Source organism: Pelmatolapia mariae, linkage group LG1 (genome assembly GCF_036321145.2).
Source record: "Pelmatolapia mariae isolate MD_Pm_ZW linkage group LG1, Pm_UMD_F_2, whole genome shotgun sequence".
NCBI lineage: Eukaryota > Metazoa > Chordata > Actinopteri > Cichliformes > Cichlidae > Pelmatolapia > Pelmatolapia mariae.
In genome coordinates, this window is record NC_086227.1 from 6,260,188 (window position 1) to 6,404,366 (window position 144,179).

Below are 144,179 nucleotides of genomic sequence, written 5' to 3' on the forward strand. Positions count from 1 at the left end.
TCGGTATCGGCAGATATCCAAATTTATGATATCGGTATCAGACATAAAAAAATGGTATCGTGCCATCTCATCATTCATTTTATCCATAACATATTTTTAACGTCTTTATCCCTCTTCCCCTTTTAATTACTTCTATCAGACTACCCCAAGTATTTTGTTTCTTAGTGCTGTTTGACTGCAAAGAAGTCTTATTTTCAGCACACCTTTGGATCACTTGCACAGATGTAATACTTACTTTGTTTCTGATAAAACATGTCCCTCTCTTCAGAACTAGTCTGTGGCACAAAAAGAAATGTTTTTGTTTTTGTTTTGTAAACAGCAGGTAGCAAACTGTGAAATAACTTTCCCCTTCATAGTAACCTGCTGGTTACACTTACGTAAATCACAAGAAACAGTCCATATTTACTGATCCTTTCATTTACTATTTGGTTATTTGTTAGTGTACTTACTTTTTTTGATTCTCCAGCTCTGGCAGAAAAAAGGAAAGAGTATATGTGTGCTATGCAGGCAGAAGGCTAAAAATGAGACTTTCCAAAGTGAATGGGGAGGAGACTGCCCAATGTTTCATTACTCCGCCTTCTTTTTCTGAACGCTGATTGCGTTAAAGCCCATAAACAGAAAAACTGTGATATTTTGTTGAATTATTAAACAAAACTATTATGTAAAGCTGAAGCTGGTTGCTGTTCTGCTATAACTCAGTCATGCTGTCCTCTTAATCTTTGATATCAATATGAAACTCATTCTCACAAAAGCGCTGCAAAGTCTTTAAACCAAAGTTCAGACGGTTGCATTTCAGGTCTTTGACCCTGTTGCATAGTTACTATTTATATGACCTCGTTGCAACCTTGGTTTTTCTGTTTGTAAAGGTACATGACTCATTGGTCAAATGCCTGCGGGCTAACTGCTAGCTGTAAAAAGATTAATTTTTATAGCACACTTGTGGAGAGGTGAATAACCTCTGTGTCAAGAAAGAAAAGGACATCTTGTTGTGTATATAAAAAGATTCTGGAAGGTATATTAATGGGTGTTTCTCCCCTTTTTCACTCACCATGTGTTTATACTCTGCATTTAATCATTAATTATTAATCTCTGGCTCTCCTCCACAGCAGGTCTTTTGTCTTGTCTTCCTCCCCTCAGCAGATGGGTGCCTCTTTCCTAAGCCTGGTTCTTCTTGTTAAAAAGGAATTTTTGCTTCCCACTGACGATATGCTTCCTCATAGGGAGTCATATGATTCTTGGGGTTTTCTCAATTTTCTTTGTATAATTTGTAGGGTTACAAGTGGTTTGAGGAGATTGTTGTTGTGATTTGGTGCTAAATAAAACTGAATTGAGTTGTATGTGAGGCCTGGCACTAAGAAGAAAATGACTTGCACTGTTTGGCTAGCAGAGAGAACGAGCTGGAAAGGATGTGCAGCAGATTAAGGATAGAGATCAAAATGTGCTTAGAAGTGAAGAGCATGTGTTCAGATATGAGAGTACTTTGATGAACTGAAAGAGAGCAGGACAGATGGAGGACAGATACTGAATCAGGAAGAGCAGAGGGTTAGTAAGGAGGAAGTGAGGGAAACTATAGACTATAATGTCAGTAGAAGCAAGACAGAATACATGTATGTGAATTAGAGAGAGATACAGGTTTTCCACCTGAATATGCAACATGAAAGGTGACAGTGAAGACAGATGAGTTTAAATATCTAAGTTATAAGGAAGTCAATTTTAATTTATATTGCACTTTTCACAGAAAATTAATAAATCACAAAGTGCTTCACAATAAAATATTTGTTTGGTTGATATATGGTTTGGAGACAGTGGCACTAAAAAAAAAGAGGCTGAGCTGAGGATGCTCAGATGATGGACAGAATTAGAAATGAGTCCATCAGAGTGACAGCTCAGAGTCAGAGAGGCTGAGATGGTTTGGTGCAGAGGAAGGAGGGCGAACAAAGGATGATGAAGAGGGAGCTACCAGGCAGGAGGACAAAAGGAAGACCTCAGCAGCGGTTTATGGGTGTAGTGAAGGAGTGCATGCAGATGGTTGGTGTGACAGAAGATGCTAGAATAGTGTGAGATGGAGCAGATGATCCGTTGTGGCGACCCTTTCAGGGAGCTTGCAAAAGAAGAACTATCCCTGCCATTTTGGTTGCGTCCACATATGTTAATCTATTTTGTATTATTTATTTTATTTTAAACAAATGCAACACTCCACAGCTGCAGGATGTACTGTAGGTGGAATCCCTTCTCTACATTTGCTATAGTATATGGCACTTTAAACACCACATGTCCAAATCTCATTGTGGCGGAATGTGCTCCTTAGCGGATACCTCAAACTGCATCTTCTGTTTGTAGTATAGTTTGACTGGATTCTTGTTTTGTCCATCCTAATTGTGTTTACCATTTTTCCTTTATGTAAATCATATATGCTATCCCATTATGCCCAATAATTACACCTTTAACATTTCTTTACCTGTTACTTGTTATAATTCTGTCCACAACTTTGTTTCAGTTTTTCATGGACAGTTTAATATCTCCTAACTGCTTTAGTGTGGTTGTCAGTTCAGTTCTTCTGAGGCTTGTAACTTTATTGCAAACACATCTGGGCTTTGTCTTGATGCATACTCAGTTATTCAGGTAAGTAAATCCCAAAAGGTTGATTCTGTTTATCAGGACGTAGCTTTTTCAGTGGGAGAAACGTTTCGGCAGGTTTCCTCAACCTTATAAACAGTACATTTGCATAATAACTGAAATTAGCCCACTGAAAGAACAATGGATTGTGAAGTAAGTTCCTTGATCATTAATATGCAAACTGTCATGACCATTAATCAATCCCTTATAGGAAAAAAAGTTTTTTTTTTTAGCCTAGACCTGCTCAATGTATCTTCTGTCCAAGTATTTTGATGTGACATCAACAGAATGTATTTGAAGGTAAACAAAGGCTTAACACAGACCCACAGCTGTCAAATAAAATTAAATCTTTATTATTCAAATCTGAATACATTTATTCTCCAGAGCTAGATGGAATATCACTCAAAATGTTTATCATGTTCAAGTTGTACTCAGGAAAGGAAAAAAGAAGACTATGAAGTTTTCCAAGTCTAGTCAACTTTCTGAATGCATAACTCAAAAGCTCCTCCTTGTTTTTAACGTGTAATGTGCCTTTATGGCATTATATAAAACAAAGCAGAGGTGCTCTCATGTTTGAGTGAGCTGTTGAAAGGAACTAAACCCTTCGAACACCTCAACATCTTCTCACTAATACAGCTGAATGCACATGAATACACTTGTGATGGACTGACAACTGACGTACAAAGCCATCTCAGTCTTGTGAGTGCCATTTATCCCACGATCACTGTGTTGTCATCTGGAAACTCGTAGTAAGGTACCTCCAGGTTGAGGGGGGCGGGGCCTTTCCTGATGCGGCCAGAGGCATCATAGTGCGAGCCGTGGCAGGGGCAATAGTAGCCGCCGTACTCGCCGGCATTGGCGATGGGTACACATCCCAGATGTGTGCACACTCCCAGCACGATGACCCAGCTGGGGTTGATGACTCTGTCCTTATCATGCTGAGGGTCTCGCAGCTCTGTGAGGTTGACAGCAGCCTCGGTAGCGATTTCCTTCTCTGTGCGGTGACGAACAAACAGTGGTTTGCCTCGCCACTTGAAGGTCATGTTCTTGCCTTCAGGGATGTCACTCAGTTTGATTTCTATCTTGGACATAGCTAAGACATCAGCTGAGGCACTCATGGAAGAAACAAACTGAGTGACCACCGTCTTGGCAGCATAGACGCTCACCACCGCTGTCGCCCCAGTAACCAGGTAAGAGAAGGTTCTCCTGGATTCACTGCTGTCCTGAGATGACTTGCTGGGGTCAAGCACCTCTGGACGCCTGTAGTCAGAAAAGTCTGGTACTCTGATGTCTGTATGAGCAAATCTGACTCCTGCAGATCCTGCAAAAACAATGGCTGGAAGTTAAGACTACTGGGATTAAATAGAGTAAAGATTCATCACCAATGAATGGTGCCCAAACTATTAATTCAAAGCAAATTAAACGAAACTAGAGACTACTAAATGATTTTCTAAACAGATCTGCCTCTCCAGTAAGATTTTCAAAAACAGATCTGCCTCTCCAGTGAGCTGCGAATGAGTTCAAGGACCACCACAACAGTGTCCTTACCAGCTTTTGCCCAGCAGTTAAAGAGTAAGACTGCCTCCCTGACGGTGGCCAGGAAGCTTAAGCTTAGACATAAGGGTGAGACATTCAGAAAGAAAGTAGTGTCTTTAATATCAAGTTTTTCCTTGGCATACATGTGCTGCATCAAACACATCTGAACACATTTGTTCTCCAGTGACTGGCTGGATATAATTGATTAAACAGATAATATGATAGCAGACCACCTCTACTGCAAACAAAGAGTTAAACAGTTTTTTCTTAGCCTCAACAGCTTGAAAAAAAATGCAACTGGACTTTAAAGTTTCCAGCTTTAAATTAGTGGTATATTGTCTAAATTAAGTAGTATATTGCATTTATTGGTTTGTTTGTTTCCTTTAAAATGCAGACTTCTGCAAATATAAAAACATTTATTAAAGAAACACATGTGAAACACAAACATGATTTTGATATTCGTACTAACAAGGATAAGACAGTAACATTCAATATAATGCAGAAGTTAGAAGACTACAAGGTAAAAAAAAAAAAAAGAAATCACTCAAAATACATCTGATCACCTACACTACAAAAGCACATGACATTTATGAGTGCCAATGCAAGAGCACACTTCTTATTATTCGTCAGATTTATTCTTATTCTCCATCTTCCGCCTCAAATTTTGCCATAACACTTGCCTCGCAGCTTTGAGACAACCCCCACAAGTTATATCATTTCGAGCAGCTCAATTGGGAATGGTGTGCTATAACTTTTGGTGGTGACTCCTCGCCTGATTATTATTAGCATATTATTACTACTTAATTCTACTCATGTTACTTTAGATGGCTATAAAATGAGATGATTTTATAAGCCTCTGCGCTTCTTGTCTGTTTAGCTTTGACTTCAAATTGGGCAGATGGACCTTTGAGTCCTTGGGTCAAGTAAGGTCAGAGTGAATAGCAAGTTTAGACAATGCTACCTTCTTATCATTTCAACTGACTGTTACCAGAGGGGAAAAAACCCTACCCCTCAACTTTTATATGTGGAGAGCACAGTGAAGAATAGGGAACAGACAGGTGTATGGGCAGAAATCTGTGCCATCAGAAACTGAATTTGAATAAGTTAAATTTGAATCTGAATTGTAACTTGAATAAAAGCTTTTGAAAACTGAATTTGAATTAGTCTAATTTGAAATTGAATTTATGGTTTGAAAATGATCATCACTAAATTGAAATTGAATTTTATATATTGAAAATGAATTCATTTGCTTTGAAACTGCAATTTATCCTTTACAAATTCAGCTCTCGAATAATTTCAGTTTCACTCTCACCATTCAGTTTCAGTTCTACAATTCAATTTCAGTTCCAAAATTCAGTTTTTTGGAACTTACTTCCGGTTCTGGTTCAAGAGTAAACGAGCGCAGATTAATAGAACTACGTGTAACCAGCGGACCGAAAGTGTTACTGACAGGAATCTACAGCGTCTTGAGCTGAATTAAGACTTCAGAAGTCATTCGTCATGTCGAATGACCAGCGGATAAACTCTCAGGTTGGTAATAAATGTATTACGTGTATAAGAACAAGCGTCATGTTAACAATTGATAGCCGTACAGTAACTTTTATGCTTATTGTAGCTGTTAGCTAAAAAAGCTAATTTAGCCTAGTTTGCCCTGGATTTAGCTTTGACAAACAAATATGATCGACTGTTTCTAGTAGAAATCCAAAGTTGTCATCTTGTACCCTGTCAGAGCCTTGTATGCTTGCAGAGACCCCTACAGTAGGGAAACATGCAAAACAGCGTCCAAACCTTTGTATTTTAGCTTTATGTCTTACACAGCATCCCAACTCTTTAGCTAACTTAATAACTTTAGCTAAAGTGAATAGTTAGTCTAATTCATTAGTGCAGCATTACTGGATCACCTCCGTTTGAAGTGATATGATATGTGACTATCACTGTGTTTAACTACCATAATAATTCTTAGGGTACTGAGTGCATGCTTAGTTTTTTTTTTTTTTTTTTTTTTTTTTTTAACATACTAAGCATGCACTCAGTACCCTAAGAATTATTATGGTAGTTAAACACAGTGATAGTCACATATCATATCACTTCAAACGGAGGTGATCCAGTAATGCTGCACTAATGAATTAGACTAACTATTCACTTTAGCTAAAGTTATTAAGTTAGCTAAAGAGTTGGGATGCTGTGTAAGACATAAAGCTAAAATACAAAGGTTTGGACGCTGTTTTGCATGTTTCCCTACTGTAGGGGTCTCTGCAAGCATACAAGGCTCTGACAGGGTACAAGATGACAACTTTGGATTTCTACTAGAAACAGTCGATCATATTTGTTTGTCAAAGCTAAATCCAGGGCAAACTAGGCTAAATTAGCGTTTTTAGCTAACAGCTACAATAAGCATAAAAGTTATTGTACGGCTATCAATTGTTAACATGACGCTTGTTCTTATACACGTAATACATTTATTACCAACCTGAGAGTTTATCCGCTGGTCATTCGACATGACGAATGACTTCTGAAGTCTTAATTCAGCTCAAGACGCTGTAGATTCCCGTCAGTAACACTTTCGGCCCGCTGGTAAAACGTAGTTCTATTAATCTGCGCTCGTTTACTCTTGAACCGGAACCGGAAGTAAGTTCCAAAAAACTGAATTTTGGAACTGAAATTGAATTGTAGAACTGAAACTGAATGGTGAGAGTGAAACTGAAATTATTCGAGAGCTGAATTTTTAAAGGATAAAATGCAGTTTCAAAGCAAATGAATTCATTTTCAATATATAAAATTCAATTTCAATTTAGTGATGATCATTTTCAAACCATAAATTCAATTTCAAATTAGACTAATTCAAATTCAGTTTTCAAAAGCTTTTATTCAAGTTACAATTCAGATTCAAATTTAACTTATTCAAATTCAGTTTCTGATGGCACAGATTTCTGCCCATACAGGTGAGCCTCATGTAAAAACATGCTGTACAATGTATTAGAACTACACTCTTCAAATCAGTAGTCCCAGGGCTGATAGTTAGGTATGGAGCAAAAAAATACGATTACTTGATTTAGTGCAACGATCAGTTCATGTGTCTCGAGTTTTGTCTGCGACCTAAGAGGAGAAACGCACATACACAGAGAAGGAGACGTATCGCATGATACGTGACACGGACACTGAATGGACCCCCAACAACGCTCATGCCACGCACACTGCGGTACTTAACAGAGCCTCTAAAAACAAGGTTTTGTATCAGATATTTAGAGCCCTGAGATGATGTTGTCAGTCCTGATTATCTAACACTAACGTAACGCTCACGTCAACTGTAGCCTCCTTTTAGCCCCAAAGGCTAACTGCCTGTATAAGAAAGCTAACAGCAGCCGACTGTATAAACGTAAGAGGGAAAACCTCCTACTGACAAATATATCAGGACATAGGCAGTCCGCGGTATCCAACGTTAACGTTAAATGTGCTTTTTTAAACAAAAGGCTAGCATTACCAGTTCAGATAATGCTAAAATTCAATGACAAGACTTACCATTGATGCTAACTGTCACAGCAGGGCCTGTCTTTGGGCTTTGACCGTTTAGCGACTCGCGACACAAAAACTGTTTCTTCGGGTTCAACAGAATATTCTCTCCCTTTACAACAACCCCAGGTACAAGAGCTTTCAGAGGCCCCGCAACTGCGAAAGCGGTGGCGTGCATGTAAGGGGAAAACACCCCTGAGCGGGCAGCTATAGACATCATGTTTAACCGCTGCAGTAACGACCTTGTGTCGCTCGATTGCGCACCCCTCGATCTGGCGGAACTCAGTGCGTACTTACGTAACATGTAACAATTACGTACGTACAGATACGTAAACGTGACCAAAGCCCTTTCATTTAAGGTGAACAATGAACATTTACAGCACATGTGACGAAAGTACAGACATTCTGTATTTAAGTAAAAGTACAGATACTTGAGTTAAAAATTACTAAAAGCTGAAGTACTGATTCAGCTTCTTTTCTCAAGTAAAAGTAAAAAAAATACAGGCTCTGAAATGTACTCAAATGTAAAAAGTTGCTCCTTGAAGGACGATTCTACCATCTATTTTTATGCAGAGGTAAATTAATCTTGTGCTATTTTAATATTTTAATAATATTAATACATAAGAATAAAAATGTTATTCCATTTTAAATTCTAATTCTAACGAATCTGCTCAGCTTGAATCTGTTATGTAGGACACATGTAGTGACAAAGACATGTAAAAATTAACCATTTTCTGTTGCCCACCTGGTAGAGGGTGACTTTGCCTCTACACCTAAACAGGAAAAAAGTCAGGTGTTAAAGTCACCAGATTTTTCACAAGATATCTTGGCTGATTTCCATTTCCTACATTTTCAGTATAGTGTATATTTTCTTTATACTAGACCTATGCAGTTAGCATGAAGGTGGAATTCAATGAATTAATCTAAGCATCGTCAGCTTAACTACAAATTAATCTACGACACTTGATGTGACCCAACACTGACCATGAGCATCACAGCCACCGAACACCAGTCCGACACAGTGTCCTACTGTGAAATCACCACAGTACTACCAGCTAACCAATTTATCATGTACTAAACTACTGAATATTTTCATGCAACATTTGAATAACACAACTTTGTTTTGCAGGATGAAAATACATAATTTATCAAAACACATCATACACAGATCCAGTATGTGATTAAAAATAAACTACCTTTAATCTAATCGCACCTCTACCTCTCCTGTCCCGTCTTTCTTAGATGCTGTCTTTCTCCTCCTCTGAGAAAAGCTATTCCACATTTTTTTCTCTCCCTAAATACAGTAGCTGGACATTTAGCTGGCAACACATTGTGTGATAAACTGCACACACAGTTGTATGTTAGCTGATGTCTGTTATCTAATAGAGATGTTGCATTTGAAATTACCTGACAGTTAAAAAACTTTACTCCCTTTATACTCACTCCTCAGAAGTGCTAGCTAAATGCCTAAATATCAAGGCTACAAGTGATTGGATTAAAACCTCCTGATTTTGGAGAGATGACCACTGGTCAGTTGCACCACCTTGCAGATGCGAGTGAGAAGGGGTATGACACTGTTACCTGCCTGCTGCTGCACAACAGTCGCTCACAGATACACAGTTCCTTGATAATGGGAAATCCAGGGTGGCACCTTTAAAACCAGTCATAATCCCCTATATGGAATTGACGGCAGCAGTGGTAGCAGTTCGCATGGATAGAATGTGGAGGAGGGAGCTAAGACTACCTCTCCTAAACTCAGTGTTTTGGACAGGCAGCACCGCAGTGACGAATATATAAATAACAAGACTTCCACATTATTCAACAACATTATTCCCCTATTCAGCTGCTCGGCTACTCAAAGGTTTGATAGTTGCCAATAATAGTTTTACAAAATCCAAAGGAAAACAGGAGAAATGTGAAGCATAGGAAGGAACAGGAGAGATGAGACAGTTATATCTCAACTTAGATTTGGGCACACTGGATTGAATAGTATGTTGTTTTTAATAGAAAAACACCATACAGGACAGCGTGACTGCAATAAAGAAGAAGAAACAATAGAACGTGTTTTAATGCACTGTCAGAAATTATGATGCTGAAAGAAGACAGTTGATCAAAAAGCTGGGTGATATGAAAGTGAAACTGGACTTGGTTGATTTATTTCATAAGAACTTGAGAAGTGAAAGTTATCAGGCCATATTTTGTTTTTTAACCCTGTAAGACCCAACCCATCAAAAATAGCCAGAAAATTCTTTTTCTTTTTTTTTGAACTGAGATGTTTAATAATCCTAATAACAAAATCCACATTTTCTTTGGTATATCATGTTGTGTATAATATGTTTTTATTATATATTTATTATCTATTTTTTGTATTGCATTTGATACATTGGGCGTTTTGGAAACTTTTTGTTAACAACAATATTAATTTTAGACAAAAACAAAGAGTTTTGTCCATAACATTCTATGGACAAATTATGGCAAGTATTGATCATGTTGATGAGATGGAGGGCTCAGAAACTCATGTATCAAATATGATACAGAGGGCATTATAGGGTTAAGGCGGACTAATTTGTTTGGGAGGACTTGAATGTTTGTTTTTTATTCTTTTGTGGACATTTCGGTCCACACTCCACACCAGTTGGTGGCGGTAGTGCACCATTTTGCTGTTTGCCAACGCGCCAATAAACATTATAAAGAAGAGGAGGAGGAGGTAGAAGAAGAAGAAGAAAAAATATGGCGGCTTCCTGTGGGTCAAAACGACGACAAACTGAGGAAGTTTTTCATTGTCTAAACTGACACTTTGGGCCGACGCTGCTTTCAGTATGTGGACGAACGCCAAGACAATAAGAGCTTATGTGGAAACGTTCAAGCGCTGTCAGCGTTGCTGTATGGGGACAGTATGGAGGGGCGACACTGACCGGGGGCAGAGACAGCTATGTAGAGTCCTGTCATCGACATCAAAACCCAAATGGAGGCTCCTGTTTTTTGGCACTGATCACTTCGCTGTGGACTCTCTCAAACTTCTCACATCCTGCAGGTGCGAGTCCCACACAAGCCGCTTACAGGCTTGCACACAGGGTTTCACACTGCAGAGTGTTACATATCATGTCACATATCATACACACAGAGGATGATTTTTTTTTTGCAATATTATTGCAATAGTTTGCAATAATATTGTAATGTATTATTTTTTTTATTGAAATTAATCTTAGTTAATTTGTTGAAATTGTTTCCTCTTCAGACACAGCAGTTTAACCTGCCAGAAATCGTCCTCTTGCCTAACGTGCTATTTAACTTAAAAATGTAATACGAAATAAGCTCCAAATGTATTAGCACAAAGTGCCGTCAGTTTTATTAAATAATAAATGCAGTAGTTTCTGAAGAAAATGGCCTTTGAAGATTTTTTTCAGCTTTTTTTTTTTTATATCCACATCTGTAAATTTACAGACAGGAACTGTGTTGTGCCACAAAGTGATCGTCAGCTTTTTGCAAAACAACGTTTATGTATCATTTATTTATGACTGTAAAACTCTTATTGACATTAAAAAAATGACCGGATAGATTATAACGTAGAAAACAGGGTATGCAATATCTCAGGTAATTTATTTATTTTAAATGTAACCTCTTTATAAATCCTATTGACTGCTGACTTTTTAACAATATAAGCAAAGATATTAAACAGAAAAAACACACATCTGAAATCACCTTTGGCACAACCAAGGAAACGGCTCTTTTACGTTTACTGAGATCAGTAGCAGACTTGGCGTTTCAGAGTGAACATAAGTCAGATCTCTAACATGTTTTACACCGTGCTGGACTACAGTTTCTGTGTTATGCAGTGCATGATAAAGGTTGATTTGTTTTCACTGAGGAGTGTGGCTGCTCCTCTGTATCAGCTCGTCACACTAGTTTAAAACCACCAAACTCTGCATGTTACATAGCAAGAGTTTCTAACTGCAGCATGTTTAAGACTGCAGCACTAGTGCAAAGCTGCAGTTCAACAAGATGAAGTTGCAAGCTAATGTTTCTTTTTTTTTTGTAGGTCTCCTGTAAAAGCTGACACTTAGACTTTACGACTCTTTTCTTCAGTTAGTAGTAATTTTCAAGTTAGCAGTTACGTGTAATTGTTTTTGCCAGGCAAAGCTTTCCAATCTTCTGTTGCTTTGGTAAGCATGCGGGAAATCAAGCTTCAGCTTCTGGTACTTGGCTAACAGTAGTGTGGTCTTCTGCTGCTGTGCATTCAGAGATAGACTTTGGTTGTAATGACGGGCTATTTGAGTTACTTTTACCTCCCTGTCAGGTAGGGATGGGAATTGATAAGATTTTCACGATTCCGATTCTATTTTCGATTCTGTTTAACAATTCGATTCTTTATCGATTCTTGTTTTTTATAAAGGAGAACACACATGTCGATTAGCTTAGAACTTTGTTTTATATCTTCTCTTTGAACAAGATAGAAATTTAGGAGTAACATGGCCTTACAAACCAACAGTGAGATCTTAAGAGATCAATGGCCTACGGCTCTTCAATGGGGTGTCACGGGGTCCCCAGAAAAAAAATTGTAAATGTAAAATATGAATAAATAAATATTCTTCTGTAGCAATAACAAAATATAACATAAATTATTCTGTAGCAATTACACAAGAATATCCAGTAATGTTACTGCCTACAATTAAAAACATTCACTTACCGAAAATCGGGGGCATCTACTGTGGCAAATGGGTGCAAGCCTTTTACCACAAACTTAGTCACTGCTCGGTGACACTCGTCTATCCTGGCCCGAAAGGAGACGCTACCAGTAGACTGCAGCGAGGACTGCCAGCATCTGAGCCAGCCAGACTCTGTCTGTCTCTCTGATCGTGGTTATCTTTTTTTTTTTTTTTTTTTTTTTTTTTTTGGTTATCTAAATGCAATGCACAGTAATAGCAGGTTTGTAATAAGGCAGATCGCTCTAACATAATATGCAATGTTAGTTGATTATTTATTTACCTGCCGTATGAACGGGAGAGGACGTGTTTCCTGTTTCAGGCAGTTGTCTTCAAATCTCAGTAGCTAATCAGTTTAAAAAAAATCCTCAGATTTGCCCCTGTGGCACCAACAATCAAAGTCACTTTCTTTCCCAATGCATTGCCCTTTGCTCAGTTTTAATTTCAGCACGTTGTCTTGAACTACAAGTGTACATTCACTGAATTGCAGCAATGTCAGTGGTTGATTACATAGTGGTGAAGTTCAATATGTGTATCATATTCATTGATCAGTGAGTGTACATAAACACACACACACAGGTTACATACAAATGGAGCTTCTCTGTGAACTTCTGTGAGAAACAGTCCTTGCATAAAATACTAAAATACTATTATCACTTTCAAACAAGTCAAAGTTTTTGTGAGGAAAGCGCCACCTCTTGGTAATACTCTGTAACTGAATGATAGTGGCTTCGTAATAGTTGACACATCCCACAGGGAGGCTCAGGCAGCAGTTCTTGCTGGCTTTATCTGTATGTGCAATTCCAGTGTCCTATGTACGTTTAAAAATTTTAGATAGGGCAGGGCTGCAACTATTCATTGAGTATTTACAATAATTCAATTATAAAAAACTCTGGACACAAATTCTTTGCTTCGCTTAATGCACGGCTCTGTACTGCACCATTGTCACCATGAAAACAAGACATTGCACACTTTTGCGACTAAAAACAGACCTGCAATAGAAACTTATTTAGGAGAAGTGTGTGAATAAAATCTACATGGGCGAGTAAAACTCTTACAAAACCCTGTTGAAAGAAAAGATAAGATAAGATAAGATAAGATACCTTTATTAGTCCCACGAGTGGGAAATTTCATGTTAAGGCTGCCGACCAATTGCACGCAATGGCGGTGCCATCTTACCCTCCGACCATACATACATTGCACAAAAACATCACATGGGGAAGACAGGTCAGAGAGGTATAACAATGGCAAATGCACAACATGAGGAAAGATAAGGAGAAAAAAAAATAACTCCCCCTAGACTGAGCTCCAACAGGGAGACAGAGTGAAGGTAATTTTTTATGCCTTAATTTAGATTGCATACATATTTTATGTTCTTTGACTTTGACCTTAGACTGTACTTTAGTGTATTTATATAATTTTGCCTTTAAGAAATGTTTGTCTTTACATACAATCAGTGGGCTTGGTTATTTTTTGACAAATAGAACAAAAAACATTCCACTTTCTAAAATGGAAACTAATGAGCACTTGAAAGATCTTTATTTTTTCTCTTTTGAATGTTTATCAATGCTCATTAATAAGACACAAGTATTAATTGATGGAATAGATTACTAAAAGAATCGTTAGCTTGCAGCCCTAATTTTGGAAATAGATGAGGGCTTCATTGACACAGAACTGTGTTGTAGTTTAATTCCAGACTCCATGATCAGAAATCTCACTGCATACATTGTTCACAAACACAAAGCCGATAAAAGTGAGGGAATGAATAAAATCAGTTTAATGCTGTATTTTCCACTTTGATTTCCTGGTAAAATAGAGCCTTTAGTAACTGGTATTGACTTTAAAACATATTTTTGTCCTAGAGAGTTGAATACACTGCTGAGGTGCTACAGTTTTCAGTTTTTTTTTATACTTAACCCTTCCTTTTGTGTTGTAGGAGCACCAGTGAAGGGATAGTGGAGACCCTTGAAGTTGTTACCTTGGCTGGTGATGTTCCAGTGAAGAGGTTTGCTCAAGAGAACCACCTTCCACTACACAGTTGGCCCCCTGATGATGTGAATGGACGGTTTGATGTTGGTGTGGTCGTGTCTTTTGGCTGCCTACTTCCTGAGAGACTAATCAGCAAGTTTCCATAGTGAGCATTTAGCGTTGATCAACTGATCGTTAAAACCTGGGGACTGGTGCCGTGCTGTGGTTTGGCTATGATCTCACTGTCTCTGAAATGTTGTGACAATGTCCTCAGTACCCAGGGCTGTCTCTTATAGCTCTCACCCCTAGGTTTTTCAAGGGTGGGTTAATTGTTGTAATCAGATTTTTCTTTTCTGTTTTAAGAATCAGTTTAACATCTCAGTAAACTCATGCAAATGCACTGGGAAGAGAAAATAAAACAAAATTGATGATACTGTGGAGAGACACATAAATACAGTGTACATATGATGGGTGACAAATTAAAAGAAAAGGCTGAACCCTTGGCCCTGTCACTGAGAGGTCCAATTAGTCTACAGGTAAGCTGTGGAAATGTTTCGCTGGCACGACTTGGGTCAACAACTTTATCCTGTGCTGAAAAGCCTTGATTATGACACGATGGCTCATTGAATATTTTGATGAGGATGAACAATCCTGTAAATCATATGTTATGGCTTTCACAGTCCGAATCATAAAATCTCTGTTAGCACTTTCTGCTGGCATCCACAAAGACAAAATGAATGAATATCTAGATTAGTGATTCTCCCCTCCAAAAATCAAGGAAATATATGACTTTCTCTTGTATTTTGATTAGAGTGAAGATTTAAGATTGGATAGGCCCCATGGGATTTTCTGTTTTTTTTTTTTTTTTTTTTTTTTTTTTTTTTTGGGGGGGGTGGAGATAGCTGATCTAGATGAATGGTGTCATTAGAGTTTAAGAGAGTTTGAGTTTTAAGTCTCTCTAAGGTATAGTCAAGCCCATAATTATTCATACCCCTGGCACATTTTGACTTAAAGTTACTTTTATCAGGTATCATTGTGGGGGAAAAAAAAAATTTCTCCGTTTTTATTAAGATTTGATCAAAAAGTGTAATGTCCAAAATTATTCATACCCTTCACAAACTGTCAGTCTCTGGGAAAATCCAAAATTTTATATCACCATTTCAAATAGTCCAAGCTGTTCTAAAGCATCCTAATAACCCTGATTAATTGGGAACAGCTTTTTTAACCAAATCAACAGGGGAAATTCAATTCAATTTTATTTATATAGCGCCAAATCACAACAACAGTCGCCTCAAGGTGCTTTATATTGTAAGGTAGACCCTACAATAATACATACAGAGAAAAAAAACCTCAACAATCATATGACCCTATGAGCAAGCACTTTGGCGACAGTGGGAAGGAAAAACTCCCTTTTAACAGGAAGAAACCTCCGGCAGAACCAGGCTCAGGGAGGGGCGGCTACGTGAAAGCTTACAGCACCTGGTATTCCCAGGCGGTCTCCCATCCAAGTACTAACCAAGCTCAACCCTGCCTAGCTTCCGAGATCAGACGAGATCGGGTGTGCTCAGGGTGGTATGGCCGTAAGCCATACCACCGAAAAACAGCAGCTCTCTGCAGTTGCTTGTGGACAGTCATGGCTAAGACAAAGAAGCTCATTGAGGACCTCCGGCTGTGCATTGTAGCTGCTCACAAGGAAACGGATACAAGGCCCTATCTAAATATTTTCAAGTTCCAGTGGCTACAGTATAAAGTGTTATTAAAAAATACAAGATGGCCACACCTGTGCTGGCCAGATAAGATAGTGAAAGAGGTGAAAAAGAATCCAAGGTCCACCACTAAGGCCATCCTGGGGAATCTGGGCTCTGTTGGTGGCAGACAGTCCAACGGATACTGCACACTGTTGGGTTCCACGGATGCAGACTGAGGAGGACGCCAATTCTCCAGAATTGCAAATGCTCATCTGGACAAGGAAGAAGACTTCTGGTCTTCTGTGTTATGGTCAAATGAATCAAAAATTGAATTTTTGATCACAATGATGTTTCCTTCATTTGGTGTAAAAAAAAAAAAAGAAAAAAAAAAAGAAAAGGGAGAAGCCTTCAACCTTGAGAACACCATCCCCTACTGTCAAACATGGTGGTGGGAACCTAATGCTTTGGGGATGTTTTTCAGCCAATGGTAATTGGCTGAAATCACAGTAAATCGTAATCACAGTAAACGGCACCATGAAAAAAAGAGCAACACATGAAGATTCTCCACAACAATATCAGGCAGTCTGCAGAGAAACTTGGCCTTGGGCACCGGCGAACATTTCAGCACGACAACGACCCAAAACACAGCAAAAGAGGTGAAGAAATGGTTGGCAGACAAAAACATTAACATTTTGCAGCGGCCCAGCCAGAGTCCTGACTTGAATCCAATTAAGAATCTGTGGAGGGAGCTAAAGGGTCTTAGACCCTCCAACCTGAAAGAGTTGGAGCTCATTGCTAAAGATGGATGGGTGAAAATACCTGTGGAGACATGCAAAAAAAGCTGGTCTGCAATTATAGGAAGCTTTTGATTGATGTAATAGCCAATAAAGGCTTTTCTATTGATTATTGAGAATGGTATGAATTATTTTGAACGTAACACTTTTTGCTCAAATCTAAATAAAAGCTGAGATTTTTTTTTCCCACAACGATACCTCTTGTGCAACGTCTTATTATCTTTTGGGAGACGCCCATGTCATTTCCGGTCAAAAAAAGCCAACTCGCTGGTTAAATAAAAGTAACTTTAAGTCAAAATGTGCCAGGGGTATGAATAATTATGGGCTTGACTGTATATCTAAGGAGCACTGAAGCTGTTCTACACAAGGCATGAAATCAGAACCTGTATATAAATTGTCCACAGAAACAGACATTGCATTCTCTTTCAGTGGGATTTTGAATGTTCACCCTAGCCTGCTGCCAAGATGGCGAGGTCCAGCACCTATCTTCCACACCATCTTGCATGGTGACAGTGTGACAGGAGTCTCCATCATCCAGATCCGCCCTCACAGGTAAACAGCAGATAAATGTCTGAGTATTTTCTTTTTCTTGATAACAACCATAACAGAGCTCAATATCACCCTGCAGGTTTGATGTGGGGCCTATTCTCAACCAGCAATTCTATCAGGTCCCTGAGAATTGTACTGCTGATGAGCTGGGAGGTACTCTAGCCACAATGGGAGCACATCTTGTGAGTTGATAGAACATGCAACGTACAACTCCAATTCCATAAAAGTTGGGATGTTATGTAAAATGTAAATAAAAGTAGTGATCCGAAAGTCTCATAAACCCAGTCTATTTACAATAGAACGTGAAAATCTATTAAATGTTTACATTGAGAAAATTTTCCATTTTAAGGACAATATGAGCTCATTTTGAATTTTATGGCAGCAACATCTCAATACCAAATGTTCTCAGCTGGTGAAAGGTCTGGACTGCAGGCAGGCCAGTTCAGCAACAGGAGTCTTCTATTTCAAAACCCTATATACACCTTTCAGCATTGATAGAGCATTTCCAGATGTGCAAGCTGCCAGCTCCATAGGCACTAATACCAAGCCACACCTTGGTAAAGATTATTGAACCTCTGCCCCAGCTTTACTTCAGAGAAACACTACCTCCTTAAGATACTCCTTTTAAACCCATTCGTTGTAATTATCTGTTGTCAGTTAAACTGATTAGATCAGGGGTCTCGAACTCCAGTCCTCGAGGGCCGGTGTCCTGAAACTTTTCCATGTGTCGCTGTTTTGAGATTTGCAAATTAATTACATTTTTTTTACTAACATTCCCACAATGTCAGCATTTTCAGAACTGTTGTAGAACATGGTTATTTTTTTACCTTTTACCAGCAGGACTGTAAACATGATTGCTTGTGCGTGCTTTTGCAGCTGATTAACACATTGATGTCACTGTCTGAGAGAATGGAAAATCAAAGGGAACAAGGACAAACTGGTGCAACATTTGGTGCGTAACCGTGAGCTGGATACATATAGTTGTCTGAATGAAAATGAAAAACTGGTCTTCTAACTTTCAACATGATTTCCCCCAACAGCCCCAAAAATCAAGATGTCCATGAGCTGGATTGTGTGGGAGGAACAGACTTGTGACCAAATTGACCGTCTATATCGTGCAGTCGGGTCCCGGGTAAGGCTCATTGCATAACTAAGTCATGCCAAACTCTCTTGGAGATCTCAACAATGACCCCTCTCTTACATCAGATACCTTTGAGGACTATGTGGATGGGCAGAACAATAAAACTTCTGGATTTTGCTGGAAAATGTCATGTGTCATTATCAGGTAAAGTGATTAACCAAACCGGTAACACAATAAACAGATCGTATGAGTGTTTGTGACGTTGGTGGAGTTTTAAATGAATGTCTTGGCCAGATTCTATGCATAAAGTGCCCAAATATTTCTCCTTGAGTTGGGATCTTTTGGTGTGAACAAGAAGCTAGCCAACAGAGGCACAGGTCATGTGACTCAAAGTTAAGGGTAGTTCAACAGCTTCTAAAAGATGCAAACCAGTGAAAATATGAGGATAGGATTCTCTCATTAAATCACAGCTGCCTTGACAACCTCTATTTTTATAAAAGCCTTGAGTTGATCCAGAACACTGTAACAAGAGCACTAACCTGGACTTGAAAGAGATGATATTTTTCCCACATTAGCTTCTTTTCCTTGGCTAAAATTCAGAATCACATTCAAAATCCTCCTCACAGACAAGGTCTTAAGTAACAAGGCCTGATGTTTTTTTGAAGACCTCTTGGTGCCATATCACCACAATAGTTCCTCTGATACTTCTGGTTTACCTGTGGTTCCTAGAGTATTTAAAAATAGTATGGGAGGCAGAGCCTTCAGCTTTTAGGCCCCTCTGTGGAACCAGCTCCCAGGTTGGATTCGGGAAACAGACACTAGGGCTGGGCCATATTATACCGTTCACGGTAATACCGGTATAATGTTAGGCAACGATAGAAAAATGAAATATCGCGATAGAATATGGGTCAAACGCGCATGCGCAGTGCCTTTGTTTTCATACGCACATGGCCGATTGTTGAGTGAAACGGATGAACCAGAATTAGTTTGTAAAAATGGTGCCACTTCAGTGATGTGGAACTGGTTTGGTGTTTGTCCGTCAGATACACAACAAAGCACATTTTTTTTGTAGAACATGCAAGCGGCCATCGTTATTGCCGTATTTGTCGGACTAAGGTGCTCGTAAATCTGGGAGTAATCTGGGTCCTAAACTCCCTCCGCTTCAGGTCCCAAAGTCAAACAAACACTGCAGCATCACTGAGAGTTAAAAACTGTCTAAATTCTTTCATCTTTAATAAAATGATGTAAGGTGTAACTATGAAGTTTAAGATCCAGGCATACATGAAAACAGAATTTATTACATTTAACGGAGTTAGAAGTTAGCAGGAAGCTAGCGGAAGTTAGCTCGCTAGTTTCGCTAGTTACCTAAGCATGATATAGCATGTTCTGACTGAGAGATTTCTGAAAAAATTCAAACGTACAGCTCTGCTATCACTTCCAACATAAATGAAGACAGGAAACTAGACAGCAGTGACGTTTGTAAGGTTACTGAAGTTGGGCTAGCTGGTATGTAATGATGTGCTACGTGATCGCTAGCGACACAGCTATGTTAGCATAACATAAACAGTGAAGCTGGAGGATGAACGCTAACACTTTTCCACTCAATAAAAGTTAACGTGAAGTTTCCTGATGGTTAGAGACAAATGCAATCGCATAGCAGGATGCTGTAAACGGACCAAACTTTAGTCAGGAGAACAACTGAGATAATCCATCCACAATAGAAGGTTAGTCATTAATATACTGCAACAACATGGGAATAGAGCAGCTGTGATAGAATACAGCATTAATGAATCAATGGTACAGAAGTGGAGGAAGCAAGAAGAATGAGTTGAATAAAGTTTGATTTATCTGACTGCTTTGTTTCGCTTAATGTGCCTTATAATCCCGTGCACCTTATGGTCCAAAAAATATGTATTTGACTTTTTTATTTGGCACACTGTAGTTTAATGTTGCAAAGCACCGTATTTTTAATTTCAGTGGATATTATACATGGTTATGCTCAGGATATGTCAGCCCATTTCTACTAGAAATGCCTTTTGGTTAAACTTTCAGCAAGGAATTTGCATTTGCACTGTTAAATTTTTATATAGCTTTAATGCACATAAAAAAACAGCTTCTTGTTTAAGTGAAAATAAATGGATGGTGTTTTTTGCGCTAGTAAAGTTGTGGAGTTGTATTTTGTCTCGCATCAATTATATCGTCAGTTATATTGTTATCGCAAATTTTCAAATATATATCGTGATAAATATTTTTGGCCATATCGCCCTGCTCTAACAGACACCCTTGCTGCTTTTAAGATTAGGCTTAGAATTTTCCCTTTTGATACAGCATATAGTTAGGGCTGCATCAGGTTACCATGAATCCTCCCTTAGTTAGGAAGCACTAGGTTTAGGTTCCTGGGAACTTCCCATGATGCACTGAGTGTTTCTTCTTCACTTACTATATGTTTATACACCACTCTGCATTTAATCACTAGTCATTATTAATGTCTAGCTCTCCTGCACATTGGGATTTTGTCCTATCTTTCTCCTCACACCCCCAACCAGTCACAGCAGATGGCCGCCCCTCCCTGAGCCTGGTTCTTCCTGAGGTTTCTTTGTGTTAATAGGTTTTTTTTCTTCCCACTGTTGTCAACGGGGCTTGCTCATAGGGGGTTGACTGCTGCTGGAGATTCTTTCTAATATTGCAGAGTATTTACTTGATAATGTGTGATGAGGCGACTTTTGCAACTTAGTGCTATAAATAGAATGAAATCCAAACTGGATAACTAAAAATTACATTACTTAGTGATTAGTTGTGAGGTCTGTCATCAGCTAGAAGGAACATGAGACTACTGCAACCAAGAAATAGTAAATGGGAAAACTCGGATGATTTCAAGGCATTAATTGCAGCCAGTGTGATGACTAGTTTCTGGTCTCTGCGTCGGGGAAATTGGGCTTTCGGTATCAAGGACACTTTACATGCAGACCAGAAGTATCTAGGATCAAACCACAAACTTTCCAATTAGTGAACAATCCAGACATACTAAAAGAAAACTCCAATTTTTTGTGGAATTTGAATTACATTCTTGAAGTAGCCTGAATGATGGACTGGATGGTTTTGGCCAACTTTAAACCTTGGGTTTTTCTGTGGAGAAAAATGACAGTTTTTCAGAAAAAAGATCATTTCAGCCACAAAAATTAACATACACGATCATGTAAATTGTCTAGATAATGTCACTGCATCTGTGTTCTAGACCTTTGTTGTTAATAAGTAAACCTTTAAATAGAAATATTTGTAGAATCAGAGGTGGGAACCTCTAAGTGAGAGCTATGGCAGTTGTAATTTGACATAAATGTGCCCTACTATATGGTATTCCAATATTGTATAACAAATGCCATAACACTGTGCTGCCATTATCATTCACATGCTGTTTGCAGATCAAAGAAGGAACCCCATCCCTGGTTCAGTGAGCTTTCAGAAGGAGTCAAATACTCTAGCAGTCTGCTGCAAGGTTGGTCCAACTGTTCCCTCTAGCACACCTGACCTTCTTAACTGCATGCTTACCATAGCATCTGCACTTTTTCTTAGTTTTAGTAGTGAGGTGACAGGTGACTTTCACACAGTTGCCACCATTGCTAAGCAACATATCAAAGACATTGTATTTGTGCAAATTAATTGGATGGTGTGGTTAAATGTTCGTCCGTGTTGGAGATATTTCTCCACGTTGTTGTGATCAGTATTGGAATCATTACTAAAAAATAATGTATTACACAAAAACCACTTTTCTTTAAAGCAATGCTGTACATTGATTAATTACTCCTAGAAGAAAGTAATTTGTTCTTAGTGTTAGCATGCAGTCTGTGCAGGTGCTTGCAAAGAGCTGAAGTTGTGTTAGCAGCATAACATGGTTGTTTCTCTTTTGGATGCAGCTTGCTTGTTACCATTGCGGTCTTGTCTACACTCTCCACACAATCTCCTGTGGGGTGGGGGTGTTTCTGCTTTATCCTGACATCTGCAATGACCACCTTGGTTCTTCGTGATGAGGAACAAGTTGTTCTTTGCACTCCACTCTGGCAGATGCTGCACCTCGTACCTGACGGCCATCTTGTCCCATTCAGTTATAAGGCCCACCAAGGTGGCTTCATCTGCACTAGTAACATCAGCTAGCTGTTGGCACATTTTGGGGATGGGTGCGGATGTTATTAGAAGGACCTTTACTCTTATTCACTGTCACACCTGATGAGAAAACTCTTAGTAGCATGGTCTCCAGAGGTGGAGAAGACTTTATAGCAGACTCTTTGTTGAGGAGTTTGAAACATACTCTGTCAACATAAACTCACACATAGTGAGAGCAGTTTGATACCAGCATTCAGACTTTGGCAGTGTTGCATTTTTTCTTGTCACCTGACCAAAAGGAAGACTTTTTGTAAAATATCAGTCATAGAAGCATCACAAATTGAAATAGCTTTAGGAGCACCATAGCACCATAGTTTCATCCACAAAGAAGCTGTCAGTGCATACAATCTCTACACCATGGTGTTGTTTGAGCTATAAACAGCATCAGATAACTAGAAAGCGAAAATTTCAGAAGAAATTTTAAGTGTGCCTATGCCGCTGGTAAACAGTGTAGTTTGCCATTCATACAGCTACAGAGAGCAAAACTCAGCAGAGCAGCCATTCTCCACCATGAACTATGGTAAAAACAAACACCGCTCGCGCCTCACAGATGACAGCTTACAATTTTGGGTAAAGATGAAGTGACTTTGTACAGCCCCGATTTGCAGACGCTGTGCACATAGTTTCATGAGCAGAAGTCCCATTGTACCACGGCAGACCCGACAATGTTTGCATGAACACGCTTTGAAGCATTACGTTATGGACCACTTTTCACACATAGTTGGTGTACCCACACAGCCGGCTGTAGCTTTTCAACTCACAGCCTGACACACACCCAAAAAACAGCCGAGAGAGCATAGACTACGCCAGAGAGGCGTGATTGCAGATGCCGCTCAGGTGGGTCCACCTCCCCTGCAGCGGCACTGCAGACCACGCCCCGCCACACACATCAATCACGTAAAATAAATATTTATGCACTTTTGCATTCACTTTTTGTTTTTTGTTATTTTTACACAGTGTTCTGAATGATTAACAATGGTCTACAGCCAATCTTGTGTATTATTATACAAACTTTGGTTGTAAGATGCCCTACCTGGCCCCCTGGCAAAAGCTTTGCTAGATCCGCCCCTGCACAGTTACCAGCTGTCAGCTAAATAAAAAAGGAGCTTGGTGTTTATTTCTCTCAGAAATAGTTCATAACTTCCCTTCAACTCATTCATGTCACCTAAAAAAAAGGTAAACCTGTTTCTCCATCACCAGTTCAGCTCTAATGATTCGGTAAGGTCATCTCCTGGTTTCCACCAGCCGCTTCTACAGCTGTGGCTCCAGCAAACATCAGCTGATACTAGAAATTAAAATCAAATGAATTCTAACAACAGCTGATCAAGCTTAAACGTGCTGCTGTTGTTTAGCGCAATAAACAAACAAGAGAGAAAAGCCGATCATTGATCAGTTTCATGACTGAAGTTTGAACAGGCGAGAGAATGACAGGGGAGGCTGTCATAAAGTTCAACATCAGTAACTTAGCGCGCACACAGCTGTATAGAAACTCCGTCGTGCTAGCTAGCACGCAGTACGAGTTATTATAACTGATTGTAAAAAGTCAGCACAACGAAAATAAACTACACCTAAACTCGGTTTATATCTGACCCAAATAGAGTGCAGTTCATAACTTCTTACCTGAAATTCAGTTCACCTCACGCTCTGACCGGCAGCCGCCTGCTTCTCCTGCCTTCGGTTTCCCTGATCCACGATCTACCACCGGTCGATCGGCGGTCGCCTCGCCGCCTCTTATGTCTCGTTCCCTGCATGCTCTGTCTGACACACACCGGTGGATAGCTGCCCTCGGTTGTAGCTCCGTGTCAGCGACCACCAAACAACTCAGTTATTTTTTCCACATCGACCAGCATCTGGACAATCCACCGCCTTTCACTGTTTGTACCGTTACTAAAAAAAAACCCTCATCAGCTCATAAAAACGAAAAATAAGTCCAGCTATGACCCTGAGTCAAAAAGACAGCCAGTTAGCTAGCTAGCTGTCTAGCTCTTTGCAGGCACCGAAACCATCAGAGCTAATATGGGATGTCTTGGTAACACAAGCAGATATTTGAAGTTTACATCTGGCCAATCCACCACCTTTCACTGTTTATACCGTTACTAAAATGAATAAATAAATAAATCATTTATTTATTTAAAATAAGTCCAGCTGTGACCACGAGACTTTACGAAGGACCGGGTGTGAAACCAGAGTAAGCCGCTCTCACTGTCATCCAGGCCGGCTGTAGCTTGTTAGCAAAGCCGCGCTAGCCACACTAGCCAGCTAGCCTCAAGCAGAAACGACATCGTCAGAACATTGTCGCTAATATGGGTTGTTTTGACAAAACGAGCAGATATTTGAAGTTTACACACCTATATTCTCGCCTGAAAATATCTTAAAAGTTTATTTTGTGACCTAGAAACAGTATTAAGAGGAAAATAAAAACTAAGTGATGGCCGCCATTGTTTGACTCGGCAGAGGCGTGCTATGAATTGTGGGATATTGAGTTTTCCACCAAGCATTACCGTAACTTTTGAATGATTTGCGCAACCTTAAAAATTCCAATGGCTCCTGAAAGCAGCGACGCTGTGCGCACCGTTGATATCGTCATCATTACGGTAATCCAAATAAGGGTAGACAGGCCGTACTACTCCCGGCATACCACTAGAGAGAGCCAACACACCACAAATGAAGTTTGAAATTTGTATCAGTGGGACCAAAAGATGGAGCCAACACACCACAAATGAAGTCTGTTTCTATGGCGCCAAAAGAAGAATCTTTCTAAATTTGCACTAAAATATTAATATTTAAAAAACTATAAAAGTCATAAACACCAAAAGTGTATACCATACTAGTCCAGCTCCAGCCGCACAAAATGATCTAACATATGTAACCCTATTGTCAAAACTGTTTGGCAGAGAAGCGCGGGAAAATTTTCACTAAAATATTAATATTTAAAAAACTATAATAGTCATAAACACCAAAAGTCATAGCACACCATTCCTGATCCAGCCGCACAAAATGAGGTAACATATATGAATCTTGTCTCAAAACTGCGAGGCGGCGGAAACTGAAGAATAATAATAATAATAAATCCGACGAATAGTAATATGTGTGCCTCTTGGCATAGGCACACATAATTACAGGAGCTAAAGAATGCAACAATAAAATTGCAGCAAAACCACATATGAGCGGGCAGAGTCAGGTATGAGGTCTTCACACCCCCTTCTTTCCCTGTTTGTCATTTGGGGCGGGTGGCTGGGAGGAGGAGTTGGCTGCCTGGCCGGGGTCTGGGCTTTTGGGCCTGCCTGCTGCTGCTGGACAGAGGGCAGTCTGTGTGCCACCCCAGAGCAAAGGGAAACATCTCCTGTGTCTGGGGGGAGGATGGCACCTGGACATTGGGGTATAGAGTATGTATTTATATATGTGTATGAGGGTGGGAATGCATGTTTGTGTCTGTGTGCCTGTTTGTCTATGTTTATGTGTCTGGTTGGGTCTTAGACTCTTCTGGGAACATCTTGGGCCCCCACCTATCTCCCCCCACCACACTCCCTGCCAGTGGCTGATGACCTCACCTGTCGGTGCATTGTAGTTCTTGGTGTCTGAGGCTGGGTGCTCGGGTGTGTACTGTCTCACTCCTAGTGGCTGCTTGGTGGGTCCTGTTGCGTGTGGCTCGGTCGTGAGGGTGATGCTCTCCTCAGCTCTTTTCTAGGAGGGTGGCGCATCCGCCCTTTCGGTGGACCTCCTTGGACTCTTGTGTTCTGGGGGGCCTTTAGATGTTTGGGGCCTGGATCTCCTCCATGCCTGCTTCATGTCCTGGAGGGGCAGGGCTATGGCTCCCCACAACTACTATCAGATATGGATAGTAGCATTCATGGAGAAACCTTTTGAATGCAGGCACGCTCACGCACACAGGTGTGCACACGGGTGTTCACAAACACACGCTATCTTCCTTGGCTGCTCCCTTTAAGTATATCATGCGTTGTCAGTCTTGTGTGCTGCTCGGTATCATTCAAAATTTATGATTTACAGTTACTTATGCTTATCTAGGATGTTGCTGTGGTCTCCCTACTGTGTTGTTCTCTTTTTGCTTGTTTTCTTCTTTCTTTTCCCATCAGGTAATGTAGCAGACTTATTAGTGTCTTTTCTCTCGGTCCAGTATGGCACAGCTGTACTGGTCCACTTGGGAAAATAAATCTGTTGGGCATTTTTCTTGGCCCTCAGACAACAATTCTGATTGGTACAGTGCCGAGAAACAGACAAAAAAATAATCAAAGAATGGTGAAAAAAGACCTTTATTGAAAAATCTGTTTCAGATAAGCAAATGGTTAAACTTCCTGAAGTTTTAAATGTTGCAGCAGTAGTACTGCTTTCTTTTTTTCACTTTGTCCTTTTGATTGTTGCCCTAAGTTTTATATTAATGTGTGTTCCAGGATGGCTGGGTGGGATTCAGATCAGTGCTCCTGAAAAAAAGACTCACTGCAGCTGATTTCTATAATGGCTACCTGCATCAGACACAGCAGAAGAATACGCTGTGTCAGACGGCTGAAGGACAGTTTTTTAGTAAAAAAGGAGGAATTGAATTGCATCAAATGAGAAAAAACTCAAAGTTGTGACGCAACAATAATATTCTCACTTAACGTAAACACAACACCATCTAATGAAATGTACTATTTTTAATGTGTTATACTTTTAAGTCATTTGCATTCATGCCACAGTTATTTTTTGCTGTATTTATTCTATTGCAATAAATGATTGCAATGTTGATCAACAGTTTCCAGGAACAATAATGAACTGATTTTTTTTTTCCCTTTGAATATTTACCTTAAGGACTTTTTTCCCCGTTTCTACTAGTGTTAATGGTTGGGCTGTAGATGTGATGGTGTTTGGTTGGTCTTTCAGTCTGGAATTGCCCTCCTCTTTGCTCCATACTGGAATCTCTCAGCAGCAATTGTAGTGTATGATAAATTAAGACACCAAACACTGTGACGTTAACATGCACACCATACATAAACATGTCCAAATACAGCAGATTGACCAGTATTTATAGCTACATCAGTTGTTTTCTGCTTTTCTTCAGAGAGCTTATATGACCTTGTTCTAGAAAAGTTGGGATGCTGTGTAAATAAAAGCAAAATGCAATAGTTTGCAAATGTTGAACATTGTGAAAATGTTTACAATGTTCTGTTTTATTCGCATAGAAAACCTATCAAATGTTGAGAAAATGTCCCATTTTGTGAAAATATTAGTTCAGACTCAAACTACATAAATTTCTTAACAAATACAATTTTTAGCTATTAGAGAAAAAAGGTATTCATGGTACAGCAACATTAATAACTGTTCACATTTTTTTCCTATCGATCCTTTAAAGTTGTTGCGTAACTAAGAGAGGATTCGGGGTCACCTGATCCAATCCTAACTATATGCTTTATCAAAAAGGCAAGTTTTAAGCCTAATCTTAGAAGTATAGAGTCAAACTAGGAGCTGGTTCACAGAAAAGGAGCCTAAAAGCTGAAAGCTCTTCTTCCCCTACTACTTTTAAATACTCTAGGAACCACAAGCAAGCCCACAGTCTGAGAGTTAAGTTCTCTGTTGGGGTAACGCAGTACTATGAGGTCTTTAGGATAATATGGGGTTTGATTATTCATGTATGTGATGAGCTGCTAACGAGTATTTTATTTAGTAATGACCCCAACACTGCTGTCGTCTCCGGAGACAAAAGTTTAACTTTTTGGAAGGTGTATGTCTTGTTACATCTGGCATAAAACTAACACCGCGTTTCATAAAATCATACTAAAATTCAAACGTGGTGGTGGTGGTAGTATGATGGATTTTCCAGATTTGATGGAGTTTATAAATTCTGTTTGACTATCTGAAAATCCTGAAGGAGAATGTCTGGCCATCAGATGTGTCCTGAAGCTGAAGAGCTCTTGGGTTATGGAACAAGAAAATGATCTGATGATCTGGTCCCGTAAAAGTCTGAAGTTAAATCAAGATGCTTTGACATGACCTAAAACAGACTGATCATGGTCGAAAGTCATTCAATGTGGCTGAAGCATAACAATTCTGCAAAGAAAACTAGGCCAAAATTGCTCCACAGTGATGTGAAAGATTCATAGCTATTGATCCCAAACGCTATGAGATAACTGACTAATCATTTTTAGTCATTCAATGCTTTAATAAATAATAATCCAAGGAAGAAGTGTTTTACTGGTGAATGCTCAAGGTGGATAAACAAACATGTCCCTCAATGAGCCTGGTTCTGCAGGTTTTTTCCTATGAACAGGGAGTTTTTCAGTCCCATTGTTGCCAAGTGCTGACTCAAAGGGGTTTTAATTGTTGGGGGTTTTCTCCATATTTTTGTACAGTTGTTACCTTACAGTATAAAGCACCTTGAGGCAACTATTGTTGTGATTTGGTACTCTATACACCGCATTCCAAATTATTATGCAAATGATATTTTTCTCGGATTTTCCTAAACAGTCGATGCAAGTGACAGAACAATTTTCGAGTCTCAGCTATTAGTTTTATTAGTATAATTTGAATGTTACTGAACAACCCTCCCAATGAAAACATACTGTTTTTTAAAAATAAAACAACTTAAAATGCACTGTTTCAAATTATTAGGCACAACAGAGTTCCAAAATATTTCATAGGTTGTAAAGAACTGAAAATGGTTATTTGTTGAATTTGCAGCATTAGGAGATCATATTTATTGAAATCAAAAGCTATTTCAATCAAAAAGATCTTAACAGGTCATATTACATATTAACTAAGGACCTCTTATTTGATAGCAGTTTCACAATTCTTGCATCCATGTAACTGTTTGGAGAGTTACATGAATGTCTGCAGGATGTCAGAATAGCCTCCCAGAGCTGCTTTTTGGATGTGAACTACCTCCACCCTCCTTGGTCTTTTGCTTGAGAATGCTCAAAGGTTCTCAATCCGGTCTTTTAGTGATGACGTGATGAATCCTGCTTCCGGGCCCAAACTACCCTGCGTTTAATAAGGCTTTTGTTTTTTATTTAACATGTTTTAATGCTTTGTATCTGGTTCTGTTTATTCTCAAAAAGCCCCTAAAAACAGTCAGTGATCACTGTCGCCCTCTCTCGGTTTTTATTACCGCTATTCATTTTAAAGCTCAGTTTTTAAAACCTTACGATGCAACTACAGCCCAGCCCATGCAGCAGTATATTGATGACTAACCTCGGATTGTGGATGAATTATCTCAGTTTTTCTCCTGACTGAAGTTTGGTCCATTTACAGCATCCTGCCATGCGATTGCATTTGTCCCTGACCATGCAGAATACTCACGGCAACTTTTATCGAGTGGAAAGAAGTTAGCGTTCATCCTCCACCCTTCACTGTTTATATTATGCTAACGTAGCTGTGTTGCTAGCGATCACGTAGCACATCGTTATATATCAGCTAGCCAAACTAAAGTAACCCTACAAACGTCACTGCTGTTTACTTTCCTGTCTTCATTTATGTCGGAAGTGATAGCAGAGCTGTACGTCTTAATTTGTTTCAGAAATCTCTCAGTCAGGACAGGCTATATTATATTTAGATGGAAACTAGCGAGCTAACTCTTTGCTAACTTCTAACTACGTTAAGTTTAATAAATTCCGTTTTCATGGATGCCTGGATGTTTAACTTAATTGTTACACCTGGTAAAGCAGCCACACTGATCATTTTATTACAGATGAAAGAATTTAGATAGTTTTTAACTCTCAGTGATGCCGCAGTGATCGTTTGTCTTATGGACCTGCAGCGGAGTTTGGGCCCAGACACGGTTAATGACGTCAGACTTAAAGACCGGATAGAGGTCAGGGGAGGTCGGGGGCCACACCATGAGTTTCTCTAATTTTATGCCGATAGCAGCCAATGATGCAGAGGTATTCCTTGCAGTATGAGATGGTGCATTGAAGATGATTTTGTTGCGGAAAGCATGGTTCTTTTATTTTGTACCATGGAAGAAAGTGGTCAGGCGATCTCCACATACTTTGCAGAGGTCACTTTCACACCTTCAGGGACCCGGAAGGGGCCGACCAGCGCTCTCCATGTGATTCCTGCCCAAAACATGACTCCACTACCTCTTTGCTGACCTCACATCCTTGTTGGCACATGGTGGCCATCCACCACTCCATCCATATGGACAATATAGGGTTGCACGGCACTCATTAGTGAACAAGACTGATGAAAATTAGTCTTCATGTAGTTCAAGGCCCACTGCAGCCTTTTCTGCTTGTGAGCATGAACCTGTGTGTGCTGTGACTCAGCCACAAATCTCTTGACAGTACAATGATCACGCTTAAGTATTTGTGATATATCTAGGGTTTTCATTACTTGTCCAAGGCATTCAACTATTTCACTTTTTCAGCAGCAGAGAGATCCTTTTTCTTTTTCCAAAGATTTTCAGCTCAAGATATTGTTGCATTATTATTCTTTGTAAATAAACGTTTATTCTGAGAATCCTGTGTTTGCGTCCACCAGCTTCACTATCCTTGACAAATGAGGAGAATTTGAAAAAGCACCACAGGGATAATTCAGTATCTCGGTGCTGCCTCACGGGCTAAACAGGATGCTTGGCCTTTCTAAATGAAAATCCTTTGATTAAAAAATACAATAAACACATGTCTCTGACTAGCTTTTTTGTGAGCTACCTACATTTTGAACTTGACTATTTTTTGCAACTTTCATGAAGTTATTTTTAGCTTCTGGCATCCCTTCATATAAGCTGTTAAACGCTGTGGCTGTTGACAGCTCAAATGGCGACAGGTATGGCACACTCAAAATTAAAAAGAATTTATCTAGTAATATTATTATTATAATTGCTGTAACTAAATAATTTGCCATATATGAGATAAAGTATTTGTTATTGTCATCTTCTTCACATCTTCATGATGTTTTTCCACAACTACAGTTAACAGGTGTTTCTAATTAGAAATATAGCCACTAACAACGAACAATTATTTTTTTAAGGATAACTTATATAAAGCTTTTTGATTTTAATATATTTAGATTTCACACCTTTTTAAAAAGTTAAACATGAATATCTGTTAACTTTATTATTTTTTCTATTTTCAATGGGGAAAACAACAACAACAACAAACCAAAAAAACTGAACCACATTAAAGGCTTGCTGGAAAGTAGGAAACGATAGTCCCTCATGGGCGACTTTCTATGGACCGTACCACGTTACACTTTGAACAAGGGAATTGTCACGTGCACTTTCACCATCGTTACGGAGAGAAAGGGAGAAGTAAGATCGCTTCTTTTAGTTTCAAGGAACGATTCTACATTAAGCCATTCAAATATAAAAGGAAGCAAATATCATACTGATGTTGGTTCTTACCAGTTCCTTTAAACCTCTCCACCCCCTTTACAGCTGTCGAATGGAAATGGTTCAGCATAAGGAGACTGCCATTTTACACAGTGACTTCTAGTTAAATCTATGAAGTGACAGACCACAAGTTATCCACACGTGTTGTGGTCAGTTTGTTTTCCGAGCGGTGCAATATTTTTAAACGTCACACTGTTACATAATAAGCAAATATCCAAAACACGATTTCGTCTGTTAAGCACAAATCCAACAGTGAAGTAAAGAACCCGGGTAAGTAGTTGAGCATTTTAAGTTAACTGTTGTCGCTAGCGTTAATGACACAGACAACTCATGAAGAGGCAGCTGCTGGGCTTGGAGCACTAGTTTGATGGCCAGGCAAAAATAGTGTTTAAATCAAGTCATGACGAGTTTGGGTTGGTTCGCGTAAGTGAGCTGTGCTTAGAGTATCATTTGGTAGTAGCGATACGAATCATTAACTCATTTGAAAGGTTTGTGAATATGTGCACATAAATATGTCCAATATAAATGTATGTATTGTACAAAATACACATGCATGTGACGTCACCGAAAGCGGAAGTCACCCCTGCCACCTCTCTCGCAGTAATAGTGGACTTTTTTTTTTAAATTAAGTCTGATCTGTTAAACTGTTAAGCTTCTCTGCACCAGGCAACAAGACCGCCTCCCAGCTTTAATAGCAAGTTTGAGTTTCCGCATTTTCTACTTAGAAGATATATAGCCAAGAGGTCTTGAGCTAAATCTTCGATCCTCTGGAGTGTATCACTTCCTGTATTAGTGTAAAGCAGAGAATCATAGCATGCTGCTAACATGGATGCTACTTGTACTGCAGTGAACAGCCAACACCAAAACATATTTTGGACAGCTAAAGTCGGCAGATTATCTTCAGGCTATTTTTCAGGGTTCAGTCTTCTGTGGGTCAGCTCATTGGATAAGAAAATTAAACTACTCTCCTGGTCAAAGCCACAAGACTCACTAGCAATGAAAGTTAATATAGTAATAGAGAGAAAACTGTATAATTCTGAATTATACTAATGCATTAAGCATTCACACAGCAACCTGAGGTAACTGATTGTTGCTGAGGTAAAGTTATTTGTTTTTGTCAGTGAAGTCTGGAATTAACATCTCCAGTAAAATAAAAAATGCTGTGTGACAGCAAGTAAAGTGATGAATGTACTTTTAATATAACCAAAATAACAGTTTACTATCTTGATAACCAATCATCCAAGTAAGGAAATCACAAAAAGTTGATACTGTTCATTTGGAGGTAGCGTTTTCAGCAGGAGAAACGTTTTGTCACTCGGCCGAGTGCCTTCTTCAGTCTTGGCTAACTGCAGATTTCCCCAACCTGACCACTGATCAGTGGCCATGAGTAAGATTCACAGAGTTGGCAATAAGCTACCCCTAGGCCAACTCCTCAATCTAGAGATGGTCTTTCTCTTTTCACGTAAATGGCCTCTTTGACTCCCCAATCAAACCAGCGTTCCTCCCTGTCCAGGATGTGTACATCCTAATCCTTTAAAGAGTGGCCACTGGCCTGAAAGTGTACATAGACTGCTGAGTAATTCTGTTTTGTTCTTTTTTACGAGTATTAAGCAAAGCTATATAGATGAGTTTGTCCTGAAAAGAGGCTCACACATCTCTCAAATGGCTGAAGTAATGACAGACAGAATCTTTAGCATGGTTATCAGCAGCTGGGAACATGATCTCAAAGATAAGTAAATACTACTAGCACTTTCATTTGTAGTATGTAATGTTTTTATTTATTTCATTTTGATTCTGATGGTCCTATTAAGTAATGTTAAAAATACATCTGATTATTTTAAGAATCATATGTTTCCTGGGTCATTATTTTAATTAGCTGTGGGAGAAGACAAAAATAGTATTTTATGTCAGACTGTGTTATCAGTACTATAAGTTCAGTTATCAACTTTATCTATCCATGAAGCCAGATATCCCACATCAATTTCTTAAGATGCATCAATGTCTTAAAGACATAAATACCTGGATGACTTCTAAGTTTCTGCTTCTAAATTCAGATAAAACTGAGGTTATTGTATTTGGCTCTGAAAATCTTAGAAATTCGGTATCTAACCAGATTCTTACTCTTGATGGCATTGCCTTGGCCTCCAGTAACACTGAGAGTAACCTTGCAGTCATTTTGCACCACAATATGTCCTTCAATGCACATATTAAACAAATATGTGGGACTCCTTTTTTTCAACAGCGCAATGACATAGGATAGAAATATCCTATGTCAGTACTTCTGGGCTGGACTACTCTAATTTGTTATCAGGATGTTCTAAAAACTTACTGAAAAGCCTTAAGTTGCAAAATGCTGCAGCAAGAATATTGACAGGGACTAGAAAGAGAGGGAGCAGATTTCTCCTGTATTGCCTTCTCTTCATTGGCTAACTGTTAAATCCAGAATCCAATTTAAAATCTTGCTCCTCGCATACAAGGTTTAAAATATTCAGACCCCGTCTTATCTGAATGACCTTATAGTACCATATCACCCTATTAGAGCACTTCGCTCTCAGACTCCAGGCTTACTTGTTGTTCCTAGAGTATTTAAAAGTAGAATGGGAGGCAGAGCCTTCAGCTTTCAGGAACCTCTTCTGTGGAACCAGCTTCCAGTTTGGGTTTGGGAGACAGACACCTTCTTGACTTTTAAAATTAGGCTTCAAACTTTCCTTTCCTCTGTCGTCAAAGTGCTTGCTCATAGGGACTTATATGATTGTTGGGTTTTTCTGTTTTCATAAAGCGTCTTGAGACAGCTGTTGTTGTGGTTTGGGGCTATATAAATAAAATGCAGTTGAATCAAATTGGGGAAAAAAGTGTATTTTTGTGACAGGCTACTAGTAACAAAGTATATATTGTATTTCCAATTATGTTTGCACATGCTAGGTCATTAGGCTAAGCCCTATTGTAGAGCAGGGCGATATAACCAAAAATATTTATCACGATATACATTTGAAAATTTGCGATAATGATATAACTGACGATATAATTGACACTAGACAAAATACTTTACAACTCCACAAATTTATTAGTGCAAAAAAAACAAAACAAAAAAACCCATCAATGTATTTTCACTTAAACAAGCAGCTGTTTTTTTATGTGCATTAAAGTTATATAAAAATTTACAGTGCAAATGCAAATTCCTTGCTGACAGTTTAACCAAAAGGCATTTCCAGTGGAAATTGGCCGACATATCCTCAGCATAACCATGTATAATATCCACAAAACTTAAAAAGAGGTTATACACACACAATACGGTAATATTATGTTGAAGCACAGTACGTATCACTCAGCGAGGCTCCTGCCTACGATAGCTGTAATGCTCCGACAATCCATCAAGCGGTGCGGCTTCGTAGCTTAGCAAAGTCGTACTAAAACATTTGACAGATTTTCGAGCGCCGTGTACCACATAAAATCGTTTCGAGGTCAGTAAACACAACCAAAATTCATACATAAGGCACACGGGATTATAAGGGGCACTGTCGATTTTCAGAAAAATCAAAGGATTGATTTTAAGTGTGCCGTATTTTCCAAAAAACACGGTAATACCGACGGCCCGCTAGCATGCGTACCAAAAATAGTGCTTTGTTGTGTATCTGACGGATGAAAGCTAAACCAGTTCCACACCACTGAAGTTGCAGCATTTTTACAAACCAATTCTGGTTCAACCGTTTCATTCAACGATCCGCTTTCGCCCAGCAAGTGAAAACAGTGATAAGGGACAATAGAAATAATGACAAGACAGATGTGGAGCACTAGTAGTGATTCAGGGCCTGACAATGCAAGCGCGTCAGCAGCATTTGCAGCTGATATTTAGCTGTAACTCAATGGCCTAGGCATTTTTAAACAAGAACACATTTTGAAATTCCCTGGGAACTACTAGACTATTTGGGAAATACTCGACTATTGTGGCAGATTATTGACACACTATCTGTAGTTTTATTTTGCTGTTGGCTTTAACTTTATATGTTTTCCTGCTTCTACAGTAACATTTAATTGTCTGGAAGTCAGTAGCATGTTCTCTTTTTTGCTGCATTTCAGTTGTGGCAAGCAAACAGCTTCTGGATATGTTACACCCACCACTGATGGTGGTGGTAGCATTGACTAGTATGCAAACTGGTAAAGACTTGTAACAGTAATTAAGATCATTAATGTGGTATTGTAATCATTATTTCATTTAGACCACAGTCATTTTAATATTTTTGTGAATTGCTGGGTTATGAATAATTTGTTTGTTAATGTTCAGTTGTATGCAAAGTTAGATTATCCTTGCTTCCTGTGGGTTGCCATCTTTAGATAAAGTGATTAGGTATGCCTAATCACTGAAGTCAACTTAGCTTGAGTGTCTTTGAATATAAGCGCTAGCATATTTATGTATGTGTTGGATGTCTTTGTAAAATATTGTTTTCTTTTTTAAAAAACATATTTGTTTCAGGGCTCTAGACTAACCTTTTGTCATGGTTGCACTGGAGCACCTAACTTCTTTTTTCTTAGGTGCACCAGCACAAAAGTTAGGTGCACCCAAATTTTTTAACCAGATCGCTTAACACCGCAGCTTTACATGTTCACTTTTTTAAAAAAAAATTGCTGTCCATACAGACAACATTGATTTGTAAATGATTAACTAACAATCTTGTCAACACAAAGTTCTTTATTTGGAGCACATTTCTACAAGAAAGATAAGTTACCATATTTTTTGGACCATAAAGCGCACCAGATAATAAGGTGCATTAAGCGAAACCAAACAGTCAGAGAAGTCAAACTTTAGTCAACTCATTCTTCTTGCTTCCTCCACTTCCGTACCATTGATTCATTAATGTTAAATTCTGTCACAGCAGCATGTCTCTTAACAGGTGCCATTTTGAGGTCCCTATACACACACAATACGGTAATATTATGTTGAAGCGCATATTACTCTGTGAGGGTCCTGACTAGGGCTGGGCCATATCATATTGTTCAACGGTAATACCGGTATAATGTGAGGCAATGATAAGAAAATGAAATATCACGATAGAACATGGGTAAAACGCGCATGCGCAGTGCCTTTGTTATCATACGCACATGGCGGCGACGGAGAATGAGAAGGGCGAAAGTGGATCGTTGAATGAAACAGGTGAACCAGAATTGGTTTGTAAAAATGGTGCAACTTCAGTAATGTGGAACTGGTTTGGCTTTTGTCCGTCAGATGCACACCAAAGTACATTTTTTGGTAGAGCATGCAAGCGGGCCATCGTTATTACCGTTATTACCAAACCGATTTTAGGTGGTACACAGTGCTAAAAAATCTGTCAAAAATGTTTTAGTACAACTTTGCTAAGCTACGAAGCCGCACCGCTTGATGGATTGTTGTAGCATTACGGCTGCCGTAGTCGGGAGCCTTGTGCATTGTGTGTGTGTGTATAACCCCTTTAAGTTTTGTGGATATTATACGTGGTTATGCTCAGGATATATCGGCCAATTTCGACTGGAAATGCCTTTTGGTTAAACTGTCAGTAAGGAATTTGCATTTGCACTGTAAAATATTTATATAGCTTTAATGCACATAAAAAAACAGAAACGAAAGGATTTTAAGTGCGCCTTATAGTCCGAAGAATACGGTAATGAAAAAGTTCTTGTGCTTAAAGTGCTTCACTGATCTGAAATTTAAACTTAAAATATCTCAAGATATATAAAATGAAAAGGAAGTCCAAATTAAAAGTGCCTCAAAGACTTTGAACTGAAGATCTCAGTATCTGAACATCTTACCTTGAGCATCGGCATCTGAGAGGTTCCGCTATTGACTATCTCTCATTGGTTTAGACCACGATATGGAGCAGCAGCACGGAGTCGGTGCTGCGGTGCTTCAGCGGCCCTCTAAGCAGCACCTTCATGATTGATTTAGGCCACGATATAGGCACAATGTTGTCTGCTTTTGGCCACACAGAGACTTGCAGATTTGCAGAGACTTTCTTTCTTTTTCTTTTTTTTTTTTCTTTTTTTTTTAACTCGAACAGCTGGTCGCACTGGTGCGACCTAGGATATTTTTTTAGTCGCACCATTGAGAAATTTGGTCGCATTTGCGACCAAATTGGCCGAACTCTAGAGCCCTGAATTGTTTTTTTTGTGTCTTGTCCTGATGTGTCTCTTGTGTGTATGTGTGGGTTTGTGTTTTCTCTTACCAGTACTACTAGGCCTTGGATGGATAGCCTTGACCCTGAAACACTGTATGTGTCTCCAGAGCACACTTGTCTGCCCTCACATGTCCTTTCTACCGTGGAAGGCCCCAACCTGGAACTGAGGGGGTAAGTGTGTGTGTGTGTGTGTGTGTGTGTGTGTGTAGCACCATAACTACTCTGCATCTAAAAGTCCACATTAGCAAAAATGCACTGGTTGCTAATGAAGACTAGCTAACATAGTCAGAGGAAGCTAAGAGCAAAGGATGCACCAGTTGGACACATTTCACAGTTGCTGTTGCCGTTTCCTTGTTTGCAATAGTTTGTGGTCGATGTCCAAACCACTGTTTGGAAAAGTTTCATCAGAAGCACCGTTCTTTTCAACTTTTTCTCACCTTTCTTTCACCTCTCTCTCTCTCTCTCTCTCTCTCTCTCTCTCTCTCTCTCTCTCTCAATGTCTGTCATTACATTAACTTTGCATTTTTTGCACTTAAGATAACAAGTTACTGTCTACCGTCTTGATAGTGTCACCTTCAACTCATCTGTCTTTTCTTCTTCTCTTGTGTGTTTGCATGCATGTATGTGTGTACACACACAAAGTAAACTAAGAGCACAGAAAAGCAATAAAGCAGCACTAATGTAAATGACAACAAAGTGCGGTAAAGACTCTTAATCTAAGCTGTAATTAAGTAAGTTGCGTGAATATGCACAATATAACGCAAATACTGAGTTTCCCGGAGGAACCCACCCGAGGGATTAATAAAGTTTCATCTAATCTAATCTGAATAATATAAAATCTGATACCAGCGTTAAATTATTAAGGTGTATTGGTGTATTTATTATTTTTGCATAGAACCATCAAATCCACTTTTTGTCAAATTAAATACTTTAAAGATTTGGTCCACCTCAGAACTGCACAAATAATCTATAAAGCAGCAAACCAATATTTGCTGCAAATAAGATCAACTCATCATGGCCTGATAGGAATCCTTATGTTCAGCTAGCCTGTCGTAATAACTAATGTAAAATATCACAGCATTTAAGTCACAGATAAAGTAAAAAAGAAAGGGAATCATTATATATTGTCATATTTTGTACAAATTCTTATATATCGCTCAAAGTGCTTTATTATGCCTCATTCACTGATTCACACCCATTAATACAAGCACTTCAGATATACTCACACTTTGTTGAAATCACACATTTATTATCTTATATTAATTATGCACATCAAAGCTGACCAGGAAAACCGCCTTCATGTTTTTCTGTGTTTTATCCTCAGTTATTTTGACACACAGGGATCTGCTGTGATGCTTACACCTTTGATAAAGGTGTATCAAATTTTGCCTTGATAAAGGCAAAATTTCCCCAATTCAAATTGAATCGAATCGTGGATCGAATCGATTCGGGACCTTGTGAATCGGAACCAAATCGATTCTAGAAATTAGTGACGATACCCAGCCCTAATTAATATCTCTAAGAAGTCATTTGTAACAGGTTTAACCATCTGTTTGCCTAATTCGCTCCCTTTATTATGGATCATTTTAATCCCTTTTTACTTTTAATAACTCCAGTAAGATTTGCCAGTAATACAGTTTTGTGTAATATGGGATGTTTTTATATTGCTTCTTGTACTAAATTAGTGGTTCTGGAAATTTGTCTAACACAGTGGTTGTCACTGTTGCCTCACAGCAATAAAGTCCTGTGTTCAATTCCACCTAGGGCTGGGCGATATGGCCTAAAATTCATATCTCGATATTCTTTAGCTGGATGGCAATATACGATATATATATATCTCTCGATATTTTTTAAAGCCATAAAGTAAGAACAAAAAGAGAGTTCTTAGTCATACTGTGTCCCAGATCTCACATAGGCACTTTTATTAACATACAGCATAGATGTACATGAAAAAATTATTCAGAAATAAATTATTAGCATTTATTAAATAATAATTCTCCATAAATAAAATAAAAACAATGTTGTTTTTGTGCATAACAAAACGCTCACAATTGTGCAGTCAAAATGTAAACTAAAAAGACGCTGAGCATAATAACAAAGACTGACAGATTTCGCAGCTGCTCTGTTCCCAAGTTCTACTGCGTGACTGACAGCCTGGAGTTTGAAATCCGCTTCGTAACCGTGTCTCTTACAGGTGCCATTTGTGGTCCTTATACACACACAATACGGTAATATTAAGCACAGTATGCATTACTCCGCGAGGCTCCTGACTACGCTGGCTGTAATGCTCCGACAATCCATTAAGCGGTACCTTACCAAAGTTGTACTAAAGCATTTTTGACAGATTACTGAGTGCTGTGTACCACATAAAATTGGTTCGCGGTCAGTAAGCACAACCAGAACTCATACGTAAGGCACACTGTCGATTTTTGAGAAAATGAAAGGATTTTAGTGTAAGGTTATAGTCCGAAAAATACGGTATACGAGTTTTGTAAGGTAGTTTGTTTCGGGGCAGGAGGCTGGGAGACTTCGCGGTCTGGGATACAGCACACAGTTTCACACACTCTTCATTTTGCACTTTATGGCGCTGTTGTAAATGGTGAAAATACTAGTAGTGCTAGCTGCACGGCGTCAACACATTAACGAGGTAACTGCTGACGCTAACCGCAATGCTAACGCGTTGACGCCGTGCAGCCCCACGCACGGGGCGATCCGCGGTAACTCGTTAACGGAGATTTGCCGCGTTAATACAGTTATGGTGTTAACATCATTTTAACGAGAGTTGCCTAAGACAGCTGGGATGGAACTGGGATCGACCCTGAATTGGATAAGCCTGGATGGATGGACTTTTCAGTGAATGCTGAATATTTAAATAATAACTATAGAAATATTAACCAGGAGGGGAAAAGTGAAGATGCCCATGCAGAGTGCAGCATATGTAAGGAATAACAGACGGGTGTGTTTTAATCTGATCCAATTTGTCTTTTAGACAGTGGAGGAAAGTGTGTACTGTCTTACATTGTGTCGAAATGAAGGCACAGAGGTCAAATGCTGCCTTTTGCAGATTCGGTCTGTTTATTTTTTTTTAATTCGTAGTAAATTATTGCCTGGTTTGTTTGTCATTGTATTAATATAGTTGTGCTCAACTAACAGTGTCTTTTTTTGTTTCTTTGTTGAGGACTTATGTGGGTCAAAGCATGTTTTTATATTAAATTATAACATGTCAGTAAACTGTATGTCCCTTGATATAATTATTTTCCAGTGTAACCCTTGGTGAACTTAATTGTTTGTGTGTAGTTGTGAGTTTAGGCTGCACACACAAAGGCGTTATTTGATATTGGTTCATGTATATCTTTACACACAAAAATCACACACAGACCTGTGCAGCATGTAAGACAACAGCGAAAACACGGGCCCCTCAGGCCGGAACCTAATTGTTACTCTTGGTGTAGCTAGTCCAGGGATTAGCTGCTGGCTGGGGAGTACTATTCACTCCCCTTTTCATTCCCTCTGACCACTGGGCCTTATCACCATCAATCTGACACCTTGTTTATCTGACGCTGCAGCCAGATTTGCTGGCCTAGGAGAAATGTTCACAAAGGCCCTGGATCATCAGCACTTTGATTGTGGTCATTCATATGGCTATTACGCTCTCTAGTCCCAGTTATCCCAGCATCCCTCTGTTTCCATGAACTACATGCAGTTTTTAGTCTCTGTCCCAGAGCCTGGTAAGCTAACCTGAAGGCCTGCCAGTTTGTCTCTGACGTTTTTGTTCTTCTTTCATCTCAAACATAGGTGTCCCTTTACTTGATTTTTTTTTTTTTTTTGGTTTGTTTTTGTGTTCAAATACACGGGTTTTCATGTGGATTGTTTTATTTTTTCCCTCTGGTTTTTTGCACACTGCTGCCCTATGACACCAGTCCTCAGGGACTTAACAGCAAGTGTGCAATCTGGAGTTTGCCTCTACCTTCTGATCGCCTTGTGAATTTACTTTCATTGTGCTGAAGAAGAAGAAAGATACAGATTTTATCAGCATGGCTTCTTTTAAGCTGGATTTTCTCCCAGAGATGATGGTGGACCATTGCTCTTTAAATGCTAGTCCTGTGTAAGTAACCCTTCCTAGCCAGGTTCATTATTCCAGGTGCCTCTTGAAGTCAGCTGGAAAGAATTGTAATGGAGTGTACATTTAGCAATAAATATGTGTACTGCAAGATAGTAAAATTCCTCAGAAGTCCCGATTTCAACATCTTTTTTTTTTTTTTTTTTTTTTTGCTCTTTCCAAACATCATATATACAAGACATTAAGTGTTTGTGTCAGCAGTCTATGTATATGCTTTTATTTAAAGCTGTATTTCCTTTTATAGTGAAAGAGTTAAAAATAAATACTGCGGTAGAAGGCCAGCAGCAGCTTCTGGTCTTCAGCCTGAAAAAAGCACTTTCTTTCAAACAATACTCAGTTGAGACGAGGAATATATCCCCCACACCACTGCCCTGCCACCAGCCTGAATGGATGATACAAAACAGGATTGATTAATGTTTTCATGTTGTTTACACCAAATTCTGACTCTACCGTTCACAGCAGACATTGACTCAACAGACCATTAGAATTGCTTCAATTTCCTTGTTCTTGTTTTGTTCTTATCTGATAGGAGTGGCACCTGGCATGGTTTTCCACTGCTGTAACCCGTTTCTTCCAAGATTAGACGTGTTATGTGTTCAGAGATGGACTTCTTAATATCACGGTTGTTTACCTTAGTGGGCTTGTTATTGAATTAATGTTGGCTTCGTATCAGATTGAAGCAGTCTGGCTATTCTGCTCCGATCTCAGGCATAAACAAGAAATTTTCACCCACACAACTGCCGCTCACTGGATATTTTTAATTTTTAGACCATTCTCTATAACTCTTAGAGGTGATTGAGCAAATTAGCAGTATCTGAAATACTTAGAACAGCAGCATCAAAAACTGTCCACATTAAGTCACTTAAATAACTTTTCCTCACCATTCTGTTGCCTGGTTTGAACTTCAGTGCATCATCTTGACTCTGTCTACATGCCGGAATGCATTGAGTTGCTACCATGTGATTGGCTCACTAGTTATTTGCATTAATGTGTCATTGAATAAGTGTATCTAACAAAGAGGCGAATACCCTAAGGGCCTTGAGGTGACTGCTGTTGTGATTTGGTGCTAGATGAGTAAAATTAAAGTGAAATTAATTCAATTAGTATATTTTGCCCCTTTCGTGAGTATTCACAAAATTAATCAGTAAAAACCACAATCAGTCATTTATGCTCCTAATCAGAGGTGTTATTAGAGAAATGTGTGAAAATGTGACCATAGCCACTTTCTGTCAGACCCTAATTGATAAATGTTGTACATGTACACTATTGTTTAATGCATACTTTTAAGTTTGTTTCTAGCTCCAATCTAATGGACGGTTGTCTGTCTTTCTAGTGGGAAGAAGATGAATGGGTCCCTGGACCACCCTGACCAACCAGATATTGATGCCATTAAAATGTTTGTTGGACAGATTCCCCGGTCTTGGTCGGAAGAGCAGCTTCGTGAACTGTTTGAACCTTATGGAGCAGTCTACGAGATTAATGTTCTCCGAGACCGCAGCCAGAATCCACCGCAGAGCAAAGGTCGGCGGCATGTAGTTATACTCACATAAGGTCATTAAGAAACCGCAAATACCCATGTGAGAGAGGCATAATGCAACAGCTCTATTCATTCTGAACCTGTAGTAGTCTAATATGTCACCCTTAAATGTAACTTCTTTGTCACAATTACAAACACAGTTTGTTCAAACTAAATGGGCTGCAGTCTTCAGGTCAGGTGACACCTGTCGGACAGGTGCTGGCATTACATTCATAAGGAGAAAATTGCTACATCAACAGCCTGCAAGGATGAGTTTTGGGGGGTTGGAATTATGGGGGACTCCATAATTCAGTGACCCTTGGTCACTAGTGGAAACAGAAAATTTGCAATTTTTCTGAAATTATCTTAACCATTGCAGAGCTGTCCCAGATATACTAACCCATGCCTCTCTATCAAAATTTGATGGTTGATTGTTGTGTCAATGTCAGTCACAGTATTTAAAAGCTCATCTAAAGAGGCTGGTGTAAATGAAGATAAAATGTTATTGTAGGGGTAGGGTAGAGACACCGATAAAAGAATCAGGGGCTACTGTTTTGTATTTTATGGGTTTAATTTTATCCTTAAAATAGGTTTAAAATTTATAAAGTTAACTTTAACTTCTCACTTTGAATCTGATTAAAATTTGTGTTATTTAAGAGACGGTCCACTGTGTTAAAGAACTCTCTGGCTGTGCTTATTAGCAGTAATTAATGTTGAAAAATAGTTAGGTCCATAAATATTTGGACAGAGACAACTTTTTTTTTTTTTTTTTTTTTTCTTTTTAAATTTTGTTCTGCTCAGATGCAGTTGAAGTTCAGATTTCAGCTTTGATTTAGTGGGTTGAACAAAAAGATTGCATAAAAATGTGAGAAAATAAAGCACATTTTAACACAATCTTTTCATTTTAGGGGCTTAAAAGTAATTGAATGAATTAAATAACTGAAAATAAAATGTTAATTTCTAATACTTGGTTGAAAGCCCTTTGCTGGGAATGACAGCCTGAAGTTTTGAACTCATGGACATCACTAGATGCTGGGTTTCCTCCTCTTTAATGCTCTGCCAGGCCTTTATTGCAGCAGCTTTCATTTGCTGTTTGTTTGTGAGACTCTCTGTCTGAAGTTTAGTGTTTAACTAGTGAAATGCATAATTATTTGGGTTAAGATCAGGTGACTGACTTGGACTATTTCACTTCTTTACCTTAATAAACTTCTGGCCAATCAGTTTGACTTTAGCAAACTTTAGTTTGCATTTAGCTGGATTCGAACAGACAGTATGTATCTGAACACTTCAGAATTAATTCAGCTGCTTCTGCCCTAGTCACATCATCAATAAAAACTAGTGTCCAAGTGCCACTGCAGCCATGCATGCCCAAGCCATCACACTGTCTCTGCCGTGTTTTACAGATGATGTGGTATACTTTGGATCATGAACTGTTCCACATCTTCTTCATACTTTTTTTTTCTTGTCATCATTCTCATAGAAGTTGATCTTGGTTTCATCTGTCCAAGGAATGTTTTTCAGAGATGTGCTGGCTTTTTAGTTGTTTTTTAGCAGTCCAATCTAGCCTTTCAATTTTTGAGGCTTATGAGTGGCTTGCACCTTGCAGTGAACCCTCTGTATTTACTTTCATGCAGTCTCTTTATGGTAGATTTGGATAGCGATACACCTTCCTCCTGGAGAGTGTTGTTCATTTGGTTGGTGTTGTGAAGGGGTTTCTCTTCACCATAGATTTTAAGGGACTTAGAAACAAAAGTGTCTGGACTTTTCTGGAGTTTGTTGAAGACATTTTCACTTCTCATCCCAGAAGCTTCTTCCGTTGTAAGAGCAACAGCGTTTGGGAAGGATCTCAACCCTGGATTATAGATACCAGAAAGTTGGTGTCGTAAGCCACCCCCTCTGTTCTAAAATGGTCGTTCATAGTGGACATAGATGCCTTCTTTCTCAGATGAGAGGTGAAATGTCTTCAAGAAACTTAAAGAAGTCCAGATGCTTTTCTTTCCAAGCTCCTTAGACTACCATGACCTGGATGACTGAGAACCTTCACAGACATTTCATTGTTTTGTTTTTTTCTGTTTTTTTTCTCTTCACTAAAATGCTGTTAGTGTACTACCATGGCCTCATTTGTCTGTTCACCTGGAAAACGGAAAGAAGAAACATGATCTAATTAAATACATAAACGGAGTTAATACTGAAGTCAGGTGTTTTTAAAAAAACAACAACAACAAAACCCTCCCCAAACATCTAAAGTATGTCCATGGTTATGTGTAGGTCCAACAACATGCTGTTTAAAACCAAAAGACTTCATTATTCTGGGGATAATGAATTAAGATAAGGGAAATAAGTAAGATCATTAACATAAATGATAAAATCCCCAGCAAAAATAATTTGATTACATAAAAATACTATTGACGATTTAGAAAACAAAATTTTGGAGGTGTTTTATGCTTTAAAAAGCAGCACCTGAAAGCTACAGACTTTATCAACCTTAATAGGTGAGCATTTAAACTGTTAAACATTACAGGCAAACCTCCACCCCGCCCACTTTCTCTGGAAGGAATTAAACAATCATAAGTGGGAGGGCATAATTCACCAAATAGACTGTACTCTCCAGATTACATCCACATTTCTGTTAAGAACAAAATCAAGCCAATAGAGATGGAGGAAAACCAGGTGTTGAGGTTGAGCACCTTGCTTAATTGCCCCATTCCACAGCCACAGGTATGAGTGGGGTCAGAGATAAAAACACTATGGCAGAGTTTTTTTTACAGTGTCAAAAAGATGCAGAAGCGTGCATTTTAGTATCGTTGGCTGCTGTTTAGGAATATCATTTGTGCCTGTGTCTGCCAAGAAAATTCTCTAAAATGTCCAAGACTATGGCGCCTTGAATAGATAGGGTTTAGAGAGAGTTTTCGGAGATGCTAGGTGATGTATAGGGTGTGTAGACCTATCTGAGGGAGAACCTGTGGCCCGAGATTAATGAGATGGGGCTGCTCTACTCACCTTCAGATGATTTGCAGACCAGGCAGAACAATCCTGAGTGCACTATTTCACAACTGGGTGATGGTTATGAGTGAGAGCATGGGAGGAGGTCCGTTGCAAGTGGAGGGAATTCTTGCTTGTCCAGGATGTTGTACCTGTTGAAGATGGAGGATAGCTGGATTATTTATTCATTTATTTATTTATTTTCCTCGGCAGCTGCTCTTTTAGACTCTGGACCCAATGTAACTGCCATGGAGTCAAGCTGACCGGTTTCTTCAATTTAGCTCCTTGGCACACCTAGAGATCCACGGCCGGGTGATAGGAAACTGGGATAGACTTCAATTCTGTTTCTGCTGGGGCAATGGCAGTTGCAGCCACTCTAACTAAGAAATCGATTAGGTTAATCCAGCCCTTTAAAACCAATGGACACGTAGGGCTGTTTTCCAAGGCTGTCTGTCATGACTACACTTTCCAATAAAGGTGAAAAAGAGAAATATTTGCAGTGGTTGGAGCTGAAACGTTGCAGACATGTAGTGTGAGTTGTGGAGGAGTGGAATTTATGGAGAATTTCATGTCAGCTATCAAAGATAGAATTTTTGTTTTTGTAAAGTTTTGTTTATTAAAATGACCTTGTTGAATTTAATTTCTCTGGAATCTTGCAGCATTTTGTGATGAAAGTTAGCACACGTCTAGAGAAGGTAACCCAGAGGAGTAGTCAACTGACAATTTCATGTTTACAGTAGAGATGGCACGATACCGATATCATAAATTTGGATATCTGCCGATACTGATATGAATCCGATGTAGTGTATTTTTTAATCAATAAAACGATTTTTAATATCTTGCTGCATTTTGTATAAGTTCATACTCAAGTTTTAAAAAACAAAACACTAAAGCTATTCTGTTATACCTGTATGCAAAAAATACACTGCACCCAAAATATTTCATAGTTCAGCAATACTGATCAATCTAATAAACTTAAACCTACACCTCCCTATTCCTCCCTATTCTGGTATTTTAAAGAGTACTTAGCAGAAATATCAAACAACCTAACTAATAGGGTTGCCAACTCCCAGCAAAAAAAAAAAAAAAAAGGGAACCAGCCCCCACCCTCCGCCTCGTGATGACGTAATCAACTTAAATTTAATGTACGTGTGTAAAAAATAAGTAAATAAATAAAATTAAATACATGTAAAAAAATGCACAGAAATCAGTTATTTTTCTACAATAATTAAATGGATTCAACATCTTTCTTCAACAGAATTGCAGACTGCACAGATGGTACCTTCCCAAAGGAAAAAGTACTACAGCTTACTAGGGTATATTAGAATTAATAGTTACTATATACAGTAATGGACTTCTATACATTTTACATCAGATTAAAACTTTGGGTATAAGATTCAGGTAATTATTTATTAAAAGCTAGACATTTGAAATGAGAATAAGAAAGAAAAGTATTTCTTTGTACCCCCCCTTTCCCTGTTAATGCCCTACCTGCCCCCCTGGCAAAACTTTACTAGACACACCCCTGCACTGTTACCAGCCGTCAGCTACGTAGAAAAGGATCCTGGTGTAGAAAGTAATATTAAATAAATTCTGACAACAGCTTATCAAGCTTAAACGTACTGCTGTTGTTTAGCTGCTGGTTTCCTCTTTCTGGTGCAAAATGGGCCAAAACAAACAAGAGAGACGGGACTTGACAGAAAAGCTGATCAGCTGATCAATCAGTTTCACGATTGAAGTAGCAACAGGAGAGGGAGGAAGAGAGAAGAGGCAGTCGCTCCATATATCGGTTGTTAAGCTTAACGTGAGAATGCTTTACAAACATTCAGAGATGAACTTACACACTTGCTTTACTTCTCTGTGGGATAACTTTCTCGGAGATGAAATGCCGGTTTGGTAGTGAGGCTCCAACCAGACCGCCGAGAGGTCTCGCGCAGCCGCTCTATCACATGACGCATACAGCTCCGATGTGGTAAGGTTATGAACGAAGTTACGCCATGTCGCGACAAGTTTTGTGAGGTGCTTTTGTGATATTTAATGGATCGGATTACATTTTTTTATTTCTCTCCGATATCCGATCCAGTAATTTAGGTCAGTATTGGACCGATACGTAATATCGGGTCGGTCCATCCCTAGTTTACAGTCACAGATGAATTTTAATAAAATTTGTATGTGATGTTATAATTTTCTAACATTTCTAACAGGACGTTATCACATTCCTTTGAAGTTTTTAAATTTGAGCACACTTGTCATTTCTTGGGAGTATGAAAGCAGTTTGAGATGAAACTTGGCCCAGAGGAGAGAAAAAATCTGAAAGTTTCACGTCAACTATCAAGGGTGATTTTTAATGAATTTTTGAATATGATGCAATCAGGCTCTTTCAGTGCAATGTTTGTTTTTATGTCTGCGCAAGCTTACATTTGCGATCAGCAATGAAGGAGAATCGGTGCAGTTGTAAAAGTGCAAGAAAATTTATATGGCGGATAGGAGGTGGCTGGCCTCACTGCGGCTCACAAATGATAGCTAACTTGACCACAGTCACAAATGCAGCCCAATACTCCAAATTTCCCATTGCTACAGGAAATAAAAATCACCAGTTTTCCACAGACGAATATCAGTGTGCATATGAGGAGAATCGTGCAGACATCTCATTTCTCGCTGAGGAGTTTCAACAGCGTGTCCTGGATTTTGCTGATTTTTTTTTTCCTCTCCTTTCTCCGTGAACCCCGGTGACGCTCCAGACCACCTGCAGGTGGAGCTCATCAAGCTACAGTGTGACGCTGAGTGTCACATTTGGCACCAACAGCTCCTGCTTTTCAACTTTTACCACCAGCTTTATGAAAGCAGGTTCCAAGAGATTTGAACATTTCTAAGAAATTGATAAGCTTGTTTGGCAAGACATTCTTGGTTATGAACTTTAGCAAGAAGCGCATAAGGACAAGACACTCACCAGCATGACATCTTGTGCATCAAAATCACTGTCTCTGAGCCAGACCTGGCCTTCTTAATGCAATCGAGATCTCAGTGTCACCCTTCACATTAATGCAGGCAAGTTATTTGTTAAGTCTTTTGAGGGGAATGAATTCTAAAATCTCAGTGAATTGATTTTTATTGGAGGATATGTTTAACCTTCTCAAAAGCTTTCAACAGTGATTTTTGGTAAAAAAGTTAAGATTTATTTGCGTTCTGTGTGAAGAAATGAAAAGTATGCCATTTGCAATAAAAATGTCATTAAAGAATTCATTTGCATTTAATATTAATGGTTTGTAGAATGTCAGGCTGAATGGTCAGCCCCCACCTCTCCTCCCCACATCTGGCCCTCTTTGCAAAAGGTTTGGACACCCTGGTATACTGTTTGGTTCTGAGATGTTTTCCAATTTTTTATATTACTATACTGCTTCTATGAAGCTCCCGTGAAAGTTTTTCAATAACCAGACTTTGTATGCCATTATAGTGATGGGGACTACAACACACATTTGTTATCTGTCCTTAATTGGAACAAGTCCAAGTGGCTTTTGGAGAACTACTAACATATAGAAGTTTCTGTACTTTATGAAACCTATAATGTGTTTGTTCACTGTGTGTTAGATAAAAAGATGGAAAGCACAACTACTGCTGTGGTATTATCCCACATGTTTGTCTATAAATCAGTCCTCAACAATTCTTAAAAAGAATTCGCTGTTTTCTTGAAACATTTTAATTTTGTAAACGGAATAGATTAAATATCATTTCATCAACAGCATATACGTATTATTGTGGTTCTGATTTGAATAAATAATAATAATCGTAAATTGTTGATGAATTAAACACAACTCATGTTGTTTTAAAATCATGTGTGGCTCTAAACGGCTCATGGGCAGCACAGTGGTGGAGTGGTTAGCACTGTCCCCTCGCAGCATTCAAATTCCTGCTTGGAAACCCAACAGGGGCCTTACTTTGTGGAGTTTGAATGTTCTGTCCATGCCTGGGTGGGTTTCCTCTGGGTGCTCTGGCTTCCATCTCTGATTAGATTAAGTGCTTAACATGTATAGAATAAAGTGCTCTATGAACATGTAGGTTAAATTATGTTACATGTATTCTTCACTGACCACATTAATGAGTTAAGAATTGTTATTTGCAAAATGCATGCGTGCATAATAGGGTTATCTTTTTTGAGCTAAATTTTATGAACACCTTGCCTATGCATGTTTATCAAGTGTTAACAGTAGTTATTTCCCTTGTACTTTGTGAGGTACAGGATTTTAAAAAAGTTTACATCACTGTCATTTTGTTATTTTTAATGCATATTGTAATACAAGGCATTTTTTGTCCTTTGCTTCTTCTGTTATGTGACATTCTGTGCATTTTCTAGAGGTGGCAAAATAACCCCTCAAAACACTTTAGGTTTAGCAAATGTCAGAATAATAATAGAGTAATATTTGTTTATTTTTATGTTTTAAAAAAGACTGAATTAATTGAACCAGTTATACTACTAATCTTCTAAAATTGAATATATTGATTTTATTTTAGGTTTGCTATGTTAATGTCCTTTGTTTTTAATTAGCAAAAAAGGAAAAAAAACATGATCTTTGTATGATGTGAATCAGCTGAGTAAGATTTTTCTTTTTCAATCTCTGGCAGGTTGCTGTTTTGTAACTTACTATAGCCGCAAATCAGCCTTAGAAGCGCAGAATGCTCTGCACAACATGAAGATTCTGCCAGGGGTAGGTGATAGTCTTTGATTTGCCCTTTCAACACATGTGCGGTTCACATTGAAACCTTGAACTTAATTTTTGTATCAATTTTTGGTTGTCCATCAGAAAAGTGGATAGAGATTAAGCATATTTTGTCTGTCTGAAAGGAAATTAAATCACTCATTTTGAGACATCAAAGGCTATTGATTTCTGTGACGTCTCTATTTTTTTCAGCAGTTGTCCACAGAGCTGCACTAGGCATTTACCCTCCAGATTCTTTGCATGGCAGTTGGTGTGATGTTCCCAATAATACTGGAAAAATAGAAAAGTAAAACTGCAGATAAGAGGAATTAAATGGCAAATTGACTAAGGAAGATAAAAAAATAAATAAAATATCAGTTTAAGAAAAAAAACTGTCTCCCCCTGTTTGTCAGGATTGGTTCATTTTGAAATCCCGATCCTTACAATCATACTTTTTTTTCAATGAACTATGAAACTATTAAACCTACAAATTCACTAACAAATGGCTGAGAAAGAATAAAAGGAGGGTTTAAAAGTGCTAAGTACATAAATAGCTATTCACTGTCAAATCTTAACTAGTTTTCTTGATATTAAGATAGGGTTAGTGTTTGGGTCGGTCAGCTACGGGGCCTCCTCCCAGTGGGATATGCCCCGAACACCTCACCCAGGAGATGCTCAGGGGGTATGCTAATCAGATGCCCCAACCACCTTAACTGGCTTTTTTCGATCCTGAGGAGTAGTGGTTTTACTCTGAGCCCCTCTCGAATGACTAAACTCCTCACCCTATCTCTAAAGGAGAGCCCAGCCATTCTCTGAAGGAAACAAATTTCTGCTGTTGTATTTGCACAATCTCCCTCTTTTGGGCTTTACCCAAAGCTCGTGACAGTAGGAAGGTGAGGGTAGGTTACATAGACTGACTGGTAAATTGAGAGCTTCCCTTTTACACTCGGCTCCCTCTTTGGCACGACAGACAGTGTCTGTATAAATGCAGATGCTTCCACAGGTCCATCTCTGTCTCTCACTCTCCTCTCACTTGTAAACACAACCCAGAGATAAACTCCTCCACTTGGGGCAGCAACTCATCCCTGACCCGGACTGAGCACTTCACTCTTTTGCTCCTGAGGGCCATGGCCTTTAATTTTGAGGTGCGAATTCTTATTCCCGCAAATTCACACTCAACTGGGAACCACTCTGGTGCTTGTTGGAGGGCCTCCACCTGATGAACCTAATACAACCACATAATCTGCATAAAGCAGAGATCAGATCCACAGACCATCAAAATGGAAGCCTATCTCCACCTGGTTACACCTATAAATTCAGTCCATAAAAATGATGAACAACAGTCTGTGACAAAGGACAGCCCTGGTGGAGTCCAGAAATAAGGCAATGTGGATCAAGCCCTTGCAACACTTCCACAGGAACCATAAGAGACACTCCATATTCCTAAAGCACCCGTCACGTGAGACTCTGAGGGACGCAGTCAAATGCCTCCTCAAAGTCCACAAAGCATATGTAGATGGTAAATGGTAAAATGGCCTGTATTTGTATAGCGCTTTACTTAGTCCCTAAGGACCCCAAAGCGCTTTACACTACATTCAGTCGTTCACCCATTCACACACTGGTGATGGCAAATGGCAAATACATGGTAGCCACAGCTGCCCTGGGGCACACTGACAGAGGCGAGGCTGCCGGACACTGGCGCCACCGGGCCCTCTGACCACCACCAGAAGGCAACGGGTGAAGTGTCTTGCCCAAGGACACAACGACCGAGACTGTCCGAGCCGGGGCTGGAACAGCAACCTTCCGATTAAAAGACGAACTGCCAACTCTTGAGCCACGATCGTGAGTGGTTGGGCAAACTCCCACCCTCACCCTCAAATATCTTAGAGGATTAAGAGCTAGTCCAGTGTTCCGCGACCAAGACGAAAACCGCATTGTCCCTCCTCTATCCGAGGTTCCACTAATGGACCAACTGCACCCTGCCATTTACCTTCTGAGGAGTACAATCCCCCCTCCATGTGATGTTGCAGAAAGACTTTCCACTTAAAATGCAGTATTTCAAAAATAATCTAAGAAAAATGTCAATGCTTGATCAAAAGTGAAAGTGTCACTCAGTTTTGTTTTTAAATTAATGAAAAAAAAGTTTAAAAAAAGCAGGTCTTTTAACATAAAAATGCAGCATAAACATGCACTTCCTTATTTTAAAACAATCCTGGTCTATTTATTCTATTTTCTGTTCTTCTGTAAGCAGTAGTGTAGTGACAGTGCCCCCTACTGTAGAGAAAACTTGGTACAGATCTGTACCAAGTGGTACAAATGTACCAAGAGCAAGATAATGCGGTGCTGGCTTAGCAAAGCGAGAATATTTATGCTAATTACATTTCCACCATGCAAGTGGATCTGCATCCAGAGAAGTGAAGTGTAGTGCTTGTAGTCCCCGTATGGCATGAATTCCGAGTGATGCTGGACAAAGGCTTAATGGTTCTTCTCCTCCATTGTAAAGAGCTCTCCAAATAGCTCTGCCATGGCAGATTATTTTTATTTATTTTATTTTTTTAAAGACCAGATGACATTTCTGATGCTTCTGGCTCTTATATTAAAAGACTAAAATTGTTCTCTGCTGAACTGGGGAAAAAGACAAAAACACTGCAAAAGCACAAATATGCTTTATTTAGTAAGTATTTAGAAACAAATACTCACAATATATGGAAGAAAACATAAATAAATAAATTAAGCAATAATATTTTCTCTTTGATATCGATATTGGTGGCAGCTTTTATAATGACTGATAAATTAGAGTTAAAAGGAAAGAGACTGTGCGAGAAACACAATCTAATCATGTTGTTGATGTTGCATCGTTTGCCCACCAGAAGGCACTCTGCAACTTCAGTGTTCGCAGCAACCAGCTGATGCAAAAGGAGCTGATCTGTAGGCAAACATGTAATTCAGGACTTGTTGGGACAATACAATAGGACAATACCATGTCATATCTTAGTAAATAACTGCACTTAAGATGTTTCATGTGTCTTAAAGGAAAATATACCATTTGTCGATATTGGTGTCAATATTGACAAATGTCAAAAACCTACATTGGTTACGTTCTGTTGTGCAGTAATGTTTTTCTTTCTTTTGGTTTTGTTACCATTTTGTTTCCACATCCTGTCCTGTTGTATGTATCTATGTAAATGAGAACATTTTTTCTGTTTGTGGAGCTTTTCAGGTATCTGTAGTCAAATGGGATCCAAACATCTCTAACAAGCACACAATAGTAATTTTTCATAACTTGGCACGTGAAACCAACATATTTGTTTCTGTATCTCTACATGTTGTGTATTTTAGGAAATAATATATATATTTACTGTCTTGCTCAGATGCACCATCCAATCCAAATGAAGCCAGCTGACAGTGAGAAAAACAATGGTAAGGATTTTGTAGCATAAGTACCTGCTAATAAACATACTTGTATGCATGTTGAATGTTGCAGAGCACCATAATTCTTGATATAATGCACAGAAGTTTAATGTTGTCTTATGTTTAATACAGCAGTGGAGGACAGAAAACTGTTTATTGGAATGATCTCCAAGAAGTGTAACGAGAATGATATCCGACTGATGTTTTCACCATATGGACAGATAGAGGAGTGCCGGATACTCAGAGGCCCTGATGGACTTAGCCGTGGTAAGACTTATTTGTGATAAGGTTTAGCTTTCCAGCGTTTGCTATTCTGTTGCCAGGCTTATACACAATTATAGGTTGAAGTGTGGTATTGTGTCTTGTCTGTCTGCAGCTTTGTTATATGGCTGAAAATGACTAAGTCCAGTAGTCATCTTTTGTAATAGTTTATGGTAAGTAAACTAAAGAATTGTAAATTAAAACTCAGCGATCCCCTATGAGCAAGCACTTGCAGTATGGAGCAGAATTAAAAACTCCCTTTTAACGTGTAAAAACCTCTGGCCTGACCAGGCTCAGGGAGGGAAAGCTGTTTTCTTAGGCCAGATTAGAGAAGGAAAGACAGAAGAGTGTCCTGATAACAAAAATTAAACAGGACATAGCACAGATTATGAACCAGGAGCATAACCAAGAAAACTGTTCAAGATCTAATGCTCTACTGTATGCTTTATTAAAAAGGAAAGTGCATGCAGAACTAGGGGTAGGCGATGTATTAGATATACTTTATGTATTGCGAGTTTTGGTTTGGTTAAAATGGTTCTTTTGCAACCATAAACTATAAATTCCCATGGCAATATTAAGCTATGTGCATGTAATTCACTGTTTTGTTTTGTGATTTAACAAGGAGGATGCCAAACAAAATGCAGTAATTTGCCATAAAACATGCCATAAAACTATTGCCACAAAGGGTAGCAATGCCATAAATTTATTCCACCAGCTGAAAAGTCATCCACTGGGGGTGGCTGTAGTTCAGGAGGTAGGTAGGTCACCTACTGATCGGAAGGTTAGTGGTTCGATTCCTGGCTCCTCCAGTCTGCGTGTCAAGTATCCTTGGGCAAGATACTAACCCCAAGTTGCTCTCCGATGCATTCATCAGAGTATGAATGTGTGTGAATGTAGTTCGTAAGCACTCTGTTTAGAAGTGCTTGTGCCAATGGGTGGGATTGGGTGAATGTGGCATGTTGTACAGAGCGCTTCTAGTACTCTGGGAGAGTAGAAACGCGCTATATAAGAATCAGTCTAGTCCATTTATCCTTCAACTGCAAAATGAAGAATGTTTTAAACTTTGCATGTCAACGTCTCCCTACACACCAAAGAAAACATTGAATAAACCAGCTGTGATACCTGTGACTGCCCTTGGTCAGTCGCTTTTAGAGTCACTATCTAGACTTTTGTTTCTGTAATATGAGGTCATTGCATTTTTAATTTTACTGTTTTTATATGTTATAAGCACAAAAAAGAGCCTTTTTAATTTCACTCGTTTTATTTTGTCTTGCGAATTCTTGCTTGATGTACTTTCTTGTTGTTATGATCTTCAGTTTGTTAAAGCTCTAATGTTGACCACAGAAAGAGAGTTACTGTCACAGTATTGTCATTTGGAAAAAACTTCTGTGTACAACTGATGGTTAAAAAATGGTTGAAATAAAACATGTCAATTCATTCAGATTTATTGTATTCAAAGTAGAAAAAAATATTGAATGGTCGATTTGAATGAGTATACCAGTGCAATTTTATTCACTATATGGTTGAAAATAACGTGTTTTTGGAAGTTATTTAAACACTTCATGATATATATCTTGAATCGCAATTAAAAAAAAAAAATATTGCAAAAATATTACAATATTAGATTTTCCTGATATCGCCCAGGCCTTTGCTGAATTTAAATTGCGAGGTGATTCCACAGAGCAGAATCTCTATTCTGTTTTAGGCAAATCTAGGAAGCACAAATAAGCCTGGACTACGTAATGCTTTCTACAGAATAGTCTGGTACTAATAGCTATAGGACCTGATCTTTCAGGACTTTATGTGGGCCTAAGCAAGACGTATACCGTATTTTTCGGACCATAAGGCACACCAGATCATAAGGCGCACTGCCGATGAATGGGTTTGTTTTCATACATAAGGTGCACGGGATTATAAGGCGCATTAAGTGAAACAAAACAGACAGATAAGTCAAACTTTACTCAACTCATTCTTCTTGCTTCCTCCACTTCCATAACATTGATTCATTAATGTTGAATTTATTCGCAGCTGCTCTATTCCCATGTTGTAGCAGTATATTAATTACTAACCTCGTATTGTGGATGAATTATCTCAGTTGTTCTCCTGACTGAAGTTTGGTCCGTTTACAGCATCCTGCCATGCGATTACAGTTGTCCCTAACCATTGGGAACCCTCACGTTAACTTCTATAGAGTGGAAAAAAGTTAGCATTCATCCTCCAGCTTCACTATGTTTATGTTATGCTAACATAGCTGTGTTGCTAGCAATCACGTAGCACATCATTATATACCAGCTAGTCTAACTTCAGTAACCTTACAAATGTCACTGCTGTTTAGTTTTCTGTCTTCATTTATGTTGGAAGTGATAGCAGAGCTGTACATTTTAATTTTTTCAGAAATCTCTGTTTGAAACAAAAAAGAGACACTTTTTATCCATAACAAGAACTCCATAACACCAAATGAACTGTATAACATAAAATGAAAATGCTATTTATGGGTTCCTCACAACAATGATAAGAAAAATAAACTGGGCCAGTATGGCATGTTTGTTAATACAGAGATACACATGTTAATGTGATCTCTGGTCTCCCACTCAGAGACACAGGTCTCCAAGTGTCCAGCATTCAGACGGCTACCTGAGGACACTCTTCGTATGAGAGAAAATCTGCTCACACAGATATGTAGAGCCAAATACTGTCAATAAGGCCTCTGCAATGTTCTGAAGACAGTTAAACTTGTCAGGTAGTGATGTCCAGCAGGTGAAAATGCAAGCTCCATGAACACGCACAGCTATGGATACTAGCTGCGTTCGTAGTTCTGCAAACTTTGACCCCCACAGAGTTGAGCTTTTCAGTTCAGTCAGCTGCATTTCGTTGTCCTTTGTGTCTAGCCAGTTAATGCGAGACAAATCCAGCTGGTCATTAAAGCTTTCTGGTTTGATCAGAAAAGAAAACATTGGTCCATAGACCTGAAAGTCCCGAAAACACATTGTGAATTCTGTCTTGACTCTTCGGATGTATCCGTGTATTTCCGCGGTGCTGATGCTGCGCAGAGCGGAAAGCTCCTGAAACATTTGAAGTGTCGGAATGTGGAAATTTCAACATTGCTTGAAAAAACTGCCAGCTAGCAACGTCCCTCTCACAGGTAGGCGAAGTTATTTTTAGCCAATTACAAGTTGAATCTGGTAGTTGGGGTTGTTGGCTAAGATACCATCATTAAGAAGCGGCACAACTAATGTGTCTATGCGAGCTAATTTGTGATGTTGCACCGCTGTCCCGGCCATTTATTTTTTTTTAATGCACCTTCTCAGATTAATTCACTGTGTGTCGTGCCCAGGGCTGGACTGGAACAAAAAAATTGGCCCGGGCATTTTGACTAGAGACCGGCCCACGAGGTATTATAGGAAAAGTCATAAAGCCTTTGAATGAAAACAAACGCTGTTGTGACAGTGATGTACACTGTCTTGTTGGTATATGTATGATTTCTATACATTTTACATCAGATGAAAACTTTTGTTGTACGATTCAAATAATTATTTATTAAAAACTAGACATTTTAAATGAGAATAAGAAAGAAAAGTATTTCTTTGTGCCCCCATTTCCCTGTTAATGCCCTACATGGCCCCCTGGCAAAACTTTGCTAGACCCGCCCCTGCACAGTAACCAGCTGTCAGCTACATAGAAAAGGATCCTGGTGTTATTTGTCTCTCAGAAACAGTTCATAACTTCCCTTCAACTCATTCATGCCACCTTAAAGGTAAACCTGTTTCTCCATCACCTGTTCAGCTCTGATGATTGAGTAAGGACATCTCCTGGGTTCATCTTCATGTTTCCCTCTTATCAGATAACCAAACCGATAATATGACCAGCAGCTTTTACAGCTGTGGCTCCAGCAAACATCAGCTGATACTAGAAATTAATATTAAATAAATTCTAACAACAGCTTATCAAGCTTAAACATACCGCTGTTGTTTAGTGTGACATCCATTGGTTTCCTCTTTCTGGCGCAAAGTGAGCGATAAACAAGAGAGACGGGACTTGCGTCAGAAAAGCCGATCAGCTGATCATTGATTAATTTCATAATTGAAGTAGCAACAGGAGGGGGAGAGAATGAGAGAAGAAGAGCAGCTGTGCAGCGTAAAGACTCAGAATAACTCCAGCTTTGTGTATTTTTCCATCCTAGCTGAAGTACGGGACAAACTGTGTTCCTTTTCAGCTCAATACGAAATGCGTAATATTTTCTCTGAATACAGGACGATTCCGTTTTTTTACGGGACTTTTTGCAACTCTAACTAACCTTATGAATAAAATAAAGTTCACTATCAGTAACATCATAGCACCCACCCAGCTGTATAGAGACTCATGCTAGCTAGTACCCAGTACGAGTTATTGTAACTGACTGTAAAAAGTCAGCACAATGAAAATAAACTACACCTAAACTTGGTTTATATCTGACCCAGATAGACTGCAGGTCATAACTTCTTACCTGAAGTTCAGTTCACCTGACACTCGGACCGGCGGCCGCCTCGGGTCTCTCCTCCTTCTGCCTCCCCTTTCCCTCATCCACCTGCTGGCCTCCACCACTTGCTAATGTTACTGAATCTGTGGAAGCTCCGCCATAGTCACCACCAAACAACTGAGTTATTTTTACACATTGGCCAGCATCTGGCTAATCCACCACCTTTCATTGTTTATACCGTTACAAATACAACAACAAAACCATCGGCCCGTAAAAAACAAAAAATCACAATCGGCCCACCGGGCAAATGCCCGGTATGCCCGATGGCCAGTCCAGCTATGGTCGTGCCATCAGTTAACCCTGATGGCACGCGTGCCCAGGGTTGCCAACCCCTGATTTAGACAGTTTTTAACTCTCAGTGATCCCGTACTATTTGTTTGACTTTGGGATCTAAAGCGAAAGGAGTTTTGGACCCAGATTACTCCGTGAGGCTCTTGACTACGGTAGCCGTAATCCTACGACAATCTAAGTGGTGTGGCTTCGTAGCTTACCAAAGTCATATTAAAAAATTTTTTGGCAGTTTCTGGTGTCATGACCAGAAACCACCTATTCGGTGGCTTCGGTGGCTGCTCCCCACAATCTTGATAGAAAAACACCGAAACTCGTTAACAGACAATTCAACTGGGCAAGACAAATGCAGCTGGTGACGGAATAAGGCAAAGGGAACTCAAAATGCCAAAGGGACAGGATAAAGCCACTTCCTAATGCTAGAATCATGACAGGACAAGCTAGCATGAGCCCCGTTAGCATAGCTAGCAATTCAGCTGGTGAGCTACTAAAGGGTATCGAATCATTGAAATCAGAAATCAAACAAGATAATGAAGGTCTGAGAAAAGACATTAGCATGCTACAGCAGGAACTGGGTGGCAAACTCGACAAGATAATGGAGGACATAAAAGCTCTGTCGGAGAGAGTGGGGGACGCGGAGACCGAGTGGGAAACATAGAAGACATGACACTGGAGCTAACCGAAGCGCTCTTCCAAAGCCTAAAAGCACAGAAATTGATCCGAAACAAGCTGGCAGATCTAGAATCAAAATCCCACAGAAACAATATACGCATGTTTGGAGTGGAAGATAGCGCTGAGGGGAAATCTGTCCAAGAGTTGCTTCAGCACGAATTACCTATGCCAGATGGGCTGGAGCTCAAGATCCAGCGGGCCCACCGTGCCCCCGCACAGAAATCGCCCCCTGGAGACCCCCCGCGACCGGTCCTTGTTAATTTCCAGGAATTCACAACAAAAGAACTTATACTCTAAGAAGCTTGGACGAAGAAGCAAATCCAGGTGAATGGCAAGATGATCTATTTTGATAATGATTATGCATCAGATACTGTCCAAAAGCGGAAACAATGCAGAGAAGTCAAACAGACATTATAGGACGCGGGCGTGCGCTTCCAAACTCCATATACGTGTATGCGGATCCACTGGCTGGACAGAGTTAGATACTACAGCAGCGCATGTGACGCGGCTCTGGAGCTGCAGAGGCGGGGATACGTCATGCGGATCCCAACAGCGACTGAAGAGGAGGACGCGCTGTTTAGAAAGTGTCGAGAGTGGAAACGGGTCTCATTCTCTCGACGAGAGCAAGCTGCTTCCCGGGGCAGAGAGCTAAAGAAAAGCTGAAGAATTTCAGAGAAGTGATGGTTAGCTCGGGGGACATCTTTCCCCTGCCACTGACCAGAATACGACACGATTGCCTCATCAATTCATAGAATGGGAGGGGCAGCACCGGATGGAGGTAAATACGTTGGACAATAACAGAGGTTCCCAAAGTGTGAGGCCCGCCCCCTAGGGGGGGAGCAGAGCCATTGCAGGGGGGGGCGCAGTACAAAAAAAAAAGAAAGAGCTTGGACACTGCTAGCATAATGGACAGGTTTTTGACGGGGCTCCCACACAAATGTAAAGCAGGAGATGAAGCATTGCCAAATATGTTTCCAAACCAATTTCCTTCCAAGCCAAAGACTAGAAAATATGGTGAAGCATATCTTCCCTTTGGCTTCACCTGCACAAGTGCGAAGGTAGGTCTCCCCTGCAGAATTGGTTTTCCCTGCATCGGGAGCACGCACTGGGCTCTCAAAATCATGGACAAACAGTATCCCACATTCTTGATTTTTAGTTCACAAACACTTCTTGTAATGACTAACTACTCCTGACATTTTGGAGATGTTAGCTCTTTATACAGTAAAGTTACAGTGGGATACAAATCATATCAGGCTGATCCTGCCATAATTTGTTCCCCCTGTCCAAATCACGGACAAACAGTATCTCACAGCTGTTTATGTTTTTGAACCCATTTTGCACAGAGAGGCATTTTTTGAAAAATGTATTGATAGCAATGTTGAATATTACACAGAAAAAAACCCAACTACACGTAAAATAATTACACCATGATGCCTCTGCCTTTTTAAATGGAGGGACAGTAACTGCCTGTGTGTATGTAAGCGTGTAAAAACTGAAGATAGAGACAAAATACTGTTAATCTTACTATCTGCCATTGTAGAAATTAATCTCATGTAAACAATAACGTGGCGCACAGCGTGACATGAAAAAAGGCACATAGCTTTGACGTTGTGTGACGAACTCTGTATTCCTCGTCCGCACGTAAACGCAAAAACTGAGTTTTAAAAAAATCTCTGTTTTCGGTGATTCAAAACGCCATTTACGTGTGGACGAAAGGCCCAAACGCATTGAAACAGCTGCGTTTTCAAAAATACCCATGTAGGTGTGCACGTAGCATAAAATAGTTAGTAGTGTATTTTATTTTTATCTGTAATTTATTGCAGTTTACTTTTATTTGTTTAATTGTTTACTAAATGTTTGAGGTGTGAAATAAACCGCAATGGAGTTTGAAAACAAAATATGGGTGTGTGTGGTTGGAGGATGTGTTTGTGCGGGGGTGGTGGTGGTGGTGGTGGGGGGGGGGGTGTTAGGTGGTGGGGGGTGCGAAGATTTTACTTGTTAAACCAGGGGGGGGCCTAGCAACAAAAAAAGTTTGGGAACCACTGGACTATAAGATGGAAACAATATTTTCAGTCTCCGAACTTTATATAGGGCCCTCCCTTTGTGGAGGTTACTACCCTAGACCTGCCAACGGGGTCATGGTGGGAGACTGTCTTTTCCCACTTAATGGGAGTCACAGGCATTTGTTTATTCTTTGTTTTATGTTCAGCAATGTTGTTCTTTGTCTGTTTGAATCGGTGGGGACTGTTTTTACACATTTTACAAGACATGAGTGGTGTAGGTAAAGTAAACATTATCTCAATCAATATCAATGGTCTGGGGAATCCAGTTAAAAGGAGTAGGTTGTTATATTTATCCAAGAAACCCATATGTCAAAAGAAGAGCATGAAAAATTTAAAAAGTTCGGTTATTAAATTCCTTCTACAGCTCATTTAAGAATAGTAGACGAAGAGGAGTTATAACTTTAATCTCTAATACGGTAAATTTTGAAATGTTGGAGGAAGACTGTGATAAGGCAGATATGTTGCTGTTAAAGGGAGGATTGATAATAATATGGTATCCCTGATAAATGTGTATGCCCCCCACAGAGGGCGACCCAAAATTCTATCAAAAACTATCTGAAAAAATCATTAGTTTTAGTGAAGGGACTTTGATATGTGGGGGTGACTGGAACTGTGTATTAAATCATACTAAAGATACTACAAGTTTAAAAAGACGCAAAAATAGGCTCTTAATTTGCTTATAAAGGAAGCGGATCTTTGTGATGTGTGGAGAGAGCTACACCCTCTGGAGAAGGACTATACTCATTTCTCAGTAGCTCATAAGGTACACTCAAGGATTAATTTCTTTTTGATAAACAGAAGCGATAGACACAGAGTCATAGATTGTAGATTATAGCTGCTCTGTCGGATCACAATGCCATACACTTGACTGTTCACTTACACAATCAGAATAAGAAATCATGTGGAAATTAAATACTGGTATTCTTAACAATGAATCTGTGGTACAAGAGATTTACAAGTCAGTATCGCTGATAATAGAGATGAACAGATGGAACCAACAGTTATTTGGGATACTGTTAAAGCAGTAATTCGAGGATATCTGCTATCAAGGACTACCCATATCAAAAAAACGAAAAGCTTACACAATTCAAATTAGAACAATGATTAAGAGATCCAAAAAAAAAAAAAAACCAGCATACAGATGTGAGTGCCAACTTGGCTGAAAGTATCAAAGATGTAAAAAAACAACTAAGCGATCTGTCTATGGAGGAAATGGAAAAGAAATTGAGATTCACAAAACAAACATTTTATGAGTCTGGTTCCAAAGCAACTAAAATACTGGCCAAACGCTTAAAATCAATACAAATATGTAATGCAATTAATAAGATCAGAGACCCAAAAACTAATCCAAAACCCAAAAATATATGAACCAGCACAGATAAAAAACATTTTTCAAAAATACTACAAAACCTTATATAATCAACCTGATCAGATAGACGGAGAAGAAATTGAAGATTATTTGGCTCACTTAGGCCCTCCTTCTATTGGAACAATTCAAAATGAGTCTTTAACTAAACCAATCGCTAAAGAAGAACTGGATAAGGCAATAAGGAAATTGAAACCTAATAAAAGTCCAGGGAGTGATGGGTACCCCAATGAGTGGTACAAGATTTTTAAAGAGGTCCTGGCTCCTCTCTTGATAGATTCTTTCAACATTTCAACTGGACACTAAAACATGCTAAAACTCCACCCTCTTGGAAAGAGGCCATCATATCAGTCCTACCAAAATAAGGTAAAAACAAGGAAAATTGTGACTCTTATCGCCCAATCTCTATCTAAAATGGGGACTATAAATTATTTACCTCCATAATTACAAGACGCTTAGAGCTGTTCCCCCCAGATCTGATGGATGTAGATCAGACAGGATTCATGAAGGGGCGACAGACGCAAGATAATATACGACGCACACTGCATATAATTAATGAAGTTAATAAACAGTAAACTCCAACAGTCTCAGTAAGCCTAGATGCTGAAAAGGCTTTTGACAGTCTCTTGGATATTTCTCTTTGCTGTCTTGAAAAGAATGGGCTTTAACAGTATCTTTATGGAGTGTAAACAATCCTTGTATCACAGGCCATTGGCTAGAGTCAAAATAAATGGGGATCTGACAGACAGTTTTGAGCTCTTCAGAGGAACTAGGCAGGGTTGTTGCCTCAGTCCAGCCCTTTTTGCTCTGTATATTGAGACTTTGGCTCAGTGCATATGGCAAAGTACACATTTAAAAGTGGTTACAGTTTCAAAAGTTGAACAATTAATAGGTCTCTTTGCTGATGATATAATAATATACTTACAGGATCCTGACACGACCTTTCCTCAATTGATTAAAGTATTTAAACATTTTGGTAAAAAATCAGGGTATAAACTAAACATCTTAAAGACTCAAGTACTTTGTATGAACTATTCCCCCAGAGATTCAATCCAAAAGAAATATAAACTAAAATGGGACTCAAATAAGATCAAATATTTAGGTGTCTATCTAATCAGTGATTTAGGAACATTATATGAGGCAAATTATGGCAAGATTAGCGACGCGATTCAAAAAGATTTGACTAAATGGGCACCACTTGTCATGGATCTCCAGTCTATATACCAGACGTACAATTTGGCAAAAGGGATAAACTAGTGAGCAGATTTATTTGGAAAGGGACAAAGCCAAGAGTAAGATTTAAAACCCTCCTCCTCTTTCTTTTCCTAGTTGGACTCGCCCTCCCGAATTTCAAGGAATACTTTTATGCAGCCCAGCTGAGATATATTGTATACTGGTGCTCACCGGACTACACCTCAAAATGGAAACATATTGAGATAAATTATTGTTCATCATGTCAACCACAAGCAAGATTGGGAGAAGAAACTATACAGTCTACACATGCAAATCCTATTACTGAATTCACTATTAAACTCTGGTGGGTTATAGTGATGAAGTGTAGAATTGAAGAAGACTGCAAACTGTTGATTTGGCCTGCATATTCTCAAAAATTCCGAAGTGGCTAATGGGATAGTACATTTTTATTGGATTAATAAAGGAATTACGGCAATGTGCACATTAATAGATGGGAAAATATTCAAATATTTCGACAAACTACACAGACAGTTTGGACTGGATAAATCAGACTTGTTTAGGCATTTCTAATTAAGACACTTTTATAATACAGGAATCAGGAGGAAGGCCCTGAGGGAAGGTAGCCAAATAACAGAAATAATATCAGGTGCGTATAAAAATCTTCCATCAAAAATTGTATCAAAATTATATAATGGTCTGCGAAATTTGAATAGGAATGAAACATTATATATTAAACAAAAGTGGGGATCTGAATTACATCTTAAATTGTCAGAGGATGATTGGCGATTCACATGTCTCTCACAGCATAATTCCACTAGCTCTAGACAATGGGGAGAATATGGTTGGAAAAATGTAATTAGGTTTTTTATCACTCCTTATATCAAAAGCAAGCAGCTGAAAACACCCCAGCAATGCTGGAGACTATGTGGGGACTGGAACGCCACCATTCTCATGTGTTTTGGAAGTGCAAAAATGTCAAATCTTATTGGGAAAGTATTGCAGTAACAATGAAGAAGGTATTTGGGTATGATATGCCATGCGAGGCCCAAGTACTGTATTTTGGACTATTGGAAAATGTAAGAAAGGAGGACTGTTACTTGTTTAAAATTATGTTGCTGACAAGGAAAAAGGTAATAACAAGAAACTGTCTGAAAAGTGAGCCCTTAAAATTGAAAGAATAGGCCGATGTAATAGAGGAAATGTATATAATGGAGAAAATGACCTACTCTTTGAAATTGAAAACTGACAACTTCCAAAAACACTGGACAAAATGGATAGCCTACAAGGAACACTCAACCAAATAAGGCACGGACTCGCTGGAATGGTTTCTCGAATTCAAACTGCTTCTGTTTTTGACCATTTGAGGTGCAGGCGGATGGCTGGACTCTGAGAGACTGGGGCTTTGTGCTTTTTGCCTCTGCGGTCAAATTTGCTTTGATTGTAGGTGGAACTGGACCTGTCTGGGAGAGTACTAGGCAACGGGTTCCATCTGGTTGTCTTTCTGTGGATGTGAGGGGCAGGGAGGATGGTGATGGTGGGGATTGGGCCGATTGGACGTTACTTTGGGCATCCCTGGCTGGCAGGAGTTCCTCCCTGAGAATTGAGAGTGTTTTAACTGAAATTGGTTACAGGTTCTTGTAATGGGCTTGGGAGTTTGGGGGAGTCCTACTGACTTTTGGGAATTCTTGGGGGTGTAATTTTGTTTGTCGGGAGAGTATTTGGACAGATGCTGGGTTGCCCCAGATCTGGCAGCGACAGTTATGTTTACATATGCGTTGTTTTGCATCTCTGAGAATGAGATAAGGGAATTCTGTGAGATATCTGAATATAATGTGTAATCTACCAACATAACGCTTAATCTGCTTTTTTTTTAAAAACTTTGGCCCAGAGATTCTGTTCATTCTCTTCCTTTTGTGTTCCCTCCCGTTTTTCTTTTCTTTTTGTTTGTATGTTCTATAAACTTGGAAAAAGTAAATAAATAAAAAGTATTAAAAAAAAACAAATAAATATTTTTGACAGATTTTTGAGCACCGTGTACCACATAAAATTGTTTCGAGGTCAGTAAAAGCACAACCAGAATTCATACATAAAGTGCACCGGATTATAAGGCGCACTGTCAAATTTTGAGAAAATTAAAGGATTTTAAGTGCGCCTTATAGTTTGGAAAATACTGTACTTTGGAGGCCAAGTAAAGCTAATTGGTTTCTCAAGTCCCGATTTGTAGCCTTGAGATGAGCGTTTCCACCGCTGCAAAAAAACAAGGAATGGCAGCTCTGACTATGAAACCATGTGCTCATTAGCTAATGACTTGTGACTGACAATGCGTTAGGCCAAACTGTTCAGTTCTACAGATAATCTGCCATTTTGAAACATGGTCTAAGCAAAATTTACACAATAGATTCAATTTGTTTTATTCAGTATCACCCAGAACAAATGACTAAGCCCATTTACTCACGACCAAAGTGTTTACAAAGGTCAAGATAGAAAACCTTTTTCCCATAGACTTCTGTAGGACCGGAAGTCTTTTTGTAGTCACAATCTGGTGACCCTCAGATATAAAGCAGGCTTGTGGCACTTCCAAATTGGCTTAATTTATTTGACCCCAAAGCTAGGCCAACTTTTTTTTACTGACTTATTGCTGTCACCTTATAACAGTTGGCCTGGGCTCCAGCCTCAAACAAGCTGTGAAGTCTGACACAGGACCTGATGGCCCTTTGACTGGAGATCAATCAAAAGGAAGCTTCATCAAATATGGAAAAAGGCTCTTGTGTGCCAGATTACACAAGAACTGGGTCACATGGAGTGTAACTCCATCAGACTCAATCCAAATCCAAAAATTTCAGTTCAATTGTCAATATGGTATGTAAGAGGTCAGGAGAGGTAAAGTCATCCAGGTCAGTATAAAGAGCTCGGAAAGAAAGCGACTTTTTAAGGACTTCTTTAAGGGGAGGCTCTGTCATGGTGTAGGGCTGCAGGTCAGCCAGTGGTGTTGAGGATCTTGTCAACCGTAGGGAATTATGATCACATGAAGAAAAAAAAAAAGAGGAAATTTTGATCGAACATGCAATACCATCTGGAAACCTATGGGAACAGCTTCCCTTTTCAGCATGACAGTGATCCCAAACACAACACCAATGGATTAAGATTATACCCATATACAAAAACACACAGAGGAACACTATCTTACATGGATTGGCCGCCCCAGAGCCCAGACTTCAACATTATCGAAGCAGTAATAGAAGAACAGCCTTGACTATCCTTCAAGAAGCCTGGAGAACTATTCCTGAAGAAAGTACTGTAAGAAAGTATAAGAGAGCTGAATAAGACAATTTAGACTCACTTGAGGAATAAAGGTGGTCATAGTCTTACTAACTTAAAAACATGTTAAAATGTTTTAATAAATGTACTGAAACATATGCAAATAAAAAGAATAGGGATGGCACAGTATTGTAAATGCCTAGTATGGGCTGAAACTAATTGGTCACAAACCAAAATGTGGAAGCTCTGTGCAATGGCAAACCAAAGTTTTATAGACAACTAAACTGGGATGACGTAAAAAGTGACTAAGATTAAAGACTGATCTTATCCACCAGAAGATGCCCTCAAGAGAAGAAAGCTCATACTTTTTCTTCGCTCTGCAGGTTTGATTCTAAAGAGACAACATTGATTATCAATTCAGTAAAATGCCCTGCTCTTTAACAGCTTTAAAGAACCATGATAGAAGTGAAGAAAAATGTTGTTTCGAATACCACAAAAATGTTAGAAGGTGAAAATACTATAAATAGGATAATTTACATCATAGAGATCTGTTCTTAAACCATGTTTAGAGTCAAAAAGTGATGTGACTGGGTTAGTTGGTCCCTGCTAATAGACTTACATTACTTAGGTGAGGTAACTAAAAAAAAAAAAAAAAAAAAAAGGTGAGGTAACTAGTGACAGAACTCAGTGGAACACAAGGACACTACAACTAAAAAGCAGCCTAAGGTATCACTTTTGTACTTAAAAAAACAAACAAATAAAAGATACTCTGTCCGCTTTCACTGTCTGTTTCAGTGCAGTTCTTTCATTATTTGGTTAGCTGCACTGAAACAGGAAAATCTAACTGTAGTCTTAATGTTAGAATATCTAGATAAGCCCCTAACCCTAACTCTTGCACCGGTGGTTCACCAGACTGGCAACCCTTAATTCTGTTTGATTTTTTTCTTCCCCTGTCGGGTCGGGTGTACAGACTAAGCGGTACAATCGGCTGGAAAAGCAGATGTGTCCACAAGATGATATCATCACTATTTTATCCAATGCCAGGAACTGATAACCTACTGATTGAATTGAAATTTTTTTTTAAAGATAAATTACTTTTCCCCTCTTAAATATGAATAATGAATCTTAATCAAAACCAAGTTCTCCCTCTTACACCAATAAACTGGAAAAGTGTATCAAGAATTTTGTTAAAAATAAGTGTGGTCTTACTGAAAGGTTAACAAAATTGATACATTTAGTTTCTTTCTTGCAGGTTGTGCGTTTGTGACATTCACAGCCAGACAAATGGCCCAGTCTGCTATCAAGTCCATGCATCAGTCCCAGACCATGGAGGTGAAGTTTAAACTAAAAAAAACAAATTTGATTTTGTCTGTGATTTTGATTTTAGAAGATCTGCATTCTGTTGTTTCCACTGGAGAAATAGTTCCAAGGTTTCCCAGTATATTATTATTCAAAGCAAGAGATTAACCATTGTCCTTGATGTAAATATGTAAGAAAAAATTGTGTGTGTTTCTGTGCTGTGTCCTGTGTACTGTTTGTTTGTATATGTGTCTTTCTGGCTGCTGTTACAACCAAATTTCCCCTTGTGGGACAATTAAAGGATTATTCTATTCTATTCTATTCTAGATTTTTTTTTAAACTATTCAGTTACGTTACTTGGAATTTGAAAGTTGCAGTTTAATAGTTTTGACCAGTAACCTGTCATGAGCACAATATTTTCCTGTGTTTGTGTTCAGGGTTGTTCATCGCCAATTGTAGTGAAATTTGCAGACACTCAGAAGGACAAGGAGCAGAAACGCATGGCTCAACAGCTGCAGCAACAGATGCAACAACTTAGTGCTGCTTCCATGTGGGGTAATCTCACTGGACTCAACAGTTTAGGCCCACAGTACTTAGCAGTAAGTGTATATTTATCCAAAATGTAACAACCATTAGAAAACAAATTGACAAATTTAAATGTTATCTTCCATTTTTCTTCTTGCTTTAGCTCTACTTACAGTTGCTGCAGCAGTCTGCCTCCACAGGGAATGCACTCAACAACCTGCACCCTGTTTCAGGTACATATACACACATCCAAAAAATGTAAAGCTATATTACTGGCTACATAATAATCTCATTCAATTATTTTGAGTTTAGATTCATCCCTTTGTTTATTGAGAAAGTTAAGTCCAGCCTTATATCTGTATAACTGATAATCTCTGTTGGGGAACTTGAACTTGCCTATTCATGTGTCTGTCAGGTCTTAATGCTATGCAGAACCTCGCTGCTTTAGCAGCAGCAGCAACTGCTACACAGGCCACACCTACAGGTTCTAGCGCCATGACGACATCTACTAGCCCACTAAGTGCGTTAACAAGCTCAGGTAAAAACCAAAAAACCAAAACACAGAGTCTGTACTACAAAACTAAGGAAATTTATGTTTGGTTGATTTCTTTGTTGTGACAATGAATGTTGCAAATGGATCGTATATCACTGGAAAGCCTATTTATGGTGCCACCTTTGTAAGAAAAATGTATTTTTGGGTTGAGCAGCAGAGGTTGAGTGTGTAGGTTGTGCCCTGTAAAACTTAGTGGACACAGGTGAAAGAATATTGGCTAACCGGATAAAACAATACTGTGGATCCATCACAGGATGGCTATAAATACATACTTTCACAGAATTTAAAACTTTATATGCTCTTGGACCTGAAATTAAATGTCAGGTAATCTCTAGTATAATGTAAAATACTGAACACCAGGATTTAAACTGTATATTAAACCCATTTGCTTTACAGCAAATTCATTTCTGTTCCACTACTGGCCTAATGCAAGAACTGCTCAATTAGGTAAGGAGAAACAATAGTCCATTAGTCCAAATACAACTTCATCCTCAAGAAGTATAGTATTGGTGCATTGTATAGTATAGTATAGTATTGCATAGTATTAGAGAACTGGAGCCAATGACCTTCACCTAAACCCAGTAAAATTTGATAAGATTATGTCTGTGAAGGTTCTCAGTCATCCAGGTCATCATAGTCTAAGGAGCTTGGAAAGATGCTTTTTTCTTTCCAAGCTCCTTAGATTTGATAAGATTATGTTTGGGCTTTTGAGCAATAAAATTCAAGAAAGGCGTGCGCAAACTTAAGTTAAAAAAAAAAAAACCTGATTAAAAATATTTTATTACAATCGTGATGATTTGGGTCAATGCCATTTTTTTCATATGCTTGAAAAGCAACCAACAAGTATACTGTATATGAAACACTTTGTCATGTGACAAAAAACAAAACAAAAAAAGTAAGACTGAACCCCCCCCCCCTCCCCCCCAAAAAACAAAAAAACCAAAAAAAAACCTTATTATAGCAAGTGCTTTTGTTTAACACTAGAATTGGCAAAGGGCTTATTTGGACCCCTTTGCATTTTAAAATGTAGCTGTCGAAATAAAACTCCACCTAATTTCATGACTTTTCCAAAAATGGAATTAGGTCATGATACACTTTTTGGGTGTAGGGAATAAAAAGAAAAAAGCACTGTGACAATTTATTTCCTTCAAGGGTGTAATTTTGACCCAATGGAAATTATTGTAAAATGCCTGGCTGCCTGGAAACATGTATTGTTTATACACATGATGATATTAAATCTACCATAACATGAACCAGAGCTGGCTAGATGTGATTCATAGGTAAATATATAGCGGATTGTAGTAATGAAATCATTTAAATTACTTGTAAGACTAATAAAAACTAAACTTAAAAAAACCCCTTAAAACATAAATCCTGGCTTTGTCAAATCTTCCTTGTGATTAGACTTGTGAAATTAATTTTAATTTTGATATTTTCCGTTCTTATAGTACTTTTAATGATAATGCAAGGTAAATTGTTCATTCCCCTTATTATTATATCATTAAAAGTAAATGTTTCCCAAGCAGGCTCCTCCCCCACCTCCAGTGGCAACTCCTCGGCGAACCCCATGGCTTCTTTAGGGGCCCTGCAGTCTCTGGCTGCTAGTGCTGGAGCTGGCCTCAACATAGGTTCCTTGGCAGGTAAAAACTCTTATCTGCATAGGTTGAAATATAGATTAATTTGAGGCAGTACGTCTGATATAAATCTGCATTTTCAGGATTTGCTTGTCTGTGCTTTTTTTGTTTTCATAGGTTAATTCTGCCTGTAATCTGGCTTGTAACTGTTTTATAATAATCACTGCCTGTTGAATTGGATTGTACTAGAGAAGGACTAACTGTAAATAAGTTCCAAGTGCGTTGGCTCGGTGTTTCCTTCGGTGGTTCCTGCTAACTTGAGCAACTTAATTCATGCAATCTGTTGCATAAATAATTTTATTTGGGGGGGGGGGGGGGTTGTTTTGTTGTTGTTGTTTTGTTTTGTTTTTTAACTTTTCAGGCTTGACTCATTAATTACAATTGTAAAACCAAAAGGGGGAAAAACTTTTGTATTACTTTTCCCTGGAACACTCTCTCACAGTCTGTTCTCTAAAACCTAAAAGAGGAATTATGGATTTAATCAACTGGTCCCTGAATGCAATTGACACCCTTTTCTCAACGAGAAGTCTGGGCTCGGGTGAGCCTGAGTGTCCTGGAGGTACTTTCCCTGCCGGATACATGATGGACGGGTGGCATAACTGGAGGGTCGTGTGCCTGGCGGGACTGTCGATCGAAGACGCTGAAGATATCTATCTATTCGGAACCATGATAACAGGGTTCTTGCTGATCGGAGCTGGCTTGGCCCTGGCTTATCGAAGAATTACGAAAACGGAATCGGCTGTTCAAACCCCCAGAAGGCTGCCCGCTGGGATTGAAACGATGGGACGAGGCGTGAGTTCTCAAAATGGGCTCATTGAGTGCAGCACGGATAAGATCTTGGAGAAGCTTGCGGCTGCTGTGAACACTCAGAATAAGACCTCTGAGCGCAAATTGGATTACATCTTGGAGAAGCTCACTGCGGTCGTGAGTTCTCAGAATCTGCTCTTTGAGCACAAGAATGACAACATCACGGAGCGTAAGGTTGATAACATCATGGAGAAGCTCACGGCTCTCCAACGGGAGATTGAGAGACCAGTGTCGGACTGTTAGAACAGCTTTGAAATTCATATAAGTTGTTTGCACTAAAGTATAAACCACCATCACTTCATGCGGCTACCACTTCGGCGCCAACTGTGGTCTCAAGGCTGGAGCTGAACAATAACACCCTGATAACAGACTGTGCTTAGACTGTTTCTTCCCATTCTGCAAGGCCACCTGGGTTGGCTGGAAGACTGTTTACTTAGCCTGGCAGGGCGAAGGACACTGTCTCAGCTAAACTCTGGACACACACACACACATACACATACATTGATACGCACTCATCCCTCCTCCCTCCTCCCTTTCCAAACGCCTTCAATGCTTGTCCCCTCCTGGAGAACACGGCGGGTCTGGGCCCAGCGCTGGAAAAATAGCTGCAGGGCAGGATGGCTGCTGTGTTTGCTTCGGATTACTCCTCACCCCCTACCCACCCCTGTTGCTTGTCACGTGCTCCATAATTTTGTGCTGTGGACATTTATGTGCTTTCTGTGTAGAGGAGTTTTTTTGTTTTCTGTTCTCATGCTGTCCTCCCATAGGAGCCCAGCATGAGTAGAGGTCTCTTTATTTTCCCTCTTGGACTTTCCCATTGTATTGTACATTTCAGTGTTTTTCCGTAATACTACCGGTCTCCAACCTGTCTCCCCATGTGATGTCTGTGTTGTGTATGTAAGGTAGGGGGGGTCCCATTTCACTGCAGGGCAACTTGCATGTGACAAATAAAGTTTTCTTGAATCTTGAATAGTGACACAGCCTTTTGGCCTACTTTCTGATTCTTAGTCTACTGAAGTTTGTACCACTGTGAACGTACAAGTTTTTTTTTTTCTTGTAACTGATGCAGGCATGGCAGCACTTAATGGCAGTCTTGGCTCTGGAAGTCTTTCTAATGGCTCAGGAAATACAATGGAGGCACTGAGCCAGGCCTACTCTGGCATTCAGCAGTACGCTGCCGCCGCCCTCCCTAGCCTCTACAACCAGACCATGCTATCCCAGCAGAATGTTTCAGCTGCAGGCAGCCAAAAGGAAGGTGAGTTTTGTTAGCTGGGAGAAGATCTAATGCAATGACTAATGAGTGAAGTGGACACTTGTTAAAGGCGTTTATACAGAGGTTCAGTGTGTAACTATTAAAAAACAGAATGCAGCACTACTATATTAGCATGTTTTAATGTATTTTCTCTTTAATTCAGTTTTATCCAGCTTTTGCTTGATCAGTAATAAACCTCATGAGTTGTAGGCTGTTTTTTCAATTAGGTCGTACCTATATGCCTTAGATGAAATGCATAAACCTACTGTCAGTTTTCTCACAATTTAACATAACTCAGGCAACAAGAATAAACCATATGTAACTTGGAACCTCTCTAAAGGATTGTATTAATAATGACAAAGATGCACATGCATTTCATCTAAGGCATATAGGTTGTTGTGCACATGTTGTGCCATTTGGTTATGTAACTTTTTTTTTTTTTTTTCAAGAATTTCTTCTACTTTCCAACCCTCACCCTTGGTCAGATCTGGGAAATGATCAAAAGAGACTATATAGGGTAAAATGAGTTTATTTTGTATGTTGGCTGTGCTCAGCATTTGCGGTAGGGAGAGTAACTCTGATATCCAAATCTCCAAAAAGTTGATTCTGTTCATCTGGACGTAGCGTTTTGCGGGAGAAACGTTTCGTCACTCATCCAAGTGACTTCTTCAAAACGCTACGTCCAGATGAACAGAATCAACTTTTTGGAGATTTACTTCCCTGGATGATTGAGAATGCATCAAGACATCTGATATCCAAACTGAGTGCTCATCAGAGGTGCTCATCAGAGTAGTGCTCCTGCTCCTTTGTGATGAAAGGAGACAGTTGAGGTGGTTCTGGCCTCTGGTTTAGGATAACTCCTGGATTTCTCCTTAGAGGTTCTCCAGGCACTTAGGAGCAGAACCCAGTTTCTGGGGAGAAGGATGTCTGGAATACTCTGCTCAGTCAGCTCCCATCATGATCCCCCTTTGAATACCCCTAAATATGATTCATGGATGATTTTTGTTTTAATTTTACATTTTTTCTTGTTTGTTTTTTAATACTATTATGCAATTTAAAATACTTGTTGACAGCTCTAATTCCTTCATCATTTTGAAGTAATTAAACATGTAACTGTAAACAAGTAAACTAGCTGCAGAGATGTTACCATGCATCACCATTGTGCCTCTGTGTACCTACTAACAGTTAGCAACATTATCAACATGGAGTTACAATAGAAATTACTTGGAAAAACAATTATCTGACACTGCTTCTCAGATGTTATTGTCATTACATATTTTCTGTGACAACCCTCCATTACAGTTTTAGATTTTAGCAGTGCATTTTATCTCTCACATTTTCTGACTATGGTGTGTAAAACACTGAGTATGCCTTTAAATAAAAATTGCTGTTTAGCTACAACTAACTGTTAAGTTGTTAAGAGATGTGTGTAGTGTCTTTTAATGTCACTTTCTGATAAGGGTTTTGTCTTGTTTTATTATGCTGCATCAGCCATGACTGGGCGCTGCACTAGTAAGATGTAACCATCTCTCTAAAATGACCTTGGCTCATCATGTCAACAGCTCAACTTATAGTAAAAAAGAACTATAAATGTGAAACTCTGGAGTGGCAAAGTATGCGCACAATTTCAAATTTGTGTTGAAATTTCAAGATTTCAATGTGTCTTTTTTGAAACATGAAAGTACACTACCGGTCAAGGTTTTTATAACACCTCAATTTTTCCAATTCCAATCGAAAATTATGCAGTTTAAAGTCTCATTGCACTCTGAAATGAAAGGAGTTGGAGTTAAAAAAAAAAAGAAAAAGTAATCATGGAATCAATTTATAGACCAAATTTATTCTAAACCTTTGACTCAACAAAGTAGCCACCTTTGGCAGATATAACAGTTGAACAATTGGACTAATGTTTTGGGTCATTATCTTGCTGTAGAATGAACCCCTGACCAACTAGGCGCATACCAGAGGGTGTTGCATGAATGCTGTGGTAGCTGTTTTGGTTCAGGGAGCCTCTCACTCTGTACAAGTCACTGACCCTGGATCCAGCAAAACAGCCCCAGACCATCACACTTCCTCCTCCATGTTTGACAGTTGATGCCACACACTGTGGAACCATCCTTTCGCCTACTCGACGGCGTACAAAGATCCTGCGTGATGAATCGAAGATTTCAAATTTTGATTCATCAGTCCATAATACCTTCTTCCAGTCTTCAGTAGTCCAGTGGCAGTGTTTCATGGCCCAGACAAGTCTCTTTGTCTTATTCTGACATCTTAGCAATGGCTTTCTTGCTGCAAGCTCGAAGTCTTCACAGTTGAAACTGAGACTCGCTTACTACGACCACTATTAAGCTGTGCTTGAAGCTGTTATCCTGTGAGCCACCTATCACGCAAGTGATAACTCTCAGAAACGTGTCCTCTGATTCAGTTGTGGCTATCAGTCTGCCAGACCTCTTCCAGTCAAAGTTTCTTCCTTTTGATTGTGAAGGAAACTGTATTCACTGACACCTTGACTTTCTTTGAAATTTCTCAGTAGGAAAGATCTACATTTTTAAGTGTTATAATGGTCTGTCTCTCTTGTATTCTTAATTGCCTTTTTTTGTAGCAACACACTACTTTCTGCTGTACAATGCTGTTCAACTGATGCTCACGAAGATATCGTACCACAGTGTGTTCCAACACTGCTTTTAGACAGAGGGGGTTGTAAGTAATCCAGAAAAGTTGGAATACCTGTAGGAATTAGTATCACCAGCTTTCAAGGCTTGATCAACCTCCATTGCTGCAGAACAGCTTCAAATTGTGAACCCATTTTGTGTTCCCTAAAAAAAAAGGCCTTTTTGTATAATTCTGAAATGTACATTATTTTTCAGTTTTGGGTAACCTTACCTTTTGTTTTAACCTCTGGCAGTTCACCACTTACCTTTGTACCATTTCAAGCTATTCACTGAACTTGAACGACTTGAACTGCAATAAATAGCTGGAAAAATTGGGGTGCTCTAAAACGTTTGACCGTTAGTGTATATGGACTGCTTTTTCAGTCCTTTTTCTGCTTTATGTGAAATTTTCATTTCTTATAATGCAGCTGAATTCACAGTGTACTTGTTCTTATTTACAGATAATTTTCTAAGTGGCCTGTTTTTTGTTTTTTTTTTTCTTTTTTTTTCTTTTGTGACACACGCTGGAATGAGACTAAAAATTGCAGTTCGTCAGTGTTAATGTTTACTAGTTTCTTAGGAAGCTGCTGGGCTGCAGAGAAGTTTTGATATCACATTTTTGTGTTATGGACACTGTCAAATAAGACAAAATAAAGAAAATCAGGTTGGCTATGAGCTTGTCTCTAGAGATGTCCAGCCAGTGTTTGTGTTTTTAGAATATATGTTTTGTAAAACACAAGAATCTGTTAAAAAGCAGCTCTAAACCATATTATTAAACACTTTTAAGAATCTGTTAACCAGGCTCTGCATGACTGGATGAAACAGTTTGTTACAGTCTGTCAATCAGATTTTTTTTTCTATGCATGAATACAAAAAATGTGACTTTATTTTTAAAAGCTACGTGAATTCATAAATAATGATAATCCTGTTAGAATATTACTGTGTTTTATACTTGTATAATTTTCTTTGTTTGGCAGGTCCAGAAGGTGCGAATTTGTTCATTTACCACCTGCCCCAGGAGTTTGGAGATCAGGATCTGCTCCAGATGTTTATGCCCTTTGGAAATGTAATCTCTGCAAAAGTCTTCATTGACAAACAGACTAACCTCAGCAAATGTTTTGGTGAGTTCATGTAAGTTATATATGTATATATATATATATATATATGTGTATGTGTGTGTGTGTGTGTGTGTGTATATATATATATATATGTATATATGTGTGTGTGTGTGTATATAAGCATGTTTTCATTTTGTTAATACTGGGAAGATTTGGGTAAGGGGCGTCTAGATTTTTTATTTGCAACAATTGGTTTCTTCGGCACATTGAAAATACCTACTGCAAGCTGCCTTGAGCTGCTCTTAGTGTTTCTTTCTTCTCTAGGCTTTGTGAGCTACGACAACCCAGTGTCATCACAGGCAGCCATCCAGGCAATGAATGGTTTCCAGATTGGTATGAAAAGGCTGAAGGTGCAGCTGAAGCGCTCAAAGAATGACAGCAAGCCCTACTGAAGGAGCTGAGACACTACAGGCTTAGTTAGGCAGGGTGGTGTTATGGTAAGTGTAGTGTGAATAACCAGCTGAGACTGATGCACTCAGAAACTTGTCTGTGTGCTACAGGGCTGCTTCACTGCTCCTCGTGGTCATTAGAAAACATGTCAGGACAGAGACAGACGTGAAGCTACATGACAAGTTTTGACACTAGCCTGGATTCTCCCTATGTTCTTTTGTGGTGTATGCACTTTTTCTTTTTTAACAAAAAAGAGAAGCAGTTGTGTTAGTTTGCTGTGGTAGAAAGTAACACATACAAGTCATTTGTCAAGAAATGTTGCATGCTGACTATCAGATGCCAAATCTCTCTTTTGCCACTTCCTGTTCACCTTCTTCCTCTTTGACACATTTAATGTTAAAAACCAGGCAGCAAATGGGAAAGACGTTAAAGTATAAATCACTGATTTCTGCAAAAGTTAACAAGCCTGTTGTTGTTCTACCATTTTCTCTGGCATTTTGAAAGAGTACCTGTGATTTTTGTGCGCTGGCAAGACTGTATTCAGTTTTAGCATTACTTTTTATTGAGTCACTTTCATGTTTGATTATATTACATCTGTTGTTTGTCAATAGCAACAGTTTATGGTGAACACTAATTGAGAGGCCTCAGGGGGTGAGTGTAGCGTAGTGTAGAAACCATGACCAATTATACTTGATATGGAATTATACTTTATTATACTTCATTTATAATCAGTACATTTAATAAAACATGTTTTAATGCAGTTGAGATGTAGATCAACCTGGGTGAAACATCAGGGACTGAGCTGATGTGATCTATGAAGCTTAATTGTCAACTTTAACAAGCAATAACCCCAACTTTCACAATAAATCCAAAGTTGAATGACTTCTTTCAGTTGCTTAAAATTCTGTGCAATGTGAACATGATGGTTTTCATTACTACATTTTATTGTTTTAGTTTAGTTTTTCACCAGCCCTCCCTTTTCATGATAGCTATCAGCTAGCTGACCTCAAGGGCTAGAGACTTTCTATATATTGTGCAAGATTGACCTGGCAGCTCTCTGAACTGCCAGGAAATTATGTTCTGTTTTTGTTTTTTGTATGTTTAGTCTTACATAGAGCTAGGAGGGAAGATAAATGTTGAGATATATATTTTAATCGTAATGCTTTTTCTATTTTCATAGAGATTTTATACTTTCTGTAAGTCTTGGGGGACTATTATTGTCTAAATATTTATCTGATTGGAAATTATGAAGAAAATGTGGAATCTGCCACCTCACTTCATCTCTTGATGTGTGTCCGAGACTTGCCTGTTGAACGTTTTTTCCTTTTGCTGATGTGTATTACATGTCATTGTGGCACGAGCTGTATATGAAGGATCCATCCGATACTTTTGCTAGAATATTAATAATAATTTAAAAATAATACCAAGGATACGTTCAAAACTGAATTATTTGCAGAGGGGCTACCATGGGGAGTATTAATACATCCAGGGTACCCACGTATTTCATCAGTGTTTAAAGTCTTTCAAGACAAGGAAGTTCCATATTAAAGGAAAAACATTTGTTTAGCATAGCTTGATCAGCTTTTCTGCTACAAGTTACGCCCTAGAGCAGGGGTAGGGAACTCCAGGCCTCGAGAGCTGGTGTCCTGCAGGTTTTAGATGTGTCTTTGATCCAACACAGCTGATTTAAATGGCTAAATTAGCTCCTCAACATGTCTTGAAGTTCTCCAGAGGCCTGGTAATGAACTAATCATTTGATACAGGTGTGGTGATACAGGGTGAGATCTAAAACCTGCAGGACCATGGCCAGTGGCGGTCCTAGCCTGTTTGGCGCCCTGGGCAAACACTCCATCTTGGTTTTAATTTTGCACTCCAGTATGAACACCCATCCCCCAACCCGAGAATCAACACAACATAACCTAACAGACCTACACCTTAGTTCACAGATTCACTTTGTCTAGGGTTTATTTCTGGGATTTCGCACAACCCAGGATTCAAATCATGAATACATAATGGGCTTGGATTTACAACATTATGAATGAAATCTGCTCTATCTGGAAGCAGCCGCCCCCCCCCCCTCCCCTTTCGACGGGTTGTGTGCGAGACTTTAAATCATCAAACTGTAAATTATAAATTTTAAATTTTTATTGATCCCTTTACCCCTAGTCCTAAAGTGTATATTTATTTTCTTACTCTTCTTATATATGTTGTTTGTTTACTTGCACTGCTGTAACTGGAGCCTCGTCTCTCTATATACTGGACTGTATGTAGCGGAGATGACAATAAAGTTTACTTTGATTTCAGCAGCGAGCAGGCGCACCGAGGGCTCTCGCGCTAACTTTTCGCATACAGAATTTCGAAAAAACATCGGTGCAAATTATAAGTCTGTATCATAATGTCTGGTGTTTTCGTGTTTGTTGGTTTGTTTTTATTTTGTCTTATTTTGTGAGTTGGTTATTAGATGCTGCTCCAGCCAGCCAGAGAATCCCCCGCCGCCCCGCCCTCTCCTCCCTGTGCCGCAAGCAGCAGGCGCACCTCGCAAACGGAGGGCACCCTTACTCCCAGCAAATGGGCGATAGAAAACCGATCGGTGCCTATGCCATCCCCAGTATGCGCTGGCTGATGTCGGGGCAGCATGAGTACGAGCAATTTTTTTCTTTTTTTCTTTTTCTTTTTTTGCCGATGCCCGTGATGCCGCCCCGGGCAACCGCCCGTGTCGCCCGTATCAAAACCCGCTACTGACCACGGCTCTCGAGGACTAACGTTCCCTACCCCTGCCCTAGAGAGTAACTGTTTGGGCACTTCCACATTTTTGTGTTCCCTGGGCTCTGTCCTTTAGGACTGTCATGTACTTTCTAATTGGACTAGGTATATATTATATTACTGAGTTCTCAAATGAAAGGCTAAGACTTGGCATTTTAAAGTCATCCCTATTATTTGTAAATAATAAGGCAGGAGAGCCTGAGGGACAAGAGTATGTGTTATTGTCAAAATACAAATCTATAATAAAAGTTCATTGATGTATTGTATGCATTTACATGGTGGCAGTTAACTATGTATTGAGAATGTAACCTTATAAAAGAACATGAGTTAGTGTACTAGTATTTACCGTTTCACTGGACGTGCCTCATTTCTTTCGTCTTAAAAGGATCTATCTGAATATGTCCTTTGAGGAGATGGCCCTTAACGTATGAGAGATCAGACCTCACACAATGTGATAATACTCTGGACTCTCAGTCATTAATTGAAAAAGATTATTTTTTATTAAAAAAATTAAAATCACCTGCCAAATATTGTCTAGGTTGCCCTTGTGCTGCTAAAACAGCTCTGGTGCATTTGTGGATACAGGACCTCTACAGGTTTTAGCCTGTTTGTCATGTTCCTTGAGATATTTGTTATAATACTACTTCTCTTTCGAACATTATCGAAAGCTGCCTAAAAGAGAAGTAGAGAAGTATGCTCTGGAGATGCCAGTCCACAGCTGAGTTTTTTGTGCTTTCCTATACAGGTATGCTTTTACTGCCTCAGCAGTAAAATGTTTGGGAGCACTGGGCCTCATTTACTAGCTTTATGTGCACACATGACCTGTGAGCACACATTAATGATTCTTTATTTTTGTACCTGATTTGTTCACACTCTGTGGACAAATGGCAAAGATCTCTGAGAAGCACCTTTTGCTTTCCCATCAATCTGGGAAAGGTTATAAGCCCATTTTCAAACAATCTGAAGTCCATCATTGATTGGCTCATGTGATAAGTCACATGATTATTGGTGATTACAACAACCCTCTTAACTAGGGTTTAGCACCATTTGCTTTTAGAACTGAAGACGCTTCTCAGGTAAGAGGTGAAACGTCTTCAAGAGGTCCAGTTGCTTTCTTTCCAAGCTCCTCAGAATACCATGACCTGGATGACTAAGAACCTACACAGACATATGGTTCACTGGTTTGATTAGAATAGTTTTTGAACAGCTGTTTGAATCTATAGCAGTTAGGAGTATGGGCTTCTACAATCAGTTCATCCAGTGTTAGTTCAGCAGCACTATGCAAATAATATTACCAGACTTTATAACACTGAGTAAATTAGAAACTGAACTATCAGAAACAAGGTAGATCTGTAAGGTAGAATGCAAGATAACTAGTTTATTCCAATAAAGGCATGGAAATCATGCCTAACTTGATCCAGAGGTATAATTAATGTGAATATCACATTCATCTTAATAATTTTTACTAAAATGTTTCAAGAAGGCCTTATTCAATCAGTCTGGATTAAAACTGTGCTCATAGCTAGGATAATTAAGAACTGTGACAGAAAGATGGGCCTGAGCACTCACAGGACAGATGCAGTTACATTTTCATATTTTACGGAAATTAATGTTGAACGTTCTTGAATCTTCAAATGAATAAATAGAGATAGGAATTGACAGGACAAACATGATTGTTCTCTTAGTATTTAGGTATAAACACCAAAGCCAGCAACACAAAACAAAGATGAAAACCAGCACAAAGAGACTTCAAAGCGACCACCACAGTGATTCTACTTTAGAAACTGTTTGGTACCTGTTGAAGTTCAGCAGCGGCTGGCTTTGCCACAAATGACAGCTCACTTTATCACTGTGCTGGGCTGTGGTCGGCATTTTACTCAGCTTTAACATAACCCAACTTAGTTTTAGATGCTGTCTATGCAGATGCTTGTGAAGAGCCGAAGTTGTGTTCAAAGTTGTTTCTGTCCTGGAGCAGTCTCCACTTTACCACTGCGCTCTCATACTTTTGTGCAATAAAAATAAAAGTAATGTCCATGTCCACGCTGGAGCTGTGCCACTATTTTCCTCCGACGACACCTGAACTGAAATCAGCTGATTTCAGTTTCAAAATTGCAAGGGTTGATAAGCGGGATCGATAGTCAGGCAGACTAACGAAGGAATTGGGCTACATCCCTATGAATAAAACCACTAACTGTTAGTGGTGTGCGATACTGCATATTTTGGTATCGATCCCATACCAAGGAAATACGGGCCAGTATCGCTCTTACCGATACTTTTCAATAAATAAGGTGGATGCGTCATTGAATTGCTAAATCTCAATTAATTTTCTTGACTTTAAGTGTTTTTTGTGATTATCCTTTTTTATTATTAAAATAGTTAAAACCCAGGACATAATTTGGACAAAGTTTATAATTAAATAGAAAATGCTAATAGAAAATTAATATTATCACCTTTTTTCTTTTTTTTCTTTTTTTTTTAGAAAAATCTTTAATTAAAAAGTGAACGCAAACCAGTAAACAAATTAAAACAAACAAGTACTGTTGAGAAATAATAATACAAAAATTACAATTAAAATTCCCAACAACAAAAACAACTGGTGAAAATATAAATAATATGTAAACAACTTAACAACCCCCAAAGCGTCTAAGCCATGTCACGTGACGGCGCAACATCTAAACACAAGAGGGGTGAGGTGGAGCAAAGTGTGCCTGTTCTGTGCTGACACAGCAGCGGCGAGTCCAGCGACCTGGCTGTTTTGTCTTTGCCAAAACCACAGCATTGCAAACAAGCAGAACTTAAAGTAAAGAATCGATCTCACCAGGCCAGTATCGATCCGATACGGATGCCGACTTGGCATCGATACAATCGATATTTGGATCGATCCGCCCACCACTACTAACTGTCTCAACGAACATTTGTTCTAAGTTTTTAAAGTAATGCAGATTTTCAGATGCACTTAAATAAATGTTGAAAATCATCATTTCCACTTTCCAGTTAGCTGATTTTAAGAGAAGATGTGTGCAACATGTTACATCAGGTACTAAAATGTTAAAGATGAGGCTTAAAAAGGTACTACCTCCGTAACACCCTCTGGTCTCCTTACATGATTAGCTGTGTTTGTTTGCATGTTGTCACTGATTTTGTGCTGGCACCACATTTATAGCTGTTCTATATGTGTGAATCTGCTGTTGTCATCCACCTCAGTTTCTAGTAGCATGCTCATCATCCTCACTCTGTCACTGAAAATGGCTACTGAGTTTTTAGACTTTAGTAAAGCACCAAGATAAATGTGATTATTGTCAGTTTCTTTTCTCTCTCCTGTCTGTGTTCCATTACTGTGTAACCAAGGTTTGTCTCCCTGTTGTGTATTTTTTTTCTTTGTTTTTCTAGATCTCTTCCTGTTTGCCCTAGCATGTTGGTGTGGCGTCACAGCTCATCGTCCAGTCCTTGTCTACTGCGCTTCACTGGTGCTTCCAATTTCACATTTGACCTTGTAGTTGACGTTGATTGCCCAAGAGGTTTTGTTGTTTCCTATGTCCTATGTGCTGCCAAAATAGGCACTAGAAAGGTTGCCTCTGAGCATTTTTGAATGTTAAAATTTATTACAAGCAAAAGAAAATCTATTTTTCTAGAATAAGTAAAATAACCACTCAATTAAAAAACAATTCAGTTTAATAAGAGTCTCTAGTTTGTTTTTATTGACTGTACGATGGAGCAATTTTTCCAGTGCCTCTCTTTTTTGGTTTTGTTGTGTTTTTTGTGGAAAAGCAGCTAATCTCTTTAGATTATGTTGTATGTGAGTGCTAGTGTGTGCCTCATTAAAAAAAAAAAAAAAAAAAAAGTCAAAGAAATTGGTGATGACATGTTGTTGTACTTGTGTAATTCCTTCTCCTCTGGAGTTCCCTTTTGAGTGATATGAGGAGGAAACATTCATAATTGTAACAATGTTTTTTTTCTTTTGACTTATTGTCTCAAAGCACATGATGCTGTTTTACTCTTGTTTCTGCAGAGAATCGGTATAGAGGAGAATATTTTGTCATGCATGTTTTAGTTTTATTAACTACACTGAAATTTTTGAAAAAAAATTCAAGAAAAAATGAATATGTTTGTTAAGTTTGCTAAGTTAAAAAAAAATAAACTTGTGCCAAATGATTTGCGCAATCAGTATTCCTCCTTTTTTGGACTTTCGATTTTAGGTGTTTTTACCAAATGCAGTCCGTAGACCCTACAGACCCACATTTATATGGCTGCAGTTCGTTTCCTTGACTAATGGATCAGTATTGCTCCAGGTAGGGCTGGGCCATATTATATGTTTCATGATAATACCGGTACAATGTTAGGCAATGATAAGAAAATGAAATATTGCGATAAATTATGAGTAAAACACGCATGCGTAATGCTTTTGTTTTCATACACACATGACGGAAAAAGCATGACAGTGACGGAGAATGAGAAGGGCAAAAGTGGATCATTGAATGAAACAGATGAACCAGAATTGGTTTGTAGAAATGCAACTTCAGTGATGTGGAACTGGTTTGGTTTTCGTCCGTCAGAAAGCCACGAAAGCACTTTTTTTTTCCCTTTGTAGAACATGCAAGCGGGCTGTCGTTATTACCGTATTTTTCAGACTATAAGGCTCTCTTCGACAGTGCACCTTATAATCCGGTACGCCTTATGTATGAATTCTGGTTCTGCTTACTGACCTCCAACCGATTTTATGTGGCACACGGCGCTCAAAAATCTATCAAAGAATGTTTTTGTATGACTTTGGTAAGCTACAAAGCCCCACCGCTTGTCAGAGCATTACAGCTACTGTAGTCAGGAGCCTCACGGAGTATTACATACTGTGCTTCAACATAATATTACCATATTGTGTGTGTGTAAGGACCCCAAAATGGCACCTGTTAAGAGACATGCTTATGAAGCGGATTTTAAACTCAAGGCTATCAGTCACACAGTAGAACACGGGAATAGAGCAGCTGCGAGAGAATTCAGTATTAATGAATCAATGGTACAGAAGTGGAGGAAGCAAGAAGAATGAGTTCAGTAAAGTTAGACTTATCTGACTGTTTGTTTTTTTTTTCGCTTAATACGCCTTATAATCCTGTGTGCCAGTTTCATGTTGCAAAGCACCTCTTTTTAACTTTTGTGGATATTATACATGGTTATGCTCAGGATATGTCAGCCCATTTCCACTGGAAATGTCTTTTGGTTAAACTGTCAGCAAGAAATTAGCATTTGCACTCTTACATTTTTATATAGCTTTAATGCACATAAAAAACAGCTGCTTGTTTAAATGAAATTAAATTGATGGGGTTTTTTGGACTAATAAATTTGTGGAGTAAAGTATTTTGTCTTGCATCAATAATATCGTCAGTTATATCGTTATCGCAAATTTTTAAATTATATTGTGATAAATATTTTTGGCCATATTGCCCTGCCCTAGTTCCAGGTGTTCTCAAGTATTACATTCAGCATTGCATTTCTCACAATACACCAGTCGGCCACAACATTAAAAACCAAATAGAGTTTTCTCGTTAAAGTAGTACAATGTGTCGGTGTTGTTCCCACATCATCATAATAAATGTTGTTCCAGGTTCAACACTGCAAGTGACCAATCACATTGTTGTGACGTCATACTTTTGCGACTTCGGAAAAAAATGCCTTAAAAAATAAAATCTACTTAACTTGCGAGAAACCGCCTTTGTCCGCCGATCCATCAATTTGAACTCTTTGCATTTCAGGATACTGTTCTTTAATAAACGGTAAGCATTATACACATTGTCATTGCAACATTGGAATTTCATAAATGAATGAATCGCTTGGCTTGCAAAAGTATGACGTCACAACAAAGTGATTGGTCACTTGCAATGTTGAACCTGGAACAACATTTATTATGATGATGTGGGAACAACACCGACACAAGGATATCAGATCGTGCTGGGATTAAGAAGAAATATTCTTCATCACCATCTATTTTTCTTTCCTTTCTTTTTTTTATCCAGCAAGTGAGGTGTTGGAAGCAGGAAATATTGACCATGTAGGGACATTGATAAAGTTAGGCCTTTTGTATCCCATGAAGCTTTATAGACAAAATGGTTGGAAAGACATTAATTTCATAGAGCATCTGTGGGATGTTGGAAAAAACAAGTCTTTCTATGCAAACCCAATCGTCCAAATTCCAATATTTAAAAGTACTTAAATCTGCTACCAACGTCTTGGTGTCTGATGCCACAGGACACCTTCAGTCTGTACAGTGTGTAAATAAGAATGGGGAAAAATGGTTTACTCAGTGGTGATGGCAGAGTTTTGATTTGACACTAATTCTACCATTCTTCTGACTGGATTTGCCATTTGTATAACTGATAGTAACAAAGACAATAATTGATGGTGTATCAGTGATGACTGATACATGACTAACTGTTACATGAATAGGGTGAGGGACCTATGGAATCTTCAATACCCAACATCCACATTGACAGCGAAACAACTAGTAGCTCAGAGGAGGAACCATCATGGAGGGACAGTCACAGTATGTACCACCGGCAGATAGAAGAGGTGGCTGATATCCAGAAATCCTACCAGTGGATGGACAAAGCTGGACTGAAAGACAGGACAGAGGCACTAATCATGGCAGCACAAGAACAAGCTCTGAGCACAAGATCCATAGAAGCTGGGGTCTATCACACCAGGCAAGGCCCCCAGGTGCAGGCTGTGTAAAGATGCCCCTGACACAATCCAGCACTAGGAAGATGCTAGCAGGCAAGTCCTGGAACATTATAACCAAGTGGTAGTATACAGAAACATCTGTGACGAATATGACCTGGAAGTCCCTAAGTCAAAATGGGAGATGCCCCCAAGGGTGGTGGAGAGTGAAAGATCCTGTGGGACTTCCAGATACAGACAGACAAAATGGTGGTGGCTAACCAACCGGACATAGTGGTGGTAGACAAACAGAAGAAGACGGCCGTAGTGATAGATGTAGCGGTTCCAAATGACCGCAACATCAGAAAGAAGGAACACTGGAAAACTGAGAAATACCAAGGTCTCAGAGAAGAGCTCGAGAAGATGTGGAGGGTGAAGGTAACAGTAGTCCCACTGGTAATCGGAGCACTAGGTATGGTGACTCCCAAGCTAGGCGAGTGGCTCCAGCAGATCCGAGGAAAAAAAATCGGAGATCTATGTCCAGAAGAGCGCAGGATACTACACAGGACCCTCAAGCTCCCAGGCCTATGGTAGAGGACCCGAGCTAAGTTGAGTTTTCTGTTTGTGTTATGCAACTTCGCGGACTCTGAATGATTTCCTGTGCAGGGAAGCAGGAGTCTATTTGGGCTCAGCTGGCCCAGATAGCCACGGCCAACCCAAGGTTCTTGGACTGTTTACCAAAGAGTCAAAGAACTTTGTTACAAACACGATCTCCTCTACTTTGCAATTATCGCCACAGCAGCAGCTGCCCAGCATGCGGGTTGAATCACCCCAGCCCTGCTGGCTACATTCAGTCTCTCATCTGTCTCCACGCTCATGTCGCTGCAGCAGCGGACAAGCGCTGCATTTCCTCTACCTCGACCAGTTCCCTCTTTCAATGCCATGCCAGCCTCAGCTTTAGCAGGACCTACCTCCATCGTACCTTCTCCTAGGAGGAGGCGATGTTCATGTCGCTAACGCACCTCACAATGGCTTGAGGTGAGTGATGTTTATGGTCCCCACGCTTTTTCTATGGAGGAGATGAAAACAAATACTGGTTTGCCAGGTTATGGGCCCAGCAATGCAGAAACTGTTCAAGTCAATAAAATATCCAAGACTGTCTTATTCCTCTTCACAATTACTTAGTGTCGATCATGCTGAGGACTGTTCTTCCATTGAGTCAGATTATTGAACGGTTTCAATGTGTGACTTGGAATCAAATTGTGAACACACTAGAAATTATTTCATGAACACTTATGCTGTGGCTAGCCATTGTATGATTAAGACTGATCATGAAAATTTAAGTAAAGTGCCCATAAACAATGATGTAAGTGTTTCTCATGTGGCTGAACTGACCAACTCCATGTCCGAGACTCCATCAGAATTATGCTCTGAGGCCGAGAGGACTAGGTTTAGCTCTTCAGAAGGAGCAACTAAGGACAGCATGAACTGTATTAAACCTTCTGTAAAATTTAAGTTTGTTTCTGATGTTGCTCACCTGTTAACACCACAAGGAGCTAATGTTCAGGACACCACTCCTGCTCCCAGGGCATCTGAGGCAGCGCTTGACCTCACACCCGCGTCTGATCTCCAGGTGGAAGCGGCGGTCCACTAGCTAGCACCTGTGCCATTTCCGGCTCCTAGGGTGAGAGCAGCCATGAGTCAGCCATCTTCTGCACCCGTACCTAAATCTCAGGTGGCGTCCGGTCTGTCCCTGTACCCACGCCGGCTCCCAGGGTTAGGCCAGCCAGGACACAGCCGAGCTCTGCACCTGTACCAATCTCTCAGGTGGGAGCGTTTGGTGCTCAGCAGGCGCCTGAACCTGTTCATGTCGCCACTGGGGGCTCTAGAGAGCTGCTCCAGTGCTCTGCAGCTTCCACGCCACAGTCTGTTTCTGCTGGCGACTGTGGAGAGCCCGTCTTGCACTCTGCCACGCCAGATGGACATTCCGCCGAGCCCGTCCAGCATCCTCCCACGCTGCCGACCATTCAACCACCTGCAGCTGCCACCAATGTTCCCTCTAATTTTTCATGTGTGTGAGCGAACACACAAACTCCCTGAGCGGTCCCTTGGACCACTGTGAGCAACATTAGACGTGTGCACTGTGGTCACGCCAGCATCGAATCCATCCAAGTTACATGGTTTATTAAAATAATCAAATTACAGCATTTACATTTATGTAAGGCTACCTTTAATTGACTGCTTTAGCCCACTTACAATGAAAATTTAAAAAAAATCTTGTTCATGACCTGTGTAGCATGTTAACACTATTGGTAGTAAAAATAACTTGAACTTCAATTTTGAAAACACAACTTTCTTTTCTTTTCTTTTCTTTTTTTTATAAAGCTCTGACTGGTATTATGAGTATGAGTCTGTGGTCTGGGAGAGAGTCCTGTAACTCTCTGTGTGCAAAATACAGTATATAATGACCAATGTTGGGCAATTAATTATATAGTTACTTCTCCAAAAAAGTAACTGAGTTTTGCAAACAAAGTGTTTTGCAGCTGTTTACCTAAAAATGCAGCCAAGGCATTTTTTAAAATAAACATTTCAAACTATTTTGTTACATCCTGTGAGGATGTGGGAGTGTGTGGGGTGGTGTTGTCCCCTCCCTCTCCTCCTCCTTCTTTCTTGCCCCTCCCCTTGTTTCTCTCTGCCCCTGCCTTCTATTTTAGGACTGAGTTCTTCCTCCACCTCTCCTATATCTCCCCCACCTGCAGAGTGAGCTCCTGGAGAGAGGAGACCTCCTGCAAGATGTAACAACCTCCCCCACCAGTTGAAGAGCCCCCCAGGTAGCTAAGATACAATTCCTTATGAAAGCATGATTAAAATACAACAAACAATTCAGAGTAAAAAGACCATAAAACAAGGAGCCAGTCAAGGCCAGTCCATAAATGATTGTAAAATAACAACAAGGCTACAACAAGACAGCAGCAGTGTGGCATGATCCTATAACAAAACAGAGGGAAGCAGTTGTCAAGGTCCACCCTACTATATGCCACGTTATAGCAAACGCGTCCCACTTACCACAGGGCAATACTAAAATGAGCAGCTTTCCTGCAGAAATCAAACCGCTCTGCTACTTAACCACCTAACGCTCTCGGCCACCTTGGTCGGGGAAAGAATACCAAATGCTTCCGTGTGGTAGTGAAACGCAGTTGTTTCTTATAAGGCCTCTAATTGACTTCCCTGACTCTTGGTGGCGCTGTCACTTGGTGTTCGCTCTCTCTGCGGTAGAGTATCACTTCCTGTTCCTGCTCAAACACAGTGGTGTTTTTGAGTAGCTTATCAGCTTAGCAATTTAATTAAAAACTTTTAGATACCTTCTTTTTTCGTAGTATAATCTTCACTAGCTTAGCTTAGCTCGTAGCCGACGCGCTGGCACCATGGCCTCTTCACCTGTCCCTCCTGCACTTTCCTGCTCATTGTGTCAGATGTTTAGTTACTCCTCGGCCTCCTTTAGCAGTAGTGATACTTGTAACAAATGTAGCATATTTGCAGCTCTAAAGAGGAAGCATAGTCTTAAAAAGAAGCCACCACCAACCTGTTCATGTGTCTAACCATTTTTCCCCACTCAGCGACACACCCGCCGAGGGTCAAACTCTGGTAATTGGTGATTCTGTTCTCAGACATGTGAAGCTAGAGACACCGGCAACCATAGTCAATTGTCTTCCAGGGGCCAGAGCAGGCGACATTGAGGGAAATTTAAAACTGCTGGCTCAGGGTAAACGTAAATTCAGTAAAATCATAATTCACGTCGGCAGTAATGACACCCGGTTACGCCAATCGAAGGTCACTAAAATTAATATTGAATCAGTGTGTAACTTTGCCAAAACGATGTCGGACTCTGTAGTTTTCTCTGGTCCCCTCCCGAATCAGACCAGGAGTGACATATTTAGCCACATGTTCTCCTTAAATTGCTGGCTGTCTGAGTGGTGTCCAAAAAACGATGTGGGCTTCATAGATAATTGGCAAACCTTCTGGAGGAAACCTGGTCTTGTTAGGAGAGATGGCATCCATCCCACTTTGGATGGAGCACCTCTCATTTCTAGAAATATGGACAAATTTATTAAACCCCCCAAAATATGACTATCTAGAGTTGGGACCAGGAAGCGGAGTTGCAGTCTTACACGCCTCTCTGCAGCTTCTCTCCGCCCGTTATCCCCCCAAAATCCCATCTCCATAGAGACTGTGTCAGTTCCCAAACAGACAAAAAACAAACTAAAAACCAGCAACAAACAAGTTAAACATAAAAAAATCACAAAGAAAGAACAATACACTATCCACATCTGAACCAAAGAGTAAAACAGTGAAATGTGGATTATTAAATATTAGGTCTCTCTCCTCTGTCTCTGTTAGTACATGACTTAATAATTGATCAACAAATCGATTTACTCTGCCTAACAGAAACCTGGTTACAGCATGATGATTATGTTAGTTTAAATGAATCAACACCCCCAAGTCATTCTAATTACCAGAAATCTCAAAGCACAGGCCGAGGGGGCGGTGTGGCAGCAATTTTTCACACCAGCCTACACTGGTAGGCTGGTGTGACCAATTGAAAATGGTCATTTGTTGAATTTGCAGCATTAGTAGATCAATTTCACTGGCATCAAAAACTATTTCAATCAAAAACATCTTAACAGGTCAAGTTACATATTAACATAGGACCCCTTATTTGATAGCAGCTTTACAATTTTTTCATCCATGGAACTTGTAAGTTTTTGGAAAGTTTCTACTTGAATGTCTTTGCAGGATGTCAGAATAACCTCCCAGAGCTGCTGTTTGGATGTGAACTGCCTCCCACCCTCATATTCTTTTGCTTGAGGATGCTCCAAAGGTTCTCAATAGGATTGAAGTCAGGGAAGAATGGGCACCACATCATGAGTTCCTCTCCTTTTATGCCGATAGCAGCCAATGATGCAGAGGTATTCCTTGTAGCATGAGATGGCCCGTTGTCTTGCATGAAGATGATTGTGTTGCAGAAGGCACAGTTCTTCTCTTTCTACCATGGAAGAAAGTGGCCAGTCAGAAACTCCACATACTTTGCAGAGGTCATTTTCACACCTTCAGGGACCCTAAAGGGGCCGACCAGCTCTCTCCCCGTGATTCCGGCTCAAAACATGACTCCACCACCTCCTTGCTGACGACAAAGCCTTGATGGGACATGGTGGCTGTCCACCAACCTTCCACCACTGCATCCATCTGGACCATCCAGGGTTGCACTGCACTCATCAGCAGTGTTGGGTAAGTTACTTTAAATTAGTAACTTAGTTACATTATTATTTACTTCTATCAAAAGTAACTCAGTTACTTCAAGTTACTCGTTACTTTCAAAGTAACTAGTTACCAGGGAAAGTAACTTTGGTTTTACTCAGAATTCTCTTGTTAATGTGTTGCTTCCGTAACTGGATACCCAGCGAGATTGCCAGTCTTCTAGCTTGCTTACTTGCCACAAGTGCACTGTGCCACCTACCAATAGAAGGGAAAAAATAATGTGCATATTTCCACGAGAGAAATCCCACGCCTGGACCGTCGTTGACCGCCGCCATGATTCTAGCCTACGTCACAGCGTCATGTGCGCTTTATTACATCCAACACAAAAACTGCAGTCGTGGTGCTTTGATTGTACTTGGAACTCGGAAATTCTGCCTTCTGAATAGGAAGATGTAGGTAACACCAGACTGCAGATAAGCTGCATACAGGGCTGGACTGGGACAAAAAATCGTCCCGGGCGTTTTAACTAGCCCACCATTATAGGAAAAATCATAAAGCCTTTGAATGAAAACAAACACTGTTGTGACAGTGATCTACACTGTCTTGATGGTATATATGCATTAATCTATCAATCGTTTGTTATAAGACTCAGATAATTATTTTTTAAAAGCTAGACATTTTAAATGAGAATAAGAAAGAAAAGTATATCTTTGTGCCCCCCTTTCCCTGTTAATGCCCTACCTGGCCCCCCTGGCAAAATTTTGCTAGACGCACCCCTGCACAGTAACCAGCTGTCAGCTACTAAAAAAAGGATCCTGGTGTTATTTGTCTCTCTGAAACAGTTCATAACTTCCCTTCAATTCATTCATGTCACCTAAAAGGTAAACCTGTTTCTCCATCACCTGTTCAGCTCTGATGATTCAGTAAGGACATCTCCTGGGTTCATCTTCATGCTTCCCTCTCACCAGATAACCAAACCGATATCATGACCAGCAGCTTTTACAGCTGTGGCTTCAGCAAACATCAGCTGATACTAGAAATTAATATTAAATAAATTCTAACAACAGCTGATCAAGCTTAAACGTGCTGCTGTTGTTTAATGCGACATCCGCTGGTTTCTTCTGTCTGGCGCAAAGTGGGTGATAAACAAACAAGAGAGAAAAGCCGATCAGCTGATCATTGATCAGTTTCAAGATTGAAGTAGAAACGGGAGAGGGAGGGGAAGAGAATGAGAGAAGAAGAGGCAGCTGACAGCATAAAGACAGATTAACTCCAGCTTCGTGTCTTTTTCGCTGTAGCTGAAGTCCGGGACAAACTGTGTTCCGTTTCACCTCAATACGAAACGCGTAATATTTTCTCTGAATACGGGACGATTCCGTTTTTTATGGGACGGTTGGCAACTCTAATAATTAACCTTATGAACAAAATAAAGTAACATCATAGCACCCACCCAGCTGTATAGAAACCCCGTCATGCTAGCTAGTACGCAGTACGAAAAAGTCAGCATAATGAAATAAACTCCACCTAAACTTGGTTTATATCTGACCCAGATAGACTGCAGGTCATAACTTCTTACCTGCAGTTCAGTTCACCTGACACTCGGACCGGTGGCCGCTTCGGGTCTCTCCTCTTGCCTCCCCTTTCCCTCATCCCTCTGCTGGCCTCCACCACATGCTAATGTTACTGAATCTGTGGAAGCTCCGCGATAGCCACCACACGAAGTAACGAATAACGAGCCTATCTAAATCCCAGTAACGATTAACGCGTTCCTGATTTTGGCATAATAACTAGTTACCGTGCTCGTTACCACAATAATAACGTAGTTACTGTAACGCGTTACTTAATAACGCGTTAGTCCCAACACTGCTCACCATGTGACCAAGACTGTGTGAAAATTAGTCTTCATGTAGTTCTGGGCCCACTGCAGCCATTTCTGCTTGTGAGCATTGGTTAGGGGTGGCCGAATAGAAGGTTTATGCACAACAGCAAGTCTCTGGAGGATCCTACACCTTGATGTTCGCAGTGCTCCAGAGGCACCAGCAGCTTCAAATATGTGTTTGCTGCTTTGTAATGGCCTTTTAGCAGCTGCTCTCTTAATCTGATGTATTTGTCTGGCAGAAACCTTCATCATTGTGCCTTTATCTGCATGAACCCATGTGTGCTCTGACTCAGTCACAAATCTCTTAACATTATGGTGATAAAATTTTCGTGAAATATCTAAGGTTTTCATTACGTGTCCAAGGCATTCAACTATTTCACACTTTTCAGCAGTAGAGAGATGATTTTTCCTTCCTATATTGCTTGAAAACGGTGGTCTGCTTAATAATGTGGAACATCCTTCTTTAGTAGTTTTTCCTTTAATTGGGCTCACCTGATAAACAAATGATCATAGGTGTCTGAGATTGATTTCAGTCATCCAAAGAGCCCTGAGACACAATTCCATCCATGGGTTTAATTGGAAAAGCAACTTATTTAATCTTTATGACACTTAAACAGAACTTGCGTAATAATTTGGAACGTGGTGTATTAATCAACGAAAAACCAAGACAGACTTTTAATTCATTTGAAAGCCTGATGCTTAGCCTTGTCCACGCCAGCTGTAAAACTCAGAAACCAGTCTTACTTGTTATGATCTATCGACCACCTGGGCCTTACACAGAGTTTCTGTCTGATTTTTTTTATCTGATTTAGTGCTCAGCTCAGATAAAATAATTATTGTGGGTGATTTTAACATTCATGTAGATGCTAAAAATGACAGCCTCAACATGGCATTTGATCTGTTATTAGACTGGCTTCTCTCAACATGTAAAAGAACCCACCCACCACTTTAATCACATTCTAGATCTTGTTTTAACATAAGGGATAGAAAGTGAACATTTAACAGTGTTTCCTGAAAACCCTCTCCTGTCTGATTATTTCCTGATAACATATACATTTACAATAATTGATTACACAGCAGTGGGGAGTAGACTTTATCATAGTAGATGTCTTTCTCAAAGCGCTGTAACTAAGTTTAAAAATATAATCCACCCACTGTTATCATCTTCAATGCCCTGTACCAACATAGAGCAGAGCAGCTACCTGAACACTACTCCAACAGAGGTCGATCATCTTGTTAATAATTTTACATCCTCACTACGTACGACTCTGGATACTGTAGCTCCAGTGAAAACTAAGGCCTCAAATCAAAAGTACTTGACTCCGTGGTATAATTCTCAAACATGTAGCCTAAAGCAGATGTCTCGTAAGCTGGAGAGGAAATGGCGTGTCACAAACTTAGAAGATGATCAGTTAGCCTGCAGAAATAGTTTGTTGCTTTTAAGAAAGCCCTCCGCAAAGCCAGAACATCTTAGAACATCTACTGATTGAAGAAAATAAGAACAACCCTAGGTTTCTCTTCAGCACTGTAGCCAGGCTGACAAAAAGTCAGAGCTCTGTTGAGCCAACCATCCCTTTAACGTTAATTAGTAATGACCAGTGTTGGGCAAGTTACTTTGAGCACACATCCCCCTGCTGTACACCCTGTTCACCCACGACTGTACAGCAACACACAACTCAAACACCATCATCAAATTTGCAGACGACACCACCATCATCGGCTGCATTTCTGATGGAGATGAGACGGAATACAGGGCAGAGGTGAGAGCCCTGACATCATATTGCCGCGACAACAACCTGCTGCTTAACGTCAGCAAAACCAAGGAGCTCATCGTGGATCACAGGAGACTGCAGAGAGGAGGCCACACCCCCATCCACATTGAAGGAGCAGAGGTGGAGAGAGTCAGCTGCTTCAGATTCCTGGGCATCAACATCAGCGAGGATCTGACCTGGTCACACCATGTTGGTGTGATCACAAAAGCAGCAAGACAGCGGCTCTTCTTCCTGCGGCGCCTGAGAAGATTCGGCATGAACCCCAGAAACAAACTTCTATCGATGCACCATTGAAAGTATTCTGACTGGCTGCATCACCACTTGGTACGGCAGTTGTAATGCTCTGGACCGCAAAGCTCTGCAGAGGGTGGTGAAATCAGCACAGCACCAGGACTGAACTGCCAGCCATGCCAGATCTCTACAGACAGCGCTGCATGAGGAAGACACAGCGGATCCTCTCCGATCCCAGCCACCCCAGCCACAGACTTTTCACACTCCTGCCGTCTGGCAGGCGGTTCAGGAGCATTCAGACCCGCACCACCAGACACAGGGACAGTTTTTACCCACAAGCCATCAGACTTTTGAACTGCTGACATTCCATACACACCACTACACACTCACTACAATTACAGGACTCTGCACACTGTCACTTCAACAAATGCTACTTAAATGCTCATTGCACAACTTTGTACAACCCTACAAATACTCTTGCACAAACTTGTAAATACTAACTTGTCTTAAATGTAAATACCAACCAAATTCTCTAATATTTAATACTTTTTTCCCCTCTCCTTTTATTGTTATTATTATTATTACTACCACTGCTAATTTCTGTTATTCTCTTCTCAATATAACTGCACACTCTCTACAGTGGGATGCAAAAGTTTGGGCAACCTTGTTAATAGTCATTATTTTCCTGTATAAATCGTTGGTTGTTACAATAAAAAATGTCAGTTAAATATATCATATAGGCGACACACAGTGATATTTGAGAAGTGAAATGAAGTTTATTGGATTTACAGAAAGTGTGCAATAATTGTTTAAAATCAGGCAGGTGCATAAATTTGGGCACTGTTGTCATTTTATTGATTCCAAAACCTTTAGCACTAATTATTGGAACTCAAATTGGTTTGGTAAGCTCAGTGACCCCTGACCTACATACACAGGTGAATCCAATAATGAGAAAGAGTATTTAAGGGGGTCAATTGTAAGTTTCCCTCCTCTTTTAATTTTCTCTGAAGAGTAGCAACATGGGGGTCTCAAAACAACTCTCAAATGACCTGAAGACAAAGATTGTTCACCATCATGGTTTAGGGGAAGGATACAGAAAGCTGTCTCAGAGATTTAATCTGCCTGTTTCCACAGTTAGGAACATATTGAGAAAATGGAAGACCACAGGCTCAGTTCAAGTTAAGGCTCGAAGTGGCAGACCAAGAAAAATCTCGGATAGACAGAAGCGACGAATGGTGAGAACAGGCAGAGTCAACCCACAAACCAGCACCAAAGACCTACAACATCATCTTGCAGCAGACTGTGCATCGTTCAACCATTCGGCGCACTTTACACAAGGAGATGCTGTATGCGAGAGTGATGCAGAGGAAGTCTTTTCTCTGCCCACAGCACAAACAGAGCCGCTTGAGGTATGCTAAAGCACATTTGGACAAGCCAGCTTCATTCTGGAATAAGGTGCTGTGGACTGATGAAACTAAAATTGAGTTATTTGGGCATAACAAGGGGTGTTATGCATGGAGGAAAAAGAACACAGCATTCCAAGAAAAACACCTGCTACCTACAGTAAAATATGGTGGTGGTTCCATCATGCTGTGGGGCTATGTGGCCAGTGCAGGGACTGGGAATCTAGTCAAAGTTGAGGGACACATGGATTCCACTCAGTTTCAGCAGATTCTGGAGACCAATGTCCAGGAATCAGTGACAAAGCTTAAGCTGTGGCGGGGCTGGATCTTTCAACAAGACAATGACCCGAAACACTGCTCAAAATCCACTAAGGCATTCATGCAGATGAACAAGTACAACATTCTGGAATGGCCATCTCAGTCCCCAGACCTGAATATTATTGAAAATCTGTGGTGTGAGTTAAAGAGAGCTGTCCATGCTCGTAAGCCATCAAACCTGAATGAACTAGAGATGTTTTGTAAAGAGGAATTGTCCAAAATACCTTCAAACACAATCCAGACTCTCATTGGAGCCTACAGGAAGCGTTTAGAGGCTGTAATTTCTGCAAAAGGCGGATCTACTAAATATTGATTTCATTTCTTTTTTTGTGGTGCCCAAATTTATGCACCTGCCTGATTTTGTTTAAACAATTATTGCACACTTTCTGTAAATCCAATAAACTTCATTTCACTTCTCAAATATCACTGTGTGTGTCTCCTATATGATATATTTAACTGACATTTTTTATTGTAACAACCAACGATTTATACAGTAAAATAATGACTATCAACAAGGTTGCCCAAACTCTTGCATCCCACTGTATATGCTCATGTAAAGCTGAGGAGCACGAGCCAAAGAAATTTCATTATGGATAAATGTGGCTACACTGTTTATCTGTACATGACAATAAAACTTGAAACTTGAAAAAGTAATTAATTGTAGTTACTTCTTCTTAAAAGTAACTGAGTTAGTAACTGAGTTACAAGATTCTAAAAGTAATTAATTACTTGAAAAGTAACTATTGCGTTACTTTAAAAAAATGTTTAACCTTCTGGGGTCCATGTTATAATTGTCCATTTTTTAACTACTTTTGATTTTCCCTCTACATTTCACCTTTAAAAACTATTTACTTTGCCTTGTTTGGTATCATTGTTTTCAGCATAACCTCACATGTCTGAATTTACAGTTATGTTTTCATTTTGACATACTGTGTTAACACAATTGATCTAAAATCAGACAAAAAACAAAATTCAAGTAGAAAAAAGTTATATATTTTTTACTATAACAACCACAAACATGTTTAATGAATCATATTTCATAACTTTAAATGCAAATATAAATTGTCAATTGTAAAATCATATGCACAAGTTTTGCAAACAACAAAGTTATTTGCAGCCATTTACCTTTTACCCTTTTTTAAAACAACCAACTATTTACATAGCAATCAGGTGTTCTGCATTCAATAAGATGCCACACAAATTATTTGTGCAACTTCAAAAAATTCTGTCCACTGTAAAGGATAACACCACAGCTTGATACCTGCAGGTCTGACAGCAGCAGGTGTATCACTCATCCTGTTTTTTACCTGGAGACAGCAGTCACCTAACACCTGGCACACAACACAAAACTATCCACAACACTACACACTAACTACACAAGACTACACATTAACTACACACTCCAAACACGCTAAACGTCAAATCTCAAAACTCGCTGTCTTTTTCTGCTGTTTTTCTTTCTTTCTCTCTGTCACTCCTAAAACTTCCTCCTCTTCCTAAACAACCAAATCTCATGTTGCCATATCATTTTTTTAAGTGTTTATTGAAGTTATGCATAAAATAAAATGTACAGTAATTGATGGCTTCCTTTGTTCTAAGACTCATATATGTACAGTAGTCTGGATGACCGCCATCACTTCAAGTACTTTTCCTTCACGCAGGTATGAAAAAGAAGAGAAAGAAAAGGAAAAAACAAAACAAAACACACAAACAAAGAAACGTGTACAGATAGATACAGTTTGTAACTATATACATCCAGAGAGAGGGCAGTTGAAAAGCCAACACACTCAGTAGCAGATGGTGACATAGCATTAGTACATGTTATTATAAAAAACAAACAAAATAAACAAACAAAAATTTAAACAACCATTCCTTCAATGATGAATATCAGCGATATCTGGCCTGTTGTGGAAAATTTAACAATAACCTGCAACACACCCAGTGGGCTTGATTTGAGGTGGGTTTAATAAATACATTGCAATGTGGAGAGAGCATCCCAGTGAAACACTAGGACCATCTCTGAATTGTGGCCACCGCCCTTACATCTTATATACAAAGACACAGACAAAGAACATTCCACAAACTCTTACATGTTGGCCCCTCTTACGGGAGGCTATACCTTCTCCCTCACAGAGAGAATTATGACCTTGTTTTCTGCTTGGCTGTCACCTAGGGATTTACATCCCTGATAAGCAGAAGGAAACCCACTATCTGTTTAACGTCTCCCATTACAATGGCCTCACTGTGTTAACAATCCACATGCATGCAAACTGGTGACAGGAGTGCTCTTACTATAGTAAAGTATGAAAGTGATATTACTATAACTAATGTGATTAGTTATAGTATATATGTGATATTAAATATATTAAATATATATTAAATACATGAGAAAAGAAATCTGACACCACATTCCACCCTTTGTGATACCACAATTAAGAATTAAAAATAAATAATTAAGAATCACATAAAAAAACATGGAGATTTCTTTTCTAACTACTGAACATCAGCACCATTGCATACTCAAAGAAATTCCACAATGTGCATCCTCCCTATAGTTAGAAAGAAAAAACAAATTCACACTTTATGGTCATCTTTGCTCCATCTGAGTCTCCACCCTTTCTTCAGAGGATGGCAGTTATATCATAAAAGAAAACCCAATATGAGATCATATACAGAAATGAAACAGCCTTCGTTGTTCATCTGCAAAAGAAAACTTCAACCTTAATTACATCAAGCTGCTCTTTCATAAGAACCCGTTGTTTAGATAAGAAAGTCTTTCAGTGTGTGATATATTTTCCCACTTTATCATTAAATCTCCCAATTTCCCAATGTATCAACTGTTTTTGTAAAAGACCCTCATCCCCAGTGTTATTAGGGATTGAGGCACACATACCTCACCAAACATGTGCCATTTGCTTTGCCCTGTCCAGATGTTTACCGTAACGGACAGTGAATATTTCTGAACCTGTAGGTAAATTAATACCACAAACATATACTAACACTGATGTTAGTGCTTCTCGAGTTCTAGAGTAAAACCCAGAAGTAGCCATGCATTTCCACACAGCCAACATATATCAAACACTTCTGAGCTAAATTTACAACAGAGTGATAGATCTTGCCACTCTATCTATACAGTGCACTGTACTCTTTACTATTGTAGGGCAATCGACCCATTTAAACAGTGTAAACCCTCTCAAAGATATTTACAAGTATCTTTACTGTCCCCACATCAGTGATTGGGGAAACCAAAACAACCACATTTAACTCTGGAAGAACAACCTCATTCTTTAGGTGCTTCCAGCATGTTTGAGGCCTATCAAAATCCCTCAATGAAATGTGATAAACCCAAAATCCTTTACGTGTCAAACAATTTGTCAAAGTTGAGTACACATATCAAAAGAACTCACAACTGTTGTTACTATGTTTACTCAGACAATGAGGGTCTAATGCACTTACGCATCAGGAACTGACATGCTAGAAAATCAGTCTAGCTACCCTACAAAATGAGCTGTACCAACCAAAAGTTGCTGTAAAACCTGCATGCTATAATTACTCCAGTCACTTTTACTCATGCTCAGGGCTCTAACAGAGTTTGTGATGTTCGGAGAGTCATGTAAATGCATATCATTTATAAAAAGATTATTAACTTCACAACAACGACCACCTTAATTTTAAAACACAACTACAACTACTTCAGGTAAAACTGCCTGACTGTTTAATCAGTTGTCATCTGCATTCATTCGCTGATCCCTCTTGGGTGGCACAGAGTCTGCTCTGCAGTCGCTGAGTTGGAGCTTGGCACGCCCTTGTTGGAGGAGGGCGCTCTTTTCACCCCTCACTCTCTTGTTCCAATGCAGCTGTAGGTTAAAAGGGCAGAGATCGTCTTACACTCCGTTGTCTTCCTCAGCATCTAACGCAGAGATCTTTAACCTTTATGGTTATTTCTGTGGTTCTGGAATCTTCCCATGATGACTAGTAGGGCCCCAAACAGAACAACCCTTGACCTCAACTGCTGCCTGGGCTCTCAGCTATGCCAGGAATGGTCCCTACTTCTCGCTGGGTCTCTGAAGACTTCTCAGGAGATTCCACCCTTGGGATGATTTCTTCCAGCAATACTCTGGCCACTGCACCTGGATCTCCTTATTAGAAGGAAAAACTTCTAACCATTTGGAAAACATATGAACCAACATCAATCCACATTTTCCTTTCAGTTTAGTGAACTTTACTTATAGGTTATCAAAACCTCATCTGAACATGGGTGTACCACCTGTTTAGGTTTAATACCTGTACATAACCTGTTAATCCCACAAATCACAGTAAAAAGCCATGGAAAAAAATCCTCATGGAAAAACACATGGAAAACAGAAAACATTGTTTCATGTTAAACCTGGAATCCCTCCTTTTAACACATGGTCTCTCCCATGAGTCAACTCATCAGAACTAGGAGAATAACAAAAGAAAAAGGGTAGTTAGATCATTTCTCAGACAACATCAGGGCTTCTCCTCCGGAGTAACTTCGCTCCAGCCCTGTAAACCCTGTGTTCGAGAATAAAATTAGTATTAATGTCATGTTAAGTGGGTCTAACTGTTGGCTCCGCCTGGAGCCTGCATCAACACCACAATTACCTAGAAACCAAAATCGGTGACTAAATACAAACTTCACACTTGCAAACAACTGTAGGGTCATAGGAGCAATAAGGCATTGTTAGGAATAAAAGAAATATTTTTTAATGTGTATCTGCTCATTATATTGTTTTATGTACTTTAATAATGAAGGCTTTGACTCATAAACTAAGTGCTCAGCCAGACTGAAAAACAGGAAGTTTTAGTGCACAGGCATATTAATAGATAAGACCCAGAAAAGAGGAACTTTCCTTATAAGCAATGTTTGAGCCTGTGTGACGTGTAAAGTACCAAAATAACACCTATATGAGGCACAGCTGATGATTCTAATGTTAGAGCTCTTGCAACTGGCGTTTGAGCTCTTCCGGAAGATGATTGAATAAAAAGAAATATCAATGTTTTAACACACTATGAGTCTGTTTAATATTTGGTGTTTCCGCCCGGTTCTTCGTGCAACAGAGAGAACAAATGTGGCCGAAGGTTGGATCTGATACGAGGCGAACAGAAGACCGGTCTAAAAAGATTTAAAAAGGTAAGCACAAACCTGTTCAATAAGCAAATTTGCGCAAATTGGCTGAATTCTAAATTATCTGTTCGCTGAGCAGATGATCTTAACTATCAAATTGGCTCAGTAGTGGTAAAACTGAATTCTTGAGAATAAAGTAAAGCTTTGAAGTAATGATAATGAGAAACTTTGAAGTAATGAGAAGCTTTGAAGTAAGGATAATGAAACGGTGAGAAAAAGACAGTACTGAGATAAAAGTAACATGAGATGTTAAGAATAAGAGAATATAAGAGTTTATTGGTCATTTTATGGTTTAATAAGTGTCAAGTTCAGGGGTGCAGACCCCCTCCCTATTAGAGACGTCTATTAGGGAGGGAGAATCTCCAGTCCCCTGGCGTGCGGGACTGGAGATTGACCATCTACCAAGACTTGGGACCTTGGTTTAAAATAGGTTATGATCAGAAGATCATTGTGAGAGACACTTATTTGTGAGTAAAAAGAGTAATTTCAGACGAGGAAGTCCGACAGAAAACACCTGGTGCTGTCAGGATGTTTAAGTGACACAGAATTTCAGAAAATCGAGTCAGAAATGGTTTTGTGGCTCTTGGTAAACTGATTTTGAAGGAAAATCAGTGTTTATTGTGCTGAAGTAACAGATCCGGCGCGGTCTGAAGGGAAGAATCAGCTGTACAATTCTGAGTGTGCAGCTTTGTTGATATTAACAGATCCGGCGTGGTCTGAGGAAAAAGAAATAAATCGAATGGTTGATATACTTACATGAATTTTGGTGGATCCGCTGAGGTCCAGAAGAATAATCAATGCGGACTGTGTTGGTTTGAATGTTGATAAATGATCCAGGAAGAATTGCCCTGGGTCTGTGTCTGTGTGTGTGTTGTTGAGTAACAACATGCGCAGTTAAAAATTGGGTGCTGTTCCTTTCTCTTTTTAGTTTCAAAACACGAAGGGTGTTGGTTTCACTTTAAGGTTGGATTAAGAATTATTGTGTGAGGACGGTTTCACTTTTGACTAGGGAAATAATATGCTTACTTTTGGGTCTATGAAAATTGAACTACAGTGGGAAGGGGATCTTCTGAATGCGCAGGTTGTTTGCTACTGTGAGACAGTGGAGAGACCTTACAAAGTTACCTTCTTTCACCAAGTAAGAGTGGAAGATCTCGTAACATTCCGGTGGAGATGCCGGAGTAAAAAGAGTGAGCTCGGACGAGGGAGTCCGAGAAAAGGACACCTTGAGTTGAGCAAGGTGTTTAACTGACTCAGGATTTCAGAGAATCGAGTCAGCTGTGATCTTGAGTTCTAATGGTAAATTGATTTTAAAGGAAAATCAATGTTTACCATGTTGAAGTAATTCTGATGATATTACTAGATGTGCTGTGATACAAGTGAAGAATAAGTTGTGTACACGTGGACACACAATTGTGTTGAGATTGATGGATCGGCTGCGGTCCATCTGATAAGTTAATACTGGGTGCACTGAGACAAGAAACTGTTTTAAATCTTCACTGGCTGCAGTGATGTACATGTGCTGAAGATTACTGGACCCATAGAGGTCCATTTGATGAAGTTCTTGGGCAGATAAATGACAGAAACAGTTTCTGAATTATGAGGAGAATTCTGAAGCACTGAGGTTGAATTTTCTCTGTGCTTGGTGCGCTGTGTGGACTTATATAAGAGTTATAAGTCCAAAGGTTATGACCTGGAGGTCATTCATTGTGTTTAAAGAAGAACATGACTTAGAAAAAGACATTTAAGGTCACATTTTGTCTAAGATGGGGAGAATTGTCCCATATGTGTTTATTTCTCTTCTCTTTTAAGAGGACATATGCACTTAACTGGGTGTTGTCTACTTCCTATTTCTGATTCTAAAAAGCATGTTTGAAAAAATACTCTTAGGAAAGCGTATTTTGAGTGATTCTGTGTGATTTGTACAAAATAATAAATAAGTAATAATAACACAATGTGGGTTCATAACAGAGTGCGTGAACAGAGGAAGTCTGAGAGAAAAGTGTGTGCGTGGAATAAGGGTGTATTGTTTTTAGATCAAGACTTAGTAGAACTAAAGAGGGTTTGTAGATTGTAAATACAAAAAACAAGAGTTTGATTAGCCTGTAAAAAACAGGAGAGGAACAGAAAATATGGCTCTGAGTAGCTGCGTGTGTGTGTGTGTGTGTGACAGGAACTTTGCATGCCCATAAAAGGAACTGACTGTGTCAAGGGAGCACCCAGAGAGAGAAACAGATGAGTTAAACTCTAGGCAGATGAAGCAAATGGAGGTTTTAAGAAAAGAAATGAAAAGGATATTAATTGTATGCTTTAGTGTGTTAATACAGGTGGACTCTCCTCAACCTGAAAACATGAGTACAGCGGCAAAAGGATAGATTAACAGAATTGGGATGAAAACAGGCCAGTCTTTGGCTTAAAAATATTACAGCTTGACCTCTCATTCTGTCCCGACCCTGAGAAGAAGCTTAAAGGACAGTCGATCTCCTGATGAAGACAGAAGACAGACAAACACCGTGTACTTGAAGAGTTAACAGCAGGCAAAAGACAGTGCAACTGACCTATAACACTGAAGGGTCAAGCAGCAGCATGTATGAATACCACTGATGGAACATGAGCTTTGAATTACAAGCTGGAAACCTGACAAGTGACATGACTGTTTGAAGCCACTGGGTGTGATATTTGTCATGCTTGGAGTAATCCTGAAAGAAAAGACTGAAAAGATCAACGGAGAAGAAACAGAGGAGCAGAAAAATCTGAGTGGGACTGTGTTGTTGGAGATTTTAAGGCCACACAGGACACTGTGAAGAGAGGGACAGGGACCAGTCAGAGGTCAAGCCCGGACGAGTTTGAGTGCGAGAGTACAGGATATAATTGGATTGAAAATGGAAGCTAAATCATGGAGGTTTAGGATTGTCCACCACGGAAAAAAAAGAAAGAAAAGAAAAGAGAAAGACCGAGAAAAATAAATACATGAACTAACAATTACATGAATGAATAGAAAACACACATACACAAATTGTTACATGTGAAATTATTTTTGGAAAGAATCAGAAGTGAGATGGTGTGAATGCGTGTGAATGAATGTGTGTAAATGGACGGACGGACGATGTGGACTAAAGGTTGGACCGACTGGACACTGGGATAAAGACTGGACTAAGGTTAAACACATGACTGATAACTGTTCTGTTTTAAGTTCTCTTTCTTATAACACAGATTGGATCATAAGTGGGGAAAACTGAGTATGAAATGTGAAGTTCGGGTTAACACACAGGTTTTGTTTCTAGGAAGTTCCAAGGATGCAGGCTCTGGATGGAGCCAGGAGTTCGAAAAGGTTTGACATGATGATTAAATTGATTTCATTCCTTAAACACAGGTTTGCAGGCCCGGAGCAGATATACCTGAGAGGAGGATTGCTGAGGTGTTTTGAGAAATGATATGACTAACCTTTTTCTTTTAATTTCCTAAGCTCGGGTGAAGCATTTTGAGTTTGTGACACATAAGATGTGTCAAAAAGGGGGGATTTAAGGTTTAACTTGAAATGGGTTTTAGGATCATTTTATGACTTTTGGGGTTTTTGATAATTTAGATATGGTAAAACTGAGGCAGAAATTGTTATTTTCATGTTCTTTTTGATTTCTAGAATAAGTGGTTATAATGCAGGCTTACACATACAGATATTACATAGATTTATTTCTAGGGTAGAGGTGAAACACAGTTTGCTTTGTCTTTGTGCAGGAACTGGTGACGCAGAAGCTGTAAAGATAGACATGCCATGAATAAGTTGATAGGAAACATGTCAAGAGTGAGACAGCCATATAGGGCAAAGGTGGTAGAGCTTGTATGTGGGCTTGAAAAGAGGAAGTAAGTTTTGTACAGGACGTGCTTGAGATGAGAGAAGGAGAGAGCTTCTTAAGAGGGTGTTAAAAGTGTCGCTTACCCAAATGAATAACATTGAAGATTATATACATAGAAGTGATTTTTATACACATTGCGATTGTGCTCATGAAGGAGTTGATGCCCAGTCTATTGAAGGTCTTAAGCTTTGTTTGGCGCGATGTCCAGACAATCTATTGTGTAAGTGACTTGGAGCATAGAAGGATAAACCGCATACACGCTTACAAACACATAGAATCCATAAACCTGCCAGGCCAAAGGCCTGAAACTCATTTAGCTTCTAACTGCATTTTAGTCTACTTGGTAACAGATGACAGGAGATTAGTTAAAGAAGAGCATCCGCCTCAGGGACCATGTAGGCTTGAAACTTATTGCCTTGTATGGAAGGTGTGTCTAATTTTAGGGGTTTAAGATTGACCATTTACTGTAACTGATGCATATTATGTTCATTTGTGACGCATGAAGGGGCGTAACCCTGATGAATGAAACCACTTTGAATGATTAAAGGAACATTAGATGAACACAGTAGATTAGTGAGGTGTAGCAGAGAGAGGCTTTTTGTTTTCTATCCTTTACAGGAGAAGATTCCAGGACCACAGCGACCACAGGGGTGACGAGAATCCTGGAAGCCCGAGACCGAACAGAACCAACCAGAGAAAGGAGAAGAACAGAGCACAAAGACACCTAGTTGTTTACATTGCAAAGAAGATCAAAAGCTTGTTAGACATAGGTTATAATGGGAGCATAAAAGTAATGAGAGGGACTTTACAAATAGCTGCAGGATTTTTATGTTATGTAAATTGCCCAAACACAGTGCGCTACCCGTTAAAGGGGGTGAAGAAACCAGGCCTAAGTTTTAAAGATGAAACGGGTTAATTCTATAGAGCAGTGGTCCCCAACCTTTTTCGCGCCACAGACCGGTTCATGCCCGACAATATTTTCACGGACCGGCCTCTAAGGTGTCGCGGATAAATACAACAAAATAAAACTAGTACCGGTACCGAAAAAAAGAAGATTTATTCATAACACACGTGAAAAGACCCAGGAAAACCGAGTTAACGATAAAAACGATAACAAAATAACGCTAAAAACCGATAAAAATCCTGAAAACCATACATTTCACACCTGAGCCTCAACTCTCGCGGCCTGGTACCAAACGACTCACGGACCGGTACCGGTCCGAGGCCCGGGGTGTTGGGGACCACTGCTATAGAGGATGTTTCCAAAGGTTGAGAAAATAATGTAGGACCTTTTACCAGGAGAAGCTAATTGTATCTGTTTAGACTTTACAGTGTGCACTGAGGGAAGTCAGGAATAGTTTTAAACTGGGATTCTAGTTGAAAAGGGGGTGTAGGAAGTAGATTTAGGGCAGCTCACAGCCCGGCGTAAACGCAAGGTGCTGTCGCACAGCTTAAGTTATTTGTTTGATTTATTTTTATGACAAAATAATAAGGAAACATTGAAAACATACAACCCGTTGAGGAGACAGATAGGGTTGGGCAATTGAAAGGTTTTGTTTGTTTAGCATAATCTCTTTTGTTATATTTTAGCTTTTAACATGGAACACGCCTCTCTGGAGCTTCTCTCCTGATGCTACCCCCCCAAAAAAATCCATCTCCATTGAGACTGTGTCAGCTCCCAAAAAGACAAAACAAACTAAAAGCCAGCAATAAACAACTTAAACATAAACAATCAAAAAGAAAGAACAATACAGAATCCACATCTGAACCAAAGAGTAAAACAGTGAAATGTGGATTATTAAATATTAGGTCTCCCTGCTCTAAGTCTCTGTTATCTCACCCCAACCAATCGTAGCAGATGGCAGCCCCTCCCTGAGCCTGGTTCTGCTGGAGGTTTCTTCCTGTTAAAAGGGAGTTTTTCCTTCCCACTGTCGCCAAAGTGCTTGCTCATATGATTGTTAGGTTTTTTTCTGTATATATTATTCTACGATCTACTGTACAATATAAAGCCCCTTGAGGCGGCTGTTGTTGTGATTTGGCGCTATATAAATAAAATTGAATTGAATTGAGTTGAATTAATTGTCAGCTGGGAAGGTGTGGATGTTAGCGCTGCATTTGCGGACATCATGTAAAAGCCTACCCAAAATCTACTTCACTACATATTCTTACACACTAGCACCCGCCATATTATAGTATTGCAAGCCCTCCCAAACTACAGTCTCTTTAACTCTAATGTATGTTCAGCAATCTATTATTCTCAACAAAGCATAATATGTTGACCATTTGTCACCTAGCGTAAAATATCACGCTTTGGGAGTGAGAACGTGTTGGTGTTCCAGCCAGAAGTCAGTGCCTTGTCTGGTCAGTGACTTGTCTGGTCCCGCACCGAAGGCACCTGAGGGTCGTCGCCCACATCTGCTCCACCACCATCTTCCACGCAGCCGGCCTCCAGACCTCCTCTGTTGCGGCCGGCCTCCAGACCTGCTGTTTTGGACCATGGTGCTGCCGACCTCCAGGTCAGCCCCCTGAGCTACTCAGATATGGACTGTTGGCCCCCAGAACTGCTTTGGACTTTGTCTGTCTCACAGTTGACCCAGCTCCTCTGTTTTGTTCTATACTCCTGCGGCTGGTATTTTCATTTTATTTGGACTCTATTTTCATGACTCATGACCAGCCAGTCAGTCTCCAGTAACAGTCTCTCTTGGTTTGTTTTGGTCTTTTCTGTTTTTCTGCCGTCCAGCACTAAAGCTGAGTCTGAGTTTACTTTTCGCCTCCGTGAGTCTGCATATTGGGTCCTCCAATCCGCACACAGGCAATGACATGGAATGCTTGTCTTATTTGTAACCACTACCTATTTTTGACTAAAGGTTTGAATTTTTGACTCTAGTGCAGCCTCTGCGTGTCTTCCATTGGTGTCCTCTTCCTTTGTGACACTGTGTCACTGTGATTTAATTTGAATAACACAGCTTTAATACAGCTTTGCCAGCGCCATTTATTTACATCACATTTGAGAAAGGAGATTCAAATTAATACAGTGATTTTATAGTCAGAATTGACCTGACGGTGTGCACTTTATTTAAAGAAATACTGTATTAAAAGATGGCCTTTTATAAATCACTGAATTATTATCTTTCATGACGTCAAGTTTTAAAATGTAGTATTTCAAAGTAGGAGCTATAAGGAGTCATAATATTGGCATTAGGACTGTAACAATATGAGATTTGCACTTATTTACAAAGTCATTTATTTAGAAAATCAGAAAAAATGCTATTAATGATTCTATTAGTCAAATTCATGAAGCAAACATAACAGAAGCATACAAAAAAGTACACAATTGACAATCTGCATTATTGGTCTAAGTCATCACGAATAGCGAGCCTGATCCTATGTTTTTCTTGTCGGTTTGAAAGAAAATGACCTCACAGTGTTAAGCTTTTTCTATGTTTTTCCTGTTTGTTTTTTCTTTTATAATTGAAACTGCAATCAAAGCTACTCATGTTCACAGCATATAATGATAATGACACTCCATGGCATTATTGTTTGCTGAACTAGAGTTGGGGTTACCAATTCTGACATATGTAATCGATATTACTCTTGCTGGATCTAACAAATAGCTAGGAATTTGTATTATAATTCGATTTTGCTTTTTTTTTTGCTTTTAATTGCTTTTTCCCCCCCATCTACTTTTTTGCTTTTCAATTAAATATTATAGCACTAAATTACAATAACAGTCACCTCAAGGTGTTTTATTTTGTGAGGTAAAACCCTACAATAATACAGAGAAAACCCCAACAGTCAGACTACCCCCGGTGAGCAAGCACTTGTTGACAATATGAAGGAAAAACTCCTTTTTAACAGAAGACAGTTTGGGGGAGAGGAGAGGGGTCAAAAGATAATCTCTGGCTCTATTCCAGAGTGTAAGTGAGAAACTAAATGAAGATGAAGTTGTATTTTTTCCCCACACTAGAACACTTGCAGATCTGGTACTGAGAAGATGGGATTTCTCCTGTCAAACAAATTTAGTCGGCAGCAAGTGTTACAAGTTCTTTCATGACTTCACAACAGCCTAGTTTTCGTTGTACATCTCAAACACAGATCTTGTAGCAACCCTGATACATTTTAATGACATCCTTCTTACACCCCGAATCTGAGTTTATATCAACACAACAGATTAAACTTTCATTGCAGCTTGCAGGGAAGCACAAAGAGCGCAGAATGCCGCTGCCTTTCACTCACTCAGCAGTGACATAGGAAAATAGGCACGTGGTAGAAAACTGGGAGAATGAAGATGGAAAGAAAGCTAAAAAAAGAAAACAAGAGGGACAGGTTAAGTGATATGTAATCATTGTTGAGAGGTTTGGTGAAGGAGTGGAGTGAAGGATAGAAAGAAAAAGAGCAAATACAGTGGAACTGCAGGATCTAGGATTGAGCACCTCTCTCTGCAGCTGGATCATTAACTTCCTGTCTGACAGATACCAAGTGGTCAGACTGGGCAGCATAAGCTCATCCCCCATCATTAGAACACTGGTGCTCCACAGGGGTGTGTACCGAGCCCTCTCCTGTACTCACTCTACACCTACAACTGCACAGCCACTAGCAACTCCAACATCATTGTTAAATACGCGGACAATACTACGGTGGTGGGTCTTATCACCAAAGGTGATTAGATGGCTTACAGGGGCTTACAGGGAGGAGTTCAGCACCCTGACCCACTGGTGCCGAGACAACCATCTCACCCTCAATGTTGCAAAGACAAAGGAGTTGATAGTGGACCACTGGAGGTGCAGAGAAGCACCCCCCCCCCCGTCACCATCAACGGAGCTGCTGTGGAAAGAGTGAGCAGCTTCCGTTTCCTAGTAGACTTGTAGTCAAGACCGCCTAAACCGAGACCAAGACAATACCAAGACCAGAGGGTATTGAGACCAAGACAAGACCAAGACCGAGACCAAGTCCAGTCGAGACCAAGACCGAGACCAAGACCGAGACAAAAAAGTCTTTAAACTGCAGCCAGATGCTGCTTTGTTTACGGGTGTCAGGGATATTTATGTGTTTTTGCGATGCACTCGCACTTGACTGTTGCATCTCTCACCCTCTCTGTTTTTCACATAATGATATTATCCTATATCCTTGCATGTGATTGGCCACAATATGGAGGGATTGCTGAGCCACTGTGTGAGAGCTGAGCAGCAAAAGGAAACTAGAAAAAGTTGCATTTCCTGCGAAAATGCTGTGTGAATTCCTTGTAGTGGAATCTGAAAACAGCAGTAGAAGGAGAACAATCTGCTGAAACTTGCTTTATTTGAAAGGGTACTGAACAGAGTCAACTAGAAAAATTTACATTTCCTGCGAAAATGCTGTGTGAATGCCTTGCAGTGGAATCGGAAAACAGCAGAAGAAGGAGAACAATCTGCTGACAACAGCTGAAGCATCTGGTTAAAGTTAAAGTTAAAGTGTTCACTGAAAAAAAGATTGCCATAAGCGGGATTTGAACCGGGGCCTCCCGCTCTAAGAATGCCTGCTCATCTCACTGAGCTAAAACACACCTCACCCCAAATCAGCGAAAACACTAGTAATTTAGTCCCAGTGATCAAAATGGGGCAAAAAATGGCATAAAAAGCTAAATATTTCAAAAAGTATAACAGTTATGAGCACCAAACGATATAGCAGGTATCAACTGAAGGAGCTGAAAAATTAGCTGACAAAATTGAACTTTCTGCAGAAAAGAGGTGAATAAACTTAAATTTGTGCTTGAAAATGGAGAAGAAGCAGAACTTGCTGTGCTGAAAAGAAGTGAAGATACTTAACCTTCTGGGTCAAATACTATGATTAAGCAAAAATACTACAATTTGGCACAAATACTTATCATTTGGCAAAAATACTATTAGCACAAATACTATGATTTGGCAGAAATACTATGATTTAGCAAAAATAATATGCTTTGGCACAAATTGTATGATTTGGCACAAATACCATGAATTGGTACAAATAGTGTGATTTACCAGAAATACTGTGACTTAGCAGAAACACTATGATTTTTAAGAAATACTGTAATTTACTAGAAATAGTATGATTTAGCAGAAATAGTATATGATAGCAGAAATGTGTGCTTGTATGTTTCTAGATCAGTCAACTGTACCTCTGCTAAGTCATAGTCTTTGTGCCAAATCTTAGTATTGCTGCTAAATCATAGTATTTGTGCTAAAACATAGTACTTCTGCTAAATCATAGTATTTCTGCCAAATAATAGTATTTGTGCTGAAACACAACATTTCTGCCAAATCATAGTATTTCTGCTAAATCATAGTGTTTGTGCTAAAATATAGTAATTTGGCAGAAATACCATGTTTTAGCCCATATACTAGGATTTGGCTCAAATACTATGCTTTTGCACAAATACTATGATTTGACAGAAATACTATATTTTAGCACAAATACTATGATTTGGCTCAAATAGAATGATTAGGAACAAATGCTAAGCTTTAGCACAAATACCATACTTTAGAACACACATTATGATTTGGCAGAAATAGTATAACACTGCAGAAATACAATGATTTATCAGAAATACTATGTTTTAGCACAAATACTATGATTTGGCTGAAATACTATGCTTTAGCAGAAATACTACGATTTGGCACAAATACTATAATTTGGTACAAATAGTGTGATTTACCAGAAATACTGTGACTTAGCAGAAACACTATGACTTTCAAGAAAAACTGAAATTTACTAGAAATAGTATGATTTAGCAGAAATATTATATGATAGCAGAAATGTGTGCTTGTATGTTTCTACATCAGTTAACTGTATTTCTGCTAAGTCATTGTATTTTTGCCAAATCATAGCATTTCTGCTAAATCATAGTATTTGTCATAACATTTAGTAATTTGGCAGAAATAATATATTTTTGCCCATATACTATGATTTTGCTCAAATACTATGATTTAGCAGTGATACTATGATTTGGCTTAAATATTATGATTTGGCTGAAATCCGGTGATTTGAGCTAAAATAAAGAACAGAAATACTTTGCAGTGTCAAATACTATGAATTTCTGCTATGTTGCACGATCATTGAGCAAAAATACTATGATTTGGCACAAATACTATGTTTTAGCATAAATACTATGATTTGGCACAAATACTTGTCACAATTTGCCGAGGCAAACTGCGTGGAGTGTGAAGAGTGGACCCAGGTGCAGACATTCTAAAACTCAAACTTAACTGATGATGAGCCGTTTATTAAGGCAGACAGAACAGTACAAAATAAGGGCAAAACAATGCAAACTAAGCAATAACCTAAACTGGGTAAACTAGAAAGGAAACACGAACTATGAAAAACCCTGGCAAACAGAAAAATAAACAAATTCTAAACATGGCAATGATGATGAGGATATATGAAAACCTGAACGCAGGACATGGCATGGGAACAACACAGACGATCCGACAAAAACTGAATGCGGAGGCACAGACTAAATACACACAGGAGGCTAATGAGAGAAGTGGGAACACATGGGGGAACAGCTGACACACATGAACATAATGACGTCACAGTGGAAGAGTAAAACCAAACACGATGAACACAGGAACACAAGACCTTTTCAAAATAAAACAGGAAACATAAGACGCAGACATGACAACCTGAACTTGACAATGTAAGACACAGACATGAAACACATGAAGGGCAAGGGAGACTTAACAGGGGTGGAAGACACAAGGGGAATCTAATAACAAAGAACTATAACAACCTAGGCATGATAAAAAAATGCCTAACGCTGGGTCAAAAGACACAGGATCGTGACAATACTATTACATAGCAGAAATACAGGGTGGGCCATTTATATGGATACACCGTAATAAAATGGGAATGGTTGGTGATATTAAAGTCCTGTTTGTGGCACATTAGTATATCTGAGGGGGCAAACTCCTCAAGATGGGTGGTGACCATGGTGGCCATTTAGAAGTCGGCCATCTTGGATACAACTTTTGTTTTTTCAATAGGAAGAGGGCCATGTGACACATCAGACTTATTGGTAATGTCACAAGAAACACAATGGTGTGCTTGGTTTCAATGTAAATGTATTCTTTCATGAGTTATTTATAAGTTTCTTTTTGTTCACAGACATTGACATATCGAAGAGGTTAACACGTGAGGAGCGGATCGAAATTGTGTTGATATCTGGTGAACGCAGTAACTGGATAATTGCAGCAGATTTCAATGCAAGACACCCTACGAGACCACCCATCTCCCATGCTACAGTTAGCAAACTGCTTGCTAAGTTTCGTGAAACTGGTTCAGTGTTGGATTTGCCAAAATGTGGATGCAAGAAAACTGTCACTAATGAAGAAACATCAGTGGCTGTCCTAGCTTCATTCAGCAAGAGCCCACAGCGTAGCACTCGCCGCAGCTACTCACAAATGGCACCCTTACAAACTCCAGCTACTGCAGCATCTCAACGAGGATGACCCAGATCAGAGCACAGAATTTGCAGAGTGGGCAAAACAAAAATTGGAACAGGACCCTCAGTTCATGCAGAAGATTTTGTTCAGTGATGAGGCAAACTTTTATGTGAATGGTGAAGTTAACAAACAAAACCACCGCTATTGGTCTGACACTAACCCACATTGGATGGATCCCTCCAAGACTGTTGGAACAACAAAAGTGATGGTTTGGTGTGGTATATGGGGTACAACGAAAGTGGGTCCATTCTTCATCAATGGAAACCTCAAGGCCTCTTTATGCACTGAAGCTGGCACGTTCCCTGAGTTTTTCCAGCAAGATGGTGCACCACCACACATGGCCCTCTTCCTATTGAAAAAACAAATAAGAAGAGGTATCCAAGATGGCCGACTTCTAAATGGCCACCATGGTCACCACCCATCTTGAGGAGTTTGCCCCCTCAGATATACTAATGTGCCACAAACAGGACTTTAATATCACCAACCATTCCCATTTTATTACGGTGTATCCATATAAATGGATAAACCCTGTACTGTGATTTGGTTGAAGTATTATGCTTTGGCACAAATACTATAATTTGGCAGACATACTATTATTTAGGAGATAATATGATTTGGCAGAAATACTAAACTTTGGCACAAATACTATAATTGCGTACAAGTATTATAAGATAGCAGAAATACTGTAATTTCGCTCAAATACTATGAAATATTAGTAATACTGTGATTTGGCAGAAATACTACGTTTTAGCACAAGTACTATAACAAAGCAGAAATACTATGACTTAGTTGTAATATTATAACATAACAGATATACTATGATTTTGCAGGCATACTATGTTTTTGCACAAATACTACAATTTGGCAGAAATACTATGTTTTAGCACAAATACTATGATTTGGCACATATACTATAACGTAACAGAAATTCTACGACTTAGTAGTAATACTATAACATAACAGAAATATTATGATTTGGCACAAATTTTGCACAAATACTGTTTTTCAGCACAAATACCATGATTTGGCAAAAATAACAGGATTTGGCAGAAATACTATGTTTTAACATAAATACTATCTTTTAGCACATATTTCTCCTAAAAGATAGTATTTCCGCTAAAAAGCAGAAATACTATGATTTGGCAGAAGTACTATGATTTTGCACAAACACTATGTTTTTGCAAAAATACTATAATTTAGCAGAAATACTATAACAAATCAGAAAAACTATGATTTAGCAAAAATATTACAACATAGTAGAAATATTATGATGTCCTACAAATACTATGTTTTACCACAAATAGTATGATTTTGCTGTAATACTATGAATTAGCTGAAATACTATGATTAAGCAGAAGTACTAAGATGTAGCAGAAGTACTACTAGCAGTAATACTTTAACATAGGAGACATATTGATACACACACACATACATAGAGTGTAAAGTGAAAAGGGGCTGTTAAGAGTGTGGGCTTGGTATATCTAGGTCAGTTAAATTAGCTGCACCTGCTGTAGTGAGCCCTTACACACACACACAGACACACACAGGCTGTGTCCCAATTAAGAGACCGCACGCTTGAAGTACGCATTTTGAGTGCGATTACGTCACCGCCATGCGGCGACGGCTGTCCCAATTCGAAGTGTACTCCAAATGCATACTCCAAATGCGCCGTCGATTTCCCCAAATATCAAGCGTGGTCTAGTGCACGCTTTGTGGTCCCATATATCCCACAATTCATAGCGCGGCGGTGGGTTTGGATAATTTTGCCGCAAAATACGGCAGACGGCAGAAGGGAGCGGCCGAAGAGTGAACTGTCAAAAATAAGTACTGAATATCATGTCACTTATTTATGTGCGAATGTTTAATAACGAAGAACATTGAAACATTACTGTTGGCCACATGTCGGCAAAGTTATGTGACATTAGTGATGTTTGTACTTTCAGCATTAACTTGGTTTTAAAGCCTCTACTTCAGAATATATATATAGTTGACCTTAATCTTACAGAGAATGTGATGATTTTATGGATAATTATAGTCAGTCATATATCCACAAACACAACAAGCTGAAAGTCAGTGAATGCTGCTCGGTTTGCAGTCCTGAATATCACGGTACAAGCAGGATTCACTGCACTGTTAATGTTCGCTATGTTATATTGCTGCCTCTGTTCGGTGGTGTCGAGCCAAACGGACTTTAACGTGTGTTTGAACGAGCTGACGGTTCACTCGTTAAGCTGAAAGAAAGATGCTTTAATCACAGGAGTCACACATGTGTCCACTGCACCATCTGGGAACTCTTCTTGTTTAGCACTCGTAATAACACAAACACTAAATCCTCCTTCTCTTGTGCTGTTTTGTAGCAGTGTATACACCTGAGACTGTCACCTGTCTGTCTGTCCTGCACTCTCTCTCTGTTTCTTTCTCTCTGATTGTGGAATAAAAGTATGAACATGTATTTATAAGTTACACTTGTGTTTGAATCCTGCAGCTCATCACACATTTGATTTCCATGTGTGACAACTGCAAGTGTCCAGAGTGAGGACAGACTGAGGGACCCACTGCTGCACATCATCTGTGAGGCTTTGCACCCCTGATGATCCACCAGGACAAACTCAGCAGTGTGTGAGGAAGAGGAGGAGGAAGAGCCAGCAGCAGCTGACAGATGGAGAGAATAGACAGACTGTTCCCTGTTTGTGAAGGACTGCTAGAAAAGTTTAGAATAACTAATTGTCTGTCCTGAATCAGTCTTATTAGGTAATGTTTAAATAATTTTATCATTCCAGTGTTTTCAGTGTGGGAGAAAGTACTCAGGGCCTTCAAGTTACACACTATGAAAGGCAGAAACAAGTTTAATATTCAGAAACCTAAAGTATGTATCAGCAGCAGAATGGACCTAAAAATAAATGTTTGTTTCAGTTCTATGAAGCTTTGAGTATTTTGGATTAGTAGTACTGTTGTGTTTGTTGCATCATATTGCTGTAATTGTTTATATGCTTTATATATTCTGAGGTAAGTTGATCTATAGTGTTACATCATATTCTATAAGGATGTTATGTGTTTGTGTACTTTCTGCCCAGTTTGACCCATTTAGCAGAAGTCAGCCTGTTTAAGGCTCTGATATCTATTCTGTATGACTTAAAGCAGTTATGACATGGTCTGATTTTCTCACCCAATAAAGAAATATTTAATATATCAGTCTACTCTTCATTCTATCAGAAACAGTCATCACAGCTCGTACATTTTGTTTTTACACATATATGTAAGCATTGAGCCAAATGTAATGTAATGCCAACATATTAAACGAACAATATTTGTCTCTTATATATAATATATCTGTATATACACTGTCAAAGGTACTTGTCTTCGAGTGAAGATTTAAGGCGAAATATAAAACTAACTGCAAGTTGAATCTTTGACGCAGAGTTCAAGCTCACTGCTGTAATATATATATATATATATATATATATATATATATATATATATATATATATATATATATATATATATATATATATATGCACAGTATGTACCACCGGCAGATAGCGGAGGTGGCTGATACCCAGAAATCCTACCAGTGGCTGAACAAAGCTGGACTGAAAGACAGCACGGAGGCACTAATCATGGCAGCACAGGAACAAGCACAAGCACAAGATTCATAGAGGCTGGGGTCTATCACACCGGGCAAGTGGCTAATATATATATATGTATATATATATATATACATAAAAAAAAAACACCCATCTCGCCCCTGCGGGCGGTTTATCCTTCAAGCTCGGGTCCTCTACCAGAGGCCTGGGAGCTTGAGGGTCCTGCGCAGTATCTTAGCTGTTCCCAGGACTGCGCTCTTCTGGACAGAGATCTCCGATGTTGTTCCCAGGATCTGCTGGAGCCACTCGCCTAGCTTGGGAGTCACCGCACCTAGTGCTCCGATTACCACGGGGATCACCGTTACCTTCACCCTCCACATCCTCTCGAGCTCTTCTCTGAGCCCTTGGTATTTCTCCAGCTTCTCGTGTTCCTTCTTCCTGATATTGCTGTCATTCGGAACCGCTACATCGATCACTACAGCCGTCTTCTTCTGTTTGTCTACCACCACTATGTCCGGTTGGTTAGCCACAACCATTTTGTCCGTCTGTATCTGGAAGTCCCACAGGATCTTAGCTCGGTCATTTTGACCTCGGGACTTCCAGGTTATACTCGGCACAGATGTTCCTGTACACTATGCCGGCCACTTGGTTATGGCGTTCCATGTATGCCTTGCCTGCTAGCATCTTGCACCCTGCTGTTATGTGCTGGATTGTCTCTGGGGCATCTTTACACAGCCTGCACCTGGGGTCTTGCCTGGTGTGATAGACCCCAGCCTCTATGGATCTTGTACTCAGAGCTTGTTCTTGTGCTGCCATGATTAGTGCCTCTGTGCTGTCTTTCAGTCCAGCTTTGTCCAGCCACTGGTAGGATTTCTGGATATCAGCCACCTCCTCTATCTGCCGGTGGTACATACCGTGCAGGGGCCTGTCCTTCCATGATCAGGTACCCTGCTGGGGTAATAGGCTGGCCAAAGGAGGAGATATATATATATATATATATATATATATATATATATATATATATATATATATATATATATATAGTAGCTCAGTGTTCCAACATTCGAAAGAGGGGACTGCTCTCACAGCTAGAGATTGACGAGGTACAACATAAATGCTACGGCAAGGGGGAGCCAGGACGCCAGGTCAGGGGGGAGATATCATCACCCCCACCCGAGATTGAGCACAAAGCCCAAGTGCGATAGGAGAAGGATCGTTGAGTGTGAGAGGAACTGACCTGAAAGATAGGATCATGGCCAAGCTTGAAACCTGGATCCCCCGTAGCCGGTTACCAAGATTACGTGAAGTACCCTCAGAAGGTCTGCTAGATGATGTTGATGCAGCACTACGGATGATACCTACAGCCACACTTACCGAGACTAACAAGCTGATCTACAGTATGGCAGCAGTGATCAGTGAGATGCTTGGCTATAAGTTGAACAGCCACAAGGAGCAGTACCCTCCATGGAGAAGGAGGCTTGAGGGCAAGATCAAAGTAGCACGGAGGGAGGTTAGCCAACTAACGGAGTTGCAGAAAGGTGCGACAAAGAAGGTGCATAAGAGACTGCAAGACCAGACTGACCAACATGTGCACTGCCTGGATTGATTACAAGAAGGCCTATGACTCAATGCCCCACAGCTGGATACTGGAATGCCTAGAATTGTACAAGATCAACAGGACCCTATGAGCCTTCATCAGGAACTCAATGGGGATGTGGCGTACAACACTAGAGGCTCCAAGCCCATAGCACAAGTCACCATCAAGTGCGGGATCTACCAAGGAGATGCTCTGTCCCCACTGCTGTTCTGCATAGGCCTGAACCCCCTCAGTGAGATCATTAACAAGACTGGCTACGGATACCGACTACAGAACGGAACAGTTGTCAGCCACCTCCTGTACATGGATGACATCAAGCTGTATGCCAAGAGTGAACGAGACATCGATTCACTGATCCACACTACCAGGCTATACAGTAATGACATTGGAATGTCGTTCAGACTGGAGAAGTGTAGTCGGATGGTAACAAAGAGAGGGAAGGTAGTCAGAACTGAGGGGATCGAACTACCAGAAGGCAACATTGCAGACATAGAGGACAGTTACCAGTACCTGGGGATCCCGCAGGCGAATGGGAACCATGAAGAGGCCGCTAGGAAAGCTGCAACTACCAAGTACCTGCAGAGGGTCAGGCAAATCCTGAGGAGTCAGCTGAACGGTAAGAACAAGATCCGCGCTATCAACACCTACGCCCTGCCCGTGATCAGGTACCCAGCTGGGATAATAAGCTGGCCAAAGGAGGAGATAGAAGCCACTGACATAAAGACAGGAAAGCTCCTGACCATGCATGGAGGGTTTCACCCCAAGTCCAGCATCCTGAGGCTGCACGCTAAGCGGAAGGAAGGAGGCCGGGGACTGGTGAGTGTCAGCACCACAGTCAAGAAAACCATGAGACAAGAAACATCCACGATTACACCACGAAGATGGCTCCAACTGACAGCGTGCTCAGTGAATACCTCAGGCAGCAGAAACCCAAGAAAGAGGAGGAAGGCGAGGAACCATCATGGAAGGACGGGCCCCTGCACGGTATGTACCACCGGCAGATAGCGGAGGTGGCTGATACCCAGAAATCCTACCAGTGGCTGGACAAAGCTGGACTGAAAGACAGCACGGAGGCACTAATCATGGCAGCACAGGAACAAGCACTGAGCACAAGATCCATAGAGGCTGGGGTCTATCACACCAGGCGAGACCCCAGGTGCAGGCTGTGTAAAGATGCCCCAGAGACAATCCAGCACATAACAGCAGGGTGCAAGATGCTAGCAGGCAAGGCATACATGGAACGCCATAACCAAGTGGCCGGCATAGTGTACAGGAACATCTGTGCCGAGTATAACCTGGAAGTCCCGAGGTCAAAATGGGAGATACCCCCAAGGGTGATGGAGAATGACCGAGCTAAGATCCTGTGGGACTTCCAGATACAGACGGACAAAATGGTGGTGGCTAACCAACCGGACATGGTGGTAGACAAACAGAAGAAGACGGCCGTAGTGATCAATGTAGCGGTTCCAAATGACAGCAATATCAGGAAGAAGGAACACGAGAAGCTGGAGAAATACCAAGGGCTAAGAGAAGAGCTCGAGAGGATGTGGAGGGTGAAGGTAACGGTGGTCCTCGTGGTAATCGGAGCACTAGGTGCGGTGACTCCCAAGCTAGGCGAGTGGCTCCAGCAGATCCCGGGAACAACATCGGAGATCTCTGTCCAGAAGAGCGCAGTCCTGGGAACAGCTAAGATACTGCGCAGGACCCTCAAGCTCCCAGGCCTCTGGTAGAGGACCCGAGCTTGAAGGATAAACCGCCCGCAGGGGCGAGATGGGTGTTTTTATATATATATATATATATATATATATATATATATATGTATATATATATATATATATATATATGTATATATATATATATATATATATATATATATATATATCATAATAATCTGACAATGCATATAATATTGGCCATATTATATTTGCATTACCACAGTGAGATGATTTTAGTCTCATGAACAACATTAGCTAATTGTTATTTACTAACTAATCTTGAAATGACTGTTCAGTACAGAAATGAAGCCCAACAATCATGTTTTACAGTCCCGTGGTCTCAGCCTCAGATACTCAAGTAATCAAAGTGATGTCATGACAAAAATGAATGACCAACAAAACATTTTTTCTCCTTCATTTATGTCACACAATGCTGTATGTAACGTTTCTCGCGGTTAGTATCATGGTTGCTAGGCAACCTGAACAGTGCGACGAAGGCTAGACCGTCCCATTTCACAAGCCTCTCACTTCCGCACTTCTCGTACTTATAGTACGCACTGTACATAGTATGCGTAGTGCGTGTACTTCAAGCGTGCGGTCTCTTAATTGGGACACAGCCAGAGAGAGGTATAAGTTTTCTTCAGTGTATTTCTGACATTCAGGATTCCCCTCGAACAAATGGCCATACTTTCCTAACCGTAGGGGCTAGAACGGTCATTCTGACACCGTTTTGTTCAGAAGAGATGGGGGAATCTTCAGGTCTTCATAATTCATAATTAAAATATAAATTATTAAAGATATATGAGTTGTAATACACTGTAACTCAGTAGAGGTGAAGCAAAAACTGTCTTGACTTGCCCTCAAACAATGTTTTGTAACTCTAAATCTATATGGAGCATCACAATCATTCTTTCACCATAAGAAACAGCAGGGTTTGGTGAACATTCATGGAAATTTTCAGGGCTCTGTTGAAATCCATCAAAAAGATATGACGAGAGAAAAAAGTGCCTCATTTCCAGAGTTTGAAATCTGAAGAAATCTGAGCGAGGGACGAATTTCCTACCCTAAAACAAATGTAATTCATCGCCAAACGGTAATAGGTGAGAAAAAAATTCTTGAATTGTGAGCGTCAGGAGTGTCTGAAGATATATTGGCACATGTCTTATGTCTTAAATTCGCTTTGTTAAGGAGATATGACGATTGGAAAATGCATGTCATTAGGGAATTCCAGCTGTGATTTTGAACAAACTCTCTATTGACTGTCTATGGAGAGTTTTCAGACTATTTGTTGCTCTGAGGAGATTTGCAAAAGATCTGTAACTCCCACATCAATGATAGTGATATTTTCTGAAAGCCAGCAAAAATACCTACGTTTCGATGTATAATTTGTGGGGGTTGAGTGAAAATTGAGTGAGTAGCAAGAAGTTGTTCGGAAATGAAGAGATAATTCAGAAAAGACCAGTGGCCACTCTAATTTAATTGCATAGCAACCATAACAACGAATGTATTTTCTGAAAAATCACAAAGCTGTAACTGAAAACTTAAAGAGGCATTAAATTAAAATAGTAACAGATATGAAAAATCAGAATCATACATGAATAGCCCTATAATTTGAGAACCTTTTAAAGTTTGAATGGAGTTTCTACGTGAAAGTATGAGGATGTAGTTAAGTTTCAAAAACAAGCAAGTTTTAGCAGAATTGTGGAAGTTTCCCATTCATTTCAATGGGACAAAAAAACGGAAAAAAGTATAATATTTTAAAAAGTATAATAGTAATAAGTACCAAAAGTCATAGCAAGGCATTAGCAGAAAGAGCAGAACAGTTGAGAGTTTGAACGGTGAAAAACGGCTGAAAACTGAGGGAGTAGTTAAGCGGCAAAGAAAGCAGCAACTTGAAGAATAAAGGATAAAGAATAAAGAGAAACAGGAACTCAATAGTGTGAATGCCTGTGAGGCATTCACACAATTAAGTGAGGAGCGGGCTCTCGCTCAGTGGGTATCGACTCTGATTCACTATAAAGCACTTTGTAAGCACGGCTCTTAGAGCTGATGCTTTTGGGCATGACACATTATCGAACGTTACGTTGTGTGTCATGGATACTGTTGACTCCAGAGGCAGAGCCAGACATTTTATACACCTGGGGCTTAGCCCAGGTGTATAAAATGACTGAAAGATTTATTAGGCTTTGTTTTGAGTTTTGTTAAAAAAAGAATGACTTCTTATAGGAAAAAAATATATATCACATATGCAGGACACCTTAAACTAGTTTTTTAACTAAGCAGCAAGGCAGAACAAAATCAGGGCTGTATCAAGACACGAGGACTAAACCCCAATTCAACCATACTTATTACTATTACTGAAGGTCCCCGGCTCAGAACCGTAGTAAAGGGACCTCTGACTAATACGGCAGGTTCCGTGTCGGGCTCGTAGCCGAAAAATAGCTTTACTTTGCTGTGTGGGTCAACTTTGCTTGCGAGAGACAGAGAGCTCTCTGCTCCAACGGAACTTGTTTTCGGAGGAAAACACGAACACAGTGTACAGTCGAGTCTTAATAGCGTACTTACAACTGGGCTCGTCAGGCACTCTTTTTGGCTGCAGTGGTTATTATTATATTTACATGCTTCCAGCTCCCGTTTTTGCTCGATGACAGCTCGTACTTTTCCACTACCCTTTTTCTCCCTCCTCTTGCTCACAGACGTGTATGGCAGTCCATTCTCCCTGCAACACGGACTACACTACAAATGAGGCTACATTCTTTAGAGCTATGCCTGTAGCATTCTTCCTATTAGCTTAGGACAACAACAACAACAACAAAAAGGCGCTCTCTCACCCAGGAAACACACAGTCGCAGAGAGCGAGAGCGTCGTACCATGGCAATCGTAACGCTGCCGCCTGGAACAACAGAACGTAGCTGTCAAACAACCCAAACAGTCCTCACCCGCCACAATATGAAACAGGAAAGTACCGCCGTGTAATCCATTTATTTCAACAAAGTAACTGTATTCTAAATACCACCTTTTTAAACGGTAACTGTAACGGAATACAGTTACTCATATTTTGTATTTTAAATACGTAACGGCGGTACATGTATTCCGTTACTCCCCAACACTGCCTACACTACACTTATTTTTTAATTCTACCAAAGTACACTATTTAGATTCAGAAAAGTTTATATAATTATTTAGCCTTGTTGTGCAAACAAGCCTGCATAACTTAATAAATATAGAATTTGAAAAGTAACAAATGGTATCTAAAAAGATACACTAGGTACTAGATCAGGGGCACGCGAAGGGTTAACTGATGGCACGACCATAGCTGGACTGGCCATCGGGCATAACGGGCATTTTCCCAGTGGGTGATTTTTCGTTTTTATGGGCCGATGTTTTTTTTTGTGTGTGTGTAACGGTATAAACAACGAAAGGTGGTGCATTGGCCAGATGCTGGCACATGTGTAAAAATAACTTGTTCAGTTGTTTGGTGGTGGCTATGGTGGAGCTTCCACAGAGGTCAGCAGGTGAATGAGGGAAAGGGGAGGCAGGAGGAGGAGAGACCCGAGGCGGCCGCCGGTCCGAGTGTCAGGTGAACTGAACTTCAGGTAAGAAGTTATGACCTGCAGTCTATCTGGGTCAGATATAAACCAAGTTTAGATGTAGTTTATTGTCGTTGTGCTGACTTTTTACCGTCAGTTACAATAACTCGTACTGCGTACTAGCTAGCATGACTGAGTTTATATTACAGCTGGGTGGGTGCTATGATGATAGTGAACTTTATTTTATTCATAAGGTTAGTTAGTAGAGTTGCCAACTGTCCCGTAAAAAATGGAATCGTCCCGTATTCAGTTTGTCACGGACTTCAGCTAGAATGGAAAAAGACACAAAGCTGGAGTTTTTCTGCGTCTTTACGCTGTCAGCTGCCTCTTCTTCTCTCATTCTCTCCCCCTCCCTCTCCTGTTTCTACTTCAATCATGAAACTGATCAATGATCAGCTGATTGGCATTTCTGACGTCTCTCTTGCTTGTTTATCACCCACTTTGCGCCAGAAAGAGGAAACCAGCGGATGTCGCGCTAAATAACAGCAGCATGTTTAAGCTTGATCAGCTATTGTTAGAATTTATATAATATTAATTTCTAGTATCAGCTGATGTTGGAGCCACAGCTGTAAAAGCTGCTGGTCATGATATCGGTTTGGATGTCTGATGAGAGGGAAACATGAAGATGAAACCAGGAGATGTCCTTACTGAATCATCAGCGCTGTGAGGGCATTAACAGGGAAAGGGGGGCACAAAGAAATACTTTTCTTTCGTATTCTCATTTAAAATGTGTCGCTTTTATTAAATAATTATCTGAATCTTACAACCAAAGCTTTTATCTGATGTAAAATGCATAGAAATCATACATATGCCAACAAGACAGTGTACATCACTGTCGTCACAACAGCATTTGTTTTCATTCAAAGGCTTTATGGCTTTTCCTATAATACCTGGTGGGTCGGTCTCTAGTCAAAATGCCCGGGCTGATATTTTTGTACCAGTCCAGCCCTGGGCACGACATGCAGTGAATTAATCTAAGATCACATTAACATGTGTATCTCTGTATTAACAAGCATGCCATATTGGCCCAGTTTATTTTTCTTCTCATTGTTGTGAGGAGACCATAAATAGCATTTGCATTTTCTGTTGTAAAGTTCATTTGCTGTTATGGAGTTCTTGTTATGGATAAAAAGTGTCTTTTTTTTGGTTTCAAAATAACTGATACCTATTGGCTGATAGCTGCCAACATCTGCGAACAAATAATTCTATAAAGTTGTTCTATATAGTGTGTAACTGTTAATATAGAGCGTTATGAAATGTATTGCTAATGCAATCATATGGCACATTGATTTCTGAGGAAATTTTAGATGGCACTAAAGGTTGCCTACCCCTGTACTAGATATACATGTTCTGATGAGTTTTGGCAAACAACCTTTTGAGTAAAAGGTCTGTCTCACCTGGCTCTTGTTCCATCTCTGTTCTGTCCTCATTCTCCTCTCCATCTCCCTCTCTGTTCCTCTCTCTCCCTCTTTGTGCTGACAATCAAGCCAACAAAACAAAAGTCAACACCAACATCATCAAATATACAGTTGAAACCAGATATTTACATACTCTTCAGATAAAAATACAAACAAATTTTTTTTGATTGATAAATATAAAAAACATATTTGTTAAATTTAAGAGTAAAGAGAGAAATTGTATGTATTTCTTAATTGCAAATGGCACCAAATTGTATTCAAAATTGAGCCACACTGTGGACTGTTTACCTCCACAAACAGTCCACAATTCTTTTCCTGGTGTTTTGGTTGATACTCTTGATTTTCCCATGTCAAAGAAACAGGCTCTGTGTTTTGGGGGTGCCTTATATGCATCCACAGGTGTGCCACCAATTTACTCACATGGACTCTACTAACCTATCAGAAGCTTCTTAAGCTCAGAATGGAATCGTCTGGAGTTTTCTTATTAATTAACAATAAACTTGTATATGTACTCCTAAATTTGATGAAAGTGATAAAAAATAGACAGCTCTCTATCTCTTTACTCTGACATTTAACTAATTCAAAAGATCTTTCAATATTTATTTATCTAAAACAAAACAAGTTTACTCTAAATTGATGTTTAACAGAAAAAAAATGTTTTTTATGTTTTTTCTCTAAAGTGTATGTAAATATCTGGTTTCAACTGTGAATATACTGCTGTGTATTGAAATTCCTCTTGTTTTGCATAGAAATATAATGAACAACATACAAAGCATAATATATAAAATAATATCTACCTGAGTTTTTTCTTCGAAAGAAACCTCTTATGTCCATTGCTGTGTTCATCAGTACACAACTGAAGCCAATTTAGAGTGCTTTATTTAGCCATGGAGGATAACAACTGAAAATATGAAATAAACACACAGGTAAGCTAAGACTCTCTAAAAAAAACAGCATTGTTGTTCGGCTTTTCATTTCGCCATTTGTTGATTCACTCGAAGAGCAAGTAACGTAATATTGGGTCAAGTGATCAGTTTGATATCAATCTTTTGTGATACACCGTCATACTTACATTATTTGTACAGTACGAATGATTTGCTTTGGTACCTGGTCAAACTTAAGCTCTCCTCTGTCTGCCTGTCTGCGCTTCTCCTACAGCAAACTCACAGGCAACAGCTTCTCCCCCCTCGCTCACATGCGTAAGTGCTGGGCTCAGTAGTGGTGTGCGGATCGATTTTGAAATATCGATTCTTCCAATACCAGTAATTTATGTTCTAGAATCGATTCTCATATTAAAATATCAATATTTTAGTACTTTGGGGTAAATTTGTAGTTTTTCATTAACAGGAACGCAGTGGAAAGAAACTATATCATTTGGATCGTCTAAATTGGAAGGAACTACTTCCTCTTACGCCTTTCATAGTCATATGCGAAATACGGCTGTCGCAGCCCCTGGCGTGCGCACTCACAACAATGGCTGAGCGTAAACAGAGTCATGTGTGGACATATTTTACCTCCACAAACAGTCAAGACGCACTTTGCGATACATGTGGCAAGACAGTGAGGTGTTGTGGCAACAGCACTAACCTCGTTCAAACACCTCACAGTAAAGCATATCACAGAATATGATGAGCTTATGTTGAGACAAACTGAAGAGGTGGAGAGGGACAGGTGCTGCTAGGGCGAGACAGACGTCTCTCACGGAGTCCTTTTGTGCTGCAGGCAGGCAACATGCTCAAATAGTGCACAACTTCAGGTTTTTTATTTCTATATGATAATTCTGCATTATTAAGCAATGAGAACAAGTAGTCTGATGTCCTGTAATCATTATGAAGCTATATTATTATATTCTCATTACAACTGCATAATACAATTATATATTGTATTATGAAATACAATAAAACATTAAGTTTTTGTACAGAGTATCGGTATCCGATCAGTATCGTCGATACCACCCTGAATTTTAGGAAATCAGTGGTATCGCACATCACTAGTGCTCAGTCGCCTAGTGCCTGAACTCGGATCATACCTACTGTAACTTTTGATAGACGATTCAGACACATATTTATGGCTGTATCTTATAGAATTCAATATTCCCGTGTTGGGCAAACAGGTTTTGCGCTGTTTGAGCAAAGATTTTCAAGTTATTTACAAAATGAACACCTATACTTTGTTTTGGGCGAGAACGCCATTCAAAATGCATGTAATAGCGAGAAACGCATGGTCTTCTTGAAATAAAGCGTTTTTCTACAACTTCATAATCTAATGTCGATGGAATCAGCCAGCAGCACAGGCCCTGGTGTGGTGAAGATAGCCTCAGCCAAGACGCAAAAGCCCTGGTGTAATGTGGATGGAATCAGCTAGGAACACAGGCCCTGGTGTTGTGAATATAGCCTCTCCCAGAAGCACAGGCCCTGGTGTGGTGAAGATGGCCTCACAGGAAGCACTGGCCCTGGTGTAATGTGGCTGGAATCAACCAGCACCACAGGCCCTGGTGTGGTGAAGATGGCCTCTCAGGAAGCACAGGCTTGAAGATTTCCTGTAATGTGTAGTTGGCCTCAGCTAGAAGCACAGACCCTGGAGTGCCGAATATGGCGTCAAAGGCAGCAAAAGCCCTGGTGTAATGTGGTTGGCATCAGCCAGCAACACAGGCCCTTGTGAAATGTGGATGGTATCAGCCAGCATCACAGGTCCAGGTGTAATGTGGTTGGCCTCAGCCAGAAGCACTGACCCTGGTATGGTGCAGATGGCCTCACAGGAAGCACTGGACCTGGTGTAATTTGGATGGCATCAGCCAGCACCACAGTCCCTGGTGTGGTGAAGATAGCCTCAGCCAGACGCTAAAGCCCTGGTGTAATGTGGACGGAATCAGCTAGGAGCACAGGCCCTGGTGAAATGTAGTTGGACTCAACGAGCAACACAGGCCCTGGTGTTGTGAAGATTGCCTCTCCCAGAAGCACAGGCCCTGGTGTGGTGAAGATGGTCTCACACAAAGCACTGGCCCTGGTGTAATGTGGATGGAATCAGCCAGCAACACTGGCCCTGGTGAAATGTAGTTGGCCTACGCCAGCATCACACGCCATGGGTAAATGTGGATGGCATCAGGAAGCAGCACAGCTCCTGGTGTGGTGAAGAAGGCCTCACAGAAAGAACTGGCACTGGTGTAATGTGGTTGGCTTCAGCCAGCAACACAGTCCTGGTGTAATGTGGTGTGCCTCAGCCAGCAGCACAGGCCCTCGTGAAATATAGTTGGCCCCAGCAAGCAACACAGGTCCTGGTATAATGTGTTTGGCCTCAGCCAGCGCCACAGGCCCTGGTGAAATGTAGTTGGCCTCAGCAAGCAGCACAGGCTCTGGTGACATTGAGTTGGCTTCAGTCAGCAACACATGCCATGGGAAAATGTGGATGGCATCAGGCAGCAGCACAGGCCCTGGTGTGGTGAAGATGGCCTAAGCCAGAAGCAGAAGCCCTGGTGTGGTGAAGATGGCCTCAGCCAGAAACACTGACTCTGGTATCGTGCAGATGGCCTCACAGGAAGCACTGGACCTGGTGTAATTTGGATGGCATCAGCCAGCACCACAGTCCCTGGTGTGGTGAAGATGGCCTCAGCCAGACGCAAAAGCCCTGGTGTAATGTGGATGGAATCAGCTAGGAACACAGGCCCTGGTGAATGTAGTTGGACTCAGCGAGCAACACAGGCCCTGGTGTTGTGAATATAGCCTCTCCCAGAAGCACAGACCCTGGTGTGGTGAAGATGGCCTCACAGGAAGCACTGGCCCTGGTGTAATGTGGATGGAATCAGCCAGCACCACAGGCCCTGGTGAAATGTAGTTGGCCTCAGCCAGAACACAGGCCCTGGTGTGGTGAAGATGGCCTCACAGGAAGCACAGGCTTGAAGATTTCCTGTAATGTGGATGGCTTCAGCCAGCAGCACAGGCCCTGGTGAAATGTAGTTGGCCTCAGTCAGCAACACTGGCCCTGGTGACATGTAGTTGGCCTAAGCCAGAATCACACACCATGGGTAAATGTGGATGGCCTGACTCAGCAGCACAGGCCCTCACTTGGTGAATATGGCCTCAGCCAGAACCACAAGCCCTGGTGTAATGTAGTTGGCCTCAGCTAGAAGCACAGACCCTGGAGTGCCGAATATGGGGTCAAAGGCAGCAAAAGCCCTGGTGTAATGTGGTTGGCATCAGTCAGCAACACAGGCCCTTGTGAAATGTGGATGGTATCAGCCAGCATCACAGGTCCAGGTGTAATGTGGTTGGCCTCAGCCAGAAGCACTGACCCTGGTATGGTGCAGATGGCCTCACAGGAAGCACTGGACCTGGTGTAATTTGGATGGCATCAGCCAGCACCACAGTCCCTGGTGTGGTGAAAATAGCCTCAGCCAGACGCAAAAGCCCTGGTGTAATGTGGACGGAATCAGCTAGGAACACAGGCCCTGGTAACATGTAATTGGACTCAGCGAGCAACACAGGCCCTGGTGTTGTGAAGATTGCCTCTCCCAGAAGCACAGGCCCTGGTGTGGTGAAGATGGCCTCTCCCAGAAGCACAGGCCCTGGTGTGGTGAAGATGGCCTCACAGGAAGCACTGGCCCTGGTGTAATGTGGATGGAATCAGCCAGCACCACAGGCCTTGGTGAAATGTAGTTGCCCTCAGCCAGCAACTGGTGAAATCTAGTTGGCCTAAGTCAGCAGCACAGGCCCTGGTGACATGTAGTTGGCCTATGCCAGCATCACATGCCATGGGTAAATGTGGATGGCATCAGGAAGCAGCACAGCTCCTGGTGTGGTGAAGATGGCCTCACAGAAAGAACTGGCCCTGGTGTAATGTGGTTGGCTTCAGCCAGCAACACAGTCCTGGTGTAATGTGGTGTGCCTCAGCCAGCAGCACAGGCCCTCGTGAAATATAGTTGGCCCCAGCAAGCAAACACAGGCCCTGGTATAATGTGTTTGGCCTCAGCCAGCGCCACAGGCCCTGGTGAAATGTAGTTGGCCTCAGCAAGCAGCACAGGCTCTGGTGAAATGTGGATGGCTTCAGCCAACAACACATGCCAGGGTGAAATGTGGATGGTATCAGCAAGTACCACAGATCTGCTGGTAAGATTACTTCAGCCAGCAGACACACATTTTTATAGCTTTGCCTGACAATTCAATTCAGGATGGCAATACAATTCAGCATACCTTTGCTGTGTTTTAGGTGAGAACTCCCTTCAAATGCATGTAATAACAATAAACGCACTGTGTTCGTGAAATCAAGCGTTTTGCTACAACTTCATAAAAATAGCTCTAACTTTTGATAGAAGACTCAGACACACATTTTTATGGCATTGCCTTATAGAATTCAGCATCCCCGTGCTTGGGAAATAGGTTTTGCAGCTGTTTGAGCTAAGATTTTCAAGTTATTCACAAAATGAAAACTTATACTTTGTTTCAGGCGAGAACTCCATTCAAATGCATGTAATAGCGAGAAACGCACTGTCTTGGCGAAATAAAGCGATTTTCATTTACTAGATGAAGACAGCTGTAACTTTTGATAGAAGACTCGGACACAGATATTTAAGGCTTTGCCTTATAGAATTCAGCATTTCTGTGCTGGGGAAATAGGTTTTGCAGCTGTTTGAGCTAAGATTTTCAAGTTATTCACAAAATGAAAACTTATACTTTGTTTCAGGCGAGAACTCCATTCAAATGCATGTAATAGCGAGAAACGCACTGTCTTGGCGAAATAAAGCGATTTTCATTTACTAGATGAAGACAGCTGTAACTTTTGATAGAAGACTCGGACACAGATATTTAAGGCTTTGCCTTATAGAATTCAGCATTTCTGTGCTGGGGAAATAGGTTTTGCAGGTGTTTGAGCTAAGATTTTCAAGTTATTCACAAAATGAAAACCTATACTTTGTTTCAGGCGAAAACTCCATTCAAATGCATGTAATAGCGAGAAACGCACTGTCTTGGCGAAATAAAGCTCTTTTCATTTACTAGATGAAGACAGCTGTAACTTTTGATAGAAGACTCGGACACAGATATTTAAGGCTTTGCCTTATAGAATTCAGCATTTCTGTGATGGGGAAATAGGTTTTGCAGCTGTTTGAGCTAAGATTTTCAAGTTATTCACAAAATGAAAACCTATACTTTGTTTCAGGCGAGAACTCCATTCAAATGCATGTAATAGCGAGAAACGCACTGTCTTGGCGAAATAAAGCGATTTTCATTTACTAGATGAAGACAGCTGTAACTTTTGATAGAAGACTCGGACACAGATATTTAAGGCTTTGCCTTTTAGAATTCAGCATTTCTGTGCTGGGGAAATAGGTTTTGCAGCTGTTTGAGCTAAGATTTTCAAGTTATTCACAAAATGAAAACCTATACTTTGTTTCAGGCGAGAACTCCATTCAAATGCATGTAATAGCGTCAAACGCACTGTCTTGGCGAAATAAAGCTCTTTTCATTTACTAGATGAAGACAGCTGTAACTTTTGATAGAAGACTCGGACACAGATATTTAAGGCTTTGCCTTATAGAATTCAGCATTTCTGTGCTGGGGAAATAGGTTTTGCAGCTGTTTGAGCTAAGATTTTCAAGTTATTCACAAAATGAAAACCTATACTTTGTTTCAGGCGAGAACTCCATTCAAATGCATGTAATAGCGAGAAACGCACTGTCTTGGCGAAATAAAGCGATTTTCATTTACTAGATGAAGACAGCTGTAACTTTTGATAGAAGACTCGGACACAGATATTTAAGGCTTTGCCTTATAGAATTCAGCATTTCTGTGCTGGGGAAATAGGTTTTGCAGCTGTTTGAGCTAAGATTTTCAAGTTATTCACAAAATGAAAACCTATAATTTGTTTCAGGCGAGAACTCCATTCAAATGCATGTAATAGCGAGAAACGCACTGTCTTGGCGAAATAAAGCTCTTTTCATTTACTAGATGAAGACAGCTGTAACTTTTGATAGAAGACTCGGACACAGATATTTAAGGCTTTGCCTTATAGAATTCAGCATTTCTGTGCTGGGGAAATAGGTTTTGCAGCTGTTTGAGCTAAGATTTTCAAGTTATTCACAAAATGAAAACCTATACTTTGTTTCAGGCGAGAACTCCATTCAAATGCATGTAATAGCGAGAAACGCACTGTCTTGGCGAAATAAAGCTCTTTTCATTTACTAGATGAAGACAGCTGTAACTTTTGATAGAAGACTCGGACACAGATATTTAAGGCTTTGCCTTATAGAATTCAGCATTTCTGTGCTGGGGAAATAGGTTTTGCAGGTGTTTGAGCTAAGATTTTCAAGTTATTCACAAAATGAAAACCTATAATTTGTTTCAGGAGAGAACTCCATTCAAATGCATGTAATAGCGAGAAACGCACTGTCTTGGCGAAATAAAGCTCTTTTCATTAACTTCATAAAGACAGCTGTAACTTTTGATAGAAGACTGGGACACAGATATTTAAGGCTTTGCCTTATAGAATTCAGCATTTCTGTGCTGGGGAAATAGGTTTTGCAGCTGTTTGAGCTAAGATTTTCAAGTTATTCACAAAATGAAAACCTATACTTTGTTTCAGGCGAGAACTAGATTCAAATGCATGTAATAGCGTCAAACGCACTGTCTTGGCGAAAAAAGCGATTTTCATTTACTAGATGAAGACAGCTGTAACTTTTGATAGAAGACTCGGACACAGATATTTAAGGCTTTGCCTTATAGAATTCAGCATTTCTGTGCTGGGGAAATAGGTTTTGCAGGTGTTTGATCTAAGATTTTCAAGTTATTCACAAAATGAAAACCTATAATTTGTTTCAGGCGAGAACTCCATTCAAATGCATGTAATAGCGAGAAACGCACTGTCTTGGCGAAATAAAGCTCTTTTCATTTACTAGATGAAGACAGCTGTAACTTTTGATAGAAGACTCGGACACAGATATTTAAGGCTTTGCCTTATAGAATTCAGCATTTCTGTGCTGGGGAAATAGGTTTTGCAGCTGTTTGAGCTAAGATTTTCAAGTTATTCACAAAATGAAAACCTATACTTTGTTTCAGGCGAGAACTCCATTCAAATGCATGTAATAGCGAGAAACGCACTGTCTTGGCGAAATAAAGCTCTTTTCATTTACTAGATGAAGACAGCTGTAACTTTTGATAGAAGACTCGGACACAGATATTTAAGGCTTTGCCTTATAGAATTCAGCATTTCTGTGCTGGGGAAATAGGTTTTGCAGGTGTTTGAGCTAAGATTTTCAAGTTATTCACAAAATGAAAACCTATACTTTGTTTCAGGCGAGAACTAGATTCAAATGCATGTAATAGCGTCAAACGCACTGTCTTGGCGAAATAAAGCGATTTTCATTTACTAGATGAAGACAGCTGTAACTTTTGATAGAAGACTCGGACACAGATATTTAAGGCTTTGCCTAATAGAATTCAGCATTTCTGTGCTGGGGAAATAGGTTTTGCAGCTGTTTGAGCTAAGATTTTCAAGTTATTCACAAAATGAAAACCTATACTTTGTTTCAGGCGAGAACTCCATTCAAATGCATGTAATAGCGAGAAACGCACTGTCTTGGCGAAATAAAGCTCTTTTCATTAACTTCATAAAGACAGCTGTAACTTTTGATAGAAGACTCGGACACAGATATTTAAGGCTTTGCCTTATAGAATTCAGCATTTCTGTGCTGGGGAAATAGGTTTTGCAGCTGTTTGAGCTAAGATTTTCAAGTTATTCACAAAATGAAAACCTATAATTTGTTTCAGGCGAGAACTCCATTCAAATGCATGTAATAGCGAGAAACGCACTGTCTTGGCGAAATAAAGCTCTTTTCATTTACTAGATGAAGACAGCTGTAACTTTTGATAGAAGACTCGGACACAGATATTTAAGGCTTTGCCTTATAGAATTCAGCATTTCTGTGCTGGGGAAATAGGTTTTGCAGCTGTTTGAGCTAAGATTTTCAAGTTATTCACAAAATGAAAACCTATACTTTGTTTCAGGCGAGAACTCCATTCAAATGCATGTAATAGCGAGAAACGCACTGTCTTGGCGAAATAAAGCTCTTTTCATTTACTAGATGAAGACAGCTGTAACTTTTGATAGAAGACTCGGACACAGATATTTAAGGCTTTGCCTTATAGAATTCAGCATTTCTGTGCTGGGGAAATAGGTTTTGCAGCTGTTTGAGCTAAGATTTTCAAGTTATTCACAAAATGAAAACCTATAATTTGTTTCAGGCGAGAACTCCATTCAAATGCATGTAATAGCGAGGAACGCACTGTCTTGGCGAAATAAAGCGATTTTCATTTACTAGATGAAGACAGCTGTAACTTTTGATAGAAGAATCGGACACAGATATTTAAGGCTTTGCCTTATAGAATTCAGCATTTCTGTGCTGGGGAAATAGGTTTTGCAGCTGTTTGAGCTAAGATTTTCAAGTTATTCACAAAATGAAAACCTATAATTTGTTTCAGGCGAGAACTAGATTCAAATGCATGTAATAGCGAGAAACGCACTGTCTTGGCGAAATAAAGCTCTTTTCATTTACTAGATGAAGACAGCTGTAACTTTTGATAGAAGACTCGGACACAGATATTTAAGGCTTTGCTTTATAGAATTCAGCATTTCTGTGCTGGGGAAATAGGTTTTGCAGGTGTTTGAGCTAAGATTTTCAAGTTATTCACAAAATGAAAACCTATACTTTGTTTCAGGCGAGAACTCCATTCAAATGTATGTAATAGCGAGAAACGCACTGTCTTGGCGAAATAAAGCTCTTTTCATTTACTAGATGAAGACAGCTGTAACTTTTGATAGAAGACTCGGACACAGATATTTAAGGCTTTGCCTTATAGAATTCAGCATTTCTGTGCTGGGGAAATAGGTTTTGCAGCTGTTTGAGCTAAGATTTTCAAGTTATTCACAAAATGAAAACCTATACTTTGTTTCAGGCGAGAACTCCATTCAAATGCATGTAATAGCGAGAAACGCACTGTCTTGGCGAAATAAACCTCTTTTCATTTACTAGATGAAGACAGCTGTAACTTTTGATAGAAGAATCGGACACAGATATTTAAGGCTTTGCCTTATAGAATTCAGCATTTCTCTGCTGGGGAAATAGGTTTTGCAGCTGTTTGAGCTAAGATTTTCAAGTTATTCACAAAATGAAAACCTATAATTTGTTTCAGGCGAGAACTAGATTCAAATGCATGTAATAGCGAGAAACGCACTGTCTTGGCGAAATAAAGCTCTTTTCATTTACTAGATGAAGACAGCTGTAACTTTTGATAGAAGACTCGGACACAGATATTTAAGGCTTTGCCTTATAGAATTCAGCATTTCTGTGCTGGGGAAATAGGTTTTGCAGGTGTTTGAGCTAAGATTTTCAAGTTATTCACAAAATGAAAACCTATACTTTGTTTCAGGCGAGAACTCCATTCAAATGTATGTAATAGCGAGAAACGCACTGTCTTGGCGAAATAAACCTCTTTTCATTTACTAGATGAAGACAGCTGTAACTTTTGATAGAAGACTCGGACACAGATATTTAAGGCTTTGCCTTATAGAATTCAGCATTTCTGTGCTGGGGAAATAGGTTTTGCAGCTGTTTGAGCTAAGATTTTCAAGTTATTCACAAAATGAAAACCTATAATTTGTTTCAGGCGAGAACTCCATTCAAATGCATGTAATAGCGACAAACGCCCTGTCTTGGCGAAATAAAGCTCTTTTCATTTACTAGATGAAGACAGCTGTAACTTTTGATAGAAGACTCGGACACAGATATTTAAGGCTTTGCCTTATAGAATTCAGCATTTCTGTGCTGGGGAAATAGGTTTTGCAGCTGTTTGAGCTAAGATTTTCAAGTTATTCACAAAATGAAAACCTATACTTTGTTTCAGGCGAGAACTCCATTCAAATGCATGTAATAGCGAGAAACGCACTGTCTTGGCGAAATAAACCTCTTTTCATTTACTAGATGAAGACAGCTGTAACTTTTGATAGAAGACTCGGACACAGATATTTAAGGCTTTGCCTTATAGAATTCAGCATTTCTGTGCTGGGGAAATAGGTTTTGCAGCTGTTTGAGCTAAGATTTTCAAGTTATTCACAAAATGAAAACCTATAATTTGTTTCAGGCGAGAACTCCATTGAAATGCATGTAATAGCGAGAAACGCACTGTCTTGGCGAAATAAAGCTCTTTTCATTTACTAGATGAAGACAGCTGTAACTTTTGATAGAAGACTCGGACACAGATATTTAAGGCTTTGCCTTATAGAATTCAGCATTTCTGTGCTGGGGAAATAGGTTTTGCAGCTGTTTGAGCTAAGATTTTCAAGTTATTCACAAAATGAAAACCTATACTTTGTTTCAGGCGAGAACTCCATTCAAATGCATGCAATAGCGAGAAACGCACTGTCTTGGCGAAATAAAGCGATTTTCATTTACTAGATGAAGACAGCTGTAACTTTTGATAGAAGACTCGGACACAGATATTTAAGGCTTTGCCTTATAGAATTCAGCATTTCTGTGCTGGGGAAATAGGTTTTGCAGCTGTTTGAGCTAAGATTTTCAAGTTATTCACAAAATGAAAACTTATACTTTGTTTCAGGCGAGAACTCCATTCAAATGCATGAAATAGCGAGGAACGCACTGTCTTGGCGAAATAAAGCGATTTTCATTTACTAGATGAAGACAGCTGTAACTTTTGATAGAAGACTCGGACACAGATATTTAAGGCTTTGCCTTATAGAATTCAGCATTTCTGTGCTGGGGAAATAGGTTTTGCAGCTGTTTGAGCTAAGATTTTCAAGTTATTCACAAAATGAAAACCTATACTTTGTTTCAGGCGAGAACTCCATTCAAATGCATGTAATAGCGAGAAACGCACTGTCTTGGCGAAATAAACCTCTTTTCATTTACTAGATGAAGACAGCTGTAACTTTTGATAGAAGACTCGGACACAGATATTTAAGGCTTTGCTTTATAGAATTCAGCATTTCTGTGCTGGGGAAATAGGTTTTGCAGCTGTTTGAGCTAAGATTTTCAAGTTATTCACAAAATGAAAACCTATAATTTGTTTCAGGCGAGAACTCCATTCAAATGCATGTAATAGCGAGAAACGCACTGTCTTGGCGAAATAAAGCGATTTTCATTTACTAGATGAAGACAGCTGTAACTTTTGATAGAAGACTCGGACACAGATATTTAAGGCTTTGCCTTATAGAATTCAGCATTTCTGTGCTGGGGAAATAGGTTTTGCAGGTGTTTGAGCTAAGATTTTCAAGTTATTCACAAAATGAAAACCTATACTTTGTTTCAGGCGAGAACTCCATTCAAATGCATGTAATAGCGAGAAACGCACTGTCTTGGCGAAATAAAGCTCTTTTCATTTACTAGATGAAGACAGCTGTAACTTTTGATAGAAGACTCGGACACAGATATTTAAGGCTTTGCTTTATAGAATTCAGCATTTCTGTGCTGGGGAAATAGGTTTTGCAGGTGTTTGAGCTAAGATTTTCAAGTTATTCACAAAATGAAAACCTATACTTTGTTTCAGGCGAGAACTCCATTCAAATGTATGTAATAGCGAGAAACGCACTGTCTTGGCGAAATAAAGCTCTTTTCATTTACTAGATGAAGACAGCTGTAACTTTTGATAGAAGACTCGGACACAGATATTTAAGGCTTTGCCTTATAGAATTCAGCATTTCTGTGCTGGGGAAATAGGTTTTGCAGCTGTTTGAGCTAAGATTTTCAAGTTATTCACAAAATGAAAACCTATACTTTGTTTCAGGCGAGAACTCCATTCAAATGCATGTAATAGCGAGAAACGCACTGTCTTGGCGAAATAAACCTCTTTTCATTTACTAGATGAAGACAGCTGTAACTTTTGATAGAAGAATCGGACACAGATATTTAAGGCTTTGCCTTATAGAATTCAGCATTTCTGTGCTGGGGAAATAGGTTTTGCAGCTGTTTGAGCTAAGATTTTCAAGTTATTCACAAAATGAAAACCTATAATTTGTTTCAGGCGAGAACTAGATTCAAATGCATGTAATAGCGAGAAACGCACTGTCTTGGCGAAATAAAGCTCTTTTCATTTACTAGATGAAGACAGCTGTAACTTTTGATAGAAGACTCGGACACAGATATTTAAGGCTTTGCCTTATAGAATTCAGCATTTCTGTGCTGGGGAAATAGGTTTTGCAGGTGTTTGAGCTAAGATTTTCAAGTTATTCACAAAATGAAAACCTATACTTTGTTTCAGGCGAGAACTCCATTCAAATGTATGTAATAGCGAGAAACGCACTGTCTTGGCGAAATAAACCTCTTTTCATTTACTAGATGAAGACAGCTGTAACTTTTGATAGAAGACTCGGACACAGATATTTAAGGCTTTGCCTTATAGAATTCAGCATTTCTGTGCTGGGGAAATAGGTTTTGCAGCTGTTTGAGCTAAGATTTTCAAGTTATTCACAAAATGAAAACCTATAATTTGTTTCAGGCGAGAACTCCATTCAAATGCATGTAATAGCGACAAACGCCCTGTCTTGGCGAAATAAAGCTCTTTTCATTTACTAGATGAAGACAGCTGTAACTTTTGATAGAAGACTCGGACACAGATATTTAAGGCTTTGCCTTATAGAATTCAGCATTTCTGTGCTGGGGAAATAGGTTTTGCAGCTGTTTGAGCTAAGATTTTCAAGTTATTCACAAAATGAAAACCTATACTTTGTTTCAGGCGAGAACTCCATTCAAATGCATGTAATAGCGAGAAACGCACTGTCTTGGCGAAATAAACCTCTTTTCATTTACTAGATGAAGACAGCTGTAACTTTTGATAGAAGACTCGGACACAGATATTTAAGGCTTTGCCTTATAGAATTCAGCATTTCTGTGCTGGGGAAATAGGTTTTGCAGCTGTTTGAGCTAAGATTTTCAAGTTATTCACAAAATGAAAACTTATACTTTGTTTCAGGCGAGAACTCCATTCAAATGCATGAAATAGCGAGGAACGCACTGTCTTGGCGAAATAAAGCGATTTTCATTTACTAGATGAAGACAGCTGTAACTTTTGATAGAAGACTCGGACACAGATATTTAAGGCTTTGCCTTATAGAATTCAGCATTTCTGTGCTGGGGAAATAGGTTTTGCAGCTGTTTGAGCTAAGATTTTCAAGTTATTCACAAAATGAAAACCTATACTTTGTTTCAGGCGAGAACTCCATTCAAATGCATGTAATAGCGAGAAACGCACTGTCTTGGCGAAATAAACCTCTTTTCATTTACTAGATGAAGACAGCTGTAACTTTTGATAGAAGACTCGGACACAGATATTTAAGGCTTTGCTTTATAGAATTCAGCATTTCTGTGCTGGGGAAATAGGTTTTGCAGCTGTTTGAGCTAAGATTTTCAAGTTATTCACAAAATGAAAACCTATAATTTGTTTCAGGCGAGAACTCCATTCAAATGCATGTAATAGCGAGAAACGCACTGTCTTGGCGAAATAAAGCGATTTTCATTTACTAGATGAAGACAGCTGTAACTTTTGATAGAAGACTCGGACACAGATATTTAAGGCTTTGCCTTATAGAATTCAGCATTTCTGTGCTGGGGAAATAGGTTTTGCAGGTGTTTGAGCTAAGATTTTCAAGTTATTCACAAAATGAAAACCTATACTTTGTTTCAGGCGAGAACTCCATTCAAATGCATGTAATAGCGTCAAACGCACTGTCTTGGCGAAATAAACCTCTTTTCATTTACTAGATGAAGACAGCTGTAACTTTTGATAGAAGAATCGGACACAGATATTTAAGGCTTTGCCTTATAGAATTCAGCATTTCTGTGCTGGGGAAATAGGTTTTGCAGCTGTTTGAGCTAAGATTTTCAAGTTATTCACAAAATGAAAACCTATAATTTGTTTCAGGCGAGAACTAGATTCAAATGCATGTAATAGCGAGAAACGCACTGTCTTGGCGAAATAAAGCTCTTTTCATTTACTAGATGAAGACAGCTGTAACTTTTGATAGAAGACTCGGACACAGATATTTAAGGCTTTGCCTTATAGAATTCAGCATTTCTGTGCTGGGGAAATAGGTTTTGCAGGTGTTTGAGCTAAGATTTTCAAGTTATTCACAAAATGAAAACCTATACTTTGTTTCAGGCGAGAACTCCATTCAAATGCATGTAATAGCGAGAAACGCACTGTCTTGGCGAAATAAAGCTCTTTTCATTTACTAGATGAAGACAGCTGTAACTTTTGATAGAAGAATCGGACACAGATATTTAAGGCTTTGCCTTATAGAATTCAGCATTTCTGTGCTGGGGAAATAGGTTTTGCAGCTGTTTGAGCTAAGATTTTCAAGTTATTCACAAAATGAAAACCTATAATTTGTTTCAGGCGAGAACTAGATTCAAATGTATGTAATAGCGTCAAACGCACTGTCTTGGCGAAATAAACCTCTTTTCATTTACTAGATGAAGACAGCTGTAACTTTTGATAGAAGACTCGGACACAGATATTTAAGGCTTTGCTTTATAGAATTCAGCATTTCTGTGCTGGGGAAATAGGTTTTGCAGCTGTTTGAGGTAAGATTTTCAAGTTATTCACAAAATGAAAACCTATACTTTGTTTCAGGCAGAACTCCATTCAAATGCATGTAATAGCGAGGAACGCACTGTCTTGGCGAAATAAAGCGATTTTCATTTACTAGATGAAGACAGCTGTAACTTTTGATAGAAGACTCGGACACAGATATTTAAGGCTTTGCCTTATAGAATTCAGCATTTCTGTGCTGGGGAAATAGGTTTTGCAGCTGTTTGAGCTAAGATTTTCAAGTTATTCACAAAATGAAAACCTATACTTTGTTTCAGGCGAGAAGTCCATTCAAATGCATGTAATAGCGAGAAACGCACTGTC

General features: G+C 39.7%; 3 protein-coding genes and 1 non-coding gene across 8 annotated transcripts; 2 read left to right on the forward strand and 2 right to left on the reverse strand.

The window, feature by feature from the left end:
* Window positions 1-2,948: 2,948 nt before the first annotated feature.
* On the reverse strand, window positions 2,949-7,943 carry LOC134625519 (cytochrome b-c1 complex subunit Rieske, mitochondrial). Its single transcript, XM_063470750.1, has 2 exons — window positions 7,672-7,943; window positions 2,949-3,937 (listed from the first exon to the last, which is right to left on the reverse strand). Exons 1-2 carry the CDS (start codon window positions 7,880-7,882, stop codon window positions 3,327-3,329), a joined length of 822 nt encoding a protein of 273 aa, XP_063326820.1. The 5' UTR covers window positions 7,883-7,943; the 3' UTR covers window positions 2,949-3,326.
* A 2,437-nt stretch (window positions 7,944-10,380) lies between these two features.
* Window positions 10,381-29,190, forward strand: mtfmt (mitochondrial methionyl-tRNA formyltransferase). Its single transcript, XM_063470807.1, has 9 exons — window positions 10,381-10,696; window positions 14,302-14,499; window positions 17,245-17,367; window positions 17,444-17,546; window positions 18,241-18,316; window positions 18,405-18,496; window positions 18,571-18,649; window positions 21,865-21,938; window positions 27,013-29,190. The coding sequence occupies exons 1-9, from the start codon at window positions 10,482-10,484 to the stop codon at window positions 27,193-27,195; spliced, it is 1,143 nt and encodes a 380-aa protein (XP_063326877.1). The 5' UTR covers window positions 10,381-10,481; the 3' UTR covers window positions 27,196-29,190.
* On the reverse strand, window positions 15,801-15,919 carry LOC134632628 (5S ribosomal RNA). The gene has a single exon (XR_010094545.1). It is a non-coding gene; the product is annotated as a 5S ribosomal RNA (ribosomal RNA).
* On the forward strand, window positions 18,477-85,511 carry celf1 (cugbp, Elav-like family member 1). Of its 5 annotated transcripts, none has more exons than XM_063470760.1 (16): window positions 18,477-18,496; window positions 18,571-18,649; window positions 38,120-38,239; window positions 43,522-43,709; window positions 51,307-51,389; window positions 54,752-54,800; window positions 54,924-55,058; window positions 69,662-69,741; window positions 70,146-70,307; window positions 70,397-70,466; window positions 70,649-70,771; window positions 72,310-72,426; window positions 74,297-74,482; window positions 78,105-78,248; window positions 78,510-78,682; window positions 84,789-85,511. In XM_063470760.1, the coding sequence occupies exons 2-15, from the start codon at window positions 18,630-18,632 to the stop codon at window positions 78,635-78,637; spliced, it is 1,605 nt and encodes a 534-aa protein (XP_063326830.1). In that variant the 5' UTR covers window positions 18,477-18,496; window positions 18,571-18,629; the 3' UTR covers window positions 78,638-78,682; window positions 84,789-85,511. The 5 variants fall into 5 exon arrangements, with proteins under 5 accessions (XP_063326830.1, XP_063326839.1, XP_063326849.1 ...); XM_063470769.1 differs by having other exon boundaries at window positions 72,313-72,426; XM_063470779.1 differs by having other exon boundaries at window positions 54,927-55,058.
* The last annotated feature ends 58,668 nt before the right edge of the window (window positions 85,512-144,179 follow it).

Coding starts and splice junctions, on each gene's coding strand:
- celf1 (XM_063470760.1), top strand. CDS start 18,630: ATGTCATGTGTCATTATCAG. Junction 51,390..54,751: donor ACATGAAGATTCTGCCAGGG/GTAGGTGATAGT, acceptor TGTCTTGCTCAG/ATGCACCATCCAATCCAAAT. Junction 78,249..78,509: donor TAACCTCAGCAAATGTTTTG/GTGAGTTCATGT, acceptor TTTCTTCTCTAG/GCTTTGTGAGCTACGACAAC.
- LOC134625519 (XM_063470750.1), bottom strand. CDS start 7,882: ATGATGTCTATAGCTGCCCGCTCAGGGGTGTTTTCCCCTTACATGCAC. Junction 3,938..7,671: donor TGTGACAGTTAGCATCAATG/GTAAGTCTTGTC, acceptor TTGTTTTTGCAG/GATCTGCAGGAGTCAGATTT.
- mtfmt (XM_063470807.1), top strand. CDS start 10,482: ATGTGGACGAACGCCAAGACAATAAGAGCTTATGTGGAAACGTTCAAG. Junction 17,368..17,443: donor ATCCAGATCCGCCCTCACAG/GTAAACAGCAGA, acceptor ATCACCCTGCAG/GTTTGATGTGGGGCCTATTC. Junction 18,317..18,404: donor ACAAACTGGTGCAACATTTG/GTGCGTAACCGT, acceptor TTCCCCCAACAG/CCCCAAAAATCAAGATGTCC.